Raw genomic sequence first — 139,894 nt, forward strand, 5'->3', positions numbered from 1 at the left:
TACAACATCAGCAGCGGGTTTCTTGCGATCTACGCGCTCGAGATCTTGATCGATCTCGCGGATAAATTCAACGGCAGATTAACTACAGAGAATCGTGTGATCCATGCGTTCGCACACTGCGCATAGTGATTATCCCACGGGAGAGGAGGAAAGCATCGTCATCTCGTGCGATTATTACATGGAGCCGCACGTAAATGAACACGAAAAAGAATGTTATTCTAATCCATAGACAATTTTGTTCTGGTGCAGTGCGTTTTGCGTAAGTACGTGCGTGATATCAGAGATGAGAAATGTTCAGCATCCGGAGAGTGTTCAGACATGTTTTTTTTTATTTTCCTTTTTAGCATGACTGTTCTTTGTTTGGTGGTGATTAATTGTTAATGTCCTATGTAGGTCAGTATGCACTACAAATATATCTATCTATCTATTATATTATTAAAACAGCTTTGAAAGAAGGCACCACGTTCGCTGTGAAAGCTAGAAAAAATTACCACATTAATCGTAGAAAAAGAAAAGTAAATTAACCATTGGATTGTGATAATTGGATTGTGATAAGTCTAGATTTTAATGGCTAAGATTTATTGGAGGTATGTTGGATCAGAATCGTACAGAGAAATACCGCTAATAATATATGAGGAGTTAGAGTAGGCTGATGAGTTAGGAATGGATACGGACGTCATTAAACAGTACGGACTTAAAGCACGGATTAGAGTAGAACTTGAAGATGGATACATCCAATTCAAAACAGTATGCGCATGTAGGCGAAGGCAAAGACCAAGACAACTCATGCGTTCCTCAGCCAAAAATCGAATATACCATGCATGAAAAAGAAAAAAATGACTAACAATGTGGAAAAAAAATCATTCAATGAAGAAGATCATTTGCAGATACACTGTAACTAATTAAAATGTACAGCGGTATAAATAGATCATGGATATATATAAAATATTGTTATATTTATTAATAAAAATATACGATGACGTAGAAAGGTTGTCAGGATCGGGATACTAGGTAGTATCGTTTTGCTCAAAGTAATATCGTATCGTAGGATCGGGATACTATGAGATTTTTTAAAAAAATTAATTACTATTTATATTAATTATATATAGACATTCTATATAAAAAAATATAGTAATGATATATGTCATTCAAATAGAGACATTTATTAAGAGAAACCACGTTGGTTTTGATATATTTAACTGATTTTTATATAAATTTGAGCATATTTATTTATATTATAAAAATAACGAAATTCAGAAAAATGAGAAGAGTTCAAGTAGGAATACAATTTAAAAATAACTGAAATTTGAAGTTTAAAATAAGAAATATTGAAAGAAGAGTCCATACAAGAATCCAATACGAGATTAATTAAAATTCAGAATAAAAAAATAAAAAATCAAAATTAGAAAAAAGGATAATAAAAGAAGAGTTCAAGTAGGAATACAATTTAAAATTAACTGAAATTCGGAATTAAATATAAGCAATATTGAACCAAATAGTAGATTAATTAAAATTTGGAATAAAAATAACATAACATCCGAAATTGGGCAAATTAAAAAGAGAGTTAAACTAGGAATACAATTGTAAAATAACTGAAGTTGAATATAAAAAATAAAAACATCAAAAAAATATAATACAAAAAATGAAATAAATTTAGAAATTAGAAAAAGAAAAAAAAGATTTCAACTAGAATACAATTTATAAATAACTATAAAATAATTAAGACTATTGAAAGAAAATACTATCTAAAACACATGACGAGATTAATTAAGTAAGAGGCCTATAGAGGAGCAGAGTGGTGGCGGTTGATGAAATATCGAAAAACAATTAATAAAACACCAAGTAGAATCCTAATGATGATTAAAAGGAAAGACGACGGGCATGTCGTGAAGCAATCGGTCAATACGGTTGGAGAGGACTTCTAGAAAATAAAAAAATAAACCCCAATGATAATCATATTTAATTTTTAAAATCTCAATTACAATAAAAAAGAGAGGCTGTGGGCGGGTCGTATAGGAATAAAATGGCAGAGCCACCGATGGTTGGTGGGTCTTCTAGAAAGTAAAAAAATGAATTCCAATGTTAGTTATGTTCGATTTCTAAAATTCCAATGACAATAAAGAGTATGCGGCGAACGGGTCGTAGAGGAGTACAGTGGCTGCGTTTGACGAGATTTCTAAAAATTATAAAAAACATGAAACTCAACGAGACAATAAACTCAAAAACTATAAGGTCCAATTTTTAAATGTTCGTGCTTCTAAAAAGTAAAAAAAAATAAACCACAATGTTAATCATGTTTGATTTTAAAATCTCAATAACAATAGAGAAGGACGGCAGCGGGCGAGCCATAGAGGAGTATAGAGACAAAGTCGTTGGCGTTTTGGCGAAACTTCTAGAAAGTAGAAAAATGAACATAAACGATAATTATGTTTGATTTTTAAAAATATAGAGAAGATGCAGTGGACAGTCATAGAGAAGTATAATGACAGCGTTTGATAGGACTTCTATAAATTATAAATAAGAAGCCCAACGTGATAATAAACTCTAAAAACTTACTATCCAATTTTTAAAGGTTTCAAGGAGAATGAATAGAAACAGTACGGTAGATTGGGTAAGCTAATAAAGAATAATATGACAGAAATAAAGGGTAGCAACTGGTGTGACTTTTAAAAACTATAAAATTAATTAGAAACACAACGATGATAAGGTTTGGTCTTTTAAATCTTAAGACAACGAGATAACTATTTAATAAATTTTAAGTAAAAATATATTAAAAATATATAATTTTATATGGGTGCTAGCCGCGCAATTACGCGGGCCACCCAGCTAGTTGATGTAAAAGTAGAGGTTATTTGGTCAGTTTTGGGTTTGACGGATCAATGTCAAACCGTTCTTATTGGTTAAGAAGCTTGTGATGACACGGAAATGGAACACAGCGCCTACAAAATTGCCGGGGAAAGGCAAGCTGAGAGTCGTCCTAGTAAATAAATTACGCTCCGACCTCTTCAAATATTTGACGTGATGGTCCATGTTTGCTTTCGTGTTAGATAAAGAGCAGAGTGTGCTTTTACCTACTTCCTTTGAGATACACTAGGTAGTGCAATGGGTGTAAGGTTTCAACTCCAAAATCCAGTTGTTCAACATGAGATTAACTGAGCGCTGTAAGGTTTGGTCCCATTTTCTCCTTAAAATGTGATATCTTCTTCTTATTATAAAGGCAAAATTTGATACAGGACACCCAAAAAACGCGTAATTAGCTGAGGGACACCGAGAAAACGTGGAACTGCTCTAGGACACTACAAATTTTGTAAAATTTGCCGTAGGACACCGAGCTTATTATTTTATCATTTCCCGACTGAAAGTGGCGAGTATTTTTTTTCAAAATACCCAGATTGCCCCCGTGTCCCAAACTCGGTCGCCACACACCACTCGGCGGACTGCATCACGTAGCTCGCCGCCGGGGAGTCCGCACCAACGTGCTCTTCTTCGGCTGCCAGGACACCCACAGGACAGGCGGCACCACCACGGCATCACCGCCGCCGTTTCGCCGCAGTAGTCGGGACACGGCCGAACTTACACACAACAACCGCCGTACGCCGCTTTCCTCCCTCCCTCCCTCTCTCCTCGTAAAAATACTTGCTCCAAACGCCATCCATCCATCCATCCACCCACCCACACACAGCCGCAATCGCCACCTCATTCTCCGCACGCAAAGCCGTCACGTCCCGCCACATCGGCATTTCGGCGAACACCTCACGCGCGCGCTCCTGGTGTCGGTCGTCTGCCTCGCGGCGGGCTGCAACGTCGTGACACGCTCCTCCTCCCATGGCCGGTGCCAGCGGCGAGCGGCCGGCGAGCAACTGGGACTGGTCGGACTATGACGCCGCATTCACTGAGGAGGCCGACGGGGCGATCGCCGCGCTGCAGGACACGGGCGGAGACGGGCTCGCCACCAAGCAGCTCCTCGAGAGGTACCACGCCTCGCCGCTTGCCCACACTATCCTCGCGCAATGGTACTTCGCGCACGCGGATCAGCAAAAGCCGACGAATCACCTCAGGAGAGCGGCATGGATGGCCCCGCGCTGCCTGCACATCGCCTTTGCGCTCGCCTTGGTGCTCATCGAGATGGGCTCCTTCGACGAGGCAGACATGGTGTGTGCCCACAGCCTCCTCGTGCCGGATCTCACCGACCCGGTGCACAACTTCATCTCCCCGAAAGAGCAGGTTGATGCCATTATCACCTCCAAAGCTCCAGAGTATAGATTGGGACGCGGGGCAATCTGGGCATTTTGAAAAAATACTCGCCACTTTCAGCCGGGAAATGATAAAATAATGAGCTCGGTGTCCTACGGCAAATTTTACAAAATTTGTAGTGTCCTAGAGCAGTTCCATGTTTTCTCGGTGTCCCTCAGCTAATTACGCGTTTTTTGGTTGTCCTGTAGCAAATTTTGCCTATTATAAAACGTCGGCAACAGCCTGACCGTTCGAAAAAAAAATCTCATGTTCAACTTCTAACACACTCGCAATTTTTTCTTAAAAATTATTTGGAGGATGTCTCTCCCCTCTAAATCACCTTGGAAAGGTTAATTGTTCTTTCTTAAATCAAGTTCGGTGGAATATTCCGACCACAGAAATACGACATTTTGTGCCAAATCTTGATCCAATTTTGGTCAAATTGCATTGTTTTGAATTTGAATTCTCGAAACCAATCTAAATTTCATTCGGTATTAACATTCTTCCTGCCTCTAGCTTAAAATTTTGCAGTTAAAACCATGCGGTGCATACCCAATTACAGATGATAAATATATTGATCCGATCCAGCAAAAAATATCCCGATGTACCAGTACCTCACTATACTAAATCGTTTTCTATAGTTGGATCTAACTCCAAATCGTTTCCTATCGTTGAATCTAACTAGGCAGAATGGCCATTGTTAAATCCTAGTAATCGAAAATAATCTTGGTACCAAGAGGTACTGAGCTATTTTTTATTGGATAGAAACAAATCTTAAATGTCAATGTTTAATGTTTCTTAACAATATCTGGGCTGCAAATGAGTCGAAATGACGACTGAACTAGAACCTTTCGACCCATATCCCCGCCAAAATGTAATAGAGCCGGACAGCCGGTAGGGATTGGGCCTGGATAGGCGCCAAAACGAGGCATGAATTGGGCCTGATTCGTACACACATTGGTAACAGAATAAGGCCCAGGTGTTGATAAGCCACACATCCTCATCTGGTACTCCATCGTAGTAGGCTGTAGACTTGTAGTGTACCAAACCAAGAAAACAAGAAAAAAAATGTTGTGTTTTAAAAGAGTGATTTTACAATGCTTGAAGAGGTACCGGGATTATAATTTGGGACCTCACGATATCTTCGGCACTATAAGTTCCGAAATTTGCATTAAAATTTTGGTAAATCTAAGTACTTATTAAGGACTATAAAATTACTTTTCAAAAAGATAAAGTACTTTAGCAAATTCTCATCACTCCCAGCGTATTCAACGGATTCGGCTATATCCATTTGGCCCTGCTGCAGTTCAGAATAAGGGTTGAATTTATTCAAATATCATAATATATAAGTAGAGACTATTTTTAGGGCATATACAATAGTCTTTATTAGTGATCTCTCTCTATTGTTATGCAAATAAATTTGATGACATAAAAGAAAGAGAAATGAATATGGTTGTTATGCATGACAACTGCTCAGAGTTGACTCTTAGCATTTATTAGAGCAAATTTTGTTGCATGGTGATGAAAAAAAGGAAAGAAGAGTAAGAAAAAGTATTTTTATATATTAATGATTATAGACCATATTGTCTCTAACTGTTGTAGGATGCTAGTCTCTAGATAATATAAATCTCATATCTAACTGTATCTTTGTACATGCACTTAGGTCGCCAAAATTGGGTTACATGAATGAGACGGCCGAGTTACGGTGATGCCATCTTGGCTATTTCCCATGGCTTCTCCGCTCTACTCTTGTCCCTGTTTGGATGACGCCGTCCAGACCAAGACATCAAAACGGGGCGACACTGTGAGGTTACGGTGTCGCCATTCGCCACAATGAGCTCACCATGTCACCTTGTCGACATTTCGCCGCATACAAGTCGCTGTGCGACCGCCAGGTGGGCCCCACTGTGAGCAGCACGAGTGTGGCGCGTATATAAATTTGTCGGATGGAGAGGCAGCTGAAGGTTTTTCGCCATGGCAACTGCGTCCTTCGACATCTGCGCGAAGGTTGGGCTCGGAATTTCGACAGGATACTCACAGCGAAATCAATACTCTGCTATGGCAAATGGTACGCACTCGTTTCGATTGTTCTGCCTTCTTCTGTTTTATTTTTTTTCCCGTATGTAGCTGTAGCTGCTGATAAACGTGCCATGTATTCCATCTCGTTCTTGCAAGCAGTTTCTTAGATGAGTTAAAATATGTATTCCATGTCAACTGTTCACTTTAGTTAGGTAGAACTTTCTTACATTATGATTAGTTATCTACTTACTCTCTCTGTCCGATAATAATTATCGCATTGATTTTTTTTATAATGTTTGATCATTCGTCTTATTAAAAAAAATTATAGAATTATTTTTTTTATTTTGTTTGTGACTTGCTTTATTATCAAAAAAATAATTTAAATATGGCATATCTTTTTTTATATTTACAATAATTTTTCAAAAAAGATGAATGGTCAAACGTTACACGAAAAAATCAAAGCGACCACTATTTTGGAATGGAAGTAGTACCTGTAGAGAAAAATTAAATATTAGTTCTTAAGTGAGTGTGGACCGAAAAAATTCCTTATTTATCATAAACACGTTTTCCAAACTTTTAAATGATATGTTTTTTTAAATATATAAATGAACATGTTCTTTCAAAAATCAAATAAATCACTTTTTCAAGTTTGTACTGATTAATACTAGACTAATCATTTGCTAATTGTTTATATTGTTTTACTTGCCATCATAACTCATGCCAAATTGCTTTTCCAAACCCACCATTAGCCGCTGTGGCAAGCTCAGTTGCTAGCTTGAGGAGGACTATACAAAGTTGCACACACGCCATGGTACTAACGAGAACTGGAAAATATGTTGACTGGAAAAATTGTATCAGTTCATATTAGAAACAAATTACTGTCAGAATGAGGAAAAACTCAGTCCATGCCACTAAAGGCATCAGATGCGAATTGGCGCTCCTTTCTCCTTTCAAGGAGTAGGCATAAACATAGGCTCTGCAGTAGTTTCATCTGAAATTTTAAGATCAGCTGAGGTCTTCCAAGAACCCATGTTCTTGGAAATCACATGTTCAAGCTTTAAAATGCATTGATAAAAGGCGGATATCATGGTAGCGGCCATTTTAAAATGCATTGATAAAAGGTGGAAAGAAAAAAAAAACATCTCCAAGTGTACCTTGGATTGTGAGAACGATAAATATTCTAACAAAAAATTTGAATGCTAGAACGACAAGTAAACTGAAACAAAGGGAGTATTAGTGAAGATTCAAAGCAGTAGTAAGTAACTAATTTGAATGTTCATAATGATGATATTGTAACATAAACAATGATAGAATATAAGGTTTAAGGTTAAGTTTTCATAACACACTATACCATTTATATTTCATTTCCGGAGTCCAAACATTACCGAATCGGAATAAAATGGTCCTTACAAAACGGGGACAACCTATACGGTCAAAAATCTCAATATGGTTTTCATTCATGTTTTAGGTTGTGTTCTTTTGGCAGTTGAGAACATTTTCCTAGCATGCAAAACGAAGCAATGGACAAACGTATGATTAATTAAGTATTAGCTAAAAAACTTAAAAAAATATATCAATATAATTTTCTTAAACAACTATCTTATATAATTATTTTTTAAAAAAACACATCGTTTAACTGTTCAGAAAACATGCGCACGAATAATGAATATAGAACTTGGGAAGAGGGAGTATAGAACACACCTCTGCTACCGTACGTAAAAGTGGCGTAGTGGTAGAGGCACTACTACAGAAAGTGTTTTTCAGTACAAGGGGGTTATTAGTTTACATGCGGGCGGCTTAAACCTTATAAATTTCTGTACGAGGGGGTCATACTATGGTGGCCAAAATCTATCTATTAACTTATAAAAGTAATAGAAAAAGGAGGCTCCAAGTTCGCTCTTATGACTTAAAAATTCTCACATTAATTAGAGAAAAATAAAAAAAAGAGTCCATATTAAAATACATTTTATAAATAATTAAAATTTAGAACTAAAAAAATAAGAAATATGGAAGAGAAGACTAGAGTCCATGTAGATATACAATTTAGAACTAATTAAAATTTAGAATTAAAAATAAGAGATTAAAACTAGAGTTTAGAGTCTATATACAAATATAATTTGTAAATATATAAAATTCAAAATTAAAAATAAATAATATTGTAAGAAGAGTCTAGAGTTCATGTATATAAAAAAAATAAAATGGCTAAAATTTGAAACAAAAAAGAAAATATTAAAAGATGGGTTTAGAGTCCTTAAAGAAATATATTTTACAAATGAAATAAAAAAAAAGAGTCCATATTAAAATACATTTTATAAATAATTAAAATTTAGAAAAAAAAAAGAAATATGGAAGAGAATACTAGAGTCGATGTAGATATACAATTTAGAACTAATTAAAATTTAGAATTAAAAATAAGAGATTAAAACTAGAGTTTAGAGTCTATATACAAATATAATTTGTAAATATCTAAAATTCGAAATTAAAAATAAATAATATTGTAAGAAGAGTCTAGAGTTCATATATATAAAAAATTAAAATAGCTAAAATTCGAAAAAAAAAGAAAATATTAAAAGATGGGTTTAGAGTCCTTAAAGAAATATATTTTACAAATGATTGAAATTCGAAATGAAAAATAAGGAATATTGAAAGAAAAGACTAGAGTCTAGGTATGCAATTTAGAACTAATTAAAATTCTGAGATAATAAAATAAAAATAAAAGTAGAGTTTAGAATCCATAAAAAATACAATTTTTTAAATACTAAAACTCAAAATTTAAAAGTAATTAATATTGGAAAAAGAGTTTAGAGTCCATACAGTAATATAATTTAGGAATAGCTGAAATTCAAAATTTAAAAAGTAAAAATATTGAAAAAGGGGTTTAGAGTCCATATGTCAGTGTTACGGTCCACCTTAGGATTTAGGAACATAAACTGACACATCACAGGTGGCCATCTTAAGCTAATGGGCCAGCCGCCCAGCTCGTTTCTATCTGCAACATAAGGCAGAAAACCAAGGCCTTGACATTTCTTTTAGGACACACGGGCTGGAACGGCCCCGGCCCAATTAATTAAATCCTGCTATTGAAAAAGGGTTCTGTAATTAGAGTTCCTACTACTATACATACTTCCGCAAGGTAATCTAGCACCCAAATCAAACTACAGCCAACGTGTATCATCAGTAGATTCCACCCCAAGATCGTGTGCCCGCTCCGATCGGCAGAACCTAATCACGACCAATCCGTCGCCAACACAGCCACAAACCCACAATTACGCGGCGGTGCATTCTCGTTGCTTTGACGGCTTCGCTAAACGAAAGATATTTACCGTGGCTAAGCAAGCCCTGATCACACGTTCCACACCTCGCAGCGCCACCACATCCGAGCCGATCGACCGGCCCAACCCCCCCGTGAGACAGACTCCAGAGGCCGCGAGCGGTGGCATCGTCATCGCAATATCAAATCCACATCCACATCTCCATCGAGCGATCCACCCACAACCTGCAACGGCGCGACCCAACCGCAAAGCCGCTCGCATTGAAACCCGCGTAGGTTGCCTTCGTTTTCCGCCCCGCGGCGGCCCATCATCCGCGCGCGTGTGGACCAGGACGCGCGGGCGGGGAACCGTTGGCCACGGCGCCGCGGCGCGTTATCGCGAGCCTATCCGCGCGCGTGTGGCGCGCTGGGTGGGTGAGGCGCCGAGTGGCCCGGATCCACCCGCCCAGCCGGGCCGCACGCCCCCCCTCGCCCCAGCCACCCGGCGCCGCGAACGACCCATCACCAGTCACGTACGCACCGCTCGGCGCTCGCTAGCTGCCACCATCTCCCTCCCGCTGTCCGGGGGCGCTGGTTGTCGGCACGCGGGGGCGCGGGCGTCTATTTGTTGCGCGCGCGGGCGCGGCGGCGAGACGCGTGTGTAGCTACTGCTATAAGGAGCGCGCCGTGCACCGCCTCTCACAATGTCGACCGCCGCCGCCGCCGCCGCTGCCCAGAGCTGGTGCTTCGCCACTGTCACCCCGCGCTCCCGCGCCACAGTCGTCGCCAGCCTCGCCTCCCCATCACCGTCCTCCTCCTCCTCCTCCTCCAACAGCAGCAACCTCCCGGCCCCCTTCCGCCCCCGCCTCATCCGCAACACCCCCGTCTTCGCCGCCCCCGTCGCCCCCGCCGCGGTACGTGCATTATGCATGGTCACGCCACCCCTGCAGCTAGCTGCATGCATATATACACGCCGCCCGGCACCCTTCGATATCTCAAGCTTTTTTGACACGTTCGGTCTCATGCTAATTTAGCTATAACAAGGCTGCATATACATACACGATACGTGCATGCACGCGCCTCGTGCTGCATTAGGCCCGACACATGCACGGGTCGTACGTAGCTTGCATTCCTGCCGCTCTCTCTAGCTCTACGTACACACAACATGTCATTTGGTTTTATCCATACCTGCAAACTGTGCAAGAATGGCTACATGCATGCATGCATGCACTGCAGTGTTATATCTAAGACTAATAGTCTAATACTGTGTGTCTAATTGTCCATACCTCGAAACATAGTTGTTTATGCGTCAATCCCACGTACCATCATCACACACACCCCGCAACTCGGCAAATTGTCCAACTAAGCACTGTTCCGTGACCACCGACTCTCTTAGTTTTTTAAGCAATCATTGAACAGTGTACAGCAAAAGAAAATGTATGTTCAATTTTTAATCAACACTGACAACATATAGGAGTATATATTGCATATTGCCCTTCTTATGCTTTTTTCCCAATTTGTTTTCTGTCAATCAACGTGCACGTCAACAAACTCTAAATAGAATATTCGGGAGGAGAAAAGGTTCCCAAACAGTTGGCCAATTATATTGTTCATTAGAGATAAGAAAGCGCTTTGGATATAAAAGATACCCCCAAAAGTCTTGAGTGGAATGAACAAAGCTCCAAGTACATTAAGAAATCAAACATCTAGGCGGCTTTTCCCTCAAACGATAAGGTAAAGTTCTAGCAGGGACAGATAGTGTTCGTTTTCTACTTTGTTTCTTTTTCGCTTGAGGAGAAGCGTCCATGATTTAGCTTTAGTAATGGACTGTCGAGTCACTATCAACTTCGTTATTTTAACAATTATATATTTTCCATTTTATTTTGAAAAATGATACGGAGTATTGTCTTTAGTTTCTCAAGCCATATAAAGATCATAGTATCTAGTATATACAGAAATGCTAGAAAGGTCAAGTTTGCTGTTTTTCTAGGCAATTTTTTATTTCTCCAAACATTAAAAAGGGAATTTCACTGTAAATGGTTGAACTCAAAATATTTTTTATATTAATTTTATTTCGTACGTGGTGATCTGACTTGTTGGGGTAACCAGTACAAGCCCTGATTTTTGTTGCAGTCAAGGTCAGGCTGAGCTTGACGTTGACCCTCACCAAAAATTGAGTGGTACAAAACCATTCAAGACCATTAACTGATGTTAGATGCACAGATGAGATGTCAACAAGAAAATCCACCTGTTATCAAAACCGGTTTGAAATGTTTCCTTAATATTTAGGGAAATTGAGCTTTCATTAATCAATACCGGCGAGGGTACATCCAACATGAAAATATATTTTTTTTATTTAAAGAGTCATATTGGGAATTAATTTCTATCAATTAAGCTCTACCAAAATTTGCCTAACAGTACTGAAATTCCTGGTTCATGTATACAAGACAAGCCCCAACATTAAAACTAGCTTGCAATACTGATTTGTCAACCTATACAGTCATACAGACGCATACCCGAAAGAAACACCTACTCTGTAGGAATATGCCTGTGGTTGCAGTTAACGGATTAGGGACCAAAACCTTCCCATCTTGTGGCGAAAAGCTAATTGTACCTTGCATGATGTACTACTAGTAGGGGACCTCTATGCCATTTGTGTTTAGTCAAGTAATATGGGCGCAAAGATAAGGAAGATTCCGCGAAAGAGTAGTTGGCCGATTGGCTCTTCCAGCTTGCAAAGCGACCTCTCGCCTTGCCGAAAACTTACTGTTCCTTTTCAGATCAGCCTAAGTGCCTAACTCTCCCGTTAACTGGGATGGCTGCATACTGATGCATGCAGAGTAGTTAGCAGTTGTTTTTGTCTAAGTACTGCAGATAGATGGATAAACAGAAAAACTAACTGCTGAGTAGTGACAAGATCAGTTCCGGATTAACGCGCCAGATTGCGCAAATCCAGCATAGATTGTGTAGCTTGCTCCCGTACTACTGGTACTGATATAGTAGTTATTCAGGCATATGGGATACTATGAAATGGTTCTTGGTCTCGTTTGGAGCTATTGTTTCTTGGATCACGGAGCCAGTAGCTGCTCCATGTACTTTGGTCACCTGATGCACCAGGCAAAACGGCTCTTAAGATGTGAGGATGCAGTAGAAAACTGCTCAACCTGGCAGGCATCCTGCTGACGCTTCCGAGGCCCAAACAGCGCAAACAACTTGTAGCACTTGGATCACCCCAGAATCCCAGATAAATCTTGCTGCTGGGTTCATGCATGGTGAAATCTGCATCTGATTTAGATAATCTTGTATTTGTCTTGCAAACAAATCCACTTTCAAGATTTGTCTGATGCGTGACATAAGTATAGTAGTAAGAGGTTGTCAATGTCTGCAAAGTAAGAGAGGAGGAGAGCTGATGATCGAATCAGAATTTTGTGAGGTCGTGAAGTTGCTTCAGCTTTAACTTCAACTATCAACAATCAGATACTCCACAAAAGAAGTGCCTAACGAGGCAACCCTACTGCTAAGTACTAGCACACACAAACACTAGATCAACCTGAACCTTTTTCCTTAGCGCGCACATGATTTAATCAAAACAACTGCCATTCTTCCACAATAAGAAAGCCGTGCACGCACACATGCTAGTTAGCTAGTAGTTTCATTTCTGGGATCAATAGTATAGCCGTCACGAGTCAAATTCAAAAAGAAAAATAAAGGACGATCCACACGACCGTTTATATGTGTATACACACTAGCAAGGAGTTGTTGATCATCTGGATGCATCGACTTAAGGAAAAAGGCATATGACCATTTCGTGTGACTAATCATACTCCCTTAAAATTAATCGATCTCCATTTTTGTAATCATAATCCTGCATCATGCAACCCCATTTCTTACTTGCTCTGCCAAAGGAAGGAAATTAAACAAAACCCGCAAAATTATGTTTGGCTGAACAGCATACCAAAACAGGGGGAGGGCTCTTGCCATTCCGATCGGCCATTTATTTTGGCCACAAAACCAGCCCCTCCATCCATCCATCGCTGCTATATTTTTACCTCTTTGCTAGCTGCTCCAACTCACCGCGTTCCACGTGGCGCATGCATGTTTGCTAGTGATCCGGGAGGCCGCGACGACCGCCAGCGAACGGAAGGGAAAAAAAAAAGTCAAAAACTAGAGCCGATCGTTTGATCCATTCGATATAGGGAAGATGAGTGGATGCCTCTGCCTCCCCCGCTATAAAAAGGCCCCAAACGGGACGCCATCGCCACCACCACCAGCAGCAGCGGCCGAAGCGGAAGCAGCAGCAGCAGCAGCGGCGACGAAGCCGTCCATAGATTCTTCTTCCTCCCCGTCACTCCTCACCAACAACCATCCCCCACCCTCCAAGGTCCGTCCCCCTGTCTCCTCCTCCTCCCGCACCATCCGTCAATACAGTTACTGCTCTCATCATCATCCATCCATCCTCTTCTCCTCTCTCTCTCCTTTTCTTGATTCATCCGTCGATCGATTCGCGCGGGCGTGGCTTCCTTTTTTGTTGGGCAAAGAGAAAAAAAAGGGAGATCCTTTGCATCCGCTTTAGATCGCCTTTTGTGCATGCCTCGCGTGGGCGCAGGGAACCCACAACGACGGCGATATCCTCCTCTCTCGCATATTTTCATGATGCATATGGGTGTATAAAAATTTTCACGCGTTTTTGTGTGCGTGTGTTCTTGGTTTGGGATTGGGATGGCATGAGAGCTGATCGGTGTGATTAATTATTTTTGCTTGCAGATGGACGCCGCCGTCGACCGCCTCAAGGATGGGTTCGCCAAGTTCAAGACCGAGTTCTATGAGTAAGCCCCCCTTGCCTATAGATGGTTAATTTGAGAAGAATTTGGGTAGCCGCGCGCGCGGCGTGAGATGAAACTGACATGATCACCTTGCTGTTTGTCTTTTTGTCTCCTCCGCAGCAAGAAGCCGGAGCTCTTCGAGCCGCTCAAGGCCGGCCAGGCACCCAAGGTACGCTGCTCCGTCCATTTCCTGCTCAAAATTTGTTCTTCTTTGTCTACTAGTGAGCCAACCCAGCCAGCTGGAGTTTTACGGTTACTCCTCCATGGCCGCTACACCGTCCATCCCTCAGCTCGCAAACCTCGTCAGCAAAAGAAAAGCCCCAACCTTTTACCCCCGATCTCTGCGGTTGATTTGGGGATTCGTGAACACACCTTGGCCCACAGATTCCTACCGGTCTAGATACTACTGCTACTCCCAGGTAGAAAGTACACGCATGCTTGCAACCTGCAAGCAAGGCAACCAGGCAAAGCATATAGCCTTGTGTTTGCCCATCCGGTGTACACTGTTTACGGTGCCCACAGCATATATGGCCATCAAGGTCAAACTGGACAAAAGTTAGCAGCAACTGGCCTGTCCAAGTTGCCTGGCCAAAGTTATATAAGAGGATGAACAGCTTGTCGCCGGCCTGTTAGGCCGGGGCTGGCTGATCAGTTATATACGAGGATATGATAAGTACAACCAAGATTATAAAAAGAGAGAGGGAGATTAGATTAGATTAGAATGCTCCATTTGGCAGGCGTACGCAGCGCAATCTTAATTAGTAGCTCGGGTATTGGTAGGCCAGGCAAAGAAGCTGCTGTAGTAGTGGAAATCCTTCCTCATAATGCACGCACCCACCACCGAAGAAGACGAGGCTCGCACCTAGTAACATGCAGGATTTCTTCACCGTCCCCCATGTGCTTGCCCATGTTGTGTTTCCGCCGAGATGTCGCCTTCCTCGTATAGGGTTTAGCATCCATCATCACTACTGTTTTCCTTTTGATTTCTTCGTTGCGTCCAGCTTAATTTTAGAATAGTAAGAGCAAGTTTAATAGTACAGCCAACTACTAACTCCAATTCATATATAGCTAATCTAGAAACTCATTCATACAATAGTTACATACTACACTACTAATACCTGATCCCACCTGTCATACACACACTGTGTCTTGGAGTCCGTGCTAGAGCTGGCTACAAATTTATAGCCCACTGCTTTTCTCTCTTTTTATTTAGCTTCTTAAAATATGTTTACAGCTAGCTTATAGCATGCTATTGTACATGCTCTAATAAGCTAATTAGGTCGTCGATCGAGGCTAGGGTCTCCTGGCAGCGCCTCGGTCTAAATTGGCGTACGTCGTCCTAACATTTGGGTACAAAAATTTGGACCGGCCGGCAACCTCGCTGTACGTGTTGATGAATTTCAAAGTTCATTTGGACACGGCCATTCTCATGGGGATACTGCAATGATGCCCAAATTAATTTGGGCGATATCATCGTCTTTGCTGACCCCACACAAGCTAGAACGTACCGTGAACCACAAGTTCTCTTTTGTTTATAGCAACGGAGAAGAAAGAAACAGTGGATAAAGCCTTGCAGCTTGATATACTCCATACTATAGCTGTAGCTAAGCAAAAGTATTTCCTGTACGACATGGCCCGGAGGACATCACATAATTGTGGGCCCAGCAATCACGCATTTGTTTGCACGTCCAACTCAACAGCCTTTAACGAAAGTTTAGGCGCATATCCAACCTTTTGCTTACACTACATTTTGGCATCTGCCTCGCTATACAGTAACTTGGATTGGCCAGCCACACGCATTGATGAGCAGGTGCAAAAGTCCAGCAGTTTGCATTACAACATGCGTACATATATACTTTATTAATATCAAATCTCCTCTCCCGGAAAATGATGGCCCCCATCCAAAAACATTAATCTACGCCGCAACTGACTGCCTGCTGCTGCTGCTGCCGTAAGCCCGTAATCGATCGGCCCCGGCAATTTGCTAAAGGGTGGGGCCTGATCGCCATGAGCATGCTTTGGATGCGTCAGCTCGCGTCTTAATCTAATGCTCGGTTATTTGGCCGTTTTTGTCTCCGTCGGCGTTGTCGCCAGTGGGATCGTTAGTTCATTAGGATTAGTACTAATCAGCGCAACAGTTATATGCCCCCCATGGGCCATGAACTCATACTCGTCCGTGTCGTGGGTTATCCTTGCGTATCCGTTCTGTTTTCTGGGTGGAAAAAGTGGTCAGGGAAAACAGAGCAGACAGGTCAAAAAGCTGGCAGCTTTGGGGGCAAGAGAACGGGAAAAAAATGTCAGATTCCTGTGGGGGTTGTGGGCACTCGGATACGCCTATCAGCATCTGCTGCCTCCTTATCGATAAGAGCAGTAGTGGTAGTACTAGTAGAACAGATGCTAATCGCCTAATCCTAATATGCTTATTGATCTCCTGATATGGCTGTGTAATCGCAAAATTACTACTCCACTACTAGTTAGTGTGGAGTAATGAACTGAGCTGATTGTTGGGACAAATGCAGTACATGGTGTTCTCGTGCGCCGACTCTCGCGTGTGCCCGTCGGTGACCATGGGCCTGGAGCCCGGCGAGGCCTTCACCGTCCGCAACATCGCCAACATGGTCCCAGCTTACTGCAAGGTAACCAACTTCATCGTACGCGTTTTCGTCGCCGGCCGGTCGATTGGTAAGCTAGCTATTCCGGTCGGTCGCCGCGGTTTGCATTGATTTTGACCCCCCTCGTGTGTGTGCGTCAACTGCAGATCAAGCACGCTGGCGTCGGGTCGGCCATCGAGTACGCCGTCTGCGCCCTCAAGGTCAACTCTCTCTCTCTCTCTCTCACAGATAGTGCTCTATTATGTCAACTATATAGTACCCGTTGCTCTAATTGTGCCGGCAACTTCACACACCGGATCAGAGAAAAATATTTTCGTACAGGCTGAGAAAAATGGGTCGTGTCTGACGCCAGATGGTGTGTGAATTATTTTATTGATCAAGAAGAATCTTCCCTTCCCCACATAATCCATCCAGCTTAGGTTTATGTAGGGTGTGTAACATTCATGGTGAAGGTGGTACTTGCGTTACATATGAATCTTGTCAAATCAAGCAGGGAGCATAATTAGCGCCTTTGTTTAGTATATTTGGACGGTGTTAGTAGGAAAGCACCGTACTTTGGTGAAATCTATTTTATGCTCATACAGCACATGTATGCGTAAAGTGTGCGTGCACGATTTGATTGTGGGGTATTGACCTGGATCGAATAATCTGCAGGTCGAACTCATCGTGGTGATTGGCCACAGCCGCTGCGGTGGAATCAAGGCCCTCCTCTCACTCAAGGATGGAGCACCAGACTCCTTGTAAGTTGCTGAACAAAAGAAAACTTAGTGATAGTACTATAGTATTGGCAACTTGGGCATAACTGTATGCAGACAAACAAAGGGTTGAAGAAATAAAAATGTTAGCGTGTCTTGATCATCGTTTGTTTCTGACTCGGGTTTGCACTTTGATTGGTTCAGCCACTTCGTCGAGGACTGGGTCAGGACCGGTTTCCCCGCCAAGAAGAAGGTTCAGACCGAGCACGCCTCGCTGCCTTTCGATGACCAATGCGCCATCTTGGAGAAGGTAACGCACGTACTAGTAGCATGACAACCACTATGCATAAATCAAAATGTTAAATGAAATTGGAACATCAGAATTAATTACATTCATAGGAAGGACAATCGAACTGTCTGAAACTTGCGTTGTCTATTCAATTCAGCACTGACTGAATTTCTGCGTCCCTGATCAAAACAATTGATCTGATGATCTGCAGGAGGCCGTGAACCAATCCCTGGAGAACCTCAAGACCTACCCGTTCGTCAAGGAGGGGATCGCCAACGGCACCCTCAAGCTCGTCGGCGGCCACTACGACTTCGTCTCCGGCAACTTGGACTTATGGGAGCCCTAAATCCGACCGTCCGTCCGTTCAGTTCGTCAGTTTACGCCAACGCTTTTGCATAAGTACTACCTGAGGATATCGTCCCCGATCATCGATGTGAACGCGTGGAGTACTACTACGTACGTACCGGATGGTTCGATATATGTGAATGCTGTATTAAGTAATAACAAGAAATATATCTCCTCTACTTTTTCCTGACGCGGAGTTGTACTGCCTATGATGCATAATTTGATCGCAGTGTGATCAAAAGACATCAGCTATAATGTCTTAATAATATTATTATGAAGAGTTTACCTTTTTACTACCTTTTACTCTGGTATTTCTCGCTGGCGCCAGCATTTTCTTTTGGTGTGCAAGATTGTCAAAAAGCTAGATATCGTGCAATTTTTTTTCTCATAAAAAAATAATACCAACCATCATCCACATGTACAATAAGGTTGTGTTCTTTCATGGGTGATCTGGTGATTGTGAGTGAGTTTTGTTTCGTTTTTCGCGCACACGCTTCCCGAACTACAAAACGGTGCGTTTTTTGCGAAAAAAAACTATAGGAAAGTTGCTTTAAAAAATCATATTAATCCATTTTTAAAGTTTAAAATACTTAATAGTCAATTAATCATGTGCTAATGGCTCACCTCGTTTTACGTATCTTTCCAATCTCCTCTATCTCCTCTCCTCAAACACAGCCTAAGAAGTGATGATAAGTAGATGCTATAAGAAGTGATGATAAATGCATATAAAGAAGAGAATAACTAAAATGGTGCTTCTATACATCACCCCTAACATGAGTTGCATTATATTCCAAAAGCAAATTAGCATCCATCCCTGGGTCATGCTTTAATAGCTATCAAAATTGTATCAATGCTTAATTCAGAACATAATTAAGGTTCATTGCTGTTGCAGGCTAATACTAACTGATTATTTGACTATATAGTTCTGGTTGTAATCGGAATATATATACACGGTTTATAGCTCAATATCATCTTTTTACTAATCAAAGAATATTTCGATCAAAACAATTTGCCACCTTTCAACATTTAATATATAAATTAGGCTTCTGCCCAACTATGCTGAATCGTGAAACAATATTAATCTACAATTATTAACGTGCTTTAGTTGTCGCATGTCACCAGTCATCTAAAATGGTCTATATATATATAGCATATACTCCCTTCATTCCAAATTGATCTACATATAGTTTTTTTTAAGGTTATTCCTAAATAATCTATATATTTGTGTTCATTCATTAAGTCTATTCGTTATTTGTGCACTGAAGTAAATAGACATTGATGCATGTATCCATGCACACAAATTTATTACCTACATACAATATCTTGATTTGCTATTGACTAGGAAATAGTGGGGATGGCGCATGCATTGAGTTTGTTGCTAGAGCCTAGAGTAAATATAGTATGAGAGAGTTATTAGCTTTTCTTGATCTTAGTATAACTATAAAATATGTATATCAATTTGGAATGGTGGGAGTACTATCAAATTCTCCACGTTGGATTGTTGGTAGGAGCTAAGTGGGTCTTTTACAAGTGCCTAGTTGAAACACATTGAATTGCACGATGGTACTACCTCCGTTCCTAACAGTTTTTAAATGTTCTAAGATAAACAAAAAGTTTACTGCTTATATATATTTAAAATGCAACATACACCTTACTCCCTTCGGTTCTATAATAATTGACGTTTTGGACAAGGTTGAGGTCAAACTTTTATAACTTTGACCATTAATAACTTCAAAAGTATTTAGTTTAAAGAAACTAGAACAACATATATAGATTTGTCTTTCAAAACACTATAATAAAAGTTAACATGCATTTATTTATTGTGTATATTATAATAGAAAAATAAGGTCAAAGGTATATTTTGTAGACCGTGTCATTGTCTAAGACGTCAATTAAAATAAAACTGGAGGGAGTATGAGTTATGACACGGTATCTCCTTAGGTATATAATTTTTCTTTTAGAAATATAAAGTGATTAAAGTTTAAATATAAATAGTAGCCGATAACAAGAATATGTATGTGGGAACAGAGAGAGAGAGCAACATAGCTTCAAACCATTGTGCTATGCTGGCTAAATTTAGGGAATTGGAGATTTAGCTGCAAATTCAGATGGAGTGCCATGTATACCTTTTTCTTCCTAGACTGTGGGCTACCACCTCAAAGGTCTCATGCATTTACTTCAAAATACTTAAAATTAAATAATTAAATTGAATCTGAAAAGGCATCACCTACAAGTGCCAATTAGAACAAGAACATCGAGTATTTTTTTTCTAATAAAAGGATAATATAATAGTAATTTGCTTATGAGTTTCATAATTATAGAGACCCCTTTCTAAACACTACTAAGTACTACCGTCGTCTCAAAATAAGTTCATTTTTGGTTTCTGTGTCCAACATTTGATATCTGTCTTAATTAAAAAAATTAGAAAACAAATTAATCACAAATAAAGTACTTTTATGTTTTATCATCTAATAACAATAAAAACATTAATCATAAATTTTTTTAATAAAATAAAGAGTAAAACGTTGTATCCAAAAACTGAAAAATGAATTTTTTTATGAGACAAAGATAGTAAGGCTTCAAACCAAAGTATCCTAAAACTAGTACAATTTGATAATAAAAAGAGTGACAAAATTTAGCTTTAGTATATGGGTTGAAAGCCTTAACAAAATGTGCCAAAATTTAATATTACTATATTCTGTTAGGGTTAATAGTGGCAACAAACCTTTTATGCCTCTTTTGCCGTAACAATTTACTGAAGAAAAAAAAGGGGAGAAATTTGATAGGCTCAGCAAAACCCCTGTCCGATTCCCGTTCCGCACCCGTCGGAATCCACAGTAGCACTCGTCGCCATGTCCGGCTGCCGCCGCCGCCGCCCCAGCCAACCCTATCCCGGCCCCTCGTTACTCTTCCTCGGCCGCCGCCGGCCGTAGCTCTGCGCCTCTGCCGCACTAACCCTCAACCCCACTTCCCTTCGGAAACTGATCTCCTCCTACTCCCCGGCCGCCGCGGCGCCGTCCACCTCCAGACTCCCCGCATGGCATGCCGGAGTTACATTTGGGGGGGAATACCAAATAGGCGAAGCCCCAACCTCTTTGGGAGCCAGTCTGGCTGGGAATGTGTTCTCGATTGATGTCGACGACGGCCGCCACCGACTCCCTGACCGCCTCCACCCCGCAGCCACGGCGGCGGCGGCGGCAGCGCCACATATACGCACGACGAAATAAGGTACTCGATTTTCCTTCTTGCGTAATCCTGCAGATTGATCCTGAAATTTATCCGCAACCTATTTAAATCCTCTGAAACCTATACGGTTTTCGTTATAAATGCCGTAAATTAAGTCAAGTTAACGTATCTGTTGCAATTGCAAACGAAGAGGTAGAGTCCAAGTGATTTTCTGATTTCACCCACGGGCCTATCTGTTTCATGGCTACTAGGTTCAGAGTTTGCCTCCTCATTAGTGCGCGCTTCTTCTTCGTTTGTCGCCGATCGTTTTTGTTCGTATAGCGACTCGCGGTCGCGGGGACGCATCGAGGATGGGTGCCTGCTGCTGCTGCTTCCCGGTCTACAAACCCGCGAGGGAGAACCCGATGCGGTCGACCAGAGAGTCACTCATCCAGCACAAGCCGAGGCCTACCACGCCGTACCATCCACCACCACCCCCGTTTATCACCTACACTGACAAGGTCGATTTCCCTTTCTCATTGTCGGTATGATCCTCCTGTTGTTGTCGCTGATGGGCCGCCCTTATGTCGTGTTGGCTGCTTGATTCTTGCAGGGCATGAACGCTGTCGAGCGCTTCAAGACTGGGTTCGAGAATTTCAGGAATACTATATACGAGTATTTTTCTGATGCCCTGAGAGTTCGTCGGTGTGTTTAATACGATTTTGTGCTAAATCGAATCTATTTGTTTTTGTCGGTTTTCAGCAAGAGGCCGGAGCTGTTTGAGCGGCTCAAGACTGGCCAGTCACCAAAGGTATAGTGCTGCCATCAGATTAATAGTTTTATACATAGATTATGAAACCTATAATTTGTTCTTTCCAGCACACATAGAATGCGCCGGCATAATTTGCTGTCTCTACTAAGAATTATGCCATTTGGAGGGTGCATACCTCACATTACGCTCTTTTGGTTTGTTTGTGGACTGAAGTCAAACTCGACTAAGGAATTCTGATGGGAACAGCTCATTACCATTGTGACCATTGAGCAATATATATTGATAAAAAAAATAGTTGACAAAATTTTCATCTTCAGTACAAAGTACTAGTGGAATTTCTTCAAAATTCTACATTAGAGGAACTAACATGAACAAAAGCACAGAGCGGCTTACTATAGATGACCAATGACATGGTTCCTGCATATGTTAACTTTTTTTTTTTTTGAAGGACAGACCCGTCTAAATAAATGAATATTTTTGTTTTCTTATTCTATTAGCTTGCTTAGGTTCTAAGTTTTTTCCTTTATGACTTGCGTGAGAAGGGCTAGAGATGTGATTTCTAGTGCTGTAGAGTGTCATGTGGGGAATGCACTACGTCCGCAGGCGCAAGGATCAGCGACAACAGCAAAACGGCAAACAGTAGATATGCAGGATTTGTTTTCGTTTGTTTCAGAGTCTGTTAAAGTTTGTTAGTTTGATCTTTATCTCTAAGAGTTTGTTAGATGGCATTGTAATCTTTACTTAAAGGGCCAGTATGGCGCATGGAATAAACAAGCAATCAGAAAACCAATCTATCGCTCCTTTCCTGCCTTGCTAGTGCGGCGCCGGTCACGGCACCTCCGCGCCGGCGAGGTCCAGGACCACGCCCGGTTACTTCGTTCAAATACTCCCTTCGCCGTAACCCTCCTTCCAATCTCCTAGCCCGTGACAACTTGGTATCAGATTCCTCTGGTTCCGATCCAATGGCCTCTACTCAGAATCAACTCGATGAAATCGCGAAGAACCTCACCTCCATGGCGGCGCAAATCTCCGATCTCGCCAGGAAGATGAGCACCTTGGAGCCCCTCGTGCCGCTCGCGGCAAAACTCGACAAGCTGCCTGATCGCGTCACGCAGGTGCAGGCGTCCGCCTTCGAGTACTCGGAGCAAGTCCGCGCTCTCAACCTCGCCGTCGAGCGCGTCGAGGCTTCCCAGCGCGCGGCCACGACGAACCCTTCTGGCTTGGTCTCACGTCAGCCACGCGACAACACACCGCCACAAGATGACGCTGACGCACGCTCGCGACGCGACCAACACGGCGACGACACCGCGATCGACAACAGCTTCCTTCCTCGCGCCAAACTCGAGTTCCCGACGTACGACGGCAAGGGCGACCCGCTGCCATGGCTGAACCGCTGCGAGACCTTCCGCGGACAGAAAACGCCGGAGACACGCAAGGTGTGGTATGCCTCATTGCATCTAATCGGGGACGCCCAGTTGTGGTATTACAGGATTGAGCTCAATTCTGGCGAACCGTCGTGGCGGAGGTTCGTCCAGTTGGTGCACACTCGTTTCGGGCCACCCATGACGGACAGCCCGCTAGGCGAGCTCACGGCCCTGCGTCGCACTGGCACGGTGGAGAACTACGTCAACAGTTTCCTCGCCTTGGCGTGCCGCGACGTCGAGCTATCCGAGTCCCAGCAGGTTCAGCTCTTCACGGCTGGCCTCGTCAACCCGCTCAAGACTGATGTCGCCCTCTGCCGCCCGCGATCGCTGGACGACGCCATTATGCTGGCACGCGCGTACGAGCAGCGCGCCACCCTTGGCCCGACTGATCCATCCGCGCCGCGCACGGGACGAGTGCCGCGGCCTTCACTGCCGGCGTCGTCGGCCGCATCCGCATCTGCATCGACCACTTCGGCTGATGTTGCCGCATCGACCGCTGCTGGCAAGCAGCCCCTGGTGTCGGCTCTGCCCCGCAAGCGACTTTCTCCAGCCGAGATGGCCCAACGACGCTCCGAAGGGCTATGCTACAATTGCGACGAGAAGTACGTCGCAGGCCACCGGTGCAAGAAGTCGTTCGTGATCGAGGTTATCAGTTTCCCGGAAGACACCGGGGACGAGGAGGACTCCACGCCAGAAGCACACGCCATCACCCTCGACGAGCCGAGCATCTTCCTCCACGCCCTGGCTGGTATCTCTGCTCCTAAGTTCAATACTATCAAGGTGTGGGCTCGTCTCGGCTCGCAGGAACTCGTCGCCCTCCTTGACTCCGGCTCAACACACAACTTCATCAACGATGCCATCGCGCACCAGGCTAGCGTCCCTCTACAGCGCCGCCCCGGCCTCAGCGTAGCCGTGGCCAATGGAGATCGCGTGCCGTCACCGGGCAGGTGCCCGCCACAGCGCGTCTCCATCGGCTCGCACGAGTTCGACATCGACTTCTATGCACTCCCGCTTGGCGGCTACGACATTGTGCTAGGTGCACAGTGGCTCGGCACCCTCGGACCGACGCTATGGGATTTTTCTCGACAATCCCTCGCCTTCGGACCCGCCCACGACCGCGTCACGTGGACAAGTATCGACGCCGCACCGGCGCCCGCCCTTGCTGCCGCCATCGACGGTCAGCCGGGCGACCTCATGACCGATCTGCTCGACGTCTTGAAAGACCTCTTCACCGAGCCGCACGGACTACCGCCAGAACGCCATCTCTGCCACCGCATACGACTGGAGGCAGGGGTATCGGCTGTTGCGGTGCGCCCGTATCGGTACGCGCACATCCAGAAAGATGAGCTCGAGCGACAGTGCGACGATATGCTCCGCCACGGCGTCATCCGGCCCAGCTCGTCGGCATTCTCGTCCCCGGCTTTGCTGATCAAGAAGTGCGACGGCTCCTGGCGCTTCTGCGTCGACTACCGCGCCCTCAACGACAAGACCATCAAGGATAAGTTCCCGATCCCGGTCGCCGAGGAACTCTTCGACGAGCTGCGCGGCGCCAAATTCTTCACCAAGTTGGATATGCGTTCCGGCTACCACCAAGTGCTGATGCATCCGGACGACGTGCACAAGACGGCGTTCCGCACCCACCAAGGCCTCTTTGAGTTCTTGGTGATGCCCTTCGGACTCACGAACGCGCCGGCGACATTCCAAGCCTTGATGAACGACGTGCTGCTTCCGTTCCTCCGCCGGTTCGTGCTCGTCTTCTTTGATGATATTCTAATATACAGCTCGTCTTGGTCGGAGCACCTCCGCCATGTACGCACGGTGTTGCAAACGCTGCAAGATCATTGCCTCCACCTCAAGCGCTCCAAGTGTGAGTTCGGCCTCACCTCCGTCGCATACCTGGGGCATGTCATCTCCGGGGACGGTGTGGCGATGGACCGTAGCAAGGTCCAGGCTGTGCTGGACTGGCCGGTGCCCAAGACGGTGCGCGCTGTTCGGGGCTTCTTGGGCCTCGCCGGCTACTACCGCCGCTTCATCCGCGACTTCGGCGCTATCGCCGCGCCACTGACGGCGCTCCTCCGTAAAGAGGGGTTCCGTTGGTCCGACGAGGCGGCAGCGGCGTTCCGCAAGCTGCAACACGCTTTGACGGCGGCGCCAGTCCTTCAACTTCCGGATTTCAACCGCGACTTCATCGTCGAATGCGACGCGTCGGGTACGGGCCTTGGCGCCGTGCTCCACCAGGGCGGCGGTCCAGTCGCGTTCTTCAGCATGCCCATCGCCCCCCGTCACGCCAAGCTGGCCGCCTACGAGCGCGAATTGATCGGCCTCGTCAAGGCGGTCCGTCACTGGCGACCGTACCTCTGGGGCCGCCGCTTCATCATTCGCACGGACCATTATAGCTTGCGGTTCCTGCTCGACCAACGCCTCTCGACCATTCCACAGCATCATTGGGCGAGCAAGCTGCTGGGATTCGATTTTGCCGTCGAGTACAAGCCTGGAACGGCCAATGTCGTCGCCGACGCCCTATCTCGCCGCGACGAACACTTGGCTGAAGCGTTTGTTCTATCGGCGCCGCACTTCTCGCTGCTCGACGACGTTCGCCGCGAGGTTGCCTCTACTCCATCCCTGGCAAGCCTCCGCGACGACATCATTCGCGGCGCTAAACCCCCGCCGTGGGCATTCAAAGATGGACTGATCGTACTCAAGGATCGGGTGTTTATCCCGGAGTCGTCACCACTGCTACCCGCGGTCCTGGAGTTGGCGCACGGCCACGGCCACGAAGGAACCCAGAAGACCATGTTCAGGCTCCGCGCCGATTTCCATGTGCCACGCGATCGCGTGCTCGTGCAAGATTTCGTGCGCGCCTGCCTCACATGCCAACGGAACAAGACAGAACATCTTCAGCCCGCCGGTCTTCTCCAGTCCCTCCCGGTGCCGTCCGCGGTGTGGGCTGACATCGCTATGGACTTCGTTGAGGGCCTTCCTCGCGTCCATGGCAAGACGGTGATCCTCACGGTGGTGGACAGGTTCTCCAAGTTCGCTCATTTCATCCCGCTGTCACATCCATACACGGCAACCACGGTGGCGGCAGCATTCTTCGGCGACATCGTCCGTTTACACGGTGTGCCGTCCTCCATCGTCAGCGATCGGGATCCCGTCTTCACCAGCAAGTTTTGGACGGAGTTGTTTCGCCTCGCCGGGGTTCAGCTGAATCTGACTTCAGCGTTTCATCCACAGTCTGACGGCCAGTCCGAGGTCACCAACAAAATCATTGCAATGTATTTGCGCTGTCTCACAGGAGATCGTCCTCGTCAATGGTTGAGGTGGCTTCCGTGGGCGGAGTATTGCTACAACACGTCATATCAGGCTTCGCTGCGGACGACGCCTTTCCATGTAGTCTATGGCCGCTCACCGCCGAGTCTGCGTTCTTATGAGCCGGGGAGTACATGCTTGCCAGCCGTTCAGCGCTCGATGCAAGATCGGGATCAGTTTTTGGTAGCCATCCGTGATCGGCTGGAGCAGGCACAGCAGGTGTACAAGCAGGCCTATGACAAGAAGCATCGGGAGTTGAATTTTGATGTGGGCGATTGGGTTTGGCTGCGCCTTCTGCATCGGCCGATGGCGTCGCTCGACACGAGGGGCCGTGGCAAGCTGGGGCCTAAGTTCTATGGTCCCTACCAGATCGTCGCTTGCATCGGGTCGGTCGCTTATCGTCTTCGCCTTCCGCCAGGAGCTCGTCTGCACGACGTTTTCCATGTGGGACTGCTTAAACCGTTTCGGGGTGAGCCGCCAAGCACTCTGCCTCCGTTGCCGCCGACGCAGCATGGTCAAGTCTGTTTGGAACCACAGTCAGTCTCCCGCAGTCGTTTGGCTCGAGGAGTCCGTCAAGTCTTGGTTCAGTGGAAGAACAAGCCGGCGGCAGACGCATCGTGGTTGTCGCTGGATGAATTCCGTGCATTATATCCGGATTTCCAGCTCGAGGACGAGCTGCTTCTCGAGGGAGGGAGAGATGTCATGTGGGGAATGCACTACGTCCGCAGGCGCAAGGATCAGCGACAACAGCAAAACGGCAAACAGTAGATATGCAGGATTTGTTTTCGTTTGTTTCAGAGTCTGTTAAAGTTTGTTAGTTTGATCTTTATCTCTAAGAGTTTGTTAGATGGCATTGTAATCTTTACTTAAAGGGCCAGTATGGCGCATGGAATAAACAAGCAATCAGAAAACCAATCTATCGCTCCTTTCCTGCCTTGCTAGTGCGGCGCCGGTCACGGCACCTCCGCGCCGGCGAGGTCCAGGACCACGCCCGGTTACTTCGTTCAAATACTCCCTTCGCCGTAACCCTCCTTCCAATCTCCTAGCCCGTGACAAGAGTAGGTCTCCACAAAAAAAAAAGGCCCAAAATCGGCACCACATTTTTTGAGAAATGTTTCCTCATAAGTCATAACTGAGTGATTTGCCGATCCATGATTTATTTGGTATGATTGTCTCCGTTTTGATTTGGCCTGGATTAATTGTTCTTTCTTGCAGTACATGGTTTTCTCGTGTGCTGACTCACGTGTGTGCCCAACACTGACCTTCGGTCTACAACCTGGTGAGGCCTTCACTGTCCGTAATATTGCCAGCATGGTTCCAGCCTATGACAAGGTTCATGTTTATGTACATTATATCTTGTCTTTCTTCATGTACTAGTCAGTAACTTTGGCCTGTGTATTCCAGGTGTAAATTACTAAGCCCCGTGTTTTCATGTTGATTGCAGAGAGGGCAGTGCAGCATTGGGTCAGCCATTGAGTATGCTGTGGTTGTCCTCAAGGTCACATCTTCCTTGCGAATAATTAATGTCCTTCTAATCTAAGTCGCATGTTTTTTTGGTTTAGGAATAGAACGGCCTCATGATATTTTGCAGTTAACTTGTATTAGTTATAGAAAAGGAGAGCAGTGGATATCGTAGTATCACCTGCAATAAAGGCACATCCCCATTATGTCGAAGTCATAAACCTAACTGGTGCACTTGTAATGTGATAAGTGGATAAATTATTACCCAATTTCGTGATGACATCATACACAAGACCTTTGTTTGGAAAAGGAGATTAATTCCTGTTTCACTTACCCTTCTCTAATTTGTTCTAGAAATTATCCCATAGAAGTAAAGAAGAATCTTGCGTCCCTTCAAGGGCATGTGTAGGCTCTCTCTTTCATTTGGAAAGCATCCTGTCAAATGCAAATGGGTTTACCATTAGGTTTTGTCGGGGCAATGTATACACAAATCAAGTACCCCTGGTATGATTTAGGGAGTGAACTTCTGTTTTGCATTTCGAAACTGTATGTTCTTTGAAAGTTTTAGAAAGAATGTGCATACACATAGCAGTGCTAGATATTTGTGCGACAACCATCATACAGTCCACTTACTTCCATATTATGAATAATAGAGTCTGTAACATTCATCATGTGTTAAATGATTCTAGCATGGACGAGTTAGCTTTCAGATTATAGCTGTAATTCGGAGTTCTGTAGAGCACTATAGCTGAACTCCGTTAGCTGTATTTATTCTCATTTAAAGTGCCCAAATGGATATGGAAGAATTCCACTCTAGAATAAATTTGGTGAACTCACACATTCGCCCCTTCAACAGTTAACAAGGATCTTATTATTCTCCATGAAAGGCACATGTTGACAGACATCCATTTGGCAGGTTGAATGTATCATTGTGATTGGTCACAGCTGCTGTGGTGGAATCAAGGAACTCCTCTCTCTGAAGGAAGATAGACCTAACACCTTGTAAGTGAACATATCCATACTCGGTTCAAGTTTTTTATATGCTGAAAGCAGTCAAAGGATTCAGATAAGACCATACTTACATGTCCAGGAAGAATCTGTCCCACCCAAACAAGGCCAAGAAGGAAGAAACATTTTAAAATTTAAAATAAAATTACTGTTGTATAAATACGCTTCTTTCACCTATCCCTTTTTGCAATCTCATTTTTGTTTGATTACCTAGCCACTTCGTTGATGACTGGGTCAAGATTGGTCTGGCTGCGAAGAAGAAGGTCGAGAGAGAAAACATGTTACTGCCTTTTGACGACCAATGCACCGTGCTGGAAAAGGTATTATTGCTTGGAACAACATTATATTATTTCTAGTAGAATTGAATTGTGAGTCTTGGACTAAGGGTTCACTGCTTTGACCCACGGACATTGAGCAAAGCGGGCTAAAATTCCCTCACGCCGATATTTGCTTATCTGAATAATGTTAGGTTTGCAAGTTAACTCCCATGGAACTGAGCTTTACTGTGTGGATGTAACTTTTTTAAGATAATGGAAATGGTTTACATTTTCGGGTCTTCCGTGTTCGTCGATAGCGACACATCCAATAAGTGTTTGGGTGAGCTACAGAGTGACAATAGATTTTAAGTTGAATATTAGCATGCTAAATATTAATAAAGTGAATTGCATATTGGGCTATTTATTTTTTATCATGATTTTAGATTGGACCACCCTTAATCCAATGCTTTCGCATTAAACCAGATTTTCTTACCAAAAGATTGCAGTTAGGACCAGTGGCTCACTTGTCAATATTGCCTCTCTCTCATCTCTCTGGTCTCCATTGATGGCTCGTGGTCAAGGTTGAGGTCAAGCTAATGCCGGTGTACGGGAGCAGAACCTCGAGCGCAAGGTTGATGTCAATGAAGCTTGAGTGGAAGGGGACCTTAAGCTCGACCTACATCCACACCGTGTCACGCAAGCTTGACCTTCGTCATCGTCACGCTTGGCATGGGCTCAATCACGACCTCCATCCACACAGTCCCTGGGCTTGAGATCCTCTTCGCCTGTCACCCCGACTTTCGCCCCGCCGTCTCCTGGCTCGCGATCCTCTCCACCATTGTCTTCCTCTCCTCTCTAGCTCACCCTCGATCTCCTCGCACGCCATCCCTAGACTCGATTCCTCTCCGCCAGCATTGGCCCCAAGCTTGACATTGACTTCTGCTTGTGCAATCCTTAGGCTCGTACTTCTGCGCGCCTGCCTTGGAGTCATGAGGACTCGCCAGAGTGATAGAAGAGGAGGTCGATATGCTCTCTCAAGCTCCCATCACGATGCTTCGTTTTTTAGTCCCTATTTAACCTCACTGACAGGTGGGTCCAGGGGCAGAGCCATGATTTTAGGTCGATGGTGTCATTCGTCGGCTCTAATTGACGATCATGGTTTAAGTGAAACAGAAATACATATGAAAAATACAAAAAATTCCTCGCAATAGTGGTTGCTCAACCTATGTTTCACCAAATCACTCAAGAAAACTTATGATGCACGAACTTTATTTAGACATTGTGCATAGTCTTGTTGAATTAGCCGTTGTGTATGGTCAAATAACTATAAATTATAGTTTGCTAGCAGTTATTTTGTTGATGCTGTCAAGTTGTCCATGTCCACATAAGCTAAATTGTCTAATGAAAGTGCAAAATTATTCACACGTTGGTGTCACAAATCAAAATTTACTAGTGTCATTCATTGAAAAATTAGAAGGATACCTTAACTAATAGATGGGTCATTGTTGTCCGGTGACACCACTGCTTGTATGCCAGCTCCACCCCTGGGTGGGTCGTTAGTCCAAAGTGTAACCTTTTGGCAACAAAGTATGGTGTAAAATGGAAACGTTAAGGGAAGAATGGTTCAATGTAAATCTAAGGTAAAATAATATAACCCAATATGCAATTTACTATATATTAATAATAATACACACCTTATTCGTCTTAATAAAAAACTAAAAATTGACTATGAACGATCAAGATCGAACCGACAATTTTTTTTATAAATATCTAATTATGTGTTATGATTAGATTTCTAATGATAAAAGAATACTTTATTAATATCCTATCGGGAGATATCTATTACTAAACTGTATTGAGGGTTGAAACATAGTCATCACATTTGCCTCTAAAGTCTAAAGAACTAGAAATTACTGAGTATATTAAGAGAGGTTGAAATGGAGTCATCACATTCACCGTGCGTCTAAAGATCTAGAAATTATTACCAAGTTATAAATTGAAGAAAATGATATATATATATATATATATATATATATATATATATATGTATGTATATATATATATGTATGTATATATATATATGTATGTATGTATGTATGTATATGTATGTATGTATGTATGTATGTATGCATCATTTGATCATGGTGGGGTCTAAATTATGGTTCTTAAGATTCATAAATAGAGTTGTCTGCCAAAAATATAGAGATTATATTTATGAAAATAGAAGCAACAAAATTGTATACAAAATAGTATAAGTTATTTATGGAAGCATATTATGTAGGATCAGGAGAGCGTCGATGAGATGAGGCTAAATGATCGCATATGTTTCCTGAAACAATTAGCCATTTTAATTGTTACAAGTTACAACAAACAATACCTTTGAGACACATATATGATATATAGCCACTCTAGCCTTACAAACTAGAAATGTGCTTTTAAGAGAGTGCAATTGAGTTTTCAAAAAAAAAAAGAGAGAGAGAGAGAGAGAGAGTGCAATTGGGCCCACAACTAAGACATGCCATACTCACACCATCATATACGTGTGTATCCTCTACAGACGCCTGAAGTATCAAATGCCCTCATGACGTGGGCATCTGCATATATACCCTACAAATGCCCCAATGTGTACTCCTAATTAGAAAAGAAAGAATGTTTTTTTTTTACGACAAGAACAACGTATATCTCATACGCGTCCCACTTATTTGCACAAATATATGTAATTAAAAGTTTGCATGAGGATCGGAGAAGCATGTGAGTAGATTGTCGACGGCCTGGTCAATCAGAGCATGCGGCGGAAGAGATTGTCCATGGAGATGAGCGCGCTGGCGGCCAGCGCAAGGAACCCAAGGAACGATAGCCAAACTGCGTTGTTGATTTTTGTGTTGAGTGGCTCCTTGCCGAACGCGGCCGTCGACGAGGCTGACATTAGGAGGTACGCCAACACCTGCAGCCAAATGAAACCAATTAGCCGCGCGCGCGTGTGCGCTGAAAAACTTCTGCTTCTCCAACACGTATGTTGTGTTTAGTTCGTGTGCCAAATTTTTTTTAAAGTATACGGACACACATTTAAAATATTAAACGTAGACTAATAATAAAATAAATTACAGAGCGAAAGGGCCTGTAGCCTAGTGGTTACAGAGCGAATTTTCTAGGATTTAACGGCGTTGTGGTTTCAGTGGTAGGCGACGTACCCGTCGATAGAGAGGCGTCTGTGGTGACTTCGTCAATCTCTTCAGAATTTGTCGGCCCAGTCTTCGAAGATGCTCATAGGGGTAGGGTTTGCGTGCGTGTGTTCATAGGGGTGAGTGCGCGTGCGTTGTGAGTGTCTGCGTTGTACTGTGTAATTCTCAAAAAAGCCCAGTCTTCGAAGATGCTCATAGGGGTAGGGTTTGCGTGCGTGTGTTCATAGGGGTTATGCTCATAGGGGTAGGGTTTGCGTGCGTGTGTTCATGGGGGTGAGTGCGCGTGCGTTGTGAGTGTCTGCGTTGTACTGTGTAATTCTCAAAAAAAAAATTACAGATTCCATGTGTAAACTGCGAGACGAATCTATTAAGTCTAATTAATCCGTCATTAGCAAATGTTTAATATAGCACCACATTGTCAAATCATGGCGTAATTAAGCTCAAAAGATTCGTCTCGCGATTTACATGCAAACTGTGTAATTGATTTTTTTTTCATCTACATTTAATACTTCATGCATGTATCAAAACATTTGATGTGATGGAAAAGTTGAAAGTTTGTAGAAAAAAGTTTGAATATAAATATGGCCGTAGCTTTGCAATGGCGCATTTTGAGCAGAAGAATTGATGGGTTGATAGATGTTTCAAAAGAAAAATGAAGAACCGATGTATTGTGTGTATTGGGCTTGCCTGATCCAGGAAGAGGCTGACGCAGTAGGTTATCGGGTTCAGAGAAGCAGCAAACCTCGGCGAAATGAGGCGCCCGATTTCGACCACTGCTTGCGCGGTCGAGTAGACGCAGACTATCAGATTCACACCGAGGGCATACCTGTCATAGTACATTGGCGGAGAAGAGAGAATATTTTTAACTAAAAAGGATAATAGATGAAATGAGAAGGGTGAATAGTAAAGTGATCTATGTGGATAAAATAAAACCTGAAGAACCAAATTAAACCTTTGGTGAAACTTAAAGGATTAGATTAGTTATTCACCTAAATTAAAAAGGAGAAGCTGATCACTTTGTAGTGAAGCTAGGAACTGGCTAGTTCCTTTGGGGATCACACCGCTAGATCCACCGTTATTCGACTCCTAACCAATCTACTTCTCTCTCTACTGTGGTCAAGGGCAGCGGTGCCTTGCCTTCCATGGTCATCCTCTAAAGCTGCCCCTCCATTGACCACCCTTACACATCAACCTCTAACCCTGATAAATCTATTCCGTTGTGTTTGCTGGATTTCGGACCATCACTGTTGTTGCACCATCGCCGGAACAAGTTGTCGATGAGTTCTTCTACTTGCTCTTCTGCTTCTTCATCTATTCTATCTAGAGGTTGAAGAAGACTCTCTGCTCCCTGGACCTTAGTCATTAATGAATGTGATGGCCAGGAAAACATTTGGGTGGCTGTGTTTAGATCTAGGGATAAAAAGTTTTAGCGTGTCACATCAGATATATGGACACACATTTGAAGTACTAAACGTAGACTAATAAAAAAGGGACAATTGCTTATTTGACCCTGTTTTGAAGTCTAACTACCAATTTGACCCTATTTTTTTTAGTTTGCTTATTTGACCCTGCTTTTCAAAAACGAACCTTCCGTCTGACCCTGTTTTCTTAACACCGTTAAGATTTGATTTAAAAAAAAGAACGAAATATAATTAAAATTTATAATGCCCAAAATACCCTTGAGAAAACCATACCCATCTCTAACCCTATCCACATGTCTCTCCATGTCTCTCTCTCCTGCCAGCGAGTTGCAGCGGCGGCGTCGGCAGCGTCGCGCGCAGTGGGGAGGGAGGCGGAGGCCGGCGCGCAGCGCGGGGAGAAAGGGGAGCCGGGCCTGGCGGTGGAGGTGGTGGCGGCGGCGTCTGCATCGGCGCGCAAGGAGGGAGGCGGAGGCCGGCATCGACGAAGGGAGGGAGGGGAGCCGGGCCTGGCGACGGAGACGGCGGCGGCGGCATCTGCATCGGTGCATAGGGAGGGAGGTGGAGGCCGGCGCCGGCGAAGGGAGGGAGGGAAGCCGGGCCTGGCGGCGGTGGCGGCGGCGTCTGTATCAGCACGCAAAGAGGGAGGCGGAGGCTGGCGCCGGCGAAAGGAGGGAGGGGAGCCGGGCCTGGCGGCGGCGGCGTCTGCATCGGCGTGCGGGGAGGGAGGCGGAGACCGGTGCCGGCGAAAGGAGGGAGGGGAGCCGGGCCTGGCGGCGGCGGCTCTCGGTGGCATCGGCGTCTGCGGAGGTGGTGGCGGTGGCGGTGGCGTCGGCATCTGCGCGCGCAGCGGGGAGGGAGGCGGAGGTTGGCGCGCGAAGAAGGGAGGGAGGGGCGGCGGCGATGGCAGCCGGCGCCGGAGGGAAGAAGCGACGCGGAGGAATGAAGGAGGCGGCGTCAGAAGAAGAAGAGAGAAGAGAGGAGAGGAGAAGAGAGAACTGACAGGTGGGTCCCACATGTAATAGGGTCAAATGAGTAAGGGCAAAAGGGACCTTTTGTGCTTCAGTTAACACCGTTAGTAGCCCTTAACAGAATAGGGTCATACCGTATCTTTAATTCTGAAAATAAGGGTCAAATAAGCAAAATTGAAAAAAGGGGGTCAAATTGGTAGGTAGTTTTCAAAAGAGGGTCAAATGCGCAATTGCCCCAATAAAAAAACTAATTACACAATCCGTTAGTAAACCGCGAGATGAATTTATTAAGCCAAATTAATCCGTCATTAGCAAATATTTACTATAGCACCACATTGTCAAATCATAGAGCAATTAGTCTTAAAAGATTCGTCTCGCAAATTAGTCGTAATCTGTGTAATTAGTTATTTTTTAGCCTATATTTAATACTTCATGCAGGTGTTCAAACGTTTGATTTGACACGGCGTAAAATTTTAGGGTGGGATCTAAACACCCCCTAACTTTTATTGTAGAATATTTACAAAACCTACTAACAATGCTTGGTCAAGGAAACTCCTGACCTACCGACTCTCATTTCCAAGTTCTACCGGTCGTAACCAACATAGATGAAAATTAAAACAGTAAAAAATATAAATAAAAAATGGAAAAGATTTTGCTATTTCCAAATTTTACCTTATTATTGAGGAAATTATCCTTTTTATAATATAGCAATTACTGTATTTTAAATACCCAATACCATGATTGAGGTCTCTATTTAATCCAAATTTTAGAGTACCATCAATTTCTCAATGAAATTCCAAACTTGGGTGCAAGGCTAAAAGAGAGACAATTTGTAAAAATATGATTTTACAAATTAATGTTTTTGACGTTATTACTAGTTTCCGATCAATTATAACATGTTTTCGTTCGTACAGTTCCATTTTTCAATTTTCCCGATATTTCGGATACAATTTTAATTTTAATTTTTATCATGTTTTATCCCATTTCCGAGAAAAAAAATATGATTATGGCAATGGTTGATTTTTGACCGTTTCCATCCCAGGCTATAATATAGAGGAAGTACTTAATTTTGAGATAAATCTACATACAACTATACAAGGGAGTATTGCTAGCATCTAGACTTGTTGCATGTTAAGAATGCATGATGTTTAGACGCAACAGGCAAGTGATCATGCAATAACCTGTAGTACTGTTCGTAGAGGTCGTAGCGGTCGCTGTCCCACCCGGACGTCCGGACACTAGCCATGAGCACGAACGCCGCCAGGCTCAGCACCGCCGCCGCCACCCGCAGCGCCGCCGACAGCGTCCTCCTGTCCCCCGCCGCCATGTCTCGCGGCACGTCCGGGACGACGTCGGCCTCGGCGGGCGGCGCCGGCGGCTCTTGATCGACCACCTGATCCGGCTCCGGGACGTGCTTCGTGGCGGGCGGCGGCGCCTCGTCGGGGTTCTTCTCGAACTGCTCGGCCTGCTTGAGGTAGGTGTCCATGTGCGGCGTGGTGTAGAGCCGGACGCCGTCGGCTTGGCCCCTGGTGGCGACGCGCTGGCGGTCGTGGGAGGCGAGCGAGGAGGCGGCGTAGGGGCGGCCCTCCTTGTTGTAGAGGTACTGCCTCTCCATGAGCCCCCGCAGCTGCCGCAGCTCCTCCAGGAGCATGGCCACCGTCGGGTTCGCCGCCTGGTTGAAATTCTCCTCCAGTGCCTTCCGCGCCTCCTCCAGCTTGTTCCGCGCGTCCTCCATCTTGTTGGCCTCGGCCATGTCCCTGGCTGCCCTGATCATGTCGGCGTGCTGCCGCCGGGCCAGCTCGTTCTCCACCGGCTGTGGCTTCCTCGCCGCGCCTGGTGCAGCACTCGGTCTGCGTTTTATGGTGATGAGATCGGGGTTGGAGGTCACCTGCTGGGCCTGGAAGGTGAATCTGTACTGTGCCAAGCAGACATTGGCGTCGTACGGAGGGGAGGCGGTCTTGTCAGCAAGCGCGAGGTAGACGATGACCCTGCGCGCCTCTGCGCTGTAAAGGGTGCCGAAGCTGACTGTGACGGAGGAGCCGTCGCTGGCGGTGGTCTGCGGGTAGGTCCCCGCGTCCACCCAGACCACCCTCTTGATGGTGACCTCGCCATGGAACCGCGTGACGGTGAGCTCGAGGTCCTGGGCGATGATGGTGAGGAGGCCGCCAAGGAGCTGGGAGAAGGGCCCCGTGAGGTTGGCGCTGTCGGCGACGTAGTTGAACGTCCCGCCAAGGCTCTTGCGCGCGATCGCTTCCAGCAGGTTGGAGTCGTGGCTCGCGCCGAAGCTGAAGGTGTAGACGGGGACGTTCTTGAGATGGACGTCCCTGGCGTCGCCGCCGTGGTTCTGGTAGCCGTCGGACATGAGCATGACGCTGACGGCGCGGCCGGCGGCCAGACTGCGGCCGTCGACAACGCTCATGCCGGTCTCGAGGCCGCCCTTCATGTTGGTGTCGCCGTAGGCCTTGAGGCCGTCGACGAGGGCCTTGAGCTCGGCCTGCGCGGCCGCCGTGACGAAGCGCAGCGGGCAGAGGCGGGTGGCGTTGGTGCAGAAGGTGACGATGCAGAGGCGGTCGAGGTCGCTGAGCTTGCGGATGACGAACTGCAGGGCGGTCTTCACCTTGTCGATCCTGTCCCCGTCCATGCTGCCGCTGACGTCGATGACGGCGACGAGGTCCAGGCCCGCCCTGTCGGTGGACGAGGAGGAGCCCCTGAGCTCGAGCAGCAGCTCCTGGTCATGGGGTGCCATGGACGCGACGTCGTTGTGGTACTTGTTGAGACGCACTTGCTTCACCAGTTGGCCCGTGATCCCCACCGTCGGCCTCGCCGGCTCGGTGGCGGTGCTCGTCGGAGCAGTCTGCTCGTCGTCGTTGTACGCCATCTCTTCGCGATCACTAGCTAGCTTCTTGGTTGTTGGCAAAAGCAGCTAGCTCTGCGCGATCTCTATATATACAGCACTCCACGGCACTCATCACGAGCGTGTAACTTTTACAGCGGATTTGCCAAAAAAACTTCCACAAGTTTTTTTCCCCCCTAAAACTTTCGGATTTATGACCATCGGATCATCTTGAGATTTATACATGAAGGAAAAATATTGCTGGAAAGAAATTTTTATACATGTTACGCATAAGATTTCAGTACTACCTAACCTAACCAAAGCGCAGTTGAATACAAGTTTTATGTAAGTTATACCGTAATTGCAACGTAGTTATAATCAAGGTTGACAATTTCAAATTTGGACTTTATGCCAAGGGTTACTGAAATTTTGGAAATTTCGGAACGAAATTATTTGAAATTTTGATTGATTTTGAATGAATTTGAATAAAATTTGACCAAATTCACAAAAATTTGCAAAAAGCCAAAAATTTCGGATGAGATTTGAGCATGCCGGCGGGGGGCGAGATTACCGAAATTTCGGGCGAGATTTCGGAAATTTCAAACTAAAATTTCAAACCCTGGTTATAGTGCAGCTACATGTAATTACACTTCAATTATACTATAGTTACATCTGAAATTTTTTTACTAGAAAAACTTACGGCAGTTTTTTAGATGCTCTCCACCGATAATACAATAAATTTTGGCTTTGTTTCAAGAAAAATCCCAACCATGAGCACAAACCATATTCTCCATAAATTAAAGAGCACAAAATGTCACAAGTGTGTTAATAAGCGATGACATGCCCATCAAGTGAATTATTCGTTATATTAGGTGAGAGTATTTTCATCCTTGTAGACAATTATATCTCCTATATAGTCATATAACTTTTTGAAAACGTGTTCTTCCATAATAAATATGCAAGTTTGAATTTGACATACACAACTAAAAATAAAAACAACAATTTTCTTGTGAATAATGCACTATTCGCATTCAAATATGTTTTTTCTCCTCGTAAATGTCAAATTTAAAGTTGTATATTTGTAAAGATATTGTCACGCCCCGAACTAGCCCCGACTGGAACTAGCCCGTGACGCTCCAAATTAACCTGTTAATCGATACCAGTCCCAGGAAACAGTGCTGGTATCACAGGAAGACAGAATATCACAACTGCAATACAAAAGGGGAAACGGAAGCCAGGACTTGGACCAATCATCACAGGCGCGACTTGGGAACTAGGCCGAAACCCTAAAACTCATCGTAGCCGGCTTGCTCCTGGAAGAACTCCACATCAACAGGATCCGCTTCATCTTCTTCAGCAACTGGGGGGGATTATTTATCTAGAGCAAGGGTGAGTACGGGAGTACTCAGCAAGCCAGGGGAAATAAGTGTTTAATGCAGGCTTCAAGGAAAGGCTGTTGTTTTTGCAATTGGTTTTATTTGAACTCTTTTCTAAAACAACTAGGTGAGTGCTTCTCAAACGACACGGATGAGACAGTGCGTCTCGTCCGGTCGGAGTATGTGCAATGTATCAGCTCTTTAGAATTGAAACAAGATTGGCACCCGGCCAACAGCTTTTTAAACGGCCACCCGGGCCAACAACTTTTCAAACGGCCACCCGGGCCTAGCTGATCCCGTCAGCTGCTGATTTTTCAGACGTCGAACCCATTTTCACGACAGCAATTTCACAATCAGTAGTCAAACAAAACTACGCTAGGAATCACCTCACATCCGCCCATGACCGTGGGCACGACTGTTCGAACAGTTTGTTAACCTCTGCAGAGGGGGTACACTTTACCCACACGACATTACTAACCCGGATCACCCAGCCCGAGGGGATCAGCCACGTCGGGAGACCTCCAAGCTTTCATGACAAGGCATTTCGAAAGCCGATACAGGTTTACCATATGCCGACGAGAGGGGTCCCAGACCAACAACAGGGTAGGTCCCAGACCATACTGTGCCAGCAAGCCCAGGGGTCCTCCCCGACACCACCCCGGTGAATCCACATGTCTCTCGGCATCAAGGCTCCCCTGATAAGCTAGTTACTCAGCCAGGGGTGTCCCATTCCACCCATGTGGTCGTACTTATCTTATGTTTGGATGAAATTCCAAGGAATCGGTCCTTAAGTGCGAGAGCGGGAAACCGTACACCCGGTACGTTCCCCGGTCCGCGGTTTTGGAAATTCATTTAGTTCGCAAGCACCGACCCAGGTGTCGGGTTTTCCAAGTCTTTTGTAAAACTCCAGTTTTACCCAAGTTGGTATTCAGATTTTAAGTTTGAAGGCGTCCGTCGATACTCGCACGGGGTGCACGAATATCGAGACGCAACTAGATGGTTACAAGGGGACCAGATATAGCAATTAACAATGGAAGGATCAAATGCAACAAATTGGGTAAGTCCGCCAATCTGCCTTGCAGACGGGACAGCAGATTAAGTGCGATCCTATCAATGCATAATATTTTTTTTCAAGCAACATAATTAAATTTCAAATATAGGTTCAAGATGTTCAAAGGTGGCTTGCCTTGCTCGAGATCTGGAGCTTGATCCTCGAAATCCTCGCACTGCGGGTCTTCGGGCTCTGAAACTACACGCGAAACGGGACAACTCAACAAACGGCGAAAAAAATAAAGCCCTATTAATGACCTCTAAGCGTGCCATTAGATAGATCTCGAGATTTGGGGAATTTTGGAAGTTGAACGGAGTCAAACGGATTTACGGTTGGGAAGATATTGAATTTCTAAGATTATTGGATTTTTGATCTAAAGGAAAAAGGATTAAATTAAATCCTTTTTGAGAAAAATAAAAAGGAAGAGGGAGGAGAAGTAGACTTCTCTCGGGCGGCTAGGGCGCGGCCCAAGGGAAATGGAGCGGACCGGCCGATCTTAACGGGCCGGCCGGCCCAAGACGGCCCAAGCGCGCGCGCGGGAGGGAGGAGAGAGAGTCCGGTGGACCGGGCTCACCACGCGCGGTCCCGGGTGGGACCCGCTTGGCAGCGGCTCGGCTCACCGTGCGGAGGGAATTTGCGGCGTACGCGCGCGGGCGGAGCTGGGACGCGGTGCACGCGCGCGGTTCGCGGAGGAACGGATGCGGCGGGCCCACGCGCAGCCTCACGGCTCACCGCGGACCATGCGCACGGGGAAAAAACGGAGGGAGCGGCTGGCCGGGTCGGCTGATCCGGTCGCGGCCGAGGTGGCGCCGACGTGGCGCCTACGTGGCAGCCACGCGGGCCGGCGGGAGGTAGACGACGACGCCGGCCGGAACGGACGGCGGACGACAGCGGCGAGCGGCGGAGCGAACCACGGTGATACGGGCAACAGCGAGCACACCGGGCGGTTGCACGTGACAAGGGGAGGCGAGCCAACGGCTTGGATTCGCCGGAGGTTGCTCGACGGCGGCGGATTGCGGCGGCGGCAACCGATGGCGGGAGAAGAGGGAAACGGCGACGAGGTCACGAGAGGTCGATTCCCGGCGGTGAGAGCATCTACACGGCGATGACGACGGCGCTGACGACGGCGGTGGCCAGGCGGTCGGCCACCACGGCACGCGCGCGCGGGAGGCAACGGGCGGCGTCCACGCGGGCGCGCACACGCTGGCTCGCGGGGCCGAGCGGCTGCGCGGCTGCAGGCGCGACAGAGCGAGGGGAAAGGGAGGGGGCGCTCGGCGCGGCGGCTCACGCGCACGCGCACGCGGCGCGCGGGCGGGGCGGAGAAGGAGGGCGAGGGCGCCCGGGAGAGAGGGGGCCGGGGTAGAGAGAGAGAGAGAGATGGCGCCGGGGAGAGAGGGGGCCGGGGAGAGATGGGCCGAGCGGAATTCGGCCCATCGAACCCGGGGAGGCAAACTAGACTTTTGCGGAGGAATTTAATTTGGAGGGATTTGGATTCGGAATTGAACTCGACGATAGATCGGGGATTGAGATCTTGAGATGGCACGGACACTAGACAACAAGCAAAGAAACAAATTTCGCAATTAGGGTTTTTAAGAGATAATTTTCCCGCTAGGTGCCACGACGGAACGGGCGCTATAGATATATTTTATATTTATCTATCTTGTTGTTTTTTTTTAAAAAAAATCTTTTTAGTTACATTTTGGATGACATGTACAAATCACTAGGGAAGACAATAGTTCACCTCAGTTATATTACTTTCCTGTCCCGAAATATAAAATCTAGGAGTTGATCAGACATAACCTATTACAATAAGGATATCTTGATATATTGTACAAGGTTATGTCCAATATATCTTTTCTTAAGTCACTACTCCTTTCGTCCCAATATACTGCAATCTAGGATATGATGGGATTATATTCATATATCCATATTCGTAGTCCTCCTATCCTAGGTTGCTACATATTGGAACGAAGACTGTATATTTTAGGACAAGAAGAGTATGTGAGAAGAGTGGGTGCCTTGAATGAGAATTAAATGAAGCTAGGATGCACTTAATTAGTACTTCCTATGTATTGTACGGTTATTTGTTAAGGAAGAAAAGAATTGATCTAGAGTAGACTTGACATGCAACAAGATCTGTCGCTCATGATCACCATGCAGAGCAAAATTTTAGGAACTATCTATATATGTCGTCGTATTTTTATAAAAAATAGTCGGCATATATTTATATTGTAAATTCTTAAAATTATATATGTAAGTGAATATAAGTAGATGTAAGTACAATCTAACGAACATATATTGTAAGTCAGATTCTTTTCCAGCTCGATATTACCCAGGGGAACTTGCTCTTCTGGAATTCGAAGACATTTCTTTAACTGGGATACGTGGAACACGTTGTGCACATCTGCGAGACCTTCAGGTAGCTCAAGCTGATAAGCCACTTCGCCACGTCTGGCGGTTATGAGGTAGGGGCCGATGTAGCGGGGTGCTAACTTGCCGGACATCCCAAACCTTCTCATACCATGGAGGGGTGATACTCGCAGGTATACATGATCTCCTTTTTCGAACTCAAGGTCACGTCTCCGATTGTCAGCGTAATTCTTTTGGCGGTTCTGCGCTGTCTTCAAACGTTCTCGGATCAGCTTAACTTGTTCTTCTGCTGACTTGAGTATGTCAGGACCGAATACTAGCGCTTCGCCCACCTCATTCCAGCACAAGGGAGTGCGGCACTTTCTTCCGAACATTGCCTCATTCGGCGACATCTGAATGCTGGCCTGATAGCTGTTGTTGTATGAGAACTCGGCATACGGCAAACAACGATCCCAAGTGCCTTCGAAATCCAGGGCACACGCACGTAGCATGTCTTCTAGGATTTGGTTTACCCTTTCGGTCTGACCATCGGTCTGCGGATGGTAGGCTGTACTAAAATTTAGATCAGTTCCGAGAGCTTCATGCAACTGCTTCCAGAACCTTGAGGTGAACTGAGTGCCTCGGTCTGACACGATCTTCTTGGGACAGCCAAATCTACATACGACATGGGTCATGTAGAGTTCTGCTAGTTTCTTTCCATCATAGGTGGTTTTCACTAGCACGAAATGAGCTGATTTCGTGAGGCGATCCACGATTACCCAAATGGAGTCGTACCCGCTAGGGGTTCTTGGCAAACCGGTGATGAAATCCATTCCGATCTCTTCCCATTTCCACTCGGGAATCGGTAGGGGTTGCAGCAGACCAGCTGGCCTCTGATGCTCTGCCTTGACTCTTTGGCAAATGTCACACAAGGCTACGTATTCTGCGACATCTCGCTTCATTCCAGCCCACCAGAAGTATGCCTTGATATCTTGGTACATCTTCGTACTTCCTGGATGAATGGAGTAGGCGGACTCATGAGCTTCTTTTAGGATGAGATCTCTTAACTCCTTCTTGGCCGGTACATAGATGCGTGGACCGCACCAAACTGTGCCTTGATCGTCTATGGAAAAATTGGTGTCTTTCTTCTCCTGTATTCTTTTTATTAACTCTTTTATCCCTTCGTCGTCTTTCTGTGCCTCCCGGATTTGCGACTCTAGGGTAGGCTGTACTGTCAAGCTGGCAGGGACACCTGACTGTACCATGGTCAGCCTTAACTTCTCCAATTCTCTGCACAGGTGATCTTGGTCGGGCCGTATTTGAGCTACGTTGCAATAGGCCTTGCGACTTAGCGCATCAGCGACCACGTTGGCTTTACCAGGATGATAGTGGATTCCAAGGTCGTAATCCTTGATTAGTTCCAACCATCTTCTCTGTCTCATATTTAACTCGGTCTGTGTGAAGATATACTTAAGACTTTTGTGATCGGTGTATACTTCACATCTGTTCCCGATTAAATAGTGCCTCCAGATCTTAAGAGCATGAACCACGGCTGCCAACTCGAGATCATGGGTGGGATAATTGACTTCATGAGGCCTGAGCTGCCTGGATGCATAGGCCACAACCTTTCGTTCTTGCATTAGGACACATCCTAAGCCTTGTCTTGATGCGTCACAGAAGATCTCGAAATCTTTTCGGATATCTGGCAAGGTAAGAACTGGGGCAGTGGTCAACCTTTTCTTCATTTCTTGAAAGCTGTCTTCACAGGCTGCAGACCATTGAAATTTCTTTTCCTTCTTTAACAGCTCAGTCATAGGTCTGGCTAGCTTAGAGAATCCTTTAATGAATCTTCGATAATATCCCGCTAAGCCAAGGAAGCTGCGAATCTCTGACACATTCTTGGGGTATATCAGGATGTCATCGATGAACACCACGACAAACTGGTCCAGGTATTCCATAAAGATTTTGTCATTAAGTTCATGAAGAACGCTGGAGCATTGGTGAGTCCGAAGGACATTACTGTGAACTCGTATAGACCATAACGCGTTGAGAAAGCGGTCTTCGGAATATCTTCAGATCTGATTTTCAGTTGGTGGTAACCTGACCTCAAGTCAATTTTTGAGAAAACTCTTGCTCCTTTGAGTTGATCGAATAAATCGTCAATCCGTGGCAACGGGTACTTGTTCTTTATAGTTACTTCATTCAGGGCTCTATAGTCGATTACCATTCTCTCAGAGCCATCCTTTTTCTTAACCAGAAGCACTGGGGCTCCCCAAGGGGATGAGCTAGGTCGCACATAACCTTTACTCTCCAATTCTTCGATTTGTCTTTTAACTTCTGCTAACTCATTAGCTGCCATTCGGTAGGGTCTCTTTGCAATTGGGGCAGTGCCTAGTGCCAGTTCTATGGCGAACTCGATCTCTCGGTCTGGTGGCATTCTTGTTAATTCTTCCGGAAATACGTCGGGGTATGCACAGACTATGGGCACCGACTCCAAGGAGGTGACTTGTAAACAGGTTAGAATAGACCGGCTTGCGGTAGGGGTGTTAGGGGTAAAGCGGATTTGCTTTCCTCCAGGTCCTTGCAAGGTGATGGACTTTTCGGCACATTCTATCTGTCATTTGTGCTTAGCCAACCAATCCATCCCTAGAATGATGTCCAAGCTTTGCGAGTCTAGGACTATCGGTTTGGCTAGGAAGTCAACTTCCTCAATTCTAAGGTTAACTTCCGGGCATATTTGAGTTGCCCTTATATTCCTCCCAGGGGAATGTACTATCATTGGTACACGCAAATTTTGGGTTTTCCAACCATTTCTTTTCACAAAAGCTTGTGATATGAAAGAATGAGAAGCTCCTGAATCAAACAGAACTATTGCGGGTACGGTGTTGACAGAGAACATACCCATCACAACGTCTGGAGCATCCTGAGCGGTTTCAGCTTGAATGTGATTCACACGGCCTCGACCAAAGTTGTTGGAAGCACGTGAACCTTGTCCACTTGCCTGAGAGCTAGGACGAGACTGAGCTGCCGCTGGAGTAGGAGTTCTGGCAGTGCTGCCATTAGCATGTCCTGAGTTGGTGTTGGTAGGATTCTGAGGACACTGTCTAGCATAGTGACCCATCTGGTTGCACCGGAAACACTGAACTGCTGACGGTCCCTGTGGTGACTTGAAAGAGGTAACACTGTTTGGCGCAGTGTTGCCACTAGGGGCACGCTGCTGTGGCGGAGGTGCCGGACGGTTCATCTGAGGGCGAGGGGCGTAGCCTGGCTGGCGGTTAGCCTGAGTGACCGACTGGTGGTATTGCATGGGTTGACCGTAGCGAGGGCGAGGTGCGCCTCGGGAAGAATTTCCCTGATGGTTAGACTTGCGTTTCTTGTATTCTTCGGTAGCCTCTTTTCTGGCATCCTCAAGTAGAAGTGCCTTGTTGATCATATGTTGAAAAGTGGGGAAGTCATGCGCAAGCAACTGGAGTCTCATTCCAACTGCGATCCCTTTCAAGAATTTCCTAATCTTCTTCTTGTCTGTGTCCACTTCCTCAGGGGCGTACCGAGCCAACTTATTGAACTGACTTAGGTACTCATTGACACTGCTGTTGCCTTGCTTAAGTCTGTTGAATTCTTCTTTCTTCATGTCAATAGTGCTTTCAGGCACATGAGCTGCACGGAAAGCCGTAGCAAACTCATCCCAAGCAATGTTAGTGGGTTCAAGGTGTGCATTGCAGTAATTCTCCCACCAATCTGCGGCAGGTCCTCTTAACTGGTGAGAGGCGTAGAGCGTCTTCTCAACCGGAGTACACTGCACTAAGTTGAGTTTTCTATCAACATCTTTCAACCAATCGTCAGCCTCGACGGGCTCGACGGTCTGAGAGAACTCTGGCGGACGAGACCTCAGAAAGTCTGTCAGCTTGGATCTGTTGTTGCCCATGTGAGGGTGGCCATTTCCATGCGCATTATGCTGAAAACTGGCTATGGCTGTGGTTAGTCCTTGCAAGATTTGTGTCTGAACTGCCATTAAGTGTTGCATGTTGTTTTCCACATGAGGTGGGGAAGGGAGGCGTTCTTCTCCAGAATTGTGACTGGCAGTGTGGTGAGAGCGGTGAGACTGTTCCATCTCTGCATCACGGGAAACTGTGCGATGCGAGCGGCTGCTGCGGCGGGGTTGCTCAACCTCTGCGTTGCGGGAAACAGTACGGTGCGAACGGTTGCTGTGGTGAGACTGCTCATTAGCTGATTCATGATTTGCTTCTGGTTCGACTCTACCATCTTCAAAACCAAAGCGGGCTGGCGCACGAGCTGTACGGCGGGGGCGGCTAGCCATCTAAACTCCCAGAAGAGGGCGGGGTAAGAGTCAGATAAGCACTTAGGAGGGCAAGAAGCAAAGAAAATAGCAACTCAGATAGCACACACTAGGCATAAACTGGATTTTTCAAATCATAAAAACACCTGATACAACGGGTATGGACAAGTCACAGAGCTACGCCGAGCTTGACTGTGCGCACACCACCTAGGAGAACCAGACTACCAAACAACACCCACAACAAACACACGCACGCACTACCTCGCCACGACTCCAAAAGAGTTGGCGGCGGAACAAAAGGGCCTATCACACGGACGGCTGCTGAAGACTGCCTCCTCTACTCCTCGTCGGCCTGGCTGCCTCCTGTAGTCGGCTCCTCAGTCGAAGAAACGTCGATCGGCTGGCGCGAAGGGACCGGCGGAACCTGTCGAGGGCCGGCAGCAGCACGGACCGCTAGCGGTGGGGGAGCTGGGTAGTGGAAACGGAACACGGTGGAAGAACCAACAACACGCTTCCGCGCAGTGCGGATAAAGCGTGGGCCACGGCGGGAGGAAGCAACTGGGGTGTGTCCGGGGGTGTAGGAAGGGCTAACTGGGTGTGGGTAGGGGGAGTACACTGGTGAGTACGGCGCACGCGAGCTGGGGGAGCGCGGGCCACTGGGAGTGCGGGCAGAGCCGCGGGAGCTGTGGGAGGACAGGTGGCTGGCGTGGCAGAGGCGGCCTGAGTCCCAAGAGATAGTGTCAACTGAGGTGACACCCTCCTCGGCCAGACAGGCCTCCAAGGCGGCGTAGCGGCGGGCAAGGGAGCGGTAAGCCTCAAGGAGTAGGTCGTGCTGAGTGGCCTGAGCCTCCGAAAGCTCAACCATGCGAGTCAGCACTGGCTGAGACTCGCTGTACGGACAAGGGTACCTGGCGTCTGAGTGGCCAGAAGGAAGGCGTGGAAGCTGCCGGAAGGCGGAGCCTCCGAGACGGTGGCTGTAGTCGTGGGCCAGGCGACGAAGCGCAGTCCAGGAGAGGTCCTGGTACGCGATCTAGAGAGTGGGCCTGGCCACAGTGAAGTGGTGTGGGCGAAGGCCAGCTCCGTGTATACCTCCACGGGGGTAAAGGTACACAGAGAGCTCACAGTGAGGGGGAACACGGTCCACGGAGTACCCCGTGTACTCGGGACACGAGAAGCCAAGGAAACGGGCGAGGTCACGAAGCTGAGCGACGTGGTGACCCTCACCAAAACCGTGGGAACTGAAGCTGGCGTTCACTGCCATCTACAATTTTGAAAGAGGGAGAAAGATCAGTAACCATTTTAGAAACAAACTATTGAAAATAAAGAAAACAAAAGAAACCTTAGCTTTTCGCAAGTAGTTTTGAACTTAGTATCCTTAGGGTCGTCCTAAGCGTCGGGTTTCGCCCTAGGGCCAAGCCTGTGCTCTGATACCATCTCTTGTCACGCCCCGAACTAGCCCCGACTGGAACTAGCCTGTGACGCTCCAAATTAACCTGTTAATCGATACCAGTCCCAGGAAACAGTGCTGGTATCACAGGAAGACAGAATATTACAGCAACAGAGGTCTCTTTATTATAGAGTTGGAATACAGTTATGTTGGGCTACGGACAGATCCCGAGCTCACAACTGCAATACAAAAGGGGAAACGGAAGCCAGGACTTGGACCAATCATCACAGGCGCGACTTGGGAACTAGGCCGAAACCCTAAAACTCATCGTAGCCGGCTTGCTCCTGGAAGAACTCCTCGTCAGCAGGATCCGCTTCATCTTCTTCAGCAACTGGGGGGGGATTATTTATCTAGAGCAAGGGTGAGTACGGGAGTACTCAGCAAGCCAGGGGAAATAAGTGTTTAATGCAGGCTTCAAGGAAAGGCTGTTGTTTTTGCAATTGGTTTTATTTGAACTCTTTTCTAAAACAACTAGGTGAGTGCTTCTCAAACGACACGGATGAGACAGTGCGTCTCGTCCGGTCGGAGTATGTGCAATGTATCAGCTCTTTAGAATTGAAACAAGATTGGCACCCGGCCAACAGCTTTTTAAACGGCCACCCGGGCCAACAACTTTTCAAACGGCCACCCGGGCCTAGCTGATCCCGTCAGCTGCTGATTTTTCAGACGTCGAACCCATTTTCACGACAGCAATTTCACAATCAGTAGTCAAACAAAACTACGCTAGGAATCACCTCACATCCGCCCATGACCGTGGGCACGGCTGTTCGAACAGTTTGTTAACCTCTGCAGAGGGGGTACACTTTACCCACACGACATTACTAACCCGGATCACCCAGCCCGAGGGGATCAGCCACGTCGGGAGACCTCCAAGCTTTCATGACAAGGCATTTCGAAAGCCGATACAGGTTTACCATATGCCGACGAGAGGGGTCCCAGACCAACAACAGGGTAGGTCCCAGACCATACTGTGCCAGCAAGCCCAGGGGTCCTCCCCGACACCACCCCGGTGAATCCACATGTCTCTCGGCATCAAGGCTCCCCTGATAAGCTAGTTACTCAGCCAGGGGTGTCCCATTCCACCCATGTGGTCGTACTTATCTTATGTTTGGATGAAATTCCAAGGAATCGGTCCTTAAGTGCGAGAGCGGGAAACCGTACACCCGGTACGTTCCCCGGTCCGCGGTTTTGGAAATTCATTTAGTTCGCAAGCACCGACCCAGGTGTCGGGTTTTCCAAGTCTTTTGTAAAACTCCAGTTTTACCCAAGTTGGTATTCAGATTTTAAGTTTGAAGGCGTCCGTCGATACTCGCACGGGGTGCACGAATATCGAGACGCAACTAGATGGTTACAAGGGGACCAGATATAGCAATTAACAATGGAAGGATCAAATGCAACAAATTGGGTAAGTCCGCCAATCTGCCTTGCAGACGGGACAGCAGATTAAGTGCGATCCTATCAATGCATAATATTTTTTTTCAAGCAACATAATTAAATTTCAAATATAGGTTCAAGATGTTCAAAGGTGGCTTGCCTTGCTCGAGATCTGGAGCTTGATCCTCGAAATCCTCGCACTGCGGGTCTTCGGGCTCTGAAACTACACGCGAAACGGGACAACTCAACAAACGGCGAAAAAAATAAAGCCCTATTAATGACCTCTAAGCGTGCCATTAGATAGATCTCGAGATTTGGGGAATTTTGGAAGTTGAACGGAGTCAAACGGATTTACGGTTGGGAAGATATTGAATTTCTAAGATTATTGGATTTTTGATCTAAAGGAAAAAGGATTAAATTAAATCCTTTTTGAGAAAAATAAAAAGGAAGAGGGAGGAGAAGTAGACTTCTCTCGGGCGGCTAGGGCGCGGCCCAAGGGAAATGGAGCGGACCGGCCGATCTTAACGGGCCGGCCGGCCCAAGACGGCCCAAGCGCGCGCGCGGGAGGGAGGAGAGAGAGTCCGGTGGACCGGGCTCACCACGCGCGGTCCCGGGTGGGACCCGCTTGGCAGCGGCTCGGCTCACCGTGCGGAGGGAATTTGCGGCGTACGCGCGCGGGCGGAGCTGGGACGCGGTGCACGCGCGCGGTTCGCGGAGGAACGGATGCGGCGGGCCCACGCGCAGCCTCACGGCTCACCGCGGACCATGCGCACGGGGGAAAAACGGAGGGAGCGGCTGGCCGGGTCGGCTGATCCGGTCGCGGCCGAGGTGGCGCCGACGTGGCAGCCACGCGGGCCGGCGGGAGGTAGATGACGACGCCGGCCGGAACGGACGGCGGACGACAGCGGCGAGCGGCGGAGCGAACCACGGTGATACGGGCAACAGCGAGCACACCGGGCAGTTGCACGTGACAAGGGGAGGCGAGCCAACGGCTTGGATTCGCCGGAGGTTGCTCGACGGCGGCGGATTGCGGCGGCGGCAACCGGCGGCGGGAGAAGAGGGAAACGGCGACGAGGTCACGAGAGGTCGATTCCCGGCGGTGAGAGCATCTACGCGGCTTCGGGAACTCGACGCTAGCGTCGGATTGGGCGGAACTACGCCGAGCGAGACCGGCGACGAGCGGGTGCTACGGAGCTCGGGCGGCGACGGCGGCGAGCACACGGCAAGTGACGGCAACGGTCGGGGCGGCGCCGGCTAACTACGGGGAGGCTACTCAAGCTACTACCGAAAGCTAGGGGGAGGAGATGGAGCGAGGAGGAAGAACGGAGAGAGGCACTACCGAGGTGAGGAGGGGCGCTGTGACGAGAGGCCGACGGCGCGGGAGTGATCTCTCCGGCCTCGGGCCGAGGAAAAGGAAGAAGAGGGCGCGGCCGAAGTCCCCTTCCGCGTCCTCGAACGCACCGGCTCTTCCGGCGCTCGGCGAAGGACGGCGGAGGCGAGACAGAGCACGGGGCGGCGGCAATGGCGAGGAGACGAATGGGAGAGGAAAGGAAGGGAGGGGGAAGACGGGTTTAAATGGGCGGCAATGTCGGTTTGGGAGAGAGGAACCGACATGGGCGGTCAAGCCGGCGAGCTGGCACTCCGGCTAGCGTCCAAAGCGGCGACAGGAGGTGACGCCGGCGAGAGGGGAAAAATGGAGAAAAGGGGAAAAGGAGGGAGAGAAAGGGGGCTCGCCCCTTTGCCGAATCGGGAAAAGGAGGAGGGAGCGGGGGCGACGCGGCAGGGGGAAAGGAGGGCTCGGCCTCCGTCCCTTGGCGGCTTGCGCGCGGAGTGGCGGGGGCCGGGCGATGACGACGGCGATGACGGCGGGCGGTATGGAGCGGAGCGGCGACACGAGCGACAGGCGCGGCAGGCGCTGACGACGGCGGCGACCAGGCGGTCGGCCACCACGGCACGCGCGCACGGGAGGCAACGGGCGGCGTCCGCGCTGGCGCGCACACGCTGGCTCGCGGGGCCGAGCGGCTGCACGGCTGCAGGCGCGACAGAGCGAGGGAAAAGGGAGGGGGCGCTCGGCGCGGCGGCTCACGCGCACGCGCGCGCGGCGCGCGGGCGGGGCGGAGAAGGAGGGCGAGGGCGCCCGGGAGAGAGGGGGCCGGGGAGAGATGGGCCGAGCGGAATTCGGCCCATCGAACCCAGGGAGGCAAACTAGACTTTTGCGGAGGAATTTAATTTGGAGGGATTTGGATTCGGAATTGAACTCGACGATAGATCGGGGATTGAGATCTTGAGATGGCACGGACACTAGACAACAAGCAAAGAAACAAATTTCGCAATTAGGGTTTTTAAGAGATAATTTTCCCGCTAGGCGCCACGACGGAACGGGCGCTACAGATATATTTTATATTTATCTATCTTGTTGTTTTTTTAAAAAAAAAATCTTTTTAGTTACATTTTGGATGACATGTACAAATCACTAGGGAAGACAATAGTTCACCTCAGTTATATTACTTTCCTGTCCCGAAATATAAAATCTAGGAGTTGATCAGACATAACCTATTACAATAAGGATATCTTGATATATTGTACAAGGTTATGTCCAATATATCTTTTCTTAAGTCACTACTCCTTTCGTCCCAATATACTGCAATCTAGGATATGATGGGATTATATTCATATATCCATATTCGTAGTCCTCCTATCCTAAGACTGTATATTTTAGGACAAGAAGAGTATGTGAGAAGAGTGGGTGCCTTGAATGAGAATTAAATGAAGCTAGGATGCACTTAATTAGTACTTCCTATGTATTGTACGGTTATTTGTTAAGGAAGAAAAGAATTGATCTAGAGTAGACTTGACATGCAACAAGATCTGTCGCTCATGATCACCATGCAGAGCAAAATTTTAGGAACTATCTATATATGTCGTCGTATTTTTATAAAAAATAGTCGGCATATATTTATATTGTAAATTCTTAAAATTATATATGTAAGTGAATATAAGTAGATGTAAGTACAATCTAACGAACATATATTGTAAAAAACAAGCACATTCACACCTTAAAACGGGCCTGCAAAAACTCCACATGATAGTAACAAATAACATCCCAACCAAATCACATGTAAAAAAAATAATACATATCTTAAAACAGCAAGCGCTGCTATGAACTATGCTTGATATTCCCGGAGAAGGTTTTAATGTAAAGTTAAAAGGTATAATATGCCGCCACGGAAAAAAAAATCAGGCAGACCAAAATAGGCAAACAACTAAAGATCTATACCTATACGTGTGGAGCAAGCGGACACGGACAGGAAACTGACTGAGATTAACAAAATGTCGACATCTTTCTAGCAAACCAGAAAGTCTTTTACTACTGCTAAAACTGCTGATCAGATCATCATGTATCTATATGATCTGAAATGTGTCCAAATCTGTGTCCCCACTAAAGCAAGGTGTGTGGAGATGTGTAGACTCCCAGGCCCGTATATGTGTAGCAGTACAATGGATTTTCCTTCAGAAACAAGCATTGCATGCATACTTTTACAGCTGGTTGCCTTTGTGCATCATGTGGACGGCCCGAGAGGAGTCCGTTGGCTCCGCCGTGCCACCTTTTTTAGAGTGCAAGGACAAAGTTACATTCGTTATAGTTGGTAACATAGTCAATTTCGTCCTTGAAAGTTTGGTCTTGACGTCACTTTGATTCCGGATGTTTCTCTGTCCAAACCAGCCTGAAGTCACTTTGATTCCGGATGTTTCTTTTATCTTAGAGCGTGTTCAAATTGTTGTCATTTTCAAATATACAATTTTTTAAGTAAAATTGCTAAAAAAATATCTACATTTAGTTTGTTACTAAATTTGGTAAATACATAAGAAATCCTGCCAAAATTTTAGCAATATTGCCATCTTGCCCAAATTTTAGGTAAGATTTATTTTGGCTATAATCTGAACAGGCCCTTAGTCTATGAGCCTGCCGAGGGGCGGATCCAAAGGTGGGTGTTGGGGGCCGCCCCATCCTGTTGGTTCCGCATAGAGAGAAGGGAGACAGGGGAGGGGGAAGAAGAGAAGATCATTTTTTTATTTTTAAATTTTAAAAATAAACCATTTAAAAACTTATTTGTAGAATCTGAACCTTTTGATCACGCCAGCCTGTTTGGTGTAATAAAATAATACTGACACGCCATACACAACGGGCGTGACAGTTTTGTCATGTCACGTCAGCGAGGGTGGCATAGTCAAATAACGCTGCCACACCAGCCAAATCGACGTAAACAAATAACATTTTCACGCTAATCAGACTAGCCTGATGGTGTTGTTTTACCACGCTAGTCCGACTGACGTGGTCAAAAAGATCAGATCTTAGAAATAAGTTTTTGAAAGGGTTCATGTTTAAAGATAAAAATAGAAAAGTTCAGAAAAATCAGAAGAGGAAGAGGAAGAAGGTAGGGGGGCTAGGAAGAGGAAGAAGGTAGGGGGGCTGGAGGAGGAAAAAGATGAACCCGTACAAAGTACTCATGGATCTGCCCTTGAGCCCATCCGATATGTCATATGTAGAAAACAACTCTTCGAAGCTTTGTTGGCAAACCATAATATCTAATTCACATGTTATTATGTTATTAAAGTACACGGATTTTTAGAAATTAATGCTAAAAAATTAAAAATGTTGGACTCAAAACCTAGAATGACAATAATTTGAAATGGAAAAAGTAGTAGGCTTTATTTATCTTGAATGAAGACACAAAAGGATGAAAAATAATCTATTCTTAACATTGAGATTGAGATCAACATTAACCTTTTCTTGAGTTATTTTGTTATTAGCATGGCGTGTAAGGTGAGTTCAACGACCACATTCACCTAAAGACATGTTAGAGATCAAGGTCACCCTAAGCGATGTTGAGGAACCAAATTGATTGTTCTCTCATTATTTATTAATAACAAGGCACCAACAATGCAATTTGGTCAGATTAGTTTCCTCATTGATAAAATTAGATTGATTACTTTCTGTAGTAATAGAAAGGCAAAATTTATTACAGGACACCTAAAAAATGTGTAATTAACCGTGGGACACCGTAAAGACGCGAATTTGCTCGAGGACACTCTAAAAAATGGTAATTTGCTGCAGGACACTGGACACATTAAAATATAATATCTAGTCAATTGATAAGAGAGAAACCACGTAAAATGACAGTTTTGCCCTTATCTTCTTCTCCCTTCTCTCGTTCTTCTTCTGACTATCCTCTCGCGTGCGTCCCCTGTTGTGAGTGCGGTCGCAGGCCACGCCCGCCGCCACGGACTCCTCACCGCTGTTGTGGATCGCCGTGCCGGACATTTCCACTTCTTTTTATAGGCCACTAGCATGGAACGACCGCTATCCGTCGGCGCGCCAGCAGGAGAGGGTAGTGGGGACGGGAAGAACGACTCGCACGCATGGCTGGCTCAACTGCTTATCGTAGAGCTGGAGGTTGTCGGCGAAGGACTCCGGCGAGAAGCGTGCGAGCAAGGTGTTGGAGCACCCGTGAGCTTGGCGACGTCGGGCGGGACGGAGCCAGGGAGGGAGAAGAGGTCACATGGGACATCACCGAAGAGGTGGTTGCATCGAAGGGAGAGCACCTAGAGGCGTAGCATCCGATGAGGCTGACGCTAGGTGGGCGGAGACCAAGGATGGTGGCGTTGGTGGCGTCGCAGGTGAAGCCGACCCAGTCGTAGGCCTGCGTGGAGGGGTTCCAGGCAATCGGCCGCTGGTGCATGTGCCCATGCGCGCCCCACACGACAAGCTGAGGAGGCTCTACTCTATGTTGGGCAAGGACGAGAGGAAGAAGAAGATAAGGGCAAAATTACCATTTTATGTGCTTTCTCTCTCATCCATTGACTGGATATTATATTTTAATGCGTTTAGTGTTCTGCAGCAAATTACCACATTTTTGAAGTGTCCTCGGGCAAATTCACGTCTTTGCATTGTCCCACAGCTAATTACACTTTTTTTGGGTGTCCTGTAACAAATTTTGCCTAATAGAAATTAGTACTTATCTTAGGGACAAATCGAGGCACCCCTTTAAAAGGTTTGGTACTATATATATCTTCGTTAATGAAGCAAGAATAATCGATCGATTCCCCTTCCAATGATCTGTGCCCTAGTCTATGTCTATTCCTCTTTTCTAGAACCCTAATCTCCTTCAAGCTATGTCATCTGGCCTTTCTCAACAAGATAGTTATCTTGTTGTGACTAAATTTTCTCACATTAGCCCTGGGCCACTTTTCTCTCTCTAGGTGTTCAAGTGGTTACAAATGACAAGCATTCGGACATTAATGGTTAAGATATCTCAAGCAAGGTAGACATTTCAAGGTTCTTGTTAGACACATATAGAGATGGCAATGGTTGTGTTTTAAGAGAGTGTCAATATAAGGTATATATGCAGGGGGCGGATCCAAGGCCCGATGACCCTAGGCAACCCGGGCTCACCGACAGATCGCACCACTAAGACGACTTGTATTTCTAGTGTTCAATAACATTGAAAATTATTCGCATATGTGTTTGCCTAGCTGAATGAGGGTGTACCAAACGATAGTTTAATGCTTCATTTGAGGGAATACAGATAGGTCTATATATCCAAAAGAAGGAAAAGAACACTTTTAAGAGGAGAAAAGACACCATTATTATAATATTCTACTCTTTTACAATTCAACTCCAAGAAATTGATGAAAATAAAATCATAGCATGGTGATTGAGATCAAGGGATAAAATTAAAGAAATTGTACTAGACCAGGGATGGGCATAAACTTGTAAGCTACCGAGGGTAGGGATAATTGTCCATGTTTTTTTTTTTAAAAAAAAAGCTGAACACTAAACAAACATGCATAACCAAATTTGACATACACCGAGAAAAAAGATACTACTCCCCCTACTTCATATTATAAGTCATTATGACTTTCTTTCTAGCCAAACATTTTTATATTTGACTAAGTTTATGAAAAAAAATTAACAAGATCTACAACACCAGATTAGTTTTATTAAATATTTCATTAAATATATTTTAATAATCTATTTATTTTGTGTTAAAAATGTTACTATATTTTTTTATAAACTTGGTCAAACTTACAAAAGTTTTACTAAAAAAAATCAAAGCGACTTATAATATGAAACGGAGGGGATAAAAAAATCTGCTTGGATTGTGCACGAACTATTCACTGTTAGATTTTGTCATTTTGATTCTCCAGGTGTAAAAAAAGTTATATAATCATATTCTATGATTCCAGTTAGTCTCGATCTCTCAGACCAAATCGGGCTAGAAGCCCAGAATCCTCCCACCCCGTGCCACAGCCCACACACGGCCCATCTGAAGAGATCGAGTGTCGAAGAGAAAAATACAGTGGCAGCCGCGCATCGCGGTGGTTTCTCTGGAAAATGCCTCAAATTGGGCCCCCGATGCTGGCGTGGATGCATCGAGCGCCTGCACTCCTCCGCGGCCCCGCGCACGCGCCGCCCCCGCCACGTGTCCCCACCACGCACACCGTTGTAACAAATCACCTACATATTATGGAAACCCTCTATTAAAGGAATTCGTTTCATTTTTTTATGCACAAAAAATGTTTCACTATATATGGATCAAATGTTACAATGAATTGGAATATTCTTTTGCAACAAATCACCCACGTATTATGGAAACCCCCTATTAAGGGAATCCGTTTCATTTTCTGTTCCATTAAAAATGTTTCACTTAGTGTACTCGTAATGTTTCACTATATATGGATCAAATGTTGCAGTGAATTGAAATATCATTTCGCTATTTGCTAAAATATTGTTTTTACGCAGGGTGAAACAACCCCATTTTTTGAGAAACCGTTGTTTCATATATTTTAGTAAAATGTTTCATGAGGTGATTTGGTTTTGTTTCAGTTTTTTTTTAAAAAAAATGAAACATTTGCGATCTACTTAGCGAAACAATTCTGATTTACTTGATTTAACATGCAACATTTAAAAATAATTCAATAATAAGCTAAATATTTTTTTATCGGATTATATCCATGTATGGTACTGTTTTAAAGATTTAATTGGAACGGATTTAATGGTGTCATCCGACCATGATTTGAATAAATAATTTAAGAGGAAAAATAGTTTTAAAGTTTGTCTAGGAAGTTTTGCATGTATGCATGCATGTATGATCACATTTGATATCGTGGGCATCTTATTTTTCTCAGAAAAAATCGAGCACCTGGTCCGTAGGCGCCTCGGGTTTCTCTACAAACTCGGCCACGCGCAAGCCTACGCTCGCCAGCCCGCGCGTGCGCGCGCTCTTCCACCCATTCATGCCTCCCGCTTCCTCCTCCACCCAATGCCGCCACAGCGCCTCGCCACCGCCACCGCGCACCACCCCGCCGGCCCGTCCCGCCGCCGGCTCCACCACCGCCGCGGCGCGATGTTCTCCGTCTCCTGCTGGCGCATCGGGGCCATCGCCTCCCTCGTCGCGGCGGCCGCGGCCACCACCGTGCTCCTCAACTTCTCCCTCCCATCCTCACCCCACGTGCCCGCCACAGACTTCACCGGGAAACTGTCCGCCGCGATCTCCCCGCCGCCACCGCCCTCGTCGCCTCCTCCAGCACCGGCGACGCCGCCTCCTCCTCCTCCCGCGCCACCGCCACCTGCTGCAAGGCCGCGACGAAGAGAGGTACGCGATCGATCGAGCAGAGGCCGATCCAAATCTAATTATTATTTATTCGTGTTAGCATAGTGATCGATCGAGTTTGTTAATTCCTGCGTCGAACTGGTGATCAGCCGTCGTATTGGAGGATGGCGCCGGAGGAGGCACTGCGGTACGCCAAGAAGGAGATAATGGCCGCCGGGCCGGTGATCGACGACCCCGACCTATACGCGCCTCTCTTCAAGAACGTCTCCCAGTTCAAGAGGTATAATATTATTGGTGCATGCGTCGCTTCTTCTTCCGTTCCTCGTTTCACGCACCAGCTACCAAATTAAAGTTCGTCTCATTCTAGCATGTTTTGATAAACAGGATGATCGAGTTGCCGGTTTTTTTTCTATTTCTCTGGATTTCCGGACATGTAGAAGCGTGTATTTTTTTTTACTAGATTTCGATCGTTTTTTACTATGTTGATGGCTATACATCTTATATATGTGTGTAACAACTAACATTCTATCCCTTATGCTCTTTCAAGGAGGTAATAATTTTTTTATATCTTAAATTCTCTTATATAGTGTGTATTGGAAAACATATAGATTAATAATTAAAACTTACAGTGTAATTATATTGTAAGTTTTTAAATTTATAGTGTAATTAAAATGAAAATATAGATATATTACAGTATAATACTGATTTGACTACATTTTAGTGAAAATTAATGTATCATAAATATATCTAGTGTCTTATATTTTTAAACGAAATTGTGATGTCAGATCAGACAAGTCAATGGGCCGTGGTTTGTACCCAAGAGGCTCACTATTTCGGAACGGGAAACTTTCAGGGGAACAAATATTTAGAAATTTCCATTGAACTTTAGAAATTTTGATCATTTTTTTAGTAATGAAATTCATTCCAGCCTTTTCTTCAAAGAAACTATAGATAATTTTTACATAAGGTTGTGGGACGAATGACTACTATTGCTAAACCTCAAGCTATGGTTAGCGAGAATTTACATAACCATTGTAATTTGAATGAAACATTTTGAAATTTAAATATTTTTCATGAAATTCGAATAAATTTGGGGGGTTATTTTTGCGTCGTAGGAAAACATTACCCACCCCAAAATCACAATTCGAAATTGTTTTTGAACAAAAAGAAAATCCGGAATTGTGAACATCTCCATACATGATTGTTAGTGTCTCCCGATTTGCGTTCCTTGCTGCGTATATTACTTCCTCTATCCTAAAATATACAAAGTTGTTAATTTTTTACATAACATTTGATCATTTATCTTATTTAAAAAATTTATATAACTATTATTTATTTTGTTGTGACTCTTTTTATCATCGGAGAAATTATAATCTTAACTTATATTTTTACATATTTTTTTTATAAATTTTTAAATAAGACGAATGATCAAACGTTAATTGAAAAAGTCAACGGCATCGTACATTATGTTGACCACTGATAATTATCAAACCATAATATTTCTGCATTTTGTACAGATTTTTGTACCACTGATAATTCAGTATGGTGACTAAGCTTGTCATAATTGTAGCGAAAATGTGATCATCCAGGAGCTATGAACTGATGGAACGGATACTCAAAGTTTACATTTACCAGGACGGCCGGAGGCCCATCTTCCACACGCCTCCCCTCAGCGGCATCTACGCGTCCGAGGGCTGGTTCATGAAGCTCCTCAAGGAGAGCCGGAGGTTCGCCGTCACCGACCCCGCCAAGGCGCACCTCTTCTACCTTCCCTACAGCTCCCAGCAGCTCAGGATCTCGCTCTACGTTCCCGACTCCCACAACCTCAGGCCGCTGGCCGCCTACCTCCGCGACTTCGTCAAAGGCCTCGCCGCCAAGTACCCGTTCTGGAATCGCACCAGAGGCGCCGACCATTTCCTCGTCGCCTGCCATGATTGGGTAAACCAACATCTTGATGTTTTTTTTTTCACTCTCTTTTTGTGTTGCAGTTTTGATCGTGTTTGGTTTTGGTTCCTGGCAATGGCTGCAGGGATCTTACACGACGACGGCGCATGGCGACCTGCGCCGGAACACCGTCAAGGCGCTGTGCAACGCGGACAGCTCGGAGGGGATCTTCACCCCGGGCAGGGACGTGTCACTCCCGGAGACGACGATCCGGACGCCGAGGCGGCCGCTCCGGTACGTCGGCGGGCTGCCGGTGTCGCGGCGGGGCATCCTCGCCTTCTTCGCCGGCAACGTGCACGGCAGGGTGAGGCCGGTGCTCCTCAAGCACTGGGGCGACGGCCGCGACGACGACATGCGGGTGTACGGGCCGCTCCCGGCGCGGGTGTCCCGGCGGATGAGCTACATCCAGCACATGAAGAACAGCCGCTTCTGCCTCTGCCCCATGGGGTACGAGGTGAACAGCCCCCGGATCGTGGAGGCGCTCTACTACGAGTGCGTTCCGGTGATCATCGCCGACAACTTCGTGCTGCCGCTGAGCGACGTGCTGGACTGGAGCGCCTTCGCGGTGGTCGTCGCCGAGAAGGACGTACCGGACCTGAAGAAGATACTGCAGGGGATCACGCTCCGGAAGTACGTGGCCATGCACGGCTGCGTCAAGCGGCTGCAGAGGCATTTCCTGTGGCACGCGAGGCCCCTCCGGTACGACCTCTTCCACATGATCCTGCACTCCATCTGGCTGAGCAGAGTGAACCAAATCGAGCTCCACGAGTAGAGACCGCGTCTTGTGTTCGGTCAGAGAAATGTACGTTCTTGGTTCAGCGCAAGATTCTCTGTAAGTTTTGGAGAAGACTGGCCAGAATCTTAAACGATATGCAATTATGAATTATGCATGCATCCATTAAAGAAGTCGTAGGTTGGACGAAATCAACAGAGAACAGCACACTATAGTGGTGTCAGATAGTAGTGTCACCGTCGCTTTTGTTCCTGTTGCCGGACGGGGAATAGTATCCAATTCCAGCAGCTACAGTCTCTCAGATACTGTGCTATCCTAGATGTTACATATAATCACCACATCTTTACAGATAATTAATTTGTAGCATCTCAACAGCGATTGATTTGCAACAGTAATCCCTAGCAATGCTATGCAAAGAAAGGACTTTGAGACACATCAAGCTTCTTTAATCATGAAACAGTGTAACATATTTTAATCATGAAACAGTGTAACATATTTTATCCTATATTTTATTAGTCGTGTGTGTGCAAATGAATTCCTGATCATGACCCTAGACAGAGAACATATGTGTATATGTGCCACAAAAATTTACACGATGGAAACTAAGTACTCCACATCCCCAAATCAGCTTGAGAGATGGCCGTACGTATCATATCATGCTGAAGAGATTGGCCGTGGAGATGAGAGAGTTGGTGGCGAGTCCGATGAACGCGATGAAGGAAAACCACACCGCGCTGTTGATCTTCTTGTTGAACGGATCCTTGCCGAAGCTCGACATCCACAGATCGTTGCGGGACGCTGCCGCCGACGAGGCCGACATGAGGAGATACGCCAACACCTGCAGCGAGACCAGGAAGATCAGATGGTCAGACACCGGAAACACCTCTGCTTTCCCTGCTTTGGAATGGCGCATTTCAGGTGAAGGATGAGAGGCTGGGGCTTTGCCTGATCCAGGAAGAGGCTGAAGTAGTAGCTCGAGGTGCTCCGGAAAAGAAACCTCGGCGAAACCAGGCGGCGAATCTCGCCGAACGCTTGCGCGATCGAGTAGATGCAGACGACGATGTTCACTCCGACGGCGTACCTGCAAGTTTTAGTGTTGTTCAATGGGGAGAAGAGAAAGTTATTAAACCACCAAAAGATGAAGCTATGTTCCTCTGTTTAGTGTAGAGTTGAGCTAGTTTAGAAATTCAGAGAAAACCGTTTGATTATTGTCTTAACCTAAAACTGAAATTGTGTTCTACCTCTAAGCGACCTGAATCAAAACAAGTATCTCTGCATTCACGAGGTGTTTAAATTTTCTTAATCTTCACTCGCAAGTTCTATTTGTACAACAATATTTTTTTTTCAAAAATCGGTGCACAACATACGTAACATCAACGGATCAACCACGATAAAATCTGAATTTCAAGCAGAGCACGTGAAATACTACTCTGTACTATTGAACAAGAGTACAGAATATAGCTTCCCAGAACCAGTATCCACGTTTGTATACAGCAAAATGACAAAAACCAATGGGGAACAGTAACGAAAATTCTCGAACAATCAATTTAGTAAGAACGACTATAATTTCAATTAACCCCCATAATTGCAAGACAGAAAAATAAATCCAACTCCCAAGAAGTCAGATACTAACTACTCCTACAAGTACCAACTCCCGTAACCGTCAAAACCCGGACAAATCCGACTAAAACGTGACAAACAAAAGAGAAAAAAAAAACGAGCATCTAGGCAAAAGTGGTCGCTAACCTGTACTGCTCGTAGCGGCCGTAGTGGTCGCCGGCCCAGCCGGACGTCCGCGCGCTGACCATGAGCGCGAAGGACACCAGGCTGAGCACCGCCGTGGCCACTCGCAGCGCCACCGACGTCGTCCTCCTCTCCCCGACGGCGGCCACGGCCGCCACCTCTGGCGGCACGTCCCCTCCGTTCTCCGCCGCCCCTGCCACGGGCCCGTGCTGGTGGTCGAGCCGCGCGGCCTTGCCGTTGCCGATCCGCAGAGGCGACGTCATGGCCTCCTCGGCCGGGTTGAACGGTATCGCGATCGCCGTCGCGACGGGCGTGGCCGGCGGCTTCAACGCCTCCTTGTGCTTCGGCGTGTTCTGCCCGCTCTTGCTTTTGGCCGTGGGCGTGGGTGCGGGCGCGGTGGTGGCGGGCGCTGGAGTCAGCGGTGACGGCGGCGTAGGCGACGGCGAGGGCGACGACATGGCGAGGGACCCCTGCGACGGCGTCCGGAAGAGGCGGCCCGTCGCGAGGTGAAGTTGCGGGCGTCCCGGACGGCGGCCTTGCGCCGTCCCGGCGGCGCCATCTTCACCGTTGACGGCGGGAGAGCCCGGCGCAGGCGGGAGCAACCGGTGGGGCGAGGGCGACACCTGGAGCCGCACCGGCGAGAGCTGCGGGCTCTTGGCGGCGGCCTCCGATCCCCCGTTGACGTCGACGACGCCCTCCTGATGAGGCACCAGCGCCTCGTCACGCGCCTCGTCCAGCGACGGCGGCGGCGTGTGGTACTCCTCGCGCGGCGTCGAAGGCGCCGACTCCGGAAACAACAGCGGCGTCGGCGGATCGGGCGCGGGAGGCGGCGACGGCGACGCCTGCGGCGTCTCGGGCTCGGGCTGGGGCTCTGGCACGGGAACGCGCACCGGCACGGGAGGCGGCGGCCTATCCGGCGCCGGGGTACGCGGGGTCTCGCCCATGGCGCAAACACGGGAGGGAGGCGGATCCGACGGGAGGGATGGGCGCCCGTGTTAAGCACGGGGGTGGAGAGGTTACGTGTTGCTTTCCACGTTGCACCGCACTTCGCTTTTCCTTCCCCCATCCAAGATTTTGCCGTTGGATTTGAGATTATCACGGTTATTTCTCTGTAACGTCACAGATCTTTGGGCGTGTACAACTTCCTGTTCTTCTTCTTTTCTTGTCAGATTTTTTTCCTTTTTTTCAGTTTGCGAGGATTCTTGATAGAATTAGGATACGCGTGTGATGCAAGTTAATCAGATCATGATTCATGATCGGATCTAGGTGGCGACAGAACGCAAGCTTATTCTATACTCTTATTTAAGTTTGGATTTGCTAGCATGATGGAATTATTACCCGTAAATAATTGCCATGTCATCGTCGTGGTAGGCGAATTGGAGCCGTCTTTGACGGCTACAAATTAAGGGTCAAAACGATTGTATGATATTAGGAGCGAAATGGACAGGGAGTTATTTCTGTCCAGGAAAAGACCAGTATACTCCCTAGTAGAGACAGACATCGTGAAGACGTGCGATTGGCAGTAGTAGTTCGCACAAGAGGCCGCTAATCCATCCGGTTTGAGATGATTTTGTGGGCCCTGTAGTGAACATGAGTTGCTGTCAGTTTTTATGTTTTGCTGCCTTGACATGTACGTCATGGACCTCGTAAACCATATTTGTCCAAAGAAATGATCTCTGAGGATGTATAATCGCTGTAAAACAAATGCAGCAGATCGAACAGGACCACTCTTTAATAATTGCCTCCGCTATAAACAATAACAGATAGTGTTTTAGTGATGGCATGTAGAATGATTCTTTTTTAGACAGGGAGGGATTCCTGGAGGGCAAGTACTCCTGCTAGGTGCCTTGAGCAGCTGAAACCAGAATTTAATAGAGGATGTTTCACAAGGGGGGCCCATGAAAAGGTTGTGCTTTTATTTAACATGGAAGAAAAGAATTAGTTCAAAGTGGACTTGACAACAGCAAATGTCACAACCCTTGTCGCCAAGGCTCCCCAGCAGATGTCGGTCCTGCTAAAACTGGTGAGCAGGTGAGGAGATGAACACGTAGTCCGTATATTAAAGCTTGTGTCAAATATCAAGAATCCAGTGCCGAAAATATAATTGAAAGAAGAGCCACTCGCAGAAGAGAACAGACATGGTGTGTTTAGTTCACGCTAAAATTAAAAGTTTGGTTGAAATTGGAACGATGTGATGAAAAATTGAAAGTTTATATGTATGTAGAAAAGTTTTAATGTGATGGAAAAATTAGAAGTTTGAAGAAAAAATTGGTAACTAAACTAGGCCATATACAAAATCAGCAACTGTCAAAATCTATGCCTCTGCTAAAGCAACGAGTAGACGTGTAGACTGCCAGTTCGGCAGCAGATTAGTGCTAAAGACGCCCAATATGTGCAGCATAATAGAGTTGCTTTTGGAAAGAAGTGACTTTTACAGGTGGGGTTTGCGCTAGATTGGCTTTTCCTTTCCTTCCGTATGGTGGTCAGGTCGTGGCAATGGCATGCACACCTTAATGGTTAAGGTATCTCAAGCAAGGCACAATCTTGTAAAACCTTTTGGAGATGCCTGTCATACCTGCACTAACCAAAGAATTAACTTTGACGACTTAGGCCGAATCAGGAACTATGCAAAGTGCCTAAATGCCATGAACTTGAAAGTTGCATGATTTAGGTTTATCTCCTTGTATTGCACAGTGGAAGCATTAATGCAGACATATATTGCTAAAATCCAATGGCAATTCGGATAGGGAGAGATGAAGCGTCACACATCCATGGAAAATACTGGATTTTGGTACTTAGCAGATTAGCGGCACTATGCCTAAATGTTCTTTTACATGCCATAAGCCAGCTGAAGACACTGTCTTGTTGTAGTAACAACAAAAATTTTCCTTAAAGAAAGTAACAAAAATATTCCGTCAGTCGTCAGGTTGGCCCAGAGAATGACCTCTAAGAACCGCATGAAAGTTACATGTCTTTTGTCAAAGCTATTCTACAATATCTATGAGGATTGTAGTACCGTACTTACTGTTTAGAGTCACAAAGCGACCTGGAATTTCTCAGGTACACGGAGCAGGGGTAGCTGGTAGTCCCCAGGCTCTCCTAGCTGTCCACAGGCAGCCATCTGATCATCCCCTCTGCTGAGCCGAACAAATACAACAAGGCCATCTTGAATTAAAATGTTACGAAACTCAATAATTTTCTCATCAGGAGTGGGCTTGAATTGTGACCCGCTATGGGGATTGAAAGAGATGAGGTTGATCTTGCAAGGGATCCCGCGAACTAAATCTACTAGTCTCTTCGCGTCATCCACACTGTAAGCATAGTAATCCACAGAAATATTAATGATACAATCATACAAGGGCCAAGGGGTAACTTATTTTATTGCAAGGACAAAAAAGGTTATTTCCAAGACATACAAGTAATTCCCTATGAACAGATGATTACAATAAGAGTAGCAATTATAGTCTAAATTATTCTGGCCTATATGTAAAATACCTCCAAATAAGAAAAAAAAACAGTTTTACGCAAGTATTAAGAAATAATATTCAAGACAACTTCATAACATAATTGCCACAAGCCAACAACAATCAGGGAAATTTTTGTATAATCCAAAGGTTCCTCACCTGTCGTTCACTCCAGCAAGCATGACGTATTCAAAAAACACTTTGTACTTCTTTTTCAAACGAATTTCCTCCCTTAATGTGCCAAGAAGCAAGCTGAGATTGTATTTTCTATTAATAGGCATTATCCAGTTTCTCACCTAAGAAAAAGATAGTATAGACTTATAGAAACAACAGAACAATGCCAAACCACTTTTGCAACACAACAACCAAAACTGGATTTCACCTCATCAGTTGTTGCATTAAGACTCACAGCCAGCGCACAATTGGATTCCTGTAGGAAGCGTTTTATCTGTGGGACAAGACCGCTTGTGGAGACAGTGACCTTGCGAGGACTAAACTGAAGGCCCTGCTCATCAACCATAATAGCTGAGGCTTTTAGTACATTGTCAATGTTGTGCAACGGCTCACCCATGCCCTGTAAAAGTTTGATATTAATGAAAGGTTGTAGAAGTATCTGCAAGCATCATATGAATAAATGCAAGGCAGACAATCAATTAACTGTTATATGCCAGTGAATATTACAAACCTAAACACCCATGAGTTCATGATAAGACTAATAGTTAAACTAACACAGTTCTCCAAAACAATGTAACAAGTTAACAAAATTGAATTTTAACAACAGTTAATATTGATACCATTGAGATGAAATACAGACAGAAGCAGGGGGATGTTGTAAGAAAACAGAGTGCATAAAAACATATCTATATGATTATCTTGACAGTTGTGGCACAAGATATCACATTAAGGATATGTTCGACAGTTCAAAAATATTGGCATGTTAAAGATAGATATATACAGATTCAAGATGTAAACTACAAAGTGAATTATGTTAATTAACTATACAGTCAGCTGCTCAGTCAACGACCATAAAAGCTAGAGCCATTAGTTACCATGAGGAGGATGCTTACCATAAATACAACATTTGTGATGGATCCAAATTCATCTGAAAACAGTCTACGAGCAAACACAGCCTGCTCAACAATCTCAGCTGTAGACAAATGCTTTCTCAAGCCCATCCTACAGATATAGCATGAAAATATAAGCAACGCTGTAAAATTATCACCAACACAATCATTGAAAAGTTAAGTGTTATTCAAAAGAAGTAAACGAACCTTCCAGTGAAGCAAAACTGACAATTCATGGCACAACCCACTTGACTTGAAACACAGACAGTTGTCCTGCCACTAGTGCAAGGAATGACAACTGTTTCAATCACTGATCCATCTTCAAGAGAGAACAGTATCTGTAGCATTCTGTGTTCCATAATCAATGATCTGAAGATAGTACAGAAGATATAAGTAACACAGAAGAAACTACCTTTCGGGTCCCATCTGACGCGTTAAGAATGTCTTTCACAGTTAATGCCTTAAGATCAGCATGATCTGTTAGCATTTTCCTGAAGTCCTTGTTTAAACCTGGATGAAATTAGATGCAAACGATCAGATTCATTCAACCAAAATTACAAAGGGAAAAAGAAACACAAGATAATTGCTAAATCCACTTGTAGGTTCCAATTGGCTGGATCACTGGAATACACCCTTACACAAAAACAAGAAAGACAAAATGGTGCAATATAAATCCATCACAGCTAATCTTAAAACTTGTAAAGCTTTGGTAAAGTTACTGGTTTTGCTTGTCGAAAATAAATTCTACTTGATATTTGATAGCAAAATCAATCTACATTTATGTGGGGATTCAGAAAATAACACTAATGGAGCATGACTTTCTGAAACGCTAATACCATTGTTAAGTTAGATCAAATGCCGCTGGTTTTCAATCCGCCCCTAAAAATACTACTGTTATGAATTATGACGAATTTTTAGATTTTGCTGCTTACATAATGTAGCAAGAGATAAAGTATATATGCTGAACTGATCTGTAACGAAGGTAGTAAGGTTGCAGAAAATGCACATCTGAACATAATGCAACAAGTACATGCAGACTAAAAGGAGTAGCATGTTTTTTTACTTTCGAATAGAACCACTAACCTACTTCTAATTTAGCAGTTTTCATGTATAAACAACTTTGCTGACACATCAAAACTTCAGAAATCCTATGAGTAGATTTTATCTCCTTGGCAGTTGACAATTTGGCATTCATTTCCTTCAGGATAGACACCATTGTAGATTTGTAGTATATATGTGCTCTCAAGGTTACTAATAGAGGAATTAACCTGTAGACTGCAAAATTATAGCGAATATAGTCCGTGGCATAACAACTAAACACTGAAACCTACCAGCCAGCTCGTCATAGCAATGCGCCCATACGTTGTTCCCGTAGAGGCATTTCCACAGCATCATGGCCTGCCCTGGCCGGAAGCCCTGCGACCGCACCCAATTCTGCGGAAGAGCGCGCCAGATAAGCTTAACGGAAACCTCCGACCAACAACTCGCAAACGGATCCACGGAACTCGTACGCCGAGAGGAGTACTCTTACCTCGAGCTCAGGGTAGTCCATCCCCTTGAGCATGACCCTCGAGCCGGGCTCGCAGCGGGCGGCGGCGGGAGGTCGGCGGAGCGCGGAGAAGAGGCGGCTCGAAGGCGGAGCGGAGGAGTGGCCTCCTCGGAGGGAGGAAGCGCCCCACCGGAGGAGAGGCAGCGCCGCCATGGGAAGGGAACAGTTCGTGAGCTCTCCCGCTGGGGATTTTTCTCGCGATTAAATTAGTAGTAACAGGATAGAATTGAACTGGGCTGCTTTATTTCCTGGGCTTGTATGGCTCGATGCGGCCCAAGACTGCTGTCTAGGCCTTCTGTTCTTCAGGCGCTGTAACGGGCCAGAATTGTCGCCTTCGTGGGCTCTAATTTTACGTAGAAAGTTGTTACAGGACTAGAAAGGGAATAAGTTCACTTCATGACCCTCAAATGTGATCGAAATCTAAACCATGACCCTAAACTACAAAACCAGATATCTCGACCCCCAAACTCCTAAAACCGGTGCAATTTGACTCCCTGAGCGGTTTTGAGAGGCGGTTTTCCTGACGTGGCGCTACGTGGCGCCTACGTGCAATATTGATCGAGTCTTTGTAACACGTGGCATTGACTTGGCACCTACGTGGCAGTAGAAATAAAAAGTATGCGTGGGACCCATTAGTCATTCACACAAAAAGAAATATGGGCCCACTGACATGTGGGGCCCACATGTCAGACCTTCTTCCTCCTCCCTCTCTCCCTTTTCTCTCTTTCTCTCCCCTTCTTCCCCTTCGCCGCTGCTCCCTACCACCGGCGAGCTCCAGCCCCTCCCCCGCTCGCGGACGGCCGGCGAGCCCCTCCCCACGCGCGGACGGCCGGCGAGTTCCTCCCCTGCGTGCCGACGGCCGGCGAGTTCCTCCGCCGTGCGCTATCGTCGTCACCGCCGCCACGACGCCTCGGCGCATCTCCCACTACCTCGCGCACCATCCGAGAGCGACAGTGGAGGCGCTCTCCGCCGCCTTCCCCGCTGCCGATCATGTCGACGCCGTCCTCCTCTCCTCGCCAAGCACTGCCACTTCTCCTCCCCGGAGCTCGTCGCCAGGAACGCGCTCACCTTCTTCTACTGGGCCGCCTCCTCGTCGCCGTCGTCGTCGACCCCCCACTCCCTCCGCGCCTACTGCCTCCTCGTCCAGCTCCTCTCCCGCACCGCCGCCGCCGCCGCCCGATGCCGACGCCGCTCGCTCTCGCTGTCCCCGCGCGCCACCAGCCGAAGGGGAAGAAGGGGAAAGAAAGAGAGAGAAGGGAGAGAGGGAGGAGGAAGAAGGTGGGCCCACATTTCTTTTTGTGTGAATGACTAATGGGTCCCACGCATACTTTTTATTTCTACCGCCACGTAGGTGCCACATCAACACCACGTGTAACAAAGACTCGGTCAATATTGCCACGTAGGCGCCACATGGCGCCACGTCAGCAAAACCGTCCCCCAAAACCGCTCAGGGAGTCCAATTACACCGGTTTTAGGAGTTTGAAGATCGAGATATCTGGTTTTGTAGTTTAGAGTTATGGTTTAGATTTCGATCAAATGGGTAATGAAGTGAACTTATTCCGACTAGAAAGCCTGACGTTTCTCTCTTTGGAACGTTTTAGAATAAAACTACGGTTCTAGGACCACTTTCAAGCGATTGTTTTAATAAAAACAATTCCTCTTTTTTTTCCAATTTTTCTACTGTCATTTCAGTTCTCTGTAGATTTTCGTGGGAGGCAATTTTTCTACAGGTTTTAACAGTACTAAAACAGCTACGTAACGATAATAATATTGCAATTTGCAAACATTACACTTGTACAGGTATAGTACTACGTAGTAGTGCACCCGCTACTAGTTCAACAAAATACTCCTATATATTCTATGTAGACTGGAAAAGATTTGAAGGGAGCAAAACATTCGGAAAAAACGGCCGCACCGTTTTGCGCGCAGGCGCGAGACTCACGCCATCACAACTCACACGTGATACTACTTCACAGTTCACACGGTATGCGAAATCAGATGCTAATGGGCCAATGGCCCGGCCGAAAAAGATGCCAAATGGGCCCAATGACACAAACGAAACCTCCTGAGCTCTGACTTTCCGACTCCCTGACGACCCCCCCTCCAGTCGGGCCCCACCCCCGCGACACGAGTCTCCTTCGGTCACCACTTGTCAAGTTGTCATCATCACTGGCCTACTCCTAGTGCGCCTAGTACTTCGCCTTCCCCCCACACCCCAATGCGCTCTCACATGGAGTCGTCGTCGTCTCCCCAAACACGACGACCTCGAACCGCCTCCGTCCCCGCCTCGCCAACCCGTCCCCTTCCCCTGTAGCCACCGCGACCACCACCACCACCACGCCGCGGCATCCACAACGCCACCAGAGTACAGAGACGTTCCACCCACCCCGGGCCACCGAACCCAACCCCCCCAGCTCGCTCGATCGATCGCTAGCTCCGACGACAGGTTTGAGCGCGATGAGGCATCCCGGCGCGGGCGGCGGGAGCGGGGACGCCGGGTTCGTCCGGGCGGACCAGATCGACCTCAAGAGCCTCGACGAGCAGCTGGAGCGCCACCTCGGCCGCCCCGCGGAGCGGGCCGCGTCGCAGCACGGGGGCAGCGGGAGCCGCCGCGGCGAGTCCGCCAGGCTCGGGCTCGGGGAGGAGCCGCCGCAGGCGCCGCACCATCAGCGGCGCCGGGAGGACTGGGAGATCGACCCCGCCAAGCTCGTCATCAGAGGCGTCATCGCCCGCGGCACGTTCGGCACCGTCCACCGCGGCGTCTACGACGGCCAGGACGTCGCTGGTATTTTTTTTTCTTTCGCCCCTCTGCTATAAACAGCTGATTGCTTTGCAGATATATTCGTCCACTCGGCGCTGACCAAGTTTTTTTTGCTGTCCATGACCATGAGCTATTCGATGAAATGGCCTGTTGCTTACTAGTACTCGTTAGTGGCTTCTTCTGCCTGCGTTAGCTTCTGGTTCCGATCGATTCCTCTCCAAGTTTTTAGGAAAGTTTGATGCGTGATTTAATTATTTTCATCGGTATGTTCTTCTTCCTGGATTAGGATATGGATTATGGAGTAGAGCCGATCGATTGATAGATGGCAAACGTCATTTACCATAGGTGCGGTTGTTTCGGGTGCTTTTGGAAGTTGTTTTCGCTCGTCGTGTCATTAGTGCTTTTCCTTGTCAGCAAATTGCTAAAGGTGATACCTCTGCTTTTCTTGATTCCATGGTGTATTCCGTGACTTCTGGGTAGATAAGCGTGCTTTTGGCGTGCAACCCTTCTCATGTGATTGAACCAACCAACAGTTAAAAGTTTTAATAGGCATGATTCATGTGTTTTGTCTTATGATGAGCACCTGGAAGTTGAAGATTACATATTAAAGCAGCGGATATTTCAGATCAAAAAGTTGCAAGTTGCAACTAGGCACAGTACTTTTCAGGGACCAGGAAAATTCAAAAGCATCTGAACCAAATTCGGGTTGATAAAAGGTCCGGATTAGCAATTTTGCACTGTATCACCAGCTATAATCACATGACAGAAGGCAAAAGCAGATGCAGTGGTTTTTTCTGTCCAGAACTTTATCACCTATTGCATGCCGTCCTTTCAATATATTGGTTCACCAGGAAATTGAGTACAATGTCTTGAAATGGAAAGTATCAGTTAGATTCATAAGAGGTCATTAGAATCCTAAATCACTTGGTGATGCTCATGTAACCTGGTAGCACAAGGTAGCGGTGGTTTTAGTCAGGGTTCAAGTCCCCATCAGCTTCCTTTAAATGGCAGTGTTCCTCCAGCATGTTCTTTTTTTTATTTTTCAAAGTATTTGCTAACTCACTGGAGTTTTTTATTGGCTTGCCTTTCTCTACCACTTTAGTTTGTATGACAAAACCAGCTTCCTCACTGCTTTTGCATGAATAATTCATCACTTGTCACATTATATTCCCCCAGATAGATTCAAACTTGGCAATTAACAGCTAATTGCTAAATACACTTTTAGGAAAACAGAGACATGCACAGTTCACCAAGATTTTGTTACCCTCATCAAGAATGTGCTATTGATTTACATTAAAAAAAGAATGTGTATTGATGTAGTAATATGCAGCATTACTACTTCAATATAACTTTGTCTTCGAATCAATTGCTAAATGCAAAAAAGACTTTTTATTTCTACTTGTAGTTTCATTGTCGAAGTAACTGATATATCTTCTCTATCATCCAGTCAAAATGCTTGACTGGGGGGAGGATGGCCATAGATCAGAACGAGAAATTTCTTCACTAAGAGCAGCATTTGCACAAGAGGTCGCTGTCTGGCATAAGCTTGATCATCCAAATGTTACCAAGGTAATCTTTGACTGGAGAAGACTTTTTTTTTTCATCCCTTCAAATTTCATAGGTTAAATCGTTTCACTGATAAATATATAGACCAATTTACATTATCTCTGGTTTACAGAACATTTGGGAAATTTACATTTATTAGCCCTGGTTTACAAAACCAATTTGTATTCAATATTGTCCGGCACAACCACATGGGCAAACTTGTTTTATCATGATGTATCTCTGGCATTATAATCTATTAAGGAAACCATTGGTTGTGGTGCAATAATATTTTCATGGCTAGAGATATCAGATATGACAGTAGGAGGACTGGCAGTCATGTTCAAACTCTGGTGCTAGCTATATAATACACCCAGTATCGTGTCTAAAATTGGATTCCATGTTTTCCTCTTCTGTATAAAATAGTTATTAAGGTGTTTAGCCATGCACTGCTAAAGAGCATTAGAATCTTGTATAATTGGACAATATTTTTTTTCTGATAATAGTAGCGAAGGTGCGTACTCCTATTTGAAGGTGCGTACTCCTATTTGGTATGGCATAATTACAATGGAATTGATTTTAGAACATGGTGCCGAATTTACCAAGCAATAAATATTAGTATCTGCCATCTACACAGTTCATTTTGAGCTATCAACAATTATCATTATTTTTTTCATTCACTTGGTGAACGTAGTTGTCTTCTGCTTCTCAACTGGGTCCTGACAATATCTTGAAATTTAACTGACAGTTTATTGGGGCTATAATGGGTGCAAGAGATTTAAATATACAGACAGAACATGGACATTTTGGCATGCCAAGTAATATTTGCTGCGTTGTTGTCGAGTACCTTGCCGGAGGTGCACTGAAAAATTTTCTGATAAAGAACAGGAGAAGGAAGCTAGCCTATAAAGTTGTGGTCCAATTGGCTCTTGACCTTGCTAGGGGGTAAGTAATAATATATGTTTCTCTTGGTCCTTTTTCTGGATTTACATCTATTATTCCGTTTTAATCTCAGAAGATTTTGTTGTGGGATTTGCACTGACAGATTAAGCTATCTTCACTCAAAGAAGATAGTTCATCGTGATGTGAAGACTGAAAATATGCTCCTTGACAAATCAAGAACAGTGAAAATCGCTGATTTTGGTGTTGCACGAATTGAGGCTTCAAATCCTAGTGATATGACGGGTGAAACAGGCACACTTGGTTACATGGCACCCGAGGTATTTTCCTTCAACCATACGGAAATCTTATGCTGATCATGTATCATTTATGCTGATAGGTCTTTACTTATACCAAACTATCGAATTAAGAAGGGAAAAGTGACTATATGTCACTGAAAATTTCCTTGCTGGTATCGTTCAAAAAACTTATTGCTTGGCGAATGGAAAATCTTAACCCTGCATCCCCTCAATCATCTTATTCATTGTCATGTTGTGTTTCTGCGATCTTCCAAAATTGCACGTACCATTCTTCCGTAATTCTAGTCTACTGTTATTGTCCTTACTGTCATACGTTGGCATCATTGTGCAGGTTCTCAACGGCCATCCTTACAACAGGAAGTGTGATGTATATAGCTTTGGAATCTGCCTATGGGAGATATACTGCTGCGATATGCCGTATCCTGATCTGAGTTTCTCAGAGGTCACTTCAGCTGTTGTTCGTCAGGTAAATAAAAAAAAACGCCGTCCTATCCCGTTTTCCCCACTTCACCTCTCTGATTCCTGAACTCTGAAGCACTGAAAAGAAAATCACCATCCTTGATTGATGATGTACTACAGAACTTGAGGCCTGAGATACCGCGCTGCTGCCCTAGCTCCTTGGCCAACGTGATGAAGCGCTGCTGGGACGCGAACCCGGACAAGCGGCCGGCGATGGCGGAGGTGGTGTCCATGCTGGAGGCGATCGACACGTCCAAGGGCGGTGGCATGATCCCGACCGACCAGCCACAGGGATGCTTCTCGTGCTTCGGTCGGCACCGAGGCCCCTGACGAACTTGATCTGATGGCGTCACTGATAATTTGTTATCGCTATATCTCAGTGTAATCTAATCGCATTCGCTATGGCTAATTTGAGGAGCTGTGTGATTGATGTAAATGCCTTAACGGTCCAGCACCTCAGCTTCATCGTCGTATGATCGCTGCGAATCCTAATGCTTGGCCTATGATAAGATCGAGCTTAGAAGAGATTATTGTGACAGAGCTGCCGACGAAGTTTACAATCTCATCATATATGGTCATGAAGTAGACCCACTGTACTATTGCAGTGTAATCGACATCTTTGCAGAATGTTAATAAAAGAACAAAATCAGGATGTATAATTCCGAGTACTCGATTCCAGATGCTGTTTAGAGCACGAATCAAGATGACGCGCAAGCAAAATTGGCTTGTCCCTATAGCACTAGCACCATGTGCTGCTCCTGCGTAATGAACGGCGAACGATTAAAATGGACGGAATGGACGGCCGGATGATCACGAGGCGTTACGGCATGTTCGAGCGGATGCACCCCTGGCCGTCCGATCGGACGCCTTCGTCTCGTGCGGTCGTGATCCTACCTACCCCGAGCAGAGGCAAAGGAGAGGAGAGGAGACCCGCCGCCGCTGCCTATTCCTCCGGCGATCCCATCCCATTGATCCGTAGCCTTCCGCCTCCGCCACCACCACAAGCTCCGATCCACAGCGCACCTCGAGCCCTACCTCCGATGGGCGTGACCACGCGGCTGCCGGCCCCTCCAGGGGGCGGCCTCCAGCGCCGCGCGCCGCGGGGCATCCTCCCGGCCTCGCTCCCCGTGGAGCGCCCGGCGCGGCGCCGCCTCGCGCCCGGCGTCCGCGCCGCCTCCGGGATCCCTGGACCCGGCGGATCGCCCGTCCCTAGGCGGACGACGCCTGCGCCGGCCGACGCGGCCGCCGCGGCGCCGCCCTCCGCCGCGGCGTCGTCTGCCTCCTCGGCCATCGATTTCCTCACCCTCTGCCATCGCCTTAAGGTACGCCAACGGGATGTTCCTCGTGATCCGATCGCCTCTGGATACGTCGCTCCGAAGGCATATGCCTGTCCTTCGCTGACCGCGTGTGTACAACCGGGCTGGTGATACCCCCTTAATTTCTAGAGTAACAGCTTGGGGAATGTGGAACAGCTATGAGGGGTTTCATAATCGCCATTTTGTATTGTGAATTGATTACCATGATTCCATGAAGTCTCGCATCATGGGTACCTTGCTTACGATGTCATAAGTAGGTGGGATGTGTGACCAGCAACAAGCATATGAACAAGCGTCTGGATCCTGTTCAATTGTTCATCTCTCCATGCATGTGTTGCCTAGGTCTATTATACTCGTTATTATTCTGCGATATATTGAGTTGTGCATGTTTCTGTTCTGTTATACAGACCACTAAAAGGAAAGGCTGGATAAACCATAGCATAAAGGGTCCTGAGTCTATTGCTGATCACATGTACCGTATGGCCCTTATGGCTTTGATTGCCGGTGACCTACCTGCTGTAGATCGAGAAAGGTCCGTGTTTTTCTTATTCAAATTTCCATAGCATTAAAAAATGCCCTTTCGTCTGTTCTTTGTTCATCTAGTTAATTGATTACAACAAAATACCAGATGTTTCAGGCTTCCTTTCTAAATTAGTCATTAGTTATTTACTTGTTTGTGATGACATATTTATTTTACCTAAAACAGATGCATCAAAATTGCTATCGTGCATGACATTGCTGAAGGTATGCCAAAGAACACCCTATCAGCTGTTTTTAGCTTAATTTTCTATTGTATGCACTTGTTGATAATATGTTATTGCACTTCATCTGCCAATATTTATCATCCTTATTCTAGGACTGTATAATCTGTATGTTCCCACTTTTCTTAGCATCCTTTTATATTCAGGTTTTTATCCTTTTTGTTTGACAGCTATTGTTGGTGACATTACTCCATCCGACGGTATACCTAAAGCGGAAAAAAGCCGCCGTGAACAAAAGGCTCTAAATGAAATGTGTGAAGTTCTCGGTGGAGGACCAATAGGTTTGTGTCCATTTGGGATGTGACGTCCGAGTTCATGAAGGATGATGTTTGACATCAATCTTCACTACTTTTAGTGTTCTGTTTTTTGTAGCTGATGAGATCAAGGAGCTCTGGGAAGAATATGAAAATAATTCATCCATTGAAGCCAACCTTGTAAAGGATTTTGATAAAGTAAGCGTGCCTTTTATTTTCTGAACTGTCTACTTGTTCCTTTTCTTTTTCTTAGTTCTTAACTTGGTGCCTTTTATAATGTTGATTTTAATTTTCTCAACCTGGAGTCTAATTTGAAATGTACACCAGAATTATCATTTTCGTTAATATACTAGCTTTCTTTTTGTTTGGAATTGGTACAAATTCAGCACAATTCTACAATTTTCAAGCTTGCTAGAGTAACGCTTTATGAAACCATGTCCAAGTTCCTGAAACAACTCACTCATAGATAAATATTTTATATTTAGTTCATATGAACTGGAAAATTCTTGCTTTTCTTCATTAACATAGACAAAATAAACAAGAATATAACATTTGTTTTGATGAATGGTTTCAGTAGTTCATTGAACTTTTTGGGCTTGTGCAAAATGCAAAATATTTTTAATTTCCAATACTTTAACGCATGCATGTTTGCTTGTAAGAATATTCTTTATTACATAAGAGGGGTGTCATGCAAACCAGGGTTCAATCTATCGGGAAAGGGAAAATTTTCGGAGGTCAGCAAAATAACGAAATTTCGGAAATCTTTCGGAAATTTCGAACGAAATTTTCAAACAAAATTTGAATTTGAACAACAAAAATTACAGAAATTTGACATATATCAGAATATAGACATGCATCAAGTCCATCCAATCCAAAGCAGGGGGACAGGATAGGAGAATGAAACGCAAGGATTGTGTCGTCGTGTCCTCTCTGGCTTGTGTGCCTTGTGTCGTTGTCGCGGTCGCGGTCGCGCCCGACAGCCGTGGAGCCGCTGCTGGCCACTCCAGCCAAACACAAGGATGCGAGGTCCACGGCTTGTGTCGCCGTCGAGCCGGAGCCGCGGAGCCGTTGCTGGCACTCCAGCACGAGGATGCGAGGCCCGCGCCGCCTTGCCGCTTGTGTCATCGTCGTCACTCCGGAGAGCCGCGGAACCACCGCTGGCCACTCCAGCCACCCCTCTGCCTCCAGTTCCAGCAACCGCTGCCGGTGTTGCTCGCTAGTGCTGGGAGGATGGGAGGAGATGTTGGGGGAGGACGGGGGGAGAAAGGTGAGTGAGAAGGGGATTGGAAATTGGGGATTTGGACCATGAACAGTGTTTTGCCGAAATTTTTCACCGGAGCTCACTGTCTATTGGGACCCACCTATAGACCTGAAATTTGTTCCGGAATTTTAAACCCTGCATGCAACATATTGTTCATTTTGTATTCTTAACTCTTTAAGGTGTAATATTTATATTGTATTTTGGTGTGTTGTGGCACATATTGGTCATTTGCAGTTTCACTCTGGGGCACATCTCATTTGTCCTTTTCTTTGTTTTCATTCTCTATTTATTCACTATGGTTCAAGGGATTTTACCATTTCTTGTATTTACTTGTTTTGCAGGTGGAAATGATACTTCAAGCACTAGAATATGAGAAAGGTATTACTTTTCTGTAATTTTAAATTTGTGTACATTCAACTAGCTGCTTACTCATTTTAACAAACTGTGAAGTCTACCAGGCGGTAGATTGGGTCCTTCCTCTGAAACAATTTGCTGTTACAGTAATATGCAGGATACATCATGTTTTTTATCGCACCATTCTGATGCGTGCATTGATGCTTGGTTTTACAAAGCAAGAACTTTGAATAGTCTGCTGCTGTGTTGACAATCATACCAAACCGCTTTCTTCATGCCACCATCTTCTTCTTTTGTTTGTTCAGGGCACTGTACAATATAATTCCAGCTGCCTGCCTATGTTGTCATCCTACTCAAGTAGTACATATCTGATGTACATTGTGGATTATAATCCGTTTGTAACACTAACTCTTCCCATCTTATTCTACAGAGCATGGCAAAGTGTTAGATGAGTTCTTCCTCTCTACCGCTGGTAATGTCATTGTTGCAGGCTATTTAAAAATTTGTAAACATGTCCTCTGTTGTTAAACATATCTGTAAATCTTGTTACTGCAGGCAAGTTCCAGACAGAGATTGGCAAGAGCTGGGCTGCTGAAGTGAATGCGAGGAGAGAACAGAGATGCGGAAAACAGAAGTAGAAGTGGCTAGCTCTACGTTTGATTGCTTTAGCCTTGCTGAAATGTGCTGTCATGACGGGGTGATCTGACGAGTTGCAAGGTCCAGAGTCAACTTCAATATAAACTTGACTTGTTGGAGACTTGGTAGGAAATAGTGTTGTCCAAAACTCAGGATCTGAGCCCGTCCAGAGTTCTTGGGCTGCGCTCAGGCTCGCAGTACGTACTGAGCAATTGCTATATACTCCTAATAGTTAGGGATCTAAGGAGACATGCGTTTTCATGAACTCAGGTAATAATAAAATAATAGTAACATTTTCTGTTTTACGTTTTACATTTGATGGACTGGAGCATGTTCAACCATTCATTGTTTTCTCTATTGCATAAAAAGGCTGCACGAGCCACTTGTATTACGTTGTCATTCCTTTTTGCCATTGGTTTTCATCGTTAGCTAAAAATATTGCTATAGAAATCAATGATGGGAATCGCTATGAGCTGATGGTCTCATCAGAACTAGCTCCGTGCTGTATCTGTTCATCTGGACCATTGCAATCGGTTACGTCTACTGGGCATCGTAGTCGTACCCGATAAGCCACGTATCCGGCCTATACGATGCAAGTCCTATTTTGAATACGTATGCACAGCAGTAGTCTGTAGATCACACTGTACGGTAGTCACCCTCCGTCCCAAAAAAACCCAATCCTGGGTTTGAATCTGGACATACACTATGTCCAGATTCAAACCTAGGATTGAGTTTTTTTACGTCCGTATACTAGACATACTGGGCGTCGGGGCCGGCCTGGAGCTGGAAGCCGAGACGAACTGTATTTTGGCATCGCGGCCGGATCGGAGCGGGAAGCCGACCCCGAACACTAGTAGGCCGCTACCTCTACCACCAATAAAACCACACGCCCGGAGAGCCGCATAGCCACACACATCGATCGATCCAAGTCTCGACACAAGCCCAACGCCCACGACATCGAAGCAAAGCCCCGCGGTTTACGTGCTTCTCCAGCTTCCGGCAGCCGTCGTAAACCTTCCACAAGCAAGCCGAATCCGTCGAGATGCAGATCTTCGTGAAGACCCTGACGGGGAAGACCATCACGCTGGAGGTGGAGAGCAGCGACACGATCCAGAACGTCAAGGCGAAGGTGCAGGACAAGGAGGGGATCCCGCCGGACCAGCAGCGGCTCATCTTCGCCGGCAAGCAGCTGGAGGACGGGCGCACGCTGGCCGACTACAACATCCAGAAGGAGTCGACGCTGCACCTGGTGCTCCGCCTCCGCGGCGGCCTGAACGTCAAGGTGAGGACGCTCACCGGCAAGGAGATCGACATCGACATCGAGATGACGGACACGGTGGACAGGATCAAGGAGCGCGTCGAGGAGAGGGAGGGCATCCCGCCCGTGCAGCAGAGGCTCATCTACGGCGGGAAGCAGCTTGCCGACGACAAGACGGCGCACGACTACAAGATCGAGGCTGGCTCCGTCCTCCACCTCGTCCTCGCTCTCCGAGGCGGGAACTTCTGAGCGCGCTCCAACTAGTAGATGGAGGCATCGAGTTACTCTAGACTCTAGCTAGGGCTTTAGGTTATTTTTGGAACAATATAAGCTAATAGTATTTTTTTTGGTAAGAAGTTTCTTTGCATTATCGATCTACAGAGATTTTATGAAGTTTCTTTTGTGGAGTAATAATTTTAGTTGAGACGTTTTTTTTTTTGCCGATTCAAAATTAATAAATACTGATCAGTCTCAAATCTCAATTATATTATTTATAAATTACCTATTTAAAAAAAATAAAGTTGACCCTCTTTTCGTCATCCCTACACCGATATACTCTTACCTTCTATAGGCATACCATGGTCCATGGTGCTCTTACCTCCCGACCTCCACAACATATGTACAGATCATGGTTGTCTGTTTCCAATCGCTTCGTCCCTTGTCATCATGCATCACTGTTCATGGGCATAGCACTTCAGCGTCGATTGAGAAGGATCTGCCACTGAAAATATAATGGCTAATTCACGAATCTATTTATGAGTCACAGTAAACGGAGCCACTTACTCCTTTAGAGCAAGGTCAATAATACAACCCATTGTTGGCTTAAAAAATAATCATGTCATCTATAATAAATGTTGTAGCTAATGTATGACAATAGGAAATACTGTAATACAAATATTTTATCTTTATAGGACCCACCATCTTTCCATGTCTCTTCCTCTCTCCTTCCTCTCACCTCTTCTCTTCCGATGGGGATTGGATGCAGTGGACAATGACGGCGGCAGCGCCTACGGTGAACGAGCTGCGGCGAAAGAACGCGGCGTGGCGCCTGTGGTGGGCGGCCGCCGTGGATGAGGGCCGAGGTGGACATAGGCGGCCGGGGTGGACGAGGGCCGCAACGGCGGCAGAAGAGGGCGACGGCAACTCGGCAAGGGTCTAAAAGGGCGGCGGCCATGGCGGATGTAGGTGGCGGCGGCTATGGCGGACGAGGGCGGTGACCCAGTGAAGCACGACGAAGATGACGATCATGGTGGACAAGGACGGTGGCGGCGGTGGTGACAGACGAGGGTGGCGACCCAGTGGAGTGCGATGGCGGGCATGGTGGACTAGGCCAGCTGCGGCGACGACGATGGACGAGGACGGCGACTCAGTGGAGTGTAACGGCGGCCATGGTGGTGACGGACGAGGCCGCTGGCAGCCGCAACGACGAACAAGGACGGCGACTCAGTGGAGTGCAACGGCTGCGGTGACGGACAAGGCTGCTGATGGTGGCGGCGCTGGCAATGACGACGGACGAGGGCGGCGACCCGGTGAAGCGCGAGACGACGACGGCAATGGAGAGCGATGGCAACGGTGGTGGACACAGTCAACAGCGTACCGGACGCAGATGGCGAACCCATCGCTCCTGGTGGTCCCCGCGACCTCGGGCCGAGCGTGCAGCCGGACGGCTAAGGGCAAGTACTATAAGAGCAAGTATAATAGAAGGCTATAAGAAGGTTGAATACATGCTGAGATGGATAAGAGAGGAGAGGAGAGAGAGAGAGGGAAAGCGGGTGGTAGGCTTATAGCCGACTTAGGCACATGAACTAAGAAAATATGTGAGAGTCGATACAGGTGGACCATATATTAATAGTTAAGAGCTAACCACTATATGAGTTGGCTGAGAGGTAGCCTGTAAAGATCTATTCAGTAAGCAGCTGGCTATATTATTAGCCTTGCTCTAATGCTCCATGTGTTGCCCCCTAAAAGTGCCACATTGGATTGAGTGATGAGGTAGAGGAGAGAAGTGATGAGAGAGATGATGAGACACCCTTAAACCAAGAGGCAACCTCCACACAAACTTCAAGAAGAATGTGAGAGTATTAGAAATATTGGTATTTGTGTATTAGAGGTGATATATTGTATGGTTTGTCTCATAGTTAGTGAGTGAATAATATAGATAAATTTAAATGTGGTAGTCACATCTATCATAGCACTTGCCCTAATTAGTCACCGGCTTCTCCTCTCTCTCCTTTAGCTTAAAAAAAAATCCTACGTGGACCACCATGAGGCTACCCGCGTCATCTTGGCTGGAACAGTGGAAAGCCGCGCCTCAATGCGGAGCTCGTCTAGGTCCAGCCACAGCGCAAGCAGCGAGGACTACCCTTTCGATCGATTCCTCTTTTCAAGAAGCATATGAGTGACAATGTCGGTTAACTGATGAGTTCATCCTTGTGCTTGTGAAAGATGCATACAAATTTGCAAAGCATATACGAACGTCAAGTTGCGTGTCATCGAGGGTGAAAATAACTACTACCGAGTGACCAGACAAATAAATCAACATATGTAGAACGTACTCTCTCCAACCACAAGAAAGACCTATTTCATATTTTACTGTTTTTTCAAATAAGTTATTGTTATTTACAGTGTCTATACATCCAAGACTTAAATGGTGGATAGGTAAATTAAATGTTTAATGAGAACCTAATTAATCATCTTAATATTTATTAGTTGCATGCGTACGTATACTTGTTGATCTTTGTTATATGCAAAATGAATTAATTTCTCCTAGTTTTGGTGATAAAAAGTATTCCCTCCGTTCCACTCATTAATGCACACACACATTTTAAGATTAAACTCTTTAAATATTTGATCAATTAATAGTTTATTATAAATTAAATTTTATTTGATGAAAATATTATCATTGTATTATCACTTAAATTTAGTTTCATATATTATGATTTTTTTTTTGCTACAAATATTATAGTCTATGAGAAATTTAAAGTCAAAGATTATTCTTAAAGATTATGCCAAGTTTGACCACGTCTTAATGAGTGGGACGGAGGGAGTAATAGGTCTAATTTTTATGGAAGGTGAGAGTAATGAGTGAGACGGAGGGAGTAATAGGTCTAATTTTTATGGAAGGTGAGAGTACTATTATAAGGATCGGATCTATTTTGCCCATAAAACCAACGTAAAAATTCTAAACCTAGTAAAAAATAATGGTTACATAGATTTTCGTCGATGAAAGTTTAGTAATAGATATGTCACTCCTTTTAGGCTGATGTTCGGATTTTTTTTTTATTTTCAATTAAGCTGTGATTAACCATTGTCGACTTAATTGCAAATTCTGTAGTAAATTGTTTGTAGTTTGTTTCTATAAGCAAAGGCCAAAATAAATTACATTTTCTTAAAAAACTGGGTCAGACGGTCAAATCTAATAACTTTTTTCCTTGTTTTATTACATTGACAAAATTCATTTTCATTCTGATGTAGCTCAATTGATACCTACCCGAGTTTAAATTTTAGATTTGATATGTGTGCTCATATTTACAACTATTTATTCTTTTAGTGGTAGGCGACATGTTCGTCGACAGTGAGGTGTCCATGGTGACTTTGTCTATCTTAAAATATATTGGTCTAATCTTTCGAAGGTGCTTATAGAGGTAGAGTATATGTGTATGTATTAATAGAAATGAATGTACACGCATTGTGAGTGTTAACATGTTTTTTGTAAAAAAAATTCGATCCGGCGGTCGGCCCCAATCATGCTAGCCAACCTCAACCGGGACTCCGGCCGGAGAGAGAGCAGTGGCGTCAGCACCAAACTTCGTTGGCCATGGTAGCTGCCTGCCTTGGCCCTTGGTGCGTCCGAGCCAGCCTGTGTTGTTTGTGCGGGCTGGTTCCGGACCTTCCGGTACGGTTTACTCCGGGCAATACGTATCGGACAACGATGTTCTGCCCCTGCTGGTATCGGAAAATGAAGCCGATTCGAACGCGACCCAAGCCCGCCGATCGCACGATAAAACGGCACGATGAGAGCTGCAACTGCAATGCTTATCGATCCCCAAGGCTTCACCACGCAAACCAACGTCCACGAGAGAAGCAAACGAAGCAAACTACCTCGCCGTCGCCGCGCGGTCTTCTCTTGTCCCAGTTTTCCGGCCGTCGCACAGCAAATCGCCGCAGGCATCGATCACCAGCTGAGACGACCGTCAACGAAGAAAGATGCAGATATTCGTGAAGACCCTGAACGGGAGGACCATCACGCTCGTGGTCGACAGCTGCGACTCGGTCGAGAACGTCAAGGCGAGGATCCACGACAGGGAGGGCGTCCCGCCGCACCAGCAGCGGCTCATCTTCGCCGGCAAGCAGCTGGAGGACGGCCGCACGCTGGCCGACTACAACATCCAGAAGGAGTCGACGCTGCACCTCGTGCTCCGCCTCCGCCGCGGCATGAACGACATCAAGGTTAAGATGCTCACTGGCAAGGAGATTGACGTGGACATCGAGCCGACGGACACTATGGGCAGGATCAAGGAGCGCATCGATGAGAGGGAGGGCAGGCTCGTCTACGGCGGGAAGCAACTTGCCGACGATAAGACAGTGCACGAGTACGATATCGAGGCCGGATCCGTGCTCCTCCACGATCGTCCTTGCTCTCAGGGGCTAGAGATGACTCGTTAGAGCCCGCGGGTTTCATGATATGATATTGTTGCAATTCGATTTTTTTTTAACATTGCTCATTTAAGTATATTATTTTGCCGGTTTTTAATAGCCCTGCTTAGGAGGGAGTATTGACAACAATTGTTGATATACTGCAGCAATGCATTTTTCTATAATGTTGTGAAACTTGGCTTTGAATATGCACTAGTATATATAGCATCTGATTGGGCTTGATATTGACTTATAGAACCGGAAATTGTTGGTACTTGACCCATAACCTAAAGTCAGTTATTCTCTCCATCCTAAAATATAACTTCTGTTATTTAAAAGTTATTGTAAAATATATCAATTTTATCACCCATATTCTCTTCTCAACTACTGCCTCTACTTTCATAATTCTTGATGTTTTATACAATGACAGTCTTCAAAATATATCTTTGACTATATTTTTCTATTATAATATGTACAATAAATAAATATATTTTTATTTTTATTACTTTATAAGATAAATCTATATATGTTGTTCTAGTGCCTTTAAACTAATATTTTAAAAGTTACTGAAAGGCAAAGTTATAAAAAATTTGATTTCAACCTTATCCAAAACATTAAGAATAATAAAACCAATAAGAGTAATTACAAACTTACACTATTTAATTTCTCTACCTACTTTCTATTCTCAACCAATCATAACCTTTGTCACATTTAATTTGCCTACGTTCATCATCAACCGTATGCACCATTCATACATTTTGCTGGTCTGTAGCTACTATTGATCTATGCGTTTCTATAAATGAAAGATCATTTTTTATAATAATATCTAAATCAGTTCGAACCATTGCATAGTAGTCATACCTGACCAGCCGTGTTCTCCGGCACCGTAGTCGTATGAACGTACAGAATGATGAGCCCTATTGGACAAAGAGAAGCAGGATAGTCTCATCCAGAAAAAAAATTGGTGGAGACCGGGTGTAAACCGGTTCCCGTGCAGCCCCGACCCCGATGATTGCCGCGTGGACAACCGTAGAATCGAACGTCTCACTATGTATGGCTCCAGGCGCAGCGCAAACAGGACGGAGGAGCCGACTCGCTCGATGGCTCCGGGCCCATCGGCTCACCGCCTCACCGGCTCACATCGCATCATCGACATCTCTTCTCAGCAGCAGCCACTGCCGCCGACGCAGCCTATCTCATCCGTCGTCTGCATGGCGGGGCGGCGATAGCGAGTGGCCGCGCCCCCACAACCCATCCCTCTCGTCGACCGCAACGTTAACGACGAGTTCGCCCTGTTTGCCGGCGGCTAGCGCAGAGATGTACTCCATCTTCCCGTGGGCAGTAGCTGCTATCTCTTGATCGAGCTCACGGGCTTCTTTCTTACCATGGTGCAGGATTGATTTGATTAGTTAGTTTGATCTGGGCTTCTGCATTCAAACTTTAATATAGTTGTTAATTGCTACATTTCAATGTATGTAGTCTGAACGTTTGCAGATTCTAATTAGATTTGATAAAGTACTAATATTCATTTTGGTCCTTTACCATTTAGATTTGATACATACTGAAGATTTTGGAGATTTAAGCATTTCATTTCTTCATGGTCACTTGGTCAGTGCATATATTTCAGTAAAAGAGTGTCAAGTTCAGTTGAACAAATTAACATGTATATCATACGGTTTTCCGGCCATAGTAAATGGCAGATCGACTTTTGTTTTTTTTCTGGGGAGATCGACTTTTGTTTAACAACAGTGCTTTACTAACATTATCTACTACCTTTCTGTCTCTGAACAAATTTGCTCCAAATTCACGCTACATTTCTTGGGCTTCATCTATATGAATTGAGAATCTGCATCTATATCCGAAATTTTGACAATCTAACCCTTTTAGAAAACTTATTTGAAGAGTAAACCATGCCAAAAACTTATTTTAAAAATGAACCGTGACCTCGTCATCATTGGGATTGGCACTGAGATCAAAAACGCGGAGCCATTGGCAGGTGCGATAGGGGTCAGCGCCATGCATTTTGGCGCTGACCCCATATATATGTTACATGCAAAACATGGCTAATACTGTTATGAACCGAAGTATAGCACAACGGTGAATGTGTCCACTGTCAGGCAGAAGACTAGGGTTCGATCCCTACGTCCTGCTTTTTTTTTGTTTCTTTTCGTGTGATTAAAGCAAGCAAAAAAATGAGCAATGAGGGGTCGAACCTGGGATCATAGGAAGTTAAACCACCAAGGCACATCATAGAAAGTGACAAGAATTAACACAAACCCACTTTATCACTACATAAGGGGTCAGCGCCAAAACCCATGGCTGATCCCATCCAACCCTCCATAGTGCCCCGCCAAGGTGTGCTTAGCGTCATGATCGTTGGCGTTTAATCGTTAACCTCAGCGTCAATGACGCTGAGGTCACGGTTTATTTTTGAAATAAGTTTTTGACACGGTTTACTTTTCAAATAAATTTTCTAAAAGAGTTAAATTATCAAAATTTCGGCATCTATATACCTAATACTGATAGTGCCACTAACATTTTCTGATGGCGTAATGTGCAGTTCAAGAAAATGAGTGACAAGACCGATGTGTACAACCTCCGCGTCATCACCCTCAACCTCAATCTCCTTACCGGTAATTAAATTTCTTGCCGAAAGACCAACCATGCATGGAGTTGCCGCAGTGGGTGTCGGCGATTGTGAGCCGGTTGCCCTCGTCATCACCGCCGAGTGGACGATGTCCGAGAGAGGGAGCGATGGTGGACGAGAGACAGTAGATGAGAGAGACGCCGCTGGCCGACGGTGGCGGCGGCGGCTGCTGCGGACGAATGAGGCCGATACGAGAGGGATATGAGCCCACGACCCGACGGGCCCGGGAGCCGAGTCGAGCGAGGCTCCTATGCCATATTTGCGCTGGGCCTGAAGCCGCAACGAACTAGACGTCCGATTCTGAGATTGTCCATGCGGCAATCATCGGGGTCGGGGCTGCACGGGAGCCGATTTACAGAATTATACCCGGTCTCCACCAAATTTTTTTTCGTCTCATCCTGGCACGCCGGCCAGCTTCAAATAATGCATGTACTCCTACCGTGTGAGAGTGGACTCAGTGTTTTTCTCGTATCCGCAATGACAGAACTTTTACGCCCTTTCGACATCAAAATCGTACCGTACCCGACTGGGATGCACTTCGTCGCTTACAATACAAGAATCACACTAGTCCTGAGTTAGATCGGGCTGCATCTTTTCGGCACATCGTATAATCGTACCCGACAAAGCCGTGTACTCCGGCATCGTAGTCGTAGAAACGTACACGATGACGAGTCCCATTCCGAGAACTACTACATGATCTCAAGGAAAAATCCCAACCGGCAACAGTACGTCTTTTGTATCTTCAGAGTCCAGATACAGGCCCGAGTTGGATAATCCGCCGAACCGGAGATGGAGCCCAACGCGAACGCTGGGCGTCGCGGCCGTATCGGAACTGGAAACCAACCCGAACGGCGAAAGCTTGCCTCTACCACCAATAAAAACCACAGGACCGGAGCCGCATAACACAACACCAGTCCTACATCGATCGATTCAAGTCTCGACGCAAAGCCAATACGCCCACAGCATCGAAGCAAAGCCCCGCGGTTTTGTCGTACGTCGTAAATCTTCCACAAACCAGCAGCCGAATCCGTCGTCGATCGACGTCCGTCGAGACACGAAGATGCAGATCGTCGTGGAGACCCAGATGGGGAAGCTCATCACGCTCGAGGTGGAGAGCAGCGACACGATCTGTCAAGGAGAAGGTCCAGGAGAAGGAGGGCATCCCGATCCCGCCGGACCAGCAGCTGCTCTTCTTCGACCACAAGTTGCTGGAGAACGGCTGCACGGTGGCTGGCTACAACATCCAGGACGGCTCGACGCTGAGCCTCTATCTCCGCCTCCTTCCAGGCAGCATGAACATCAAGGTGAAGCCTCTCAGCGGCAAAGGTGTTTGGCCTGGGCATCGAGCCGACGGACACCGGGGCCATGATCAGGGCGCGCATCGAGGAGGAGGACAGGCAAATAGGGCAGCTCATCTACAAAGGGGTGCTGGTCACCGACGACAAGGCGGCCCACGAGTACAATATCGAGGCCGGATCCGTGCTCCACCTCACACTTAATCTCAGGGCCTAGGGATGGTTCGCATGAACTCTCATTGGAGCCTGGGAGTTTCATGAAATAAATATTATCGCATTTCAATTTTCTTTGTAATAGTACTGATTTACTGATTTTTTTTAATAGTCCTGCTTCGAATAGAGTGTTGGCAACAATTCTTGAAATATTGCGGCACTGCATTTTCATGTACTGTTGCAAAAATTGCCCCTGGAATATGCACTAGTCATCTTAGCGTGTGTTTGGTTTCGGGACTAGGTGGGATGGGATGAAACCATTTCTGATTTTGGGGTTGGGATGATTCCATTTACGTGTTTGGTTTGTAGGATGGGACAATCCTAATTTTTTGTTTGGTTGAAGGGATGAGCTAGAGATGGGATGGGCGCCGTTTGCTATCACCGTCAGCGAGAAAGAGGAGAGCGAGCGGAGGTGCGACGATGGCTGGCGGCGAGGAGGAGCGGCGCAATATTGCGAGCAGGCGGACGAACAGAGGAGGAGCACGGACGGGCGAGCAGGGGTGCGGTTGGAGGAGCAGGCCGGCGGCGAGCAGGCAAAGGACGCGGATCCACCTCCACCGCCCTCCCCACCACTAGATCCGCCGTCGCCGTCGCTGAGCCCCCCGCGGTCGCCGTCGCTAAGCCCCCGCCGGTCGCCATCGTCCAGTCCCCCGCGGTCACCGAGCCGAGCCACCCCACGGCCACGGTCGCCGTCGCCGAGTCAAGCCCCTCGCGGTCGCCGTCGCCGAGCCTCCACGGTCGCCGTCGTCGAGCCCCCCGCGGTCGCCGAGCCGAGCCCCCGTGGCCGCGGTCGTCGTCGCCGAGCCCGTCGGCCGCCATCGCTAAGCCCCCGCCGGTCGCCGTCGTCCAGCCCCCCGCGGTCGCCGTCGCCGAGCCGAGCCCCCCGCGGTCGCCGTCGTCGAGCCCCCGCGGTCGCCGAGCCGAGCCCCCGCAGCCGCGGTCGCCGTCGCCGTCGCCGAGCCCGCCGGTGTTTACCGCTGCTCCTGAGGGCGAGTAGGGCGAGCGCGCGGGCTGGCCTCAAGCTTGAGCGGGTCATGCCGTTCGCTCGTCCCAACTAGGACGAGTTCGTCCGCCAGAATTTGCCGGATCGGTTGGTCCCGGATCTGAGAGGAATATTCCTCTCCAGGGACCATCTCATCCCACTCACCCCTCAACCAAACAACCTCAAAAGTGGGTTCGTCCCATCCCATCCCATTCCATCCTTGCAACCAAATGCATCTACATGGCCCAGGGCCTGAAACCAACTGATCTCTTCGTCCCAGAATTTAATAACTTATAGCATTTAAAAGTTATCTTAAGATATAAACAATTTATCCACATACATTTTTCCATTTAATTTCGTGTGTAACCTTCTTAATGCCCATATCCTACCCAAAACTTATATTTTGGGATGGTACATGAAGTGGTCTGATACAAATCAGGAGCAGAATCCAGTTGCATCATAGTAATAAATTGCTTTTCCATTTTTCACTTCATGGTATTGGCCATATTACTAAGGTCTACACTAGTTCTACAGTCAAGGTAAAGTTACAAGAATTACTTGTCAGTAACTAAAAGTAATATCAGCGCAACATCGCAAAAAGAAAAGGTACTAAACATGTCGCTCGCAAACTACAACTTACTGAAAAGATCCTCCATGTGTTAACTGTGAACTGTAACCAAAAACACCTTTACATGATTAATTGAGCCATATCCATGCTACCTGAACCACCATCTCATGCCAGCATTTATCGGGTCATGAAGAAAAGGAGTGTAGCGATGGATATAGGGATTAACTGTACGGCCAATTTTAAGCCAGATAGCTCTGTGATAACCGGCAGTGAAAGGAGAGTGATACATGAGCTTCAGTAACTGCAATAGCGGGTAAACAGAGTGAGATAGTGATTTGCTAGAAATTTTCTGTGACTATAACATTAATAAATAATAAATTTTCTCTACAACCCGACAAGCATTCATTTAAATGCAGGGGCGCGGTTTGCGGTTTACAACTGAGAGCAGAAGTAACTAAAATTGCCCAAATTATCTTTTAAATGCAAATATTGCATACACTTAATTGGTAATTTTGTTCAGCCATGGGAGCACCTTTTCCCTTGGCTGGCATCCTGAGATTATTGAAATATAGCTATCCGCATTTGGACGAGCTCGTCACCAGCATTTTAGCCAGCATGTGCAGTGCAAAATTAAGCGTCATTTGGTACTTATTCTGTTTGATGTACAACTAAACAAGCACTTGTTTATAGTGGATAAGATGATATCCACGCAAGAAAAATAAAAGTATATTATACTAGATATAAAAAGAACACTCCAAATTCCTAATTGTGATGACAAATGATATCATAGAAAAACCTGAAAGATAAGTCTTGTTGCAGCATTGTAGTCAACAAAAAAAAAGAGAAATATGTCATTTGGAGAAATTAATCAGTGTTTATGTAAAAAACTAACCTGCCAGTACATGAACGTTTGCATAGGATTGCGTTGTCGCCTACACAACAGAAGTAAAAAGTAATAAGAGATTAAGATGAATGGTTAATGGGAATGGGGGAATTAAAACTGAAGGGTAGGACTCTACTGACGAGAACAGAGACAAAATCAAAAGAAATCCCAACAAAATCTCCGCATTTGAACTCAGGAATTTGACTGCAGTTGTGTTTGTCTCAACCCATGTGCAAGGTTTCTCCAGATATGTCCTACAAATTCACAATGCGTTCAAATGTTATAACACATTTACCAGTATGTTCGGCAGGCAAAGTATTGCAGGGTTGTTTTGTTTTTTATCAACTTATTGCCATGCAGATTTCCTGCACATAAAGTATTTATGTTTTTTTGTTTATATGGTAGTTAGAGTCATATTAGGATAGGATTGGTTTGTATGGTTCCTTCCTTATCTGTAATCATTCCTTATCTCCTCACTATGTACTCCTATATATACCTAGCCCTCCGAGGCTCAATATAGAATGTCCAATATTCGTAGTATATCTTCCCTTCTTCCTATACTATTCAACATTTATGACAGTTTCCTGCACATATTGATTTACAACTGATGGACTAGGGCATGTACAGCCATATTGTTTTCTTCATTGCATTGTGATGGTTTTACAGGTATTGCACACCCAGAGAGATGAAGTAGTAAAAGCCATGTAATCAAAATGTTTAGTCAATATAGCAGCATAAACCAAGAATGGGAAGATAATGCCTCAACTGCCTTATCCTAAATATGTGAATGATAGCACAACAGCATATGCATAGAAGGCAAGACAAACATACTCTTCATCGATTTTGTGCTTATAATCTGTTGAGTTCATTTACCTGTATAGAGAGGAATTAGTAAAATGGCGCCGTAGAAATCTGGCCACATGTTCAAGTGCCCAGCAAATCACTGGTACCAAAACAACTGTCAAAAAATATTATCGTGTCAAGTACTAGGAAAGGTGTTTAGGTGGAAATATGAAGAATACATTATGTCAGTAAACAAGCCATGCTTACGCTTCAAGTGCAGTTTAGACATGACAAACATAAGACAGTACATGAATGGTATAAAATCCTTTGACGAAGCTACATGGTGAAAGATCTGAGCAGCATGCATGTTTCCTGCTCTTGGTAGCTGAACAAAAGGAAAAATGGTAAAAGTTGTGCAAGGTATCTAAGAAGGGAAGAATAAAACAGATGACATGTTACTAACCCGATAAAAAGCAAACAAAGCATAGCCTGTGGTGCAGGTTGTGCCGAGAAGTGACAAACGATATCCCTTATATTGCAGTTGTCGTGGTGTCAGTGGAAGGATTCCAATCAATGCAACAATAAGAACCTATAAAAAACAGAGGAAACAAATGTGTTGTGTGTGTGATAAAGATAATCTGACAATCAGCTAAAGTAATTTAAACATGTTAACTAAAAGCTGTGTAAATTTGTGCTCATGATTAATACATGGAAGCTAAAACAAGGCATACAAATTAATCCCCAAACTAAAGTTGAAATTTTGTACTGGCGAGCACTTAAAAAGTATACTAAATATTGTTCCTATGGAACTAAAGAGCAAATAATCATTAAGGAGGGAAATAAATAAATGGCTACACCAATCTCATCTGGTATTCTGATATAATATATGCTCATCAGTCTATTATGTGATAATATATCTAATGAATTCTGAACATTAACTCACTTGTGAAGAATTCTAAAACTGACCTTTTTTAGGCCAATGAGGGTGCCCTAGAAAAAAGTATTCTTATATAGACACCAATGGGATTTTGAGACAAGAGCGTGATCTTCAGCATTGAATTGATTTCAGAGAATAGAAAATTATGTGCAATGCAATAATTGCTGAAAGTTCTAGTTGTTGTGCTTAATCCATTTACCCAAGCAGTAACAGAAAAATGCAATGACCGCTGATCCAACTGCAGTGCAATTCTGCTTCTTGCGGGTCCAGCAGAATTCGTGCCTGCAAAATCCATGAAGGATAAATTGGAAGATAAGAAAGGGAATAATAATGTATGTAGTGCAGTCATGTAGAGAGAATGAGAGATCATATAAGAAAATGATATGCTGCTTACCATCTGAATCAGGAGATGTTGCATTATCACTGGCTGGTGTAGATTCTCTATCTGACGATGCTGGTGGCTGTGAAGAACTGGTTGAGGACATACCTCAAGAACAAAATCAGGATCCTACACCCTAAGTCAATCAAGAAAGAGCCTAAGTTCATATCCAACCATGTTCACATATCCAAATACAAATAGATACACAGAAAATATAAAGCTATACATCAAGTCATTTAACAATCGCATTATAAAAGGCAGCTTCTGTAAACAACAAACAAACTCAACGGTTCAATGGAAAACGGTGTACATAGAAAACAGTATAGTAATTTCATGTCAGAGTTTTTCTTCCAAAACGAGGAGTTCACACATTGTTTTAAAGCCCGAAAGACAAACAAGACAATTTCTTGATAGCTATAAATTATTTGACCCAGCTCACTGTTTACGATTCAAATATGTTACTCTGTTCCTTTCTTCCGCATTGCATTTTTTTCATATATATAGGGAACCTTCTAACTTTAACAATGCAAGGAAACAGACACAACCTATTGTGCTGAAAAGTCTGTAAAATGAGCATTACTAAGGCCTGTAGATATCAAATATCCCACTCTGTTGCTGAAATGCTTGCTTTCCCAAAACGACCACTGACCTCATTACAGAAGGGATCGCACGCAGAATGTGACATCTTTCAGATCACTACAGAACGGGCAAATAGTTTCAACAATGCACAGCAAGGATGTACCAACTTCTGCTCTTCTATGTGTGGAGTTAATCAAATAGGTGGACCAACTAGGAACTTGAGGCATTAAACATCCTAAACAGAGCCAAAACCAATTTTGAGAATCTCAAATGGATGGAATACATAACATCTGAAACATTCACCAGCAATTTTCGTTGCAGACAAACTCGACGCTACAGGTAAGCTCTGAAACATATCCACAGAGAGGCCAGAACACAGGCGATTACTTCTGCGAAAGGAAAAGAGAGCTTCAATCCTTCAACCTCCCCATCCTCGAGGTGGCTAATTCAGCAGAACAGAGCCCATCGCCTCTTTCGTTAAAAGCTCAAACCGGCAAAAAGCAGAGACTCTTGAGCCTCACAAACCAGGCGCTTTCAGAAATCAGGTTCAAAACCCTCGATCCTATACACACGCTCAAGATCCCCCCTCAAGCATAATCATCCCCATCTCTCCCGCATAAAAAAAAAGCGAAAACTTTGTTCATGGCCAGGCTGATGTGGCAAGCGCACCAGGAAGAGGTTGCCGCCGCGCGCAATGCGGGGGAGCCAAATCAGATTTGGGGATTAGCAAAGTCAACAAATGAGGCACACTTGAGAAGGGAGAGAGACAGACAAGCGGCAGCGGGGCGGCGGCAAGACCTAACCTTTGTAAAATAATCCTCGTCTTGGACTGTTGGAACGGAGCCAATCGCCTGCTCCGACACGCCGCAGAGGGAGGGGAGAGCTCTTCTCTTCTCTTCTCTTCCCTTCTCCTCCTCGAATCTAAACTTGGCGGACTCCGAAGCAAAGGCGCAGGCACGGAGGCAGAGGGAGAAGACTGACTCCCCTGTCTCCCTTCTCCTTTTCTTCTTCTTCTTTTTTTTTACTCCTCTCCCTCTCTCTGATTTTTTTTTTCCTTCCTCTTCTCTTCTTGGTGATGCAGGAGAGGCCATTGATTATTCGTTGTGACGCCCACACGGCACGACAGCAACCACAGCAGCGACGGGGAGGGGAGGGCCCCGCGATTAACGACGCACAGTTGAGGGGTGAGGCTGCAAAACGGGCCGCGGGCTCCAAGATTCCCCTTTTCTTTCTTTTTATCTGTTTTTTCTTTTCCGCGGCTGAGAAAAAAAAGGAGGGGGAGAATTCGAGTGGGGGATGATCAGATCAGGGAGAGCGAAAGCAACCGCGGCGGATCTCGAGGTATGCGAGAGCATGGGCTATGGCGACGACGCAGCCGGCCGGTGGCGCCGTCTGAGCTCGAAAATTTATTTAAGCGGTGAAAAATTAATGCTGGTGATGACATTAAAAATGCGTACGGCGAAGCGGAGGTAGGAGGAGCTGCGTTGGAGGTGGGCGCTCGGGACGTACGGCGGGGTGGGAGGGAGGGCGAGGTGAGGCGGCACGGCGGAGCTAGCGCGGTTACGCCGCCCACCGCGGTCGCGGTCGTGGTCGTGCGCCGCGGCTGGTGACGACGATGGCGCCTCCGCGCCTATCCTGCTGCAGCCTGCAAGTGCAACAAAGCATTTTTTGGGGCTGTTTGGTAGTCCCTCTGTCCCTAAACCGCTGATATTTTTCTATCGTTCATCTTGTTAAAAACTTTGTGAAATATGTAAATCTATATAACTGTTAATTTTTTTAATCATTCGTCTTATTAAAAAACTTTTATGAAATATGTAAAACTATAAGTATATTTAACAATGAATCAAATGATAGGAAAAAATTAATAATTATTTAAAATTTTTTAATAAAACGAACGATCAAATATATTAAAAAAATCAACGGTATCATATATTTAGAGATATTTAGGGACATATGGAGTAATTTGTTGGCTTCCAAAGATGGATTCACCTGGCCGGAGACCAATCTGAGACCCTGTTTAGATGGGACTAAAACTTTTAAGTTTCTATCATATCGGATGTTTGGACACTAATTATAAATATTAAATGTAGACTATTAATAAAAAACCCATGCATAATCTTAGACTAATTCGCGAGATGAATCTATTGAGCCTAATTAATTAATGATTAGCCTATGTGATGCTACATTAAACATTATCTAATTATGGATTAATTAAGCTTGAAAAACTTGTCTCGCGAATTAGCTTTTATTTATGTAATTAGTTTTGTAAGTAGTCTATATTTAATACACTAAATTAGTATCAAAATATAGGAACTAAAGTTAATTCCCTGATCCAAACACCACCTGAAGCAACCACCAAACCTGCATGATACGCGCTCTTCTGCTCGCCTGGGCTGGTGCCATGGAGCGGACCCACGGTCGCCTGAGCTCCAGGCGACGAAAGCAATCGCATCTAATCCAAACATGATTAATGTGTTAATCCCCCGAGCAAAACAAGAAACGAGCTATTAGGGCATTTCTAATCCAATGACTATGATGGTGTCCATAGCATTAAATAAGCTGCCACTTAGGATAAAAAATGATGTGGCAAGTGAATAAATGAGGAAAGAGAGGGAAACCATATCTTGCATGAGACATGGTTTATACACAACATCCAAAACGTCATGAGAGATAAGTATCATTAAATTGAAGTATGTAATAGTAGTGTTTGCATTGGAAGAGTAGTGTCTAGTACTAGTTTCTTAATGATGTGGAGTTTATGGAAACTATGGCTAGTGTCTTGGGTTGGGAATGCCCTTAGCAAGTAACTGGAGTACTTGAAGAGATATATTTGTTCTCCTGTATAACCCGGTTCCCGGTACTTCGAAGTACGTTTACCCACGTGAATACGTGATGACTGATGACCTACCATCAATGCACTAAGAGCAAGGTCAATAGTGCAGCTGGCAGCTAGCTCCAAAATTTTGTCATATTAAGTAGAGCTAACTTAAAAGCCAACTCATACAACAAGCTAGCTATAAGTTAGCTATAAGATGTCTTGGTGGTACACCACAAATACACACAACATGATTTCAGTAAGGTATTTGTGAAACTAAAAACTTTATTTGTGAAAGAAGTGCATCATTATTCAGTGGACAAAAGAGCACATATGTTCCTGAAACAAAACAGATACATCATTCAGTTTGTTCCTTTGTAATTAGTTGTTGTATTCACTTATCTTGCCGGATTAGTCCAACAGGCAAGTCAATCCAAGCAAGAATATTCAGCAAATATGTCTATGTATGTTGTATGTATACGAAAGTTGATCGATACTAATCAACTTGAGAATCCACATTACATAATAGCAGCAGCAACCTCACATATGAGCACCAATGCGACCACCAGTCAGATCAGCGGATGAGCCAGGAGCAGATGAGCGGAAGTGGAGGAAGAACAGGAGGCGTCGCCGGCGATTTCGCATGCACAGACGGAGGGGATTTTGCACGTAGGGGTGGAAGAGGGAGAGGAACACCAAGTATCGCCGGCGATTTCACGCCCAAGGCTGGAGGTGATTTCGCGCGTAGGTGCGGAAGAGGAAGAGGAACGTGAGCGTCGACGCCGATTTGGGCAGTTGGATGAGATGCGATGAGAGCTGGAGGATGGGATCAGGCGGGTTCCTTGTGGGGCCCATATAACGCGTTTTTAATCGCCTTCACGGGCTGCATGCAGGCTATACGGCGTGGGAGGCTGCGCTACCGCCCGACGCTAGATTAAGCGCTCGCTCGTTTCTCTCGCTTCAATTCTTCCCCCTTAATATAGGATTAAGGTGGTGTGAGAAATTTTGGAGCCAACCTAATTAACTTATTGTACCTGCTCTAAGACCCTATTTCTTTCAGTTTGGGATTATATAATCCAGATTATTAAGAGTAAATTGAAAGAAACAGACAATTTATTGAAGTAGTTTTTTATAATCCGAAGCCAGCTTTTTATAATTTGATAAGCTCATTTAGGTGAGCTTTTTCCAGATTATTGGATGAAAAATTACCCACCATGCCACCCACTCCCTCTTTAGACTTGCAAACCCAATAATCTAGGAAAGAAACAAACTAACCGCTTATTCTACTACAGATTATAACAATCTAGCTTATAGTAATCTGACTCAATAATCTAGATTATAATAATCCCAAACTGAAAGAAACATGGCCTAAGAGCCTGTTTGGAAAGTTTATGTTTTGAGAAATAGCTGGGAATCTAGAAAAATTAAGTTTTTCAGCTTCTAACTTCTAACTTCTAGTTTATTTTCTGGATTCTATAAATAATTTAACCAAAAGCTGGTATGCTTAGAAGAGCATTTGATTCTGAGAGAAGCTGCAGCAACTAGAAGCTCCAACAAATTAGCCCTAAGTGGCGGAACCAAAAATTTTTTTTGAGCCCAGATAAACTTCAATGTAACTAATATTTACTGTACAAATTTCATAACAATTCACAAATCAATATTAAAATTAAATGGAGTTTTCACTGGCAAACCTGTGAAGCTGCCTATACTAGCCGGGAGCCACTGGTGACATTTAATGTAATCTATCCTCAGGCTATGATCAATAACCAAATATAATAGTAGAGCCAGCTATTAGTTATAATTTTGTATTAGAGCTGATATGTATAATAGATGAGCTATAAAATTGTCTCTATTTTTTTCTCATATTTTTTTCACCGGTACATTTAATGTATTTATCTTGAAGTATATAAGGAGCTAGCTCTTGTATAGAAATCAACACTCTTTGTTTATATAAGTTCTCTCACCTCCACATAAAGCTTTGTGTTGAGTTCAAAGTGACAACCAAACAAGCCCCTTTTTTTAAGAATACAGTACAAACACAAGAGTTCACAACACGCACACACTCACATCTTACCCCTATTAAGAAGACCCCTATTCACCACAGACGCCTCGCTGTAAACATGTACACCATCTACCATCGAAAGAGTAAATAACCGTAAATTCAAGTACCGTGTTAAGTCTAAATTTAAATTTTGGTGTGCTGGTTCCACCAAAATTCCATTAAAAGTGTAAATGTATTTTTTTTATGAGTATAATGGTAAGTATTACTACCTCCGTCCCAATATAAGTGTAGTTGTGAGTTTTTCCGTTTGACTATCTATGTTATTTAAAAAAATATGATTACTATTTTTATGTTATTAGATGATAAAACATGAATAGTATTTTATGTGTGATTATTTTATTTTAATTTTTTTATAATTTTTTTAAATATGACGGAAGGTTAAAAGTTAGATAAAACCTAGACTGTACTTGTATTAGCACGGAGGTAGATAGTGGGATTTAAGCCTTGAAAAGTGCGATGATGTGTCCAAGTCTTCACTTGTTCCACCACCATGTCTCTAGTGATTCTTCTTGCAGTTTGCCAGACAATGTTCACCTATATTTGTACACCTGCCACTTATTTTGATTCAATTGTTCGTACACCTGCCACTTATTTTCATTCAATTACTTTAATGCCATCAATTTCATACAGAAGTCATAAAAACGCCAATGTGGTTTTACTAACCGCGTCAAATCATTCTTGGACTATACATTCACAAAATGCTCCTTAAAACGGGACGATTAAAATTTTTAAATAAGACAGACGATTAAATTTTGGCATAAAAAATCATCACTGCACTTAAAATGAGACGAATGGAGTAATTAGTATTTTTGTTGTTATGAGACAATAAAATATGAATATTACTTTATGCGTGACTTATATTTTTAAATTTATTAAAATTGAGCACGGAAAAACGTGGCTCACTTAAAAATGTGCGTTGTGATGGACATCAACTTTGCCTGCTGGCTGCTGTCAGCTTTTGTGTCATTTTCAACGTGCACTATAGAGATCTTCTCATTCTACTGCCACCATGCCTGTCAGTCTGTAACCCGCTATGCTAGGCCACTCCCCTCCTTGAGCTCAGGGGTGGTTTAGTTCACATTAAAATTAAAATTTTGATTAAAATTAGAATAATGTGATGAAAATGTTGAAAGTTTGTGTGTAGAAAAGTTTTAATATAATAGAAAAGTTAAAAGTTTGAAGAAAAAGTTTGAAACTAGGCCTCCATGTGTTAGGGTTCTACGATACAGCTCTGCTCCATTTGCCTCCATGTGTTAGGGTTCTAGTGGGTGGGCTCTACTGGTCAGAAGATTATTGTGCCACCGGTCAGGACGGCTCAACATTGCCGACACTGGAGGTAGAGACAAAAACAGAGAAACGAGGCGAGAACGATCGTGGATTTGTGGTGCGTCTTTGTTGTTGATTGGACTGACTGGCAATACCTATGTGCAATGAAAAGTGATGTGGTGGTCAAGCCACTAGCTGGATCAACTTTTGCTAGTCTAGGAGGGGGTAATATAAGCCATGTTTAGTTCGCGGAAAGAAAATTTTAGGTGTCACATTCGACGTTTGACCGGATATCAAAAAGGGTTTTTGGACATGAATAAAAAAACTAATTTCATAACTTGTCTGGAAACAGCGAGATGAATTTATTAAACCTAATTCCGGATATCGAAAAGGGTTTTCGGATATGAATAAAAAAACTAATTTCATAACTTGTCTGGAAACAGCGAGATGAATTTATTAAGCCTAATTAATCCATCATTAGCACATGTGAGTTACTGTAGCACTTATGGCTAATCATGGATTAATTAGGCTCAAAAGATTTGTCTCACTATTTCCATACAAACTGTGCAATTAGTTTTTCTATTTATCTATATTTAATGCTCTATACATGTGTCCAAAGATTTAATTCGATGTTTTTAGAAAAATTTTTTTGAAAACTAAACAAGCCATAATTTGACCGATATGGATAGTTTTTATGGGTGTAAAGTGTAACATGGAGTGTTAGTTACAGTATGAAAACTGCCAACACAAGTAATTTAGAGGGGGTATAAGATACATTTATTTGAAATTTCACATATAAATCAATGTACTATGTGGACAAAAGGCTATCTCAGAGTGATTACCAAACGTTAAAGAAAGACCCCAAGCCGCACAACCAATTAAATCGCAGTTTTTGAAATGTACGTTCGAAATTTCCGAGTGTTTTCCTTGGCAAACTCAGAGGGCACCTGTTGACTGACTGAAGTGCTTTACACGGTAGACCGAACTGTTAGCTAGTCAGCACCCACTAATCTCCTTCCTAAGCAAACATTAATCACAACCTACACAACAAACATTAGTATACGGTGGTTAATTACATGACAGAGTGATCAAACACCAACCAATTAAACCGACCTTTACAATGTTTATAATAAGGTATTCCCTTTCGGCAACCACTCCAAAAGCTCTCCTCACCTGCTGAATGCTAATCTCTGTTACTGAAACCACTCAAACACTTGATTAGATCGAAAACCTTAATCAGAGCCTCCCACTGCAGCTGCAGCGAGGACAGCCATGGCGTCTCCGAACAGCGAAGCTCTGGAACGGTACAAGAACGCCATCACGGCGGCCTCCTCCGTCGTGGGCGCTGCCATGCTGCTGCGCCGGATCGTCGCCGACGTCCTCCCGGACACGGCCCTGGGCGCGCTGCTCCTCCTGCCGCCACCCTCGTCCCGCCGCCACTGCGTGGTCATCGAGGAGTTCGACGGCGCCTTCTACAACCGCGTCTTCCTCGCGGCCAAGGCGTACGTCTCCACCCTCCTCGCCGCGGCGCCCGTGCCGCTGATGAAGGCGAGCCTGCCGCGCGGCGCCGGCGCGGAGCAGATCACGCTCGCCATGCGCCCCGGCACGGCGGTCGTGGACGTGTTCGACGGGGCGGAGCTGACGTGGCGCCTGAGCAGCCACGGCGGCGGCGGCGGCGGCAGGCGGCGGGGCGGGGACGACGCGCGGGAGGTGTTCAAGCTGAGCTTCGACGGGCGGCACAAGGACATGGTGCTCGGCGCGTACCTCCCGGCCGTCATGGCCCGCGTCGCGGCCATGTCCCAGGGGCAGAGGCAGGCGAAGCTGTACAGCAACGAGTGGGGCAAGTGGCGGCCCGTGAGGCTCCGCAACGCCTCGACGTTCGCGACGCTGGCCATGGACGCCGCGCTGCGGGAGGCGGTGGTGGACGACCTGGACAGGTTCCTGGGCAGGAAGGAGTACTACGAGCGGACGGGGAGGGCGTGGAAGAGGGGGTACCTCATCCACGGCCCCCCCGGCACCGGCAAGTCCAGCCTGGTCGCCGCGATCTCCAACCACCTCCGCTTCGACGTCTACGACCTCGAGCTCGGCGGCGTCCGCTCCAACACCGAGCTGCGGAAGCTGCTGATCCGGATGAAGAACAGGTCCATATTGTTGATCGAGGATGTCGACTGCGCCGTCGTCGCGGCGCCGCGGAGGGAACCGCATGGAGGTCCTGACGGAAGCAACCCGCCTTCCGTGAATCGTAAGGTCAGTATTAGTAGTGCTTAGTAGTACTAATTAATACACCTCATTAGCTCTGTAACTGTAAATTGTGCATGGTAAGCGAAACAAAAGGCTTAAACTTTGAACTAGCCAAACGACAGGCTAAATTACTTGTTCTTGTGAGATTCGAAGCGTAAATTCCTGATTCTAAATCAGGACAGGCTAGCAGGGTAAAATCTTTGTTCGGGAAAACAATCATGGTTAAAACTTATATTAAAGATGTAATAACTAAAGCTTTTCTAAAATCTAGTGCGTACACATGCACATGCACTTGTAGATTACAAATCTTCCTTTCTAAAAAGCACACAAATTTTATACTCGTTCTCATAATATCTTACTACTACTAGTTGTTTTACTGTTTCACAACTTTAAGAGAGCGCATAATTTTTGTTTGGTTTGTCTCGCGTGCGTTGTCAACTTTGCCATTTTGTGAGGTACAACAAGAATACAATCATACGTACACCATCGGCCATGACCCCGCACTAAAAATGAACACACACGCATCAGTCACGTCTTGAAAACAAACAAATTTGGTGATAAGCTCAATCGTTTTCACAGTCTCAGCACCATTGCAAAGGAAGATCAGATTAAGAGACATCCAAAAAGAGAAATCCCAACCATCAATTCAATCTCAAACTTAGGTTAGCAAAACTGATCAGATGCTACCGTGTCGCTTACAAAGCTGTGCGTTTTTTTTTTTTGTGTTGCCATGTACCGCGCGACGTCGCAGGTGACTTTGTCTGGGCTGCTCAACATGGTGGACGGCCTCTGGTCCAGCAGCGGCCACGAGCGGATCCTCATCTTCACGACGACGCACGTGGACCGGCTCGACCAGGCGCTGCTCCGCCCAGGCCGGATGGACATGCACGTGCACATGGGCTACCTCGGCTTCGGCGCGTTCAGGGAGCTCGCCGCCACCTACCACGGCGTCGCCGGCGACGACCACCCGCTCTTCCCGGAGATCGAGGCGCTGCTGCGGGAGGTGGAGGTGGCGCCGGCCGAGGTCGCGGAGAGGCTGCTGATGACCGACGACGCCGGCGCAGCCATCGAGATGGTCGCGAAACTTTTGAGGGACAGGAAGGCCGGGACCGAGGAGGATGGCGGCGGGTACGTCAGCCAGAAGCTTCACGCGGGCACGGGGCGTAGGCACCCGCGGGCGTCTCGTCGAGGAGGAGGAGGAGGCGCCGTGGTTGCGACGACGACGAGGCGGGGAGTGTTCGGCGATGAAATTGGGATGGAGATCTCGCACGGACAGGGACGGCGTGGAGTCCGCGGCCGAGGACGAGGACGGCGATAGGGGAATTCCGGCAACTCGCGAAACGGTGATGGTAAACTAGTGGCAACTGGCAAAAAAGCAGAGAGTTTATTACGTGCACGGACACTTTCTGTAATTTTTGCTTTGCCTTCCTACTCTACTCGTGAGAGAGCTATAGCACTTACATTGAGTTTTTTCAAGACAACGTTTTGAATCCACCATGTCCAATTTGAAATTATTTATGTAAAACAAGAAATAGTAGCATTCTGAATAGCACACATTTTGAAAGGTTGACAACAGCTAATATGCACGTTATGTGATCTTAGCATATGCCTTTGGCACATTACGATCCAGAGCGGAACAGCCGAAGTATATATATAAAACGAAAAAGAGCAGCGTAACAACTTTCCCCAGTCCAGCCTAGCTCGGCCTGGTGGTGAGGGTACGAGGCCAGCCCATCCAAGCTGGCACGGGCTGTTCAGGCCAGCCCGGCTCGGCGAGCTCAGCGGGTCGCCCCTCGAAACGTTTTTTTTTTTTTTCCCATGGCCCGACGGCCGCAAACGCCTCGGTGGCCTTCTCCTGCCGCGTGGCGCGGCGGCACGGGGCAGGAAGGCGCGCGTCGCGGCCACCCGCATGCGGTAGGCTGGCCAGTGGCCGGCCACAGGCCACCAGCAGCTAGAGGCCGAGAGCCAGCTACGCCGCACAGCGCAGGCTGCCGGCTCTAGAACCTGCAAGATTCTCTCGCACCGCACGCAGCTTTGGCGCCGTCTGCGGCTGGTGTGCGGCCCCGCCACCACCAACCCATTTATGCCCATACTCCGTCACCGAGACGATTAGGCTGTTACACTCTTTCGAGTTCCGTCCATGAAATTCCCTATTTCGTGGACAGGTTCGGAATACTCCCTCTTTATAATATGTTCGTTTTAACTCATCCTATTTATATTTATTTTTTTTAAATAATTACTGTATTGGAGTTTATAAAAGTGAGAAACGCGTAAGGGTCTTCCAGCTAGCTCTACAAGGTGGTTGGCTAGACGACCTAAGTTTGAAACCTCACCCCTTTTAATTATTTGATATTACGTTCTTCTCTAATATTCGCGTCTTTTAGTTTATAAAAGTAATAAATAATTGTATTGAAAATAGATAAAATGAGAAATTGTTATATTAAAATTTGATAAAATAAAGGTATTCTAATGTTGGGATGAGTAAAAGATGAATTTATTTTGAGGTTAAAGAAGTGTATCGGAACTGTGGCACCGGTTGAGCGCCGCGGTCATTGCGTGCACTTGCGGTCGAGCTTGGTCCATCATTTTTTTTTCTAAAAATGAAAATAGAATCTGGTTCCGCTATATATTTTTATGGCCGGTGAAACACGAGAGACACCGATGAAATCTCATGCTCCTCTGCCTGCCATGTGTCTGCACGATACAGATTTAACGTTTGCCCCGTAGCGTGAGTTGGGAGTAAAATAGGAGTAATTCTTTTCAGGAGGAAAACGCTGACATCTGTACTGCAATATCAAATTTTACTCGGAACAATCCGACAAAATCCTCTCTTTCTCTCTCTTTAGGCGTACGCAAGCGCCGAAAGAGGCAAGCTGCGATACTACGCCGGAAGGAAGGATGCCGAGGCGAGGAGGAAACGGAAGATTTCGCCATGTTTTGCCCGCCTCCGCCCACGCGTCCCTTGTTGCCACGCACTACCCGAGTACTCCGCCTATTTAGGCCCCACCACCGCCACCACCCCCCAACTCTCCCCCTCCGACGGCGTCCACCACCCGACCACCTCCCGCACCGTTGCGAGTTGCGACCCACCCACCCACCCGAACCGATTCGAATATCCCGCACACCGCCCCAGCGCCGCGCGCCGCCCGCAATGCGGCCCGTCTCCAGCGCCGAGGAGGTCGGCGCGCTCCTCTCGCGGAGCGACTCCTCCGGCCGCCGCCGCCGCTCGTCGCCGGTGCAGTCCGCGTCCCCGCGACCCGCCGGATGCGGCTGCGGCGGCCCGAGGCGGCAGTCCTCGTTCCGCGACGATGTCGGGCACGCGGCCTCCGAGACGTACCTCGTCACGCGCCTCACCTTCAGCCTCCTGCAGTACCTCGGGTAATTATTCGCTGTTTAGTTTGTTTTTTTCCCCTCTACCCTTGTTAGCCCTTGCGTTGCGTTTGCCCGAATCGATCATGGACTAGCTCACGAGCCAATCGCGGACGCCTCGATGCGATACGTGAGCTGGCGATTTGTTTCCATGCTATTTCCGATGGCGAAGCTTCTGTTTTCTTGGAGTTCCTTCCGTGTGGTGGATTCGAACGCAGCTTTCATGGAGAAGCTAACGATAAGTCGATAATCCACTAGGGAAGTAGGGAGTGTTTTGACTAGGTTGCTGATGCAATTGCGTGTGGAACTTCGAGGACAGGTGAGAGTTGAGACGTACTGGGAATTAAGCTACGGGGTCCACACGAGTGTTTTAACGTTTAGAGGTTTCCCTGGCGTGCAGACTTTTGTTGTTGCTAACACGCATTTTGTCCGTTTTATAAATTAAATTAGTGTATTGGACTATTGGTTTACATGCAGATTCAGTCATTCTGTATTACTCGTGTACTGTACCGCTGTCAGTTAGTCACATGGCCCACTATGTCTTCGTGCAAATTGTGCTCTTGCTTTGGACTTACTGATCAATTAACTGACCAGTATGTATATAAAGTAGTAGCACCATGGAACAGTGTGGCAGCATGATGCACGGCTGCTTCTATTTTACCTGGCTTATTAGTCATGAATTTTGTTGATGTGATTCTTTCTTGTTGCCTCAGAAATTCTGTTCTACATCTTGTTTAGAATTGAACAGCTGCTGCAGTTAAGATTGTTTACAAGACATGTATACAGCTATAGATGTTCTCATAAGCACAACCAAAGCATAAATATGCTTTTAAGATACTTGTAAGACAGCTAAGTTCACAAGTATATAATGTTTGAGAAGCTTTAATATTGGAATCTTTGAGCGCTATATTCAGGTCTGGGCCTTGCATTTTCAAGTGCCAGTATTTATTTCCAACTCTGCATTCAATGTAGCAAAAGTTTCTATCCAGCTAGCGTAACATTACATTAGGCCGTGTTTAGTTCCAAAATAATTCTTCAAACTTCCAACTTTTCCATCACATCAAAACTTTCCTACACACACAAACTTCTAACTTTTCCGTCACATCGTTCCAATTTCAACCAAACTTCCAATTTTGGTGTGAACTAAACACAGCCTTAGTGACAATTTTCATCCTTTCGCCAAAAAATATCTCGATGAATATAATTGTGTTGGTTTTTTTACATATTCCTTACTATCTTAATTGTTTTGCAGGTTAGGTTACCGGTGGATGTCACAACTACTTGCCCTGACAATCTATGCAATTTTACTTATGCCAGGTTTTTTGCAAGGTATGCTGCAGATAACATGCAGTTCTATTGACTCAATTGTTCAAGTCAGTTGTGTTGCGCATGAAGAGTATGATGCCTTAGGGTTTTATGCAAAAAAAAAGAAGAAAATTACGGTGGTGATGCCTGCAGGATGGGGGGGGGGGGGGAAGACGGATGGACATAGTTCCAAATATTCAGAACTTTGTTTGAACTTCCGAACAAAATTTTTGCTTGGTTTGAGCGTGGTTCGGGGCAATATTGTCTAGCATAAGGGGAAGGAAGAGTTCAGATGAGAGGAACAGGAAAGGGTAAAAGGGACTTTTGACCTATTTTGACCAATTTTTACTGGAGACACTTCCTACCAGGACCAACTGGCAAATAATTTTTTTTCAGAATTTCAAACCTGACCCTAACACAGTTTCAGAAAAGAATATGGCATGTCTGATTTCTCTTCCTAATTACCCTACAACGTTCTAAAACAGTCCTTTCTTGGTTCACAGTTGGATATTACTATTTCTTCTCAAGTCAGGTTCGTAGAAGTATAGTCTATGGAGAACAACCAAGAAACAGGTAACATCATCATCAATAAAATAAAATAAGAACACTGTTTCCTGTATGTTATTGAAACTGATAAATATTACATTGAACAGGCTAGATTTGTACATACCCAAAGATATCAACAGACCCTGCCCAGTGGTGGCCTTCGTAACTGGTGGGGCTTGGATTATTGGGTAAGTGTTAAGTTTGCAACAAGGCGCCACGGTATTCATTGGCTTTTCTTTGTTGATGACCTTGCACAAAATATTTTAGTTACAAGGCATGGGGTTCCCTTCTTGGGAGGCGGTTGGCTGAGAGAGGAATCATAGTTGCTTGCATTGATTACAGGTGCTGATGACTCCACTGAATCAATACTATATCATTTTATTACTAATGAGGAATTGTACTGTTGGCAATATTTATTTGTTTAATACAACGTTGTACATTTATATCAGAAATTTCCCTCAAGGAACAATAGGTGACATGGTTAGCGATGCTTCCCAGGGTATTTCTTATGTGTGCAACAACATTGCTAGTTATGGAGGTGATCCTAATCGGTAAGATAACAACTATTTCAGTTTCTATTAAGGTTATTATGAAAGGTTCTTACAGAACTGTTATTAAAATTTTGAAGTCAAGTTTGCATGTGAATTTTTTGGCATTTACATAGCAATGTCTGTTGATAGCCTCCTTGAAATTCCTAGAATTATTATTAGAAAAAGAAAGTTGATTTATGGCATTGGTTGCTTACCCTTAAACTCTTCATGCTAGGTAAAGTAGCAAATATCACATGTTCATGTAGATATTTTCTTTCTTCATATTTGTGTAGATATTGTCAAGCCATATATTGATATAATTCTGTTTATTATCTGTCCTTGCTCCTTCAATTCATTAGTCCTTCATAAGTAACTTCCTCCAGAATAACCTTTTGCTATATAAAAACAGCAAATTCTAGCTCCTTCATGACATACTTATGGATTTATGTTAAACCTGTAGGATCTACTTGGTGGGTCAGTCAGCAGGAGCACATATTGCTGCATGTGCCCTCATCGAGCAGGCAGTGAAAGAATCTAGTGGGCAGTCCATTTCTTGGAGTGTTACACAAATCAAAGCATATTTTGGTTTATCTGGAGGGTGAGCTTGCAGTTCGTTTTTATTAGCTTTTTTTTTGCGTGAATATTCCTATTACTGCAACACTGGTATATGCATTGAGTTGGCAGCAAGCAACAAAAAGTCTGCCAACTTCTTATTTAATTTTTGCTATCCTTAAAATTCACACTTGGATGTCAGATATTCTGTTTTTCGGGCATATTGGCCGTTTTCTCTGGAAGATATTGTCCTCGGCATATTTGATCAAACACTGGAAGCATGTTATTTTCTTCCAATCTTCAAACAAGTAATTGCATTTATTTGTTTTGGCACGTGAATCAATGGGAGTGCATCCAAATGGGAACTAATCTTAAATAAGAAATAAATTAATAGTCTTCATCATTTCACATCATCTGGGTTAGTTGTATTTGTTACTAACATGTAAATAGAAACCCTATGAATTCTCCCCCAAGTTATTCTTTGTTCCATTCTCTTCATTTGCTGGTGCTTCCATGTGTGCCAATATGAAAGTGGTTCGACCAAACTGCTTAACTCAGTTTCAATTTGACATTCAGGATTTGTAAATAAAACTATCAATGATTCATTGTGCATATTTATGATTTATTATATCAACCTCCTTTTACCCTGATTTTAGTTGACCATCAATTCAATGTGATTACATATAAATCTCTAATGGAGTAAATTGTTTCTCCTAGTCAAACAAATAAATCATTTCTCAATGTGCTGTGGAGTTTGATAGACACTTCAAAAGTTATCTCCTGAAGATGAATTATGATGATTGTTATCACCATATTACGAATAAGCACCAGCCTCCAATATTCAATTGTTTTCTTTTCTCTTTCGGATTATTCTGATAGAATACTAAGCATACATTGGAATTTGGAAGCACTAACAACATTTTTTTTTTGGGGAGCAGATACAACATGCATAGTTTGGTTGACCATTTTCATGAACGTGGTCTTAATCGTTCAATATTTTTCAGGTAGTAATATGTCTATGCTTGGAAAGTGGTTTGTTTTGTTTAAACAGCAGTTAAGGAAAATTTTTGAATAACTGTTTCAGCATAATGGAAGGAGAGGAGTCATTGTCACGTTATTCTCCGGAAATTGTTGTCAAGCAGTCAAGTTCCCAGACAATAGCTCTTCTGCCTCCCATTGTTCTTATGCATGGAACTGAAGATTATTCAATACCATCATCTGCCAGGTTTCTTCTTATGCCTTCTGCAGATGTCCATTTAAGATGACACAAGACAAACTCGAGCAAATGCACGCTTCACCTATACCTATCTACCCTCCATTTTTTTTATGGCATGACATGCAGGTGTTACTAAAGGAAATTTTATTTACTAAGTCCAGTTTCACTTGAATTTAGGAAGCAATGCCAATCTAAGTTGAAAAAAAGCTGGATTGATGAAGGCGTAAACCAAGATGTAGCATGCCTAACATCTCTAATGCCCCAATTCTTCCCTTATACTCTCCATCCTTTTCCAGTGTTGTCTATTAGAAGCTTAAATGTAGCATATCATGAATATGAAGTCTTTTTACATCTTGGCTATTACAAGCCTAAATGTGGATATACAGAGCAGAGAATTGAAGAAAAGCATTTGCAGTTTTTCTAGATAGAACCGGAGCATAAGTTCTTATATTGCATTTTTCATTAAATCTGGAGTTCAAAGGACAGTAGATTTATCAAAGTACTTGTAAATAGGAGATTGATTGTATAGAATGCCAAGTTTATTGAGACCATTATTTGTCTTCCCATATTCAACACTAGTACAAAATAGTTCAGAGTTAAACTGTTAGAACAAATATTACTGTGTTGTGCTACTTGTTTTTCTATTATAAACATGCTTTCAGCTATATTGGTTCTTGTTGCCATGTACTGTAAGATTGTTCTGTGTAGTGGATGGATCATTTGTTGATTGACCCCTTGTTGAACTGGCATAATGTTTTCCATTTTCATGATACCAGTTACTCTGTTTTTTTGTATGCAGTCAAACTTTTGCTGACGTCCTTCAACAAGCTGGTGCTCAAGCCAAGTTACAGTTGTACGAAGGCAAAACACATACAGATATATTTATACAGGTAATATACGCGGAATGGCTATAATGAATTTATTTTTTCTGGTCTCAAGCTCTATTAGTATCGGCAGCACTTAGATGTGTAAAGTTAAAGTTACGTGCAATGTTTTATGGCAAGGGTCATGATCTTTTTTGCCGTATCTCACCGATTTCTGACTTCTAAGTTCTAACTGAATTAGGCTAAGTAGTGTTAAGTTTTGTACTCACGTTACCACTGTTAGGAGATTTTAAAATAGTTAAAATGAAAAAAGCATCAGGGAAATTTTGATGAAGTTACCAGTTTCCAGTCGATTGCTGACCATTTTGAACTACCAGTGTTGGTGTATCCCAGCTGTCCTGGATTATCACACACTAACGAGGAACTGGTATTGACCAATCATTTGGAATCTGGTTTGAGTTAGATGTTAAGATCTTGCAAAAGATATACTTAGTTATTATACTGCCGCGTTCTTTTTTGATATATAATAAAAGCACGTTGCTATCTTTTTTTGTCTTAAACCTTTTTTTATAATACAGTCTTTTGAAAGTATATAGATTTTTTTTTTGCTGTGGGACTATAATATCATTTAATTATGAGTTCTTATAGTTGTTCAATTAAACTTCCTTTGATTATAACCTGTTTCTTTACATCTTTCCATAGGATCCTCTTCGGGGTGGAAGAGATCCATTGGTTGAAGATGTATTGTCTATTATTCATGTTGATGATGAAATTACACAAGAAAAGATTGCTCTGGCACCAGCTCCAAGGCGCCTGGTGTTTGAGTGGCAATTACAGCTGGCCCGTCGATTTAGTCCATTCTAGTAGGTAATCACTATTATTTTTTGTGTAGTTGTGATTTTGTATTTATTCTAATAAAATTATAAGGTATAAGTGGCGCTTAAGTTTCAAATGTCAGTATTTTGGTGTTTCTAAGCTGTATATCTTCTGTTAAGGGACTCTGATAAGATATTTTGTTTTAAAAGACAGAACTATTCTCAATGACAATACAACCGACTTGTAAACCATTGGTTATTTATTACTTATCTAAAATAGAAACCGAACTTGCATGTAGAGTTGAAATCTGAAACTATGATCCTGTGGCCTGTGGGACTATGGCTGTTTGGTTTGAGGAATCAGACCATCTAGGATGGGTTATCCATCATGGGATTATCCTACAAGTTTGGTGCAATTACTCACACAGTTCCAGATCCATCAATTTTTAGAGCTGGGTAGAAAATCCATGGGTCTGGATCTGTGATTATATTAGCATTTGGATGAATCATTTTGTTCGTATTTTATAGGAAATATAAAATTTCAAACCACTATTGTTTAACTAACAAACTCTAAATCCAGAAAGGATCTAAGATCTGGTGTTGTGCCAAACAGGGCCTAAATATGTACTTTTGGGGATGAGATGATGGTCCAATTTCATTCGTTAAACCAAACAACCCATTGTCAAGTGGTCAATCGATCTCCTCATTCCTCAAATCAAACAGGCCATTAGAACTGGAATATCATTTTCCACGATATGCTTAGAAAAGTCTTTGTGCCACCTTCTGTGTAATCAAACAGGCCAGATGCTTTTTTTCCCTATCTGAGTGGTGATATTATGGTGAACTTATTTAAAAGACCACCATATGTGCAATGGCAGTTTGAGAATTTAGTTGTTGAGGGATTTGAGGTTGGTTCTACATTTGTTTGTGAATATTATATTTAAAATACACTATTTGCTAGTCCAAACTGTTTTAGTAACAGTTTGCAATTTCTATGTTCACTACTCGTTTGTCCATTAATTCGTTGAAGTATTTATGCCAACTATTGGATTATTTGCATATTAATGAAATTTATACTTATTTGGAAATGTTTGGATGCAGATTTTTGCAGAGGAATTTGTACATTAAATATCTAACTAATGCAAAGTACATATGTGCATTTTCTGCCTTAATGAGGAAAGGATTATTGGCGAAGCCATTGTAGATGGGATCAGGCAAGCTAAACCTCCTTTCATGGGCATTTGGCACTTTAGAACTCTGCGGAACTTGTAGATGGTATTGAATAGAAGTGGAAGCTACATGATTGGAAACCACATCTTTTTTCTCTTCTTGTACATAGTGTTGTATATTATATCAGTATATCACTCAAGGCTTGTAACCATGCTTATATTCTACTGTAGAACCTTGTAATCATGGGTAATTTTAGTAAAGCAGATAATATTACTATCTAGCTAATCTAGAAGCTCATGCTGTACTTAGATTGATATAGCAAGACACTTTTGCAGTGTTCCCGACAGCAATCGGTATATTGTAGCAACTGCCCAGTCCTTAAGTTCTGTTCCAAGTTACACAAAGTTCATTTCTTTTGTACTCGCATATATGCTGCCAGTTATTTTGTAGTTCTTTTTGTAGTGAATTTTCAGTTTTGCTGTTAGCTAGGCCAGTTGTGCTTTGCTTGATCTTTACTATTTTTTCCCCATACGTGTTTGTTCATAGTTGCTCTTTCTTACATGATGGGTTTATTTTCTCGAGTTTTTTTTTTCAGGCGAAACCTTCAGTGTTTTTTTTTCTCAGTGATGGAATCCAAACAGAATTAACACCAAGTGAAAAAATATGAAGCGGATGTCACAACTGTACCATCTTATTTGTAATATTCATCACATGGGCTGCACACACCGTCAAGACCAGCTTGACTAAGGTTGCTGCTACATGATCAAGACATCACGGGGTGACGAGAGGAAGGGACAGACGGGATTCATAATCCCATAGCATAGCGTAAGATGGAGACCCTCGTACTATCTCCATCTCTCCTGTTGCCACTATCAGTTTTTGGCTGCCGCCGGCTTGCTGCTCTTCACCTGATTTCACATGAAAATAGCCAAATGACTAAATCAACACGAAGAAGAGACGCTGCCAAGAAAACAACAGCAAGATTACCAACATCAAGTTGGATTTGGATCAGCTGCAGTACTATACCTTCTTCTTGGGCTCCCGGGGCTTCTGCTCAGCCTTCTTGACGCCGCCCTTGGCGGCCGCGGGCTTCGTCGCCGTCTCACTGAGCTTGGCAGCCGGCTCCTTGGCAAGTCCGGCAGGTTTCACGGCCTTCAGAGAAGCCATTCTTCTGATGCTTCTCTGCTCTGTTCTGTCCTGACCCTGGGATAAGGCTCAGAAGCTCTTAAGCAGCTGTGTTGTTGATGATGAACTGGAAACGGATGGCAACAAGGTATTTATAGGCCTTCGTGCTAGATATGCAAGATCTCTCTCAAGTGTGCAGAGTACAAATCCTAGATGTGCAGGAATAAAGGCGCCCCTGTATTATTGTTGCTTGTCCAGGCAAGTGATGGCACGATGCAACGGGGGAGCTTTTACAGAATTGGATGCTTGCTAGGTTTGCAGAGTTACCGGACGTGAGTTTGCTATTGGAAATAGTTGAGTTCCATTATTCGTCGAGTCAGATACGCACACTTCGGAGAATATGGATGCTAACACATGAGAAAACCATGCGAGTATGAGTGCGTTTTGCGGCAGATGATCTTGTTTTTTCGTAGTGGTTGCTTCATGCCTGCATGTAGTATTTCCTGGTGAACAACAGGGCCAAACCACGCCAATGCAGCTCATCAGGACAAGCCCAACTGCAGCCCATTTTCTTATACGATTAAGGTGGGCTGTGCCAGTTGTAACAAAATTGGTGTCGCTTTTATTCCTATGTATAACAAGCTGGGTGTGCATAATGTGGTTTCAGATTTCTTGAGTTGGAACCTCTTATCTATATAGCTTGCGTGCCATAAGATTATGATCAAGTGAAAGAAATGAGTAGAACTTCACAAAAACTAATCTACTTTCTCTGTCCCAAATTATAAGGCCTATAATTTTTTACATGGTTTTTCAATGATATACTTTAACCATTAATTTATTATATTTTGTATTTTCAATGAATATGAAATTACCATCACGTGAAAATACTTTAAAATTTGAATCTAGTAATATAACATGCATAATACTTAACATAAATATATGGTTAGTATAATCATTAGTAAAAAATATACCGAGTTTGATTTTTCTAAAAAAAAAGGGGGCGTCTTATAATTTGGGACTGGGGAGTATCGTAGTTCGGCGTTGTACAAATCCACATATGTTTAGCACTGAGTTACACAAAACCACACCATTAATCAATTTAACTACTACTATTGAAAAAAAAATAAAAACACTTAAGTTAGATGATTAAAACTCTCATATTGTAGATGTTTTGGATTAATTTCATAAATCATAAGCATGGTGGGATAAGAAAAACATTTGATTATACGGTGTAGTTTGTAAAAACCTTAGGACCATAATACGCTTATTTGCCATGTGTTAAAATCTTTGTAGTTTTGTAGTACTTGATCATAATATTGAAGTTAGCTGAAATCAAAAGTACTCAAAGAATGGTAGACCAAAGGCCTTACTAGTATTTGACCTTGAATATATGTTTGTACAGGTTGCTGGTCGTAGTACCTTTTTTTCTTTGACAAGTTCTCATGTTTTTAACTTTGCTTTAGTGGGTGTTTATGAGATGACTATAATGATACGCAGATTTCTTGTACATCTGAAGGGAAAAAAAAGAGGAAAATTACTCGGAATAAAATTGTAGTTACACATTGAGGGTTTGATTTGGAGCCTTCCAGTCCACTTCGGAAATTTTGGCGCACACGAACATCGAACAGAATAATAATATATCCTTATTCACCCTAGATGCAACTCCCTGATCGAATTATATATTCCTAATTAACTTCCGTGAGATTCAGATGCCGTCCACACAAAACGAACAAATTGCTTTCTGGTTCGATTTGTCTTACGTGTTTTGAGCAAGAGTCCAATGAACACAAAGGCCGTGTTTAGATGTAAAGTTTTTCTTCAAACTTTCAATTTTTTCATCATATCAAAATTTTCCTACACACACAAACTTACAACTTTTTCATCATATATTCCAATTACAACCAAACTTTAAATTTTAGCATGAACAAACACAGCTAAAGTGGAGAGTCCATATGAACACAAAGTGGAGACTCTCCAGCTTGTCTAGGAACTTGGAACGTACTGTCGAGATTCGATTCCGTTCACGCGTTAGTCGAAATTGGTGATTTACGTTGGTGATTTTGGTCGATAGCACAAAACTAATTCAAATTATATGCAAGCTGCCGAGGCAAGCTAGTTTAGCTCATTGTCGTTCTACGTGTTGATGCAAAACTTGCACGCAACGAGAAAGGCGAGCAAACTTAGAAAGAGAGCGTGCATACTCCGTAATATTTAGAGAGCACGCACAAGTTAGTCGATTCTATCTTGGAATTAAATTCTTACATACAGTACTCCGTAATATTTAGAGTGAATTTCACAAAACCTCAGGTTTTGAGGAATTATTGTTAAGGTTAATTATGTAAAGAATGGCACCCTTTTTTAAAATAAAAACACAAGTTCTAACAGCACAATTCCCGTTTCAAGTTTTAGTGCAAAATAACGGCTATGACCATAGCTATTTCATGATTCCGATAGGTGTACATCCGTTGCTATCTCACTTCCACGGTTCCACTTCCACCAGCTCGCGGGATGGACCCTCCAATCCGCATCCACACCTGGTCAGGCCACCTCCTCATTACGCGAAGGAAAAAAAGTACACCGAAGTTCTCTCAACTTGTAATCGAGTTACAAAATCGTCCCCTAACCGTGAAACCCGATACAATACATCCCCCAACTTACAAAACCAGTTCAAACTAGATCCCTCGGCGATTTTAACCCTGGTTTTGTCCGACGTGGCGATTGAGTTAGCATGGGACCCACGTGAGCTCCACATGTCAGGATGCCATGTCAGTAGGCCAGCCTCTCCCTTCCTCTCCTTTCCTCCCCCTCCCCCTCCCCTATCTCTCTCTCTCACTCTTCTCTCTGCACTGGGCAGGTCGGCCGACGATGGGGAGGAGGTCGCCGGGGTGAGGAGGTCGACGGCCGGCCGGCGATACTGCGGCAGGGACGCGGCGGCGGAGACACAGGAGAAAGGGAGGGCGGCGGTAGAGCAAGGCGGCATTGGCAGGCGAGCGTGGTGGCGGAGAGGCGACGGCGGCGGCAGCTGCGACGCGGGAGGGGAGGCCGGCACCAACCCAGAAGCGGAAGCCAAAGGCGACAGCGTGGGCGAGTGTGGAGACAGAGGGGCTCTTCGCCGTTGGACGCCGCACTGGACGTCGTCATCGCCGATCGGTGCCCTGGAGGGCCTTGCCGCTGGAGCCAGGTGCTTGTGCCCGTCACCAGCCGGGGCGCCAGCCATCCTCCGTGAGCCAGATGGCACGGGCTCTGCCCCTCTTCCTCCATGCATCGGTGTCACGCTCGGAATTTCTATCCAAAATTCCAAACGCTTACATGTGTGTGAACCCTCGTCCAGGAATCAGCCGAGGCACACAATAACAAATTGATAATAGAGTACAAATATTACTCTAATTGATAAGCGAATAGAATGTCATTACAAAGGTAGATAGTTCCTCTCAATCAATAAAGTTCTAAGCAGCGGAAATTAAATAAACGGCGCAGACGGCTCCACTCCACAGGCAGCTTGACCAAGGCTACACCTAATCCTCCACACCATCAGCCTCATTGTAGAACTCTTCCTCTGATGAATGATTGCAAGGTGAGTATATGACATACTCAGCAAGCCACGCAGCAAATATGCAAGTGCACAGGATAACAAAGGATGGCATAATAGGGTTCCATTTGCAAAAGCAGCATTTAGCAAACATTTGAGAATTTGATAAAACAGTTAAGTAATAATTAAGCAATATTAATCCAACGCTATACAACATACCCTGTTGTATAGGCCCAACCATTCTGAACAACCACCCCGGCTGCACAGTTCTATCTCCAAACCAGGAATGTACCATTCCAAACCAGGAGCTAATCAAATTATTACCAGTTATAGCATCTTTTATAATGATGAGAGGTGTGAGACTAATCACGAAAGACATTGTTAGACCCGCCCATAACCGCGGGCACGGCTATTCGAATAGTTTTACTCTGATCAGAGGTGTACCACTGTACCCACAAGACACAACCCCACATCATGTCACCATGTGCCTCAATACCACCACGGTATCTCGGAAAGGAGTTGTGACAATACCCCTCGCATAACACAATTCACTGCAGCGCACCTTCCTGGATCATAATCACCCCCTTATAAACAAGGCATGGACTCCCCAGCGACCCCCGTGGGCTTATCTCCGCCACTTCTCAGTCTGGTGCCCCGCAATGAACCATGCTATACAAAAGATAAAGCCGTTGCCCATGCTGGCTTGTGGTTGGCACGATAAATGTTTCACAACCGAAACTCGTGAACCGGTCCTTAATTGCCATGAGCACGACCATCAAAACCATGTGCTCACAACCCACCATTACCAGGTTTTAGTTGGCACATTAATTAATTAACTAATCACGATTGACCATCGTGAACTATCAATAAGCCATCATGAAATAATAGTGAATCATTAGTTATCCCATAAGTGTACTAATGTTTCTAAGCAGGGCTAAGCAATTATATCTAATATCTAGTTGAACCAATATAAATAAAGCTCAACTAGTCAAATTAATATAACCCAAGGTATCAAGGAATAAGGTAATCAATGTACAAAAGGGCCATAACAAAGAATAGGTCAATTCCACCCAATGACATTCGAAAATAGATGCAATAGTTGAATAGAAACAATAGCTTTAAATAGGATCAACATGCTCAAAGGGTTGTTTGGGATCTGTGTGACTTGCCTTGCTGGCCTTGGAACTCTTCAAACTCTTCTTCTGCAAAAACGGACTCTCCGGAAACGACGGAATCTAAGCAAAAAGAAGCAAAATCACCAAAACAGCACAAAAACAAGCATGAACAGTACATGTGGATATTTTTAATGTGTAGATCTCAATTTTAGAAAAATTTAGAGACTTGAACCAACTAAATCGGAGCTAAGATGAATTAGTTATGAATTTTTAAAGATTAAATCGGATTAAAACACTTAAATCGGTTTAAATTGAATTATGACGCAATAATGAATTATTTTTGAAAAGGAAAAGAGGATTTATTGCGTCAGCGGGCTAGGGTTTGGTGGACCGGGCGCACGGGCGACGGTTCACGCGAACGGACGGCCGAGATTGATCCGATCCAAATCGGACGGCCGAGATCGAACGAGTCCACGGCGGCTCACGGGAGAGGGGCTTGATGACGCCAGCGATGACGTCACCGACGGCGGCGGCGGCTCGGCAAAGAAGACGGCTCGGGCGGCGGACACTCGCCGGCGAACGGCGGCACTAGGACGCAAACGGAGGACACCAACGGGTAGCGGACGGCACGGCGAACTCACCGACGACCAAGGCGACGGCGGACGACCAACAGACGGCGACGGCGACGAGGAGGAAGCGGCGGCTACCTTCGGCTTGACGACGGCGACGATGCTCCGGCGGTCTCCGACGGCAGCGAAGGGGCGGACGAGGACGGCGGCGACTTGGCGATGACGACGGCGGCCTTCCCGAGTGACGGCGACGGCGCACGGCTGGAGCGGCGGCGGCGACAGCGAAGCTAGGGCGCACGGCGCTAGGACGACTCCGGCGACGAGAAGCGAAGGCGAGGGTGGCGGCGAGAAGAGAAGAGCACGGGGATCCTTTTAAAGGGGCTCGGAGGCGGTGGCGAAGGCCCACGGCGACGGCAACGGCGAAGGAAACCTTCGGGAAGAACGAATCCGAGACGAACTCGAATCCAACTCATTCCAAACCGATTGAGCCAAAGATTCCAAAGGAGAAAAGGTAGAGGAGATCATTTCCCCTCTATTGATTCGGCCGGAGAAGGAAAGGAACGGCCGGATTGGAAAGGAAACAGCGGCGGCGGCTCGGCGGCGCGAAACTAGGGTTTCGGCCCGAGGAAGACGACGGGCCTGACAGGTGGGACCCACCTGTCAGCGGCTGCGAGGGCGCGCGCGCGCGCGGGCGGCTGCAGACTGGGCCGGACTGGGCCGAGAAGAGAGAGAAGGCGGTTTTGGGCCGACTTTCGGCCCAAAGCCAAAAGAAGACTTTTTAAAACTTTTTCAATTTAAATTATTTCTTAAATGCAATTCCATTTATTAAAAATACTTCCTTAGCTCAAATAAATCCCAGAAAAATCTAGGAATTATAGAATTAAGCAAAGTATTTAATGAAATTTTATCTGGCCACTTTTTATATTGGAATTTATTAATTAAACTTAGATTTTCTTTTCAAGACTTTTAAAATAAATTCTAGAAATTCCATTTAAACAACAATTTATATATTTTGAATTTTCAGGATGTGACAAACCTACCCCCCTTAAACAGAATCTCGTCCTCGAGATTCGGAAGAACTGACAAACAGATACGGATGAGCTGACTTCAATTCATCTTCTCGTTCCCAAGTTGATTCTTCTTCCGAGTGATTACTCCACTGGACTTTGCAAAAGCGGATAACTCGATTCCTGGTTCTTCTCTCACTTGTTTCCAGGATACGGATTGGTTTCTCAACATAAGTCAAATCCTCTTGGACTTCTATCTGCTCAATATTAGCTTCTTCGGTAGGTACCCTTAAACACTTTTTCAATTGCGACACATGGAACACATTATGGACTCCTGCCAAAGATTGAGGTAACTCTAACTGATAAGCAACCTCTCCTCTTCTACTGACAATCTTATAAGGTCCCACAAAACGCGGTGCCAATTTTCCTTTGGTATGAAAACGATGAACTCCTCGAAGAGGCGTGACACGAAGATACACATAATCTCCCTCTTCAAAACTCAAATCTCTGCGGCGATTGTCGGCATAACTCTTATGACGAGACTGAGCCACACGCAATCTTTCTTGAATGATCTTTACCTTTTCTTCTGCTTCCCTTAGGATATCCGTTCCGAAAACCTGACGTTCTCCCGTTTGATCCCACAAAAGCGGAGTGCGGCACTTCCGACCATACAGTGCTTCGTAAGGAGCCATCTGTAGACTAGCTTGATAACTGTTGTTGTATGAAAATTCTGCATAAGGTAGATTCTTATCCCAACTTCCACCGAAATCTAGAGCACAAGCTCTCAACATGTCTTCCAAAATTTGATTCACCCTTTCAGTTTGTCCGTCTGTCTGCGGATGATAAGCAGTACTAAAGTTCAGCTTAGAACCCATCTCTTCTTGAAGTTTCTTCCAAAAATTTGAAGTAAACTGACTGCCTCGATCAGACACTATTTTCTTAGGGACGCCATGCAAACACACAATCCTTGCCATATACAATTCCGCTAAGCGACTTCCGGAATAAGTTGTCTTTACCGGAATAAAATGAGCCACTTTGGTAAGTCTATCGACTATCACCCAAATAGAGTCATGGCCTGATGACGTTCTGGGTAAACCAGTAATAAAATCCATACCAATTTCTTCCCATTTCCATTCAGGAATCTTCAAAGGCTGCAACAACCCGGCGGGTTTCTGATGTTCTGCCTTGACTCGCTGACAAACATCACATACTGCTACGTATTCTGCGATTTCACGCTTCATACTTGCCCACCAAAATCTTTCCTTAAGATCCTGGTACATCTTAGTACTACCAGGGTGAATGGAGTATAAAGTATCATGAGCTTCTTTCAGAATTGCATCCTTTAAATCTTTGTTGTCGGGGACACAGATTCTCTCACCCAACCATACAGTTCCGTGCTCATCCTCCAAGAAACCAATAGCTTTTCCTCTTCTCATATTCTTCTTGATCTCTTGAATATCAGGATCATTAATTTGGGCTTCTCTAACCTGATCAATTAGAGTGGGCTTCGCTTCTAAGGCTGCAACGAAACCTCTACCGACAATTCCCAAATTTAATCTTTCAAATTCCTTGCATAATTCCAATGGCAACTGTCGTCCTTCTGTAACATTGCAATAGCCTTTTCTGCTAAGAGCGTCTGCTACAACATTAGCCTTTCCCGGATGATAATGAATTCCCATGTCATAATCCTTAATTAATTCCAACCATCTCCGTTGTCTCATGTTCAGATCCGGCTGAGTAAAGATATACTTTAAACTCTTGTGATCGGTGTACACTTCTGTACGAGTACCGAAAAGATAATGACGCCAAATCTTCAATGCATGAACGACTGCAGCTAACTCAATATCATGAGTAGGGTAGTTCTTCTCATGCGGACGTAACTGTCGAGAGGCATAGGCAACCACCTTCCCATCTTGCATCAGAACACAACCTAACCCAAGTTTGGATGCATCGCAATACACCTGGAAACCCTTCTTTGGATCAGGCAAAATCAAAATAGGAGCTGATATTAAGCGACTTTTCAACTCTTGAAAACTCTGTTCACATTCTTCCGACCACTTGTACTTCACATCTTTCTGAAGCAGTCGTGTCATGGGCTTAGCAATCTTGGAAAAATTCTCTATAAACCTCCGATAATATCCTGCAAGGCCTAGGAAACTGCGGATCTCTGAAACTGTCTTTGGTTGTTTCCAGTTGGTTACGGATTCCACGTTACTAGGATCGACGGCAACTCCTCCGGCTGAGATGACGTGACCAAGGAATTTCACTTCGGACAACCAAAATTCACACTTGCTAAACTTAGCATACAGTTGATGTTCTCGTAGCTTCTCCAATGCAAGGCGAAGATGTTCCTCATGCTCTTCTTTGGTTCGAGAGTAGATAAGAATATCATCAATAAAGACCACCACGAACTTGTCTAAGTATTCCATAAACACCTTATTCATCAAGTTCATGAAGAAAGCAGGGGCATTGGTAAGTCCAAAAGACATAACAGTACATTCGAACAACCCATACCTAGTGGTAAAAGCTGTCTTAGGTATATCTTCCTCTTTGATTCTCAACTGATGATACCCTGATCGAAGATCTATCTTGGAGAAAACAGTGGCTCCTTTAAGCTGATCAAACAAATCATCAATTCTGGGCAGCGGATACTTATTCTTGATTGTCACATCGTTTAGTGCACGATAGTCCACACACATCCTCTGGGTATGATCTTTCTTTTCCACAAAAATAACCGGAGCTCCCCATGGTGATGAACTCGGTCTGATGTATCCTTTCTGAAGCAAATCATCTACTTGCCTCTTAACTTCTGCCAACTCATTGGCTGCCATTCGATAAGGTCTCTTATGGATCGGAGTTGTTCCAGGTACCAAATCTATTCTGAACTCTATATCCCTTTTAGGCGGCATACCAGGTAAATCATCTGGGAACACATCAGGATACTCCCGGACTATAGGAATCTTTTCCAAAGTTATCTGGTTCAGTCTTGACCTTAAAGACTCAGATGACAATGCATGAACAGTTACAACTCGACCATCATAGCTGTTGAGAGTTACTTTTCTGTTGGCACAGTCTATCACACCTTTATGTCTGGCTAACCAGTCCATCCCTAGGATGACATCAAGGTCCTTGGATTCTAACAAGATAAGATTGGCCAGAAATGGTACTCCTTGAATTTCTATTCTGACAGAGGGGCTACGTTGCAAAGAGAGTGCTTGATTACTTGGGGTACTAACCATCAAAGGACGTCTAAGATCTTCTACTTCCATCCCATGATTTCCCGCAAAACTCATAGATAAGAATGAATGTGTAGCACCAGAATCGAAAAGTACTGTTGCAGGAACTGAGTTAACAAGGAACGTACCCAAAATCACATCTGGAGCATCTTGAGCTTCTGCAGTAGCGACATGATTTACACGAGCCTTGGATGCTGGTACAGCAGAGTTATTCTGGGCAGGGACAACCTTCACGCGTCGGGGCTTCGGACACTTGTCAGCATAATGTCCTGGATCTCCACAGTTGAAACACACCACGGGCTTGTTGCCTTGCTCCCTCTTGGCAGGTTGTTGCTGTGCTGGAGCTGCAACAGGACGTGGAGCTTGATTACGGATGTTGTTGCCAGCATTGTTGTTGAAGAACTGACGTTGCGGACGAACAACAGACGAAGAACCTCCCTGTGGCATAGACTGGGGTCCTAAAGTAAGACGCGGCTTCTGATTATTTCCCTGTTGTGTCTTGAATTGAGCAATCCGACGTTTCTTCTGCTCCATGCGATTGTACTTGTCCTCCTGACGAATAGCCTTATCCACTAATTTCTGGAAATCAGGATAATCTCCAACCATGAGTGGGTAAGAAAGCTCATCATTAAGTCCTCCCAAAAACTTCTCCTGGCGCTCTTCATCATTGCGCACATCTTCCGGAGCATAACGAGCAAGACGATTGAATTCGTGCAGATACTCCGTAACAGAGCGAGATCCCTGAGTAAGCGACCTGAACTCCTTCTTCTTGAGAGACACTACTCCCGATGGTATATGCGTCTTCCGGAAAGCAGCGGTGAATTCAAGCCAAGTGATAGGTTCAGCAGTAGTCCTGTTAAGGCGGAAGTGATCCCACCATTCAGAGGCAGGGCCATGCAACTGATGTGATGCAAATGAGACCTTCTCCTGATCAGTACACTGAAGTAAATCCAACTTCTTCTCTATGGCATGCAGCCAATCACTAGCTTCAACAGGATTAGTGGTACTAGAGAAAACAGGCGGCCTCACACGAAGAAATTCTGCTAACTTGTTCTGTGGAGGTGCATGATTATTCCCTTGGTTTTGCTGATTCTGAAATTGCTGCATCATCATGTGCATTAACTGAGTCTGTTGAGCAAGAACTTGAGCAAGGGTTGGATTCTCTCCATTGTTGTTGTTATTGGGGTTGTTGAGGTTAGGACCATTCCCGTTGCTGCGAGTGTTCACCATCTGGCATGGACAGGATAAGAAGAGAAAACGGGGGAAACTACTTAGGACAGAGAATTACTTTAACTTTTATTGATCTTAACTGAGTTTCATTATTACAAACTGAAGACTCTCACACCACTAAACTCACCAACTTCCTAACACTCAGAAGCAAACAAACGCATGCACTTACATCCCACCACTGATGTAAATAACATGCAAGACCCACACACACAAACAAACTTAAAACAAGCAAACTAACACAACGATCTAAGACAACGACTTAACAAGTCACTCTAGTTCTTCCGAGCATAGGAGGTCGATTAAAGGCTCGTTCGGCTCATCTTCCTCATCTTTGATAGCTACCCACTCAAACTTGGAATTGTTGCGCTTGGGTTCTTCTTCTTCATCACTACTTATAATGATGACGGGAGGATTTGCTGGGGCAACTTCTTTCTCCACCACGCGGATCTTTGGCGCCAATTGATAACGAGGGACAAACAAAGCTCTCTTCCTTGCGGTGAGACGAATCCTGGCCTTCTGCGGCGGTGCTTCTCCCTTCAATGCGGCTAATTCCTTCTCCAAACGATCCACCTTGTCTTCTAGCTTGCAAATCTTACCACGATTCCGGTCTTCACGATCTTGAGCTGCTAACACAGTCTCCGCACGACTTTCATCCATAGCCCACAGCATCTCAACCAAATGCCTTGTAGTAGCATCATTCTCAATTCCTTCAGTCTCAAGGTAACTGCCACGGTCACTTCCCTGTGGTTGACGAGGATGGTAGCGATACTCAGTGTCGGCCAATTGATCACTGTAGCTATCACGGAGCTCTCCTATGGCGATCCTTGCCACTTCCTGACATGCATGGATGTAGTTTCTTCCTCCAGCTTCGAACATCGCTGAGGGGATATCTTCACTATTACTGTTCATGGTGACTTTGACTCGGCACTTCTCTTCATGACGATCATGACGAATCTGGGCATAAAAAGGGGCAGTCCCAAATCCAATGACAAAGGACATCGTACGCAACTCCTGGACAAAACCCTCAACACCAAACAGGTACTCAGGCTTGTAACACGGCATCTAAAGACAAGTGAAAGGAGGGAGTTAAGACATCTATCCAATTAATAGCACAAGTTTTTGGATTAATTTGAATAAGGTTTAGAAATCAAAGTAGAAGGGAAGTAAATAAAGTAAACCAAGCTTTGCGAGATAATTTGAAATAGTTGGAAACAAGGTCACAAATTTTGTACTTTTTAACAACAGGTTTCAAAAGAAAGTTATAAAATCAACATACTAAATTTATTTTATTGCAGCAAGATTAAATAAAACAGTATTGTAAAACTTTTGCTGGTAAATGAGCCATTAGTACAGTAATAGATGTACAGTACTAATAACACTGGAATAAATTTTCGAATGAGAACCATTAAAAGAGATTTAAGAAGTGCATGTGCCATTAGTTTGGTTTAATTAAAAGAGAAAGGGAGGAGAACAGTTCTACTTTTCCAATATTTTTCAGAGGGCTTCTATGGGTAACCATTTGGCATAACCTAAGGTCAAAGAGGCTCTGATACCAACTTGTCACGCCCGGAATTTCTATCCAAAATTCCAAACGCTTACATGTGTGTGAACCCTCGTCCAGGAATCAGCCGAGGCACACAATAACAAATTGATAATAGAGTACAAATATTACTCTAATTGATAAGCGAATAGAATGTCATTACAGAGGTAGATAGTTCCTCTCAATCAATAAAGTTCTAAGCAGCGGAAATTAAATAAACGGCGCAGACGGCTCCACTCCACAGGCAGCTTGACCAAGGCTACACCTAATCCTCCACACCATCAGCCTCATTGTAGAACTCTTCCTCTGATGAATGATTGCAAGGTGAGTATATGACATACTCAGCAAGCCACGCAGCAAATATGCAAGTGCACAGGATAACAAAGGATGGCATAATAGGGTTCCATTTGCAAAAGCAGCATTTAGCAAACATTTGAGAATTTGATAAAACAGTTAAGTAATAATTAAGCAATATTAATCCAACGCTATACAACATACCCTGTTGTATAGGCCCAACCATTCTGAACAACCACCCCGGCTGCACAGTTCTATCTCCAAACCAGGAATGTACCATTCCAAACCAGGAGCTAATCAAATTATTACCAGTTATAGCATCTTTTATAATGATGAGAGGTGTGAGACTAATCACGAAAGACATTGTTAGACCCGCCCATAACCGCGGGCACGGCTATTCGAATAGTTTTACTCTGATCAGAGGTGTACCACTGTACCCACAAGACACAACCCCACATCATGTCACCATGTGCCTCAATACCACCACGGTATCTCGGAAAGGAGTTGTGACAATACCCCTCGCATAACACAATTCACTGCAGCGCACCTTCCTGGATCATAATCACCCCCTTATAAACAAGGCATGGACTCCCCAGCGACCCCCGTGGGCTTATCTCCGCCACTTCTCAGTCTGGTGCCCCGCAATGAACCATGCTATACAAAAGATAAAGCCGTTGCCCATGCTGGCTTGTGGTTGGCACGATAAATGTTTCACAACCGAAACTCGTGAACCGGTCCTTAATTGCCATGAGCACGACCATCAAAACCATGTGCTCACAACCCACCATTACCAGGTTTTAGTTGGCACATTAATTAATTAACTAATCACGATTGACCATCGTGAACTATCAATAAGCCATCATGAAATAATAGTGAATCATTAGTTATCCCATAAGTGTACTAATGTTTCTAAGCAGGGCTAAGCAATTATATCTAATATCTAGTTGAACCAATATAAATAAAGCTCAACTAGTCAAATTAATATAACCCAAGGTATCAAGGAATAAGGTAATCAATGTACAAAAGGGCCATAACAAAGAATAGGTCAATTCCACCCAATGACATTCGAAAATAGATGCAATAGTTGAATAGAAACAATAGCTTTAAATAGGATCAACATGCTCAAAGGGTTGTTTGGGATCTGTGTGACTTGCCTTGCTGGCCTTGGAACTCTTCAAACTCTTCTTCTGCAAAAACGGACTCTCCGGAAACGACGGAATCTAAGCAAAAAGAAGCAAAATCACCAAAACAGCACAAAAACAAGCATGAACAGTACATGTGGATATTTTTAATGTGTAGATCTCAATTTTAGAAAAATTTAGAGACTTGAACCAACTAAATCGGAGCTAAGATGAATTAGTTATGAATTTTTAAAGATTAAATCGGATTAAAACACTTAAATCGGTTTAAATTGAATTATGACGCAATAATGAATTATTTTTGAAAAGGAAAAGAGGATTTATTGCGTCAGCGGGCTAGGGTTTGGTGGACCGGGCGCACGGGCGACGGTTCACGCGAACGGACGGCCGAGATTGATCCGATCCAAATCGGACGGCCGAGATCGAACGAGTCCACGGCGGCTCACGGGAGAGGGGCTTGATGACGCCAGCGATGACGTCACCGACGGCGGCGGCGGCTCGGCAAAGAAGACGGCTCGGGCGGCGGACACTCGCCGGCGAACGGCGGCACTAGGACGCAAACGGAGGACACCAACGGGTAGCGGACGGCACGGCGAACTCACCGACGACCAAGGCGACGGCGGACGACCAACGGACGGCGACGGCGACGAGGAGGAAGCGGCGGCTACCTTCGGCTTGACGACGGCGACGATGCTCCGGCGGTCTCCGACGGCAGCGAAGGGGCGGACGAGGACGGCGGCGACTTGGCGATGACGACGGCGGCCTTCCCGAGTGACGGCGACGGCTGGAACGACGGCGGCGCACGGCTGGAGCGGCGGCGGCGACAGCGAAGCTAGGGCGCACGGCGCTAGGACGACTCCGGCGACGAGAGGCGAAGGCGAGGGTGGCGGCGAGAAGAGAAGAGCACGGGGATCCTTTTAAAGGGGCTCGGAGGCGGTGGCGAAGGCCCACGGCGACGGCAACGGCGAAGGAAACCTTCGGGAAGAACGAATCCGAGACGAACTCGAATCCAACTCATTCCAAACCGATTGAGCCAAAGATTCCAAAGGAGAAAAGGTAGAGGAGATCCCGGAGATCATTTCCCCTCTATTGATTCGGCCGGAGAAGGAAAGGAACGGCCGGATTGGAAAGGAAACAGCGGCGGCGGCTCGGCGGCGCGAAACTAGGGTTTCGGCCCGAGGAAGACGACGGGCCTGACAGGTGGGACCCACCTGTCAGCGGCTGCGAGGGCGCGCGCGCGCGCGGGCGGCTGCGGACTGGGCCGGACTGGGCCGAGAAGAGAGAGAAGGCGGTTTTGGGCCGACTTTCGGCCCAAAGCCAAAAGAAGACTTTTTAAAACTTTTTCAATTTAAATTATTTCTTAAATGCAATTCCATTTATTAAAAATACTTCCTTAGCTCAAATAAATCCCAGAAAAATCTAGGAATTATAGAATTAAGCAAAGTATTTAATGAAATTTTATCTGGCCACTTTTTATATTGGAATTTATTAATTAAACTTAGATTTTCTTTTCAAGACTTTTAAAATAAATTCTAGAAATTCCATTTAAACAACAATTTATATATTTTGAATTTTCAGGATGTGACAATCGGCCACCACCGCCTCCACGGGGACCTCGCCGTGGGCAGCCGCCATCGTCCGATGGCCGATGCGCTGCTCCTCCGACCTCACCCTCTTGCCTCGTCCAGCGGCGACGGTGGCGGCAGGGATAGGGCGACGTCGATGGTGACCTTGTTGGGGAAGCGGTGCAGGCGACGGCGAGGAAGGTGGAGGCCGAGGCAGAGTTATGACGGGGAGTGCCGTTGGCGAGTCTGCACATGCAGCGGCTCGTGTGGTCGCTAACGACACCTGCTCCTGCATCGTTGTCGCCACCAAAAGGCCCTTCCCAGCCCCCGTGTTCCCCTGCCGCGCCTCTTCTTCCCCTCCCCTCTCCACCTCTCTTCCTCTCTCCTCCCCTCTCCATGGGTGGCACTCGGCAGAGAGCAACTAGGCGTGGGCGGCCGGGAGAGGAGCTGCATGGCGGTAGCGGGCGACGTGGGTGTTCTTGGCGTGTAGAACGCCTTAGATGCATGCGAGCGGCGGGCGGCGGGGAGCAGCTGGGCTGGGCGGCGAGGAAGGAGCGGCGCGCGAGGGGCAAGGAGCAGTTGGGCGCGGGGGCGGGGGAAGGAGCTGCTTTGCCGCTGGCCGGCCGCGCCCACGCAGAGCCACTCCCCCGCCGGCTGCCTGTGGAGAGAAGAGGAGAGGAGAGAGTAAGAGAGGTGGAGAGGGGGAGGGGAAGAAGAGGCTGACGTGTGGGGCCCACGCTGAGTTGGCTGCCGCGTCGGACAAAATCAAAGTCAAAACCGTCGAGGGACATAGTTTGTACTGGTTTTTCTAAGTTTGGAGATGTGTTGTATCAGGTTTTACGATTTTGGAACTCGATGACAAGCTGGGGACCTTTGGTGTACTTTTTCCTTACGTGAATACAGCGCCTCCCCAATATTTCGGCTCGTATGCCTCTGCGACGATAGTAGTTTGTGGGCCGTTGCCCGACGTTACTCCGCATTGCTGCTCGGTTTCGTCCGGCCACGGGTATAGGTTAGCCTACAACTAAGAGCATCATTTGTGGCTGTGCTACCGAGCTGTTTTTTCATCGTATGAACAGTAGCACTGCAGCAGTGCGTACGATATAACTATACCATTACACAAAAACTTACACCACCCATCCATCTGCTGAGCAGAGTGCCATTTGTCGGATCTGGGTTATTCCCGAAAATCCAGCGAGGAAATGGATTAGTGCCCCCATATCTTTTCCTTGTTAGAGCAGGTTCAATACCAGGCTATAAGCCAGCTGCAAATACATTTTAAGGAATTAAATGAGGAGAGAGAAGAGCAGCGGGCTACAGATTTGTAGCCAGCTATAGCACGGACTCCAAGACGCAGTGTGTGTATGTCAGATGGGACCAGGTATTAATAGTGTAGTATGTAACTATTGTATAAATAAGCTATTAGATTGGCTATAGATGAATTGGAGCTAGTAGTTGGCTATACTATTGAACTTGCTCTTACGGCGATAAAACCTCACACGATGCTTGTGCCTCGCGTCATTAAGGAGTACTTCATCCATCCCAAAATAAAATAAACTTCTATTATAAATTTGGGGATATGTTAGATATACATATATCTAGATTTTTAATACTAAAATATAGTACTCTATATTCTTAAAATTAGTTTATTTTGACGCGGATTGAATACTAGAGTACACAGAAGAGTAGATCTCGTATCTTTTCTCCTCTCCTCTCCGGCCCGACGAACAAAAGACCGAAAGAGAGGCGAGCAGGAGTAGTCATGTGTACATTGGCCATCACATCAATCGTGCCGCTCGACGGCTCGACTCACAGGACACAAGTGACTGCAATAATAATACTATAATCATGACGGGTCCATCAATTTCTGCATCTCCGTCCCCCAAAAAAGCAAGTGACAGACAGCACAGCTCCACTCCATGGCTGCCGTAGAAATTTTTACTACAGTCATCAGGAGTAAAAGCACGGTCCCGGTGCCGTCGTCATCGCCACACGCGAAAGCAACAGCATCGCAGCTATGCGCAGCGGAAGATTGCATGCGCCAACGCCAGGCGGAGGCCGTTTGGCCGCCGCCTCCGCTGCTGCCGCCGCCGGTGGCACCACGGAAGCACGAGTATACTTCTCTTCGTTCCCCTGTGAGCCAAATCTCCTCTTCTGGCTTGGCTTTCCAAGTTCCCATGCTTGATCTGTAATTTTTTTTCTTATTTTCTTTTCTTATTTTCTTACTACAAGTAGTCAAGTGCTATCATGGATTTTGGATCTGGAAGCTCAGGCTAGTGCATGTGCATCTAGCAATACTAGTGCTAGCGCGGCTGCTCATGCAGCTGCTGATTTATCAAGAGAAAGCAAGGGCAAGTAACATCTTGATATTGGTGGTGGTCGATCGGTAGGTGCTGGGTCCTACTTGCCTAGTCGGCACTTCACTTGATGTTGTAAGCACGATGCATCAATTTATTTGTCTTTCATGTATGTGTTGATTTTTGTCTGAATTCGCCAACTTGAATTATCTAGAAAAGATGGTGAGTGATTGCATTTAATTGATATAATGCTCGTGTCAAATATGAATTAATCACTTTCTGCTAAAAAAATGTCAAATTTTGATCGTAAAGCATTGGTACTGGACCATTTCATGATTCAAAGTTGTAGCATCTTTCAGATCAGATACTATTATGCAATACCCTTTTTTTCTTCTCATGCCATTGACGAGTAGGTTCAGGCCCAATGTGCCAATGATTCGAGTGCATTGAGGTGGGGATCAACTCGTGAACACCGTATAAAGCTTGCAATGAGCTTTGCCTACATCGTTTCTCCCTTTCCAATTCGTTGCCCGGCCTGTAATCAGAGCACCAGGTTCATCGGCGCACAATTCAATTCAGACTCTCGTACATTCAGCACGTGTGAGCCACGCAGTGCTAATACTAGAGTTGGCGTGGTGCTCTTTACATGATTACTGCTGCTGTTTCGTGCGAACAAGCCCCCCCGAGCTTTTCCGTTGAAAAGGCGCTAATTAGCTCTGTCCTATCTGATAATATTCCTCTCAGCTTTGTGCTGATTGAATGGATTGAGATGCAGTCTGTCGAGCCGAGCCGGGCAGGAGTTCATGGGTAGGCGCCGCATGCTGTCCTGGGCGAGCCCCCATCGAATGATAGCATGAGGCCATCATCACTTGCGTGCTTAGTTAATAGAGGCTTAATCGCTTTTAGTGGGTATAAGCTGCAGGGAATGTCGCCTTGTCTTACCTAGCCGAAAAGACCAAGAGCTTACTAGCTTTAGCACGAATCCACGCGAGGAAGAAGTAGGCACTGCGCCCTGTTAGACTGACAGAGAAGAATAGAAAACCACTGTATATACTGTCAGAAGTTCCAAACTGTTAGTGAGTGTTGCTGTTTTGAACCATATGAGTTCAGAAGTTGAGTTTAGCGGCAGCTCTGCAACTGCAACGATTCTGGGAGCAGTAGATGGGAGCTTGAGAATTGAGATGCATTCTGAAATCAAGCGTCTTGCTTTGTTGTGTAAAACTGCTTTGCATGACCCGTCGGAACAAAACGTGATTACAGTGAAAAGAGAAGGATAAGCCAACGTACGTGGAGAGAAGAGGTAAACAGTGAGGATCTGATGATATACAGCACGAAGTACCGGCCCGGTAAACGAGAAGGGAATCCATATCTGTGGAGTCGCTTGTGCCGAATCCACCATCTGACATTCATGAAGACATCAATCACCTTGCGAGAGGCAGAAAGGGGAGGAGGCCGAGGAAAAAGATATCTCTCCAAGCACAAGCAGGTCACACCAGAGTACGGAGTACCAATCAGGTTTTAAAGAGAGCTGTCCTTCCATGCGCCATGATTCGACCCATCGGGTCTTACCAGAGCAGAGAAGCAGGATCCTTCGGAGACGACGACCCCGGTCACCTCTCACAAGTCACACCCCTTCCGACTGTTCCATGCTCCAATATGCACTACAGGTATTGCATCAATGGTTTAAGGGGCCTCTAGTTCTAGCCAGGGTTTAGGATTCTGACATGACCTTCCGTTTCGGGCACCGGCGAAATTCGGAATTTCACGAAATCCGGTGGAAAACCGGTAAATTTCGAACAAATTTTATAAACCAAAATTTGAATAAAATTTGAATACAAATCCTTGAGTTTGCTGACAAGTTCTCGAAAACCGGTCGGTTTTGGCGAAATTCCGATCGAAATCATCGAAATTCCGATCGGTAATTTGTTTCTTTTTTTTAATTCTTTATTCTTTTCTTTCCTGATGTAGCTTTTAGTAAATACACACAATACATCATTTTTTTTTCGAAAATTTATATCTCAATAGGTTCTATGAATATCATAGTATTTATAAGATTTTTTTATCAATTCAAATTTAAATTTGGATGAAATTCCTCGAAATCTCAGATGGTTTCTACTTTCGAGTCTCGTCGAAATGTCAAAATTTCGCGAAATCCGATCGGATTTCGTCGGAATCGTAAACCCTGGTTCTAGCCACGCAGCTTCCAGATTTCTCACCAGATATTCAGCCTTGTTCGGATTGTAGCCAAATAAACCTGACCAAATTTAACAATATTGCTAAGTTTTGGCTGGATTTCTTATGTGTTTACAAGAGTTTGGTAAGAAACTAAATGCCTTTTTTTAATAATTTGGTCCTTTTAAAAAACTTATTTCAAAACTAACCCTCGCCAAAAACTTCAACTAAAAATAGACCGTGGACTCAACACCAATCCTGTTGGTGCTAAGGTCCAACGTCTCAGCACCAAATAGTACAGCACTAAAATTTGCCACGCTAGCATAGTTGGTTGTGGACGTGGCATGGGTCAGCGCTTAAGTGTTTGGCGCTAACCCCATGTACGTAATAATTAGACATTGTGCTATTCTTTGTCATGATTTCTTCATAGTGCAGCGGTTTAACCGCTTTTTTTGGTTTTTCTCTGTTACCCATAGAAAAGTGAAAAAAAAAGGTGCAAGCTCAAGGTTCGAACCCAGGTCACCAAGTCAAGGGATGGGCTTCACCACTGCACTACATGATATCAAAATATACTTCACGTACTTAACAGGTATACGGGAGTCAACGCCAAATGCATTGGCGCTGACCCCACGCCATCTGTGGATCCATGTGGGCAAGGGTTCAACGCCAAAGGCACTAGCGCTGAGCCCACGGCCTATTTTTTGTTAAAGTTTTTGGCGAGGGTTAGTTTCAAAATAAGTTTTCTAAAAGGACTAAATTGTCAAAAAAAGGAACTAAATGGATGCACAATTTTGGTAACTTTACCAAAGGATGGTATGGTTTGAGATGACATCGATCTGAACAACCCATAGATTTTGTAGTTATAGAATGTGAGCAAAGTACATTTTGCACCCCTAAATTCTTATATTTGTCAAAAATACACTCCCCAACTACAAACCCAGGCATAATACACCTCTCAACTTTCAATGTTGAATACTTATTTCTACTCGAGTTGTTTTACCGTGGTTTTTGTACACGTGGGATGCTGCGTCACCCTTCATCACGTTAGCGCATAGGAAAATATAGGCCAAGCCCATATTGCTTGGTTGGTTCGTTTTGACCTAGCTTTTTCACAAGCAGCGATAACGGCGGCGTGGAGCTTCGAAGGCATCAGCGCTATGAACGTAGGGGATAGCAGGAGGCCTACTGGAAACGGTGCACGGCGGCGGGGAAGGAGCATCTCCAACAGGTTGTGGCGGTAGTCGGCGGAGGAGGTGTCATGGGGAAGGAGCAGATCCAAGACGTTGCGCACGGTCGCCAACCGAAGCAGCTGTATGCGGTCGCTAATAGAGAGGGCTGAGCACATAACAAGAATCTCCACACAGGGAGGAAACAAGGGCAAGTAGGTGGAATCCGTGAACGACGGAACAAGTAGATCGAGGGACATGACCAGCTTTGGAAATGGCAGCACGGGAAGGACTTTACGATCTGCATCGTAGTTCTCCAGACAAGGTAGAAGCAAGCCACCTCCAATTCGATACAGAGAGGGGACATTTGATTATTCTCTAGCTGTTATATGCGAGTGTGGTAGAAAGGTGGCAAGATGGATTTCATAGTGTGAATAATCAACATGGAAATACCTAACATGCGTAAGAGCTTAGGTAAGTTGGTAGAACAGGGAGGCCTCCTTTCAGCTGCGCCGGTCTCAGGCACCACCTATGCCGGCGGCGAGAACCCTACCGTCATTGCCGTGTGTCATCTCCTTGTCCACTTTACAGAACCATAAACAGGGAGAGAGAGAGAGAGAATGCATGTGACGGTGTGAGAGAGAAGGCAGGCCTACACGCTGTATTAAACTATTAATGTATTATTATATTTCATTCAATGTTGCGAAGGGCTAACGTGGCATCCCACGTGTAAAAAACCATAGCAAAACAACTCAAAGATGGTTAAGTGTCCAACATCGATAGTTGGGGGTGTATTATACTAGTTTTTTTTTTGGGTGTCAAATTTTCGGTATTAATATATTTCAAATATATATCCTAAGTATATGGAGTCATGTAACACTGGTAGAGAAACCATCTTTGGTCGGTCGATCCATATCCACAATAGTCCCGGTTCCATTAAAAACCGGGACTAAAAATGATTTTTAGTCCCGGTTAATAAGAGGAAGATCTTTAGTCCCTACCAACCGGGACTAAAAATCATCTTTAGTCCCGGTTGGTAACTCCAACCGGGACTAAAGATGATTTTTAGTCCCGGTTGATTCCATGTCAGGCTGTGTCAGGGCCCTATGATCTTTAGTCCCGGTTAGTAACACCAACCGGGACTAAAAACCTATTTTTAGTCCCGGTTGGTGTTACTAACCGGGACTAAAGATCAAAACACACTATATAATCCATAGTACCGATCCTCTTTTCCCGTCCACACACCAAACTCCTCCCTCTATCTCGTTTTTTCCTCTCTAACTTCTTATCTCTTTCCTTATCTCGAACTCCCCTCCTCTCCTTCCTTTTTTCCTTCACCACAGTGCAGGCGGCCGGCGCGGAGGCGGCGACGCAGGGGACGGCGCGGAGGCGGCCTGCATGGCGGCCGGCGCGGCAGCGCGGGGGGCCGCGCGGCGGCGGCGGTGGGCGGCCGGCACGGCGGCGCGGGAGGCTGCGCGGAGGCGGCGGCTGCGGTGGGCGGCCGCTCGGCGGCAACCGGCGCGGCGCTGGCCGGCCGGCGCGGAGGGGAGGAGGGGAGGCGGCAGTGGCCGCCGGCCGGATTTTTTTTCTTTTTTTTTTGAGATGTGAATCTGTGATGTATTTTTGCGTGAGATGTGAATCTGTGATGAATTTTTTAGAACCCTGTGATGGAATTTTTTTAAGAGTTTGTAATGTATTTGGAGATGATTTGTTTGAGGATTTGGAGATGTTCTGTAATATGTGATGATTTGGATATGGGAGGGGATGGTGTGAAATCAATATTCAATATTAAAAGCAGAAAAAAAAAGAAAAAATATCTTTAGTCCCGGTTGGTGTTATCAACCGGGACTAAAGATGCTCCCATCTTTAGTCCCGGTTGGTAACACCAACCGGGACTAAAGATTGATTTTTAGTCCCGGTTATTTGAACCGGGACTAAAGATAGCGATCTTTAGTCCCGGATTCGTAGTCCCGGTTGAAAAACCGGGACTACAGGGGGGTTACGAACCGGGACTAAAAAGCATTTCTCCACCAGTGTAAGCATGACTGCATGAGTCCATCGTTACCGGTGCTTCCTCTTAACCCTGAGTATTATGATCAAAACATACCACTAAACAATGTGGACCAATTTGACTAGCTACTATCACAAAATAAAGAAGATACCAAACTTAGATGATTACAATATATTTTTAAATATATAACATTGTTAACTTTTACACATGACACTTAACCACTCATATTATTTAAAAATACAATAAATACTAATAACCATTTGTTTTATTGTGATGTGTTTTTATTAATTATTAAAGATATTTTGAACATGACCTATATTCCTTCATATTTGCACTAAATTTGTAATAACATGAATTATTAAATGTCATGTTAAAAATCAACAAAATAGAAAAAAAATAATATGTACTATGATTTTATTATAAAAGTTCTATTCATTAACTTGTACATTAGCATTGGGCATTCGCGGCCATTGGCTAGCTACCTGCGCCGCAATCTCAAGCGGTCACTGATCACAACTCAACAAAACACAAATTAAACAAACTTAAGTTGTGAAAATGCTAGCTGTGCATACGATTGTTATGCACGATTCTCGTACGATTACGATTGTTATGTACGATTCTCGTACGATTACTAACGGATGGTGAACCTTACTTGTTGCATCGCTAGGAAACAGCTGGACAACATCGTACTAGCTTCGTATGTGACATATCGTATGTATAGTAGCTCTCAATATTTACTAGGTATATACCTATATAGACAGACCCATATTCAGATTCATAAACATAATTTTTCATTGACTGGGTGTAATTGAGCTGTTTGGTGCACTCATTTAAAATGGAACATATAGCTAAGTGTTTCTTTATGAATCTAGTCTTTCCTTGCTCTATCTTGTTTTAACACTCCACGGGTTTCATATTTATACCCCCAATTTTGACAGTAAAATACAGGAAAATTAAGCTTACGAATAAATAAAGTGATTTACATAATAAATAAATAAAGTGATTAGAAAAACAACTTCGGAAAACAGATGTACTCCGGCAGTCCGGCATTCTGTCGGTCCCACATTATGGCAGAGACAAATGCATGAGAACAAAGACAATTGATGCAGTTCGATAATAATCATTACTATCACATAATCTTTCTGGATAATACAACACTGTTCACCGGTCATCCCTGCTCCTTCCTGATATCTGGATCTCCCTTCTTTCACTGGAGCCTGGAGGAGAAGGACCATCTGCCTCTAAGTCACCTGACTCTAGGTTCACTGACTCTAGGTTTGTAGCAAAAAGAACCTATATGTTAGTAACTCAAAATCACATAACTTATATGTTAGTAACTCAAAATCACATAACTTAAGTTAAAAGATCTTAATCATCTTTCGCTAGTACAATACCAATTGAGATCACCCATCACTGGATTAGAAAATGACGTCCTAGACCTTCTTGAGTACTGTTTACTAAAGAACTTACCATACTTTCTCTGTATATAGGAGTGATATCTTTAGATTAAGCTCGTTCGACTTAAATTATACGACTTTCAGTTACTGATATGTGAATCCTCTTTGCTATAGACCCATACGTCAGTGACACTAAACTCACATGATCGAACACCTCAGTCCAATAACTCCTAGGCACCAAACAAAGTGCCCAAAAAAACATAAAAGAAAGAAAAAATAATTCCATTTCAATCCCAGTTTCCATATGCATATTATTCCAGAACCACTCATACCGTCACACTACCTACTAAAGTACTACTAGCCTACAACAGGAAACAACAAAGCATGCAAGAACTGACACGATACAAGAAAACGTGAGAATGGGAGACGCTCGAGTGATCAAACTCTAAGGAGGTAGACGCTGAGCTCCGGGCCGCCATTGTTGTTGCTGCCGCTGCCGCCGCAGTCCGGGTTCATCATGTAGAACGCCTCGGAGTCGCGGGAGCCAACGACGCGCTCGAACCGCGCGCGCATGTACATGACGTCGCCCTCCCCGCCGCCGCACGCCGCCGGTATGACACCCGCGCCCATGGACACGGGCTCCAGCGCGCGCAGCACGCGCCAGTCCGCGGCGCCGCACTCGCGCCGCACCGCGTACCCGCAGCTCCTGCCGTTGCAGTACGCGCGCCACACCGTCTCCTCCACCAGCTTCCTGCCGCCGGCGCTGGAGGAGGAGGAGGAGGAGGAGGAGGAGGAGGGGGCCGCGGCGGCGGTGGGGAACGCGCAGGCGCCGCCGCCCTTGGCGCGCTCGCACTCGAGCGCGATGCGCACGAGGCCCGAGGCCATCTCGCGCACCAGCGACGCCGTGGGCGCGGCCAGCTCCAGGAGCAGCGCGGGGCACGCGCGCGGGTCCACCTGGAACGCGAGGTGGACGTGGCCGCGGCGGTGCCCGTAGAGCGTGCCGGTGAGCCGGGCGCC

General features: G+C 45.3%; 12 protein-coding genes, 1 long non-coding RNA gene and 1 pseudogene across 24 annotated transcripts in view; 9 read left to right on the forward strand and 5 right to left on the reverse strand.

Annotated features, from left to right (window-relative positions):
* The first annotated feature begins 6,211 nt into the window (after nt 1-6,211).
* On the forward strand, nt 6,212-18,562 carry LOC4326583 (carbonic anhydrase, chloroplastic). 3 transcript variants are annotated; one of them, XM_015761777.3, is made up of 8 exons: nt 6,212-6,301; nt 14,267-14,328; nt 14,446-14,494; nt 16,845-16,961; nt 17,084-17,137; nt 17,592-17,677; nt 17,837-17,942; nt 18,133-18,562. In XM_015761777.3, the coding sequence occupies exons 1-8, from the start codon at nt 6,299-6,301 to the stop codon at nt 18,265-18,267; spliced, it is 612 nt and encodes a 203-aa protein (XP_015617263.1). In that variant the 5' UTR covers nt 6,212-6,298; the 3' UTR covers nt 18,268-18,562. The 3 variants fall into 3 exon arrangements, with proteins under 3 accessions (XP_015617263.1, XP_015617238.1, XP_066167856.1); XM_015761752.2 differs by lacking the exon at nt 6,212-6,301 and adding an exon at nt 9,834-10,416; XM_066311759.1 differs by lacking the exon at nt 6,212-6,301 and adding an exon at nt 13,729-13,883.
* Nucleotides 18,563-21,353: 2,791 nt separating this feature from the next.
* On the forward strand, nt 21,354-29,961 carry LOC9266472 (carbonic anhydrase, chloroplastic). Its single transcript, XM_026027371.2, has 8 exons — nt 21,354-21,494; nt 21,704-21,952; nt 22,045-22,106; nt 22,194-22,242; nt 28,152-28,268; nt 28,381-28,434; nt 29,314-29,399; nt 29,620-29,961. Exons 2-8 carry the CDS (start codon nt 21,803-21,805, stop codon nt 29,759-29,761), a joined length of 660 nt encoding a protein of 219 aa, XP_025883156.2. The 5' UTR covers nt 21,354-21,494; nt 21,704-21,802; the 3' UTR covers nt 29,762-29,961.
* Nucleotides 29,962-32,441: 2,480 nt separating this feature from the next.
* LOC4326585 (probable E3 ubiquitin-protein ligase EDA40) lies at nt 32,442-38,118 on the reverse strand. Its single transcript, XM_015783325.2, has 3 exons — nt 36,415-38,118; nt 33,532-33,670; nt 32,442-32,606 (listed from the first exon to the last, which is right to left on the reverse strand). Exons 1-3 carry the CDS (start codon nt 38,109-38,111, stop codon nt 32,442-32,444), a joined length of 2,001 nt encoding a protein of 666 aa, XP_015638811.1. The 5' UTR covers nt 38,112-38,118.
* Nucleotides 38,119-58,222: 20,104 nt separating this feature from the next.
* LOC4326586 (probable glycosyltransferase At5g03795) lies at nt 58,223-61,425 on the forward strand. Its single transcript, XM_015766403.3, has 4 exons — nt 58,223-58,617; nt 58,725-58,855; nt 60,165-60,513; nt 60,605-61,425. The coding sequence occupies exons 1-4, from the start codon at nt 58,285-58,287 to the stop codon at nt 61,289-61,291; spliced, it is 1,500 nt and encodes a 499-aa protein (XP_015621889.2). The 5' UTR covers nt 58,223-58,284; the 3' UTR covers nt 61,292-61,425.
* A 251-nt stretch (nt 61,426-61,676) lies between these two features.
* Nucleotides 61,677-64,310, reverse strand: LOC4326587 (CASP-like protein 4U1). Its single transcript, XM_015766412.3, has 3 exons — nt 62,999-64,310; nt 62,198-62,333; nt 61,677-62,090 (listed from the first exon to the last, which is right to left on the reverse strand). Exons 1-3 carry the CDS (start codon nt 63,937-63,939, stop codon nt 61,902-61,904), a joined length of 1,266 nt encoding a protein of 421 aa, XP_015621898.1. The 5' UTR covers nt 63,940-64,310; the 3' UTR covers nt 61,677-61,901.
* A 940-nt stretch (nt 64,311-65,250) lies between these two features.
* LOC4326553 (uncharacterized) lies at nt 65,251-69,253 on the reverse strand. 2 transcript variants are annotated; one of them, XM_015772793.3, is made up of 9 exons: nt 69,055-69,253; nt 68,855-68,957; nt 67,936-68,033; nt 67,731-67,861; nt 67,527-67,635; nt 66,842-67,033; nt 66,619-66,755; nt 66,021-66,306; nt 65,251-65,570 (listed from the first exon to the last, which is right to left on the reverse strand). In XM_015772793.3, exons 1-8 carry the CDS (start codon nt 69,223-69,225, stop codon nt 66,030-66,032), a joined length of 1,218 nt encoding a protein of 405 aa, XP_015628279.1. In that variant the 5' UTR covers nt 69,226-69,253; the 3' UTR covers nt 65,251-65,570; nt 66,021-66,029. The 2 variants fall into 2 exon arrangements, with proteins under 2 accessions (XP_015628279.1, XP_015628269.1); XM_015772783.3 differs by lacking the exon at nt 65,251-65,570 and having other exon boundaries at nt 65,764-66,306.
* A 2,029-nt stretch (nt 69,254-71,282) lies between these two features.
* LOC4326554 (serine/threonine-protein kinase 52) lies at nt 71,283-75,689 on the forward strand. The gene is made up of 6 exons (XM_015767202.3): nt 71,283-71,857; nt 73,281-73,402; nt 74,124-74,320; nt 74,421-74,595; nt 74,906-75,040; nt 75,154-75,689. The coding sequence occupies exons 1-6, from the start codon at nt 71,530-71,532 to the stop codon at nt 75,361-75,363; spliced, it is 1,167 nt and encodes a 388-aa protein (XP_015622688.1). The 5' UTR covers nt 71,283-71,529; the 3' UTR covers nt 75,364-75,689.
* Nucleotides 75,690-75,934: 245 nt separating this feature from the next.
* On the forward strand, nt 75,935-80,006 carry LOC4326555 (uncharacterized). The gene is made up of 8 exons (XM_015766979.3): nt 75,935-76,355; nt 76,757-76,881; nt 77,056-77,093; nt 77,281-77,391; nt 77,483-77,562; nt 78,967-79,003; nt 79,410-79,451; nt 79,535-80,006. Exons 1-8 carry the CDS (start codon nt 76,074-76,076, stop codon nt 79,615-79,617), a joined length of 798 nt encoding a protein of 265 aa, XP_015622465.1. The 5' UTR covers nt 75,935-76,073; the 3' UTR covers nt 79,618-80,006.
* Nucleotides 80,007-80,615: 609 nt separating this feature from the next.
* LOC4326556 (polyubiquitin 4-like) lies at nt 80,616-91,482 on the forward strand (annotated as a pseudogene).
* On the reverse strand, nt 91,103-98,424 carry LOC4326558 (uncharacterized). Of its 5 annotated transcripts, XM_066311777.1 has the most exons (10): nt 98,129-98,424; nt 96,284-97,226; nt 94,211-94,331; nt 94,016-94,098; nt 93,343-93,468; nt 93,147-93,264; nt 92,970-93,054; nt 92,237-92,350; nt 92,106-92,145; nt 91,103-91,514 (listed from the first exon to the last, which is right to left on the reverse strand). In XM_066311777.1, exons 3-10 carry the CDS (start codon nt 94,299-94,301, stop codon nt 91,362-91,364), a joined length of 810 nt encoding a protein of 269 aa, XP_066167874.1. In that variant the 5' UTR covers nt 94,302-94,331; nt 96,284-97,226; nt 98,129-98,424; the 3' UTR covers nt 91,103-91,361. The 5 variants fall into 5 exon arrangements, with proteins under 5 accessions (XP_066167874.1, XP_066167882.1, XP_015614372.1 ...); XM_066311785.1 differs by lacking the exon at nt 98,129-98,424 and having other exon boundaries at nt 96,232-96,454; XM_015758886.3 differs by lacking the exons at nt 96,284-97,226; nt 98,129-98,424 and adding an exon at nt 95,578-95,910.
* Nucleotides 98,425-101,819: 3,395 nt separating this feature from the next.
* LOC4326559 (AAA-ATPase At3g50940) lies at nt 101,820-104,707 on the forward strand. The gene is made up of 2 exons (XM_015772046.3): nt 101,820-103,164; nt 103,910-104,707. Exons 1-2 carry the CDS (start codon nt 102,190-102,192, stop codon nt 104,474-104,476), a joined length of 1,542 nt encoding a protein of 513 aa, XP_015627532.1. The 5' UTR covers nt 101,820-102,189; the 3' UTR covers nt 104,477-104,707.
* Nucleotides 104,708-106,018: 1,311 nt separating this feature from the next.
* On the forward strand, nt 106,019-114,734 carry LOC4326560 (probable isoprenylcysteine alpha-carbonyl methylesterase ICMEL2). Of its 5 annotated transcripts, XR_001542595.3 has the most exons (13): nt 106,029-106,536; nt 107,780-107,856; nt 108,336-108,405; nt 108,486-108,566; nt 108,646-108,720; nt 108,828-108,929; nt 109,369-109,506; nt 110,399-110,464; nt 110,545-110,685; nt 111,476-111,566; nt 112,203-112,367; nt 113,417-113,529; nt 114,081-114,734. XR_001542595.3 is itself a non-coding variant. In NM_001398032.1 (12 exons), exons 1-11 carry the CDS (start codon nt 106,091-106,093, stop codon nt 112,362-112,364), a joined length of 1,449 nt encoding a protein of 482 aa, NP_001384961.1. In that variant the 5' UTR covers nt 106,019-106,090; the 3' UTR covers nt 112,365-112,367; nt 113,417-113,886. The 5 variants fall into 5 exon arrangements, 4 of the variants coding, with proteins under 4 accessions (NP_001384961.1, XP_066162556.1, XP_066162568.1 ...); NM_001398032.1 differs by lacking the exon at nt 114,081-114,734 and having other exon boundaries at nt 106,019-106,536; nt 113,417-113,886; XM_066306459.1 differs by lacking the exon at nt 114,081-114,734 and having other exon boundaries at nt 112,203-112,363; nt 113,417-113,911.
* A 17,019-nt stretch (nt 114,735-131,753) lies between these two features.
* LOC107281463 (uncharacterized) lies at nt 131,754-132,380 on the forward strand. The gene is made up of 2 exons (XR_001547065.3): nt 131,754-131,969; nt 132,070-132,380. It is a non-coding gene; the product is annotated as an uncharacterized lncRNA (long non-coding RNA).
* Nucleotides 132,381-139,143: 6,763 nt separating this feature from the next.
* The window catches only part of LOC4326563 (protein MIZU-KUSSEI 1), a 1,349-nt gene continuing 598 nt past the window's right edge, over nt 139,144-139,894 (reverse strand). Inside the window, exon 1 of the mRNA XM_015787346.3 lies at nt 139,144-139,894. This exon is cut by the window's right edge and continues 598 nt beyond it. Coding sequence (XP_015642832.1) covers nt 139,316-139,894 — 579 coding nt within the window. The 3' untranslated portion in view covers nt 139,144-139,315.

This window comes from Oryza sativa, chromosome 1, assembly GCF_034140825.1.
Source record: "Oryza sativa Japonica Group chromosome 1, ASM3414082v1".
Classification (NCBI taxonomy): Eukaryota; Viridiplantae; Streptophyta; class Magnoliopsida; order Poales; family Poaceae; genus Oryza; species Oryza sativa.

Bases quoted from the DNA above. Each gene is read 5' to 3' on its own strand.
- LOC4326583 (XM_015761752.2), top strand. From the start codon at position 10,207: ATGTCGACCGCCGCCGCCGCCGCCGCTGCCCAGAGCTGGTGCTTCGCC. The intron at 14,329-14,445 runs GTAAGCCCCCCT...TCTCCTCCGCAG, and splicing joins TTCAAGACCGAGTTCTATGA to CAAGAAGCCGGAGCTCTTCG. The intron at 17,138-17,591 runs GTCAACTCTCTC...AATAATCTGCAG, and splicing joins ACGCCGTCTGCGCCCTCAAG to GTCGAACTCATCGTGGTGAT.
- LOC9266472 (XM_026027371.2), top strand. From the start codon at position 21,803: ATGGGTGCCTGCTGCTGCTGCTTCCCGGTCTACAAACCCGCGAGGGAG. The intron at 22,107-22,193 runs GTATTTTTCTGA...GTCGGTTTTCAG, and splicing joins TTCAGGAATACTATATACGA to CAAGAGGCCGGAGCTGTTTG. The intron at 29,400-29,619 runs GTAAGTGAACAT...TTGATTACCTAG, and splicing joins GAAGATAGACCTAACACCTT to CCACTTCGTTGATGACTGGG.
- LOC4326585 (XM_015783325.2), bottom strand. From the start codon at position 38,111: ATGGCGTACAACGACGACGAGCAGACTGCTCCGACGAGCACCGCCACC. The intron at 33,671-36,414 runs GTTATTGCATGA...GTACTATGACAG, and splicing joins CTCTACGAACAGTACTACAG to GTATGCCCTCGGTGTGAATC. The intron at 32,607-33,531 runs GCAAGCCCAATA...ATTTGGCTGCAG, and splicing joins TCAGCCTCTTCCTGGATCAG to GTGTTGGCGTACCTCCTAAT.
- LOC4326586 (XM_015766403.3), top strand. From the start codon at position 58,285: ATGCCGCCACAGCGCCTCGCCACCGCCACCGCGCACCACCCCGCCGGC. The intron at 58,618-58,724 runs GTACGCGATCGA...ACTGGTGATCAG, and splicing joins CAAGGCCGCGACGAAGAGAG to CCGTCGTATTGGAGGATGGC. The intron at 60,514-60,604 runs GTAAACCAACAT...CAATGGCTGCAG, and splicing joins TCGTCGCCTGCCATGATTGG to GGATCTTACACGACGACGGC.
- LOC4326587 (XM_015766412.3), bottom strand. From the start codon at position 63,939: ATGGGCGAGACCCCGCGTACCCCGGCGCCGGATAGGCCGCCGCCTCCC. The intron at 62,334-62,998 runs GTTAGCGACCAC...TAAAACTTGCAG, and splicing joins GGCCGCTACGAGCAGTACAG to GTACGCCGTCGGAGTGAACA. The intron at 62,091-62,197 runs GCAAAGCCCCAG...GTCTCGCTGCAG, and splicing joins TCAGCCTCTTCCTGGATCAG to GTGTTGGCGTATCTCCTCAT.
- LOC4326553 (XM_015772793.3), bottom strand. From the start codon at position 69,225: ATGGCGGCGCTGCCTCTCCTCCGGTGGGGCGCTTCCTCCCTCCGAGGA. The intron at 68,958-69,054 runs GTAAGAGTACTC...GCTCTTCCGCAG, and splicing joins TGGACTACCCTGAGCTCGAG to AATTGGGTGCGGTCGCAGGG. The intron at 66,756-66,841 runs GTGAAATCCAGT...TCTTTTTCTTAG, and splicing joins TTAATGCAACAACTGATGAG to GTGAGAAACTGGATAATGCC.
- LOC4326554 (XM_015767202.3), top strand. From the start codon at position 71,530: ATGAGGCATCCCGGCGCGGGCGGCGGGAGCGGGGACGCCGGGTTCGTC. The intron at 73,403-74,123 runs GTAATCTTTGAC...TTTAACTGACAG, and splicing joins ATCATCCAAATGTTACCAAG to TTTATTGGGGCTATAATGGG. The intron at 74,596-74,905 runs GTATTTTCCTTC...ATCATTGTGCAG, and splicing joins TTGGTTACATGGCACCCGAG to GTTCTCAACGGCCATCCTTA.
- LOC4326555 (XM_015766979.3), top strand. From the start codon at position 76,074: ATGGGCGTGACCACGCGGCTGCCGGCCCCTCCAGGGGGCGGCCTCCAG. The intron at 76,882-77,055 runs GTCCGTGTTTTT...TACCTAAAACAG, and splicing joins CCTGCTGTAGATCGAGAAAG to ATGCATCAAAATTGCTATCG. The intron at 77,563-78,966 runs GTAAGCGTGCCT...CTTGTTTTGCAG, and splicing joins TTGTAAAGGATTTTGATAAA to GTGGAAATGATACTTCAAGC.
- LOC4326558 (XM_066311777.1), bottom strand. From the start codon at position 94,301: ATGTCCTCAACCAGTTCTTCACAGCCACCAGCATCGTCAGATAGAGAA. The intron at 94,099-94,210 runs GTAAGCAGCATA...TGGATTTTGCAG, and splicing joins AACATCTCCTGATTCAGATG to GCACGAATTCTGCTGGACCC. The intron at 93,055-93,146 runs GTAAGCATGGCT...ATTTTTTGACAG, and splicing joins GTCTAAACTGCACTTGAAGC to TTGTTTTGGTACCAGTGATT.
- LOC4326559 (XM_015772046.3), top strand. From the start codon at position 102,190: ATGGCGTCTCCGAACAGCGAAGCTCTGGAACGGTACAAGAACGCCATC. The intron at 103,165-103,909 runs GTCAGTATTAGT...GCGACGTCGCAG, and splicing joins CGCCTTCCGTGAATCGTAAG to GTGACTTTGTCTGGGCTGCT.
- LOC4326560 (NM_001398032.1), top strand. From the start codon at position 106,091: ATGTTTTGCCCGCCTCCGCCCACGCGTCCCTTGTTGCCACGCACTACC. The intron at 108,567-108,645 runs GTAAGTGTTAAG...AAAATATTTTAG, and splicing joins GGTGGGGCTTGGATTATTGG to TTACAAGGCATGGGGTTCCC. The intron at 111,567-112,202 runs GTAATATACGCG...ATCTTTCCATAG, and splicing joins ATACAGATATATTTATACAG to GATCCTCTTCGGGGTGGAAG.